Consider the following 144,179-nt stretch of genomic DNA (forward strand, 5'->3'; position numbering starts at 1 on the left):
TGTCTCTTTATGTCTCTGTCTACTTGGAACTCTCTCCCTCGCATATGTGTGTGTGTGTGTGTGTTTGTGCATGAGAGAGAGGGAGAGGGAGGAAGGGAGGGAGGGAGGGAGGGAGGGAGGGAGGGAGAGAGAGAGAGAGAGAGAGAGAGAGAGAGAGAGAGAGAGAGAGAACTGGCATTGTCTTTTTTCATTAATGTCTCATAAAATCTGGGGAAATAGATTTTTGTTTGTTTTCTGGAAGCAATTACATCTAATTATTGTATATTTTCTTTAAAAGTTCAATGTGACCTCCTAGTACCCATATCTGGTTTTTGAGCATTTCCTCTCTGTATATGCTTAACAAGAATTGCATCTTTGTAGTATTGATATTTTCATTACTTATCTTTTTTCTTTCTTTATTTTTTAAGACAGTCTTTTCTCTTTTTACATACCAATCCAAGTTCCCTCTTTTTCCCATCCTTCCACTCACCTCACCTTCCCCCACCCCACCCTCCATCCATTCCTCAGATAGAGTAAGATTTCCCATGGGGAGTCAACAAAGTCTGACACATCATTTTGAGACAGGATCAAGGCTCTCCCCCCTATATCTAAGCTGAGAAAAGTACCCCTCCAAAGAGAATGGGCTCCAAAAAGCCAGCTCAAGTACTAGGGATAAATCTTAGTCCCACTGCCAGTGGTCCCACAGACTGCCCCAGTCATACAACTGTCACCCACATTCAGAGGGCCTAGTTTGTCCTATGCTAGTTTCCACCGTCAGCACAGAGTCAAAGAGCTCCCACTAGCTTAGGTAAGCTGTTTAAGTGGGTATCCCTCTTATGGTCTTGACCCTGTTTTCATATTATAGCTCCTCCCTCTCTTCAACTGGACTCTCAAAGATCAGCCTGGTGCTATCTGCGGATCTCTGCATCTACTTCCTTCATTTGCTGGATAAAATTTCTATGATGACAATTAAGGTAGTTGTCTTGTTACTCTAGTTAGAACTTTGAGTACTATATTGAATAGATATGAAAAGATTGGACAGGCTTGTCTTGTTCCTAATTTTAGTGGAATCACTTTGAATTTCTGCCTATTTAATTTGATGTTGGTTGTTAGCTTGCTGCATATTGCTTTTATTATGTTTAGATATGTTACTTGTATCCCTGATTTTTCTGAGACCTTTATCATGAAGGGGTGTTGGACTTTGTTGAAGGCTTTTCCACATCTATTGAAATGATTATATGGTGTTTTTCATTCAGTTTACAATACTGTTTGGCCAATGACTTAGGTGTATTCCTAACTAGCTTTTACATCTTAAATTAACCCATTTCTATTAATCTGTTTATCACCACGAGGCTATGGCTTACTGGTATGATTCTGGAGTCTCTCTTCTTCTGCAGGTACATGGTATATGCCTGACTTCACCTTTGTTCCTTCTTTGTCTCTGCTCGGATTTGCCACCTTGCTATATTCTACACTACCATAGGGCAAAACAGCTTCTTTATTAGCCAGTGATAATGAAATATATTCACAGCATACAAAGGGGAATCCTATATCATCGCCCCTTTTCTGTCTAAATAAAAATGATGAGAACTCAAGAACAATGGCACTGGGTTTTGATCCTACTGCACGTACTGGCTTTGTGAAAGCCTAGGTAGTTTGGATGCTCACCTTACTAGACCTGGATAAAGGTGGGTGGTCCTTGGACTTCCCACAGGGCAGGGAATCCTGATTGCTCTTCCGGGCTGACAAGGGAGGGGACTTGATCGGGGGAGGGGGAGGGAAATGGGAGGCGGTGGCGGGGAGGAGGCAGAAATCTTTAATAAATAAAAAAAAAGACACTAAAAATGATGGTTTTAAGCTTGACAGAGTAAAATTGCATATAAAAAGCAGATATCAAGAAAAAATTAGAGTTACAATAGTTTTTGGGAGTCTAAAGTTTCCTATCTAATTTTTCTTTTATCACAACTAAGGAAAACTATAACTATCTGTTTTCAACTCAATCAAAGACCCCAGAAGGATATAATATTACCTAAGTTAATAGGAAGTGCATTGTAAGCAACTTCCAAAACTCTAGAATTGACAGAGACATCTTGCTCCTTGGACAGTCACCCAAAGTTCTTCTGTAACATTTGGGCATCCATCTTCAGCCTACAGGCCCATAATATTCAGCAGACTTTTTCATGAAGGAGGAAATCTGAAAATCTGTTCTGCCTTGTAATGGCAAAGTCCATAAGTTGCTTTCTTCTGTGTCCTGTAGAATGTCTGGCAGACTCTTTTATGAAGCAGGAACCCTGAAGGACAATCTCGCCTTTAGGCAAGTTTAGCCGTCATTTTTCTGTGGGCTCTGCATGTCCAGTTCATACAGCATAGCATCAAGCACTCCAGATTCTTGCCATTTGTCTAGCCTTGTCACATTGAAGACAATTTCCATAATGAGTTTCTTCAATGCCCATCAATTTCTCGGAAGTAATTAGTGCTTCCAGAAGAAGACATGTCTCACTTTGGAGAAAAGTCTAAGTTCTTCAAACATTTTAAATGCCATATTCTGCAGGTTTTGAAATGAAGATTATCTAACTGAAATATATCTCTGTATATGTAGAAAACCTAGCTAATGTAATGTAATTAGAAATTTGATTATTATACATGACTATCCATGAATCTGTATTTCTTAACTATATATTACATTTTTAAATGAGCTGAACAAATTCAATACCTTAACCAAGAGCAGAAATACATGTACACAATGTAATAAAATCAATCTTAAATTTGTATCAATAGACTAAGATCCATACCAATGCAAAGTGTTCATCTTATATCATATCCTCCTTATTAAATTTTTTTACATTATTATTAATTTTTATAACCAACCCTTTTGGAATGAAAATAAACATTTATAAACAATCACTTTGGGAATCGAGGTGTAGTTTTCTTCAAACTGTTTCCTGCTGTTTTTTTGGGGTGAAGTATTTTTAAGGTTCATGAAGACCTTTCAAGGGGTCTTGTTTCATTAAACCACATTAGCTTGAAAGGAATCTACAGGTTCTCATCTTTTGTGGAAACAAGAGCAGAACCTTTCTTTTTTCAAAGTAATATATCCTTAAACTTAAATTTTGAAGTCAAGATAATTTAAAAATATATGTGTTGGTTTAGCTTAACAGCTCCCAGATTCAAATATCTCTCTGTAGTCAAGACATTCAAAGAAAACACAATAATATACATAATCCATACTCTCTATGAATTTCCAATCTTTACATGACTTTTTATATTACCTTTACTATATCTTTAAAGACTTTGTTTTACTTTTTAAAACTATATCTTTCCATAACTGCTTATACCCATTTTCTTTTTTTCTTAAGTGTACATACATTTTAAAAACACATTATGACTCATTGAGAGGATTATTTTTGTCTGAATCTGTCTTTATTGTGTATCTATAATATATTTTGATCACTGCTGTAAACTGTTAAGTGGGCTTGGCTGGGACCATAATGACCCTTTGGCTGTTGGTTTTAACCTGCCTGGCTTTCCAACATGGCAGAGGTTCATTTACAACCCACTCTGGGAGCCATGCTTACCACCCCAACTCTAGGAAGCAGTTTGCTCAGGCCACCACCAAATAACTTGCTACATGCTGCCCACAAACCCCACTCATGTGCTTTTTTACAGGACCCCTTGAAAGATCCAGAGCCATTTGTACCACCAACATGAACCAGGAATCTGTCTCTTAAAGGAGCTGCGCAGATTTTGCTACTAATGCTGTGTTAAAAAGCCTTGTTTTAAAAGAGCTGTGCCTATGCTCGTCGCCAGCAATCAGAGCCTATCTGAAAATAAACAGATACCAAGAAACTCCAATTGACTCTTTTTTTATTGGTCTAAAAGCCTCCTTTTTACCCCTCAGGCTTTATGTGAAAGTATAATACTAAACATTGGGCACCATTATGTAAATAGAGAGTTCAGTTTTATTTCCTTACTTCCCAGACCCAAATAATCACACAGAAACTATATTAATTATAACACTGTTTGGCTAATGGCATAGGCTTATTACTAGCTATCTTTTACATCTTAAATTAACACATTTATATTAATCTGTGTATCTCTATGAGACTGTGTATTACCAGTAAGATTCTGGCATCTTTCTCCTTCGGCATTTACATGGTATCTGCCTGATTCTACCTTCTTTCATGCTCTATTTCTGCTTGGATTTTCAGCCAAAGTAGTTTCTTTATTAACCAATGGTAATAAAACATATTTATAGCATACAGAAGGGAATCTAATATTTTTGGATGCTTTTATTTCTTTGGGGGTTATGATCTATTTATGTTGTTTGTCTGGTCTTGATTTAATTTTGGTATGTGAAACCTATCTAGAAAATTCTCCATTTCTTTTAGATTTTTGTGGAGTACAGGTTTTGAAAGTATGACCTAAAGATTCTCTAGATTTCCTCAGTATCTGTTGTTATTTTCCCCTTTTCATTCATGATACGTTAATTTTATATTCTATATCTGCCTTTTGGTTAGTTTTTTTTATGGGTTTGTCTATTTTGCTGATTTTCTCATAGAACCAGCTCTTCGATCCATTGGTTCTTTGTATTGTTTTCTTTATTTCTATTTTATTGAGCCTTCAATTTGATTATTTCCTAACTTCTACACATTCTGGGTGAGCCTTCTTCTTTTTGTTCTAGAGATCGCAAATGTGCTGTTAAGTAGATAGTGTGAGATTTCTCCACTTTATGTCGGCACTTAGTGCTATGAACTTACTTCTTAGTACTGATTTCATAGTGTCCCATAGATTTTGGTACATTGTTCCTTCATTTCCATTGAACTTTAGGAAATCTTTAAGTTCTTTCTTTATTTCTTCCTTGACCCAGGGTTTATTCAACTGATCACTGTTCAATTTCCATGAGTTTGTAGGCTTTCTGCAATTAGTGTTGTTATTGGATTATAAGTTTAAGCCATGGTTATCTAACAAGATACAGGGTGTTATTCCAGATTTTTTTTGTATCTGTTGAAGTTTGCTTTGTTACCAAGTATGTGGTCAACTTTAGAGAAGATTCCATGAAGTGCTGAGAAGAAGGCTTATTCTTGGGTGCCTGAATGAAATGTTCTATAAAACTATTAATTACATTTGAGTCATGACATCTGTTAGTTCTCTAATGTGTCTATTAGGTTTCTGTCTGACAGATCTGTCCATTGGTGAGAATGGAGTGATGAAGTCTCCTCCTATATATGGGGTTTGATATGTAATTTAAGCTTTAGTAACGTTTCTTTTACAAATATGGGTACCCTTGTATTAGGGGCCTAGATGTTCAGGATCTTGATGTATTTTTTTTTCCTGTGATGAATGTGAAGTGTCTTTCTCCATCTCTTTTGATTGATTTTAGATTGAAGTCTATTTTGTTAGATATTAGGACAGCTACACTCATTTGTTTCTCTGGTCCATTTGATTGGAAAATCTTTTCCCAATCCTTTACTCTGAGGTAACGCCTGTCTTTGAGGTTGAGGTGTATTTCTTGTATGCAGCATAAGGATGGATCCTGTTTGCATATCCATTCTGCTAGCCTGTTTTTTTTATTGGTGAGCTGAGTTCATTTATGTTGTAGGAGCTGCGGGCCTGCTTTTCATCCCGCCCTGCTCCCGCACAGCTAGCTTTACACCAGAAATACCAACACACAAACTGTATTCATTTAAACACTGCTTAGCCCATTATATCTAGCCTCTTCTCGGCATGAGAATGTGTTTTTAATTAAAATGTATTGAGATGCTATGAACCCTGATTATTTGGTCTGTTTAGTTTTGTATGGTATGGAAAATAATTTATATTAGGCTACTATTGGCTAGAAAATATATTTTAATCATCATTTATTATGCGTATGTGTGTGTGCCTGTGTACATGAATGTTTGTCTACATCTGCATATTTTTGTGGCCATAGGCATACAGTAGTAGGTGTGTTGAGGTTAGACAAAAACTTGGAGTAGCTTTGTTTTCTTTGCATCATGTAGGGCCTGGGGATAGAATGCCAGTAATCAAAGTTCCAGCCAAACACCTTTATTACCTGAGTTATTTTACCAGCCCTAGAATATATCTTGAACATTTCTTATATATAGTTGGGCATTCACATTTCAGTGCTTTTTTATAATTTCTATTTGTTTTTATTTTGTATAAAACAGTGGTGAAATTTCTAAATATAATTATTTTCATGTCTTCTTAAAGCTTTTCAGATTTTGCCTCATATATGTATAAGCTTTCTTTTAGGTGAATATATATTACATATACCTGACTTTTCCCCCTTTATTTTCTTATCATCTTGAATAAGATGACTTTGGTGTGTATTTATTTTAATTTATCCTGTTGGTGTTTGTTGAGTCTATTGAATTTATATGTTAGCCTTTAGCTAAAGACAGCAAGTTTTAATATGTCTTTCACTGTGTTGTCTCTGGATTTTACTAAGCTAACAAGGCTTGATCACTGTAGATTTCAGATATGAAGTTTCTATTGTGTTTTCTTTAAATTTCACATTTCTATGGTGTTTAAATAGGAAACTGGTCGTCTTCAATTATCAGATAATGTTTATGTGTGCTTTAAAGTTGCCATAATTGTTACATCTATGTTGTCTTGGGATGGTATGTGCTGATCTTCTCTTTTGAAAGAGATTCTATTTTAAATTATTTAATTAATAATTTTAGATTGTGTTCTAAATATTTTGAATTTTCAGAATCTAAGTCTTGTTTACATCCTATGGGAAGAAATACTTTGTTTTTGTTTTTAGTTTAAAATGAAACAGATCCAGTTAGGAATATTTCACAAGTTGCTGCTTTAACTATGTGTTAAGTGTTTATGGATTTTTCCAAATATTTTAACGTGTGTAATTCAGTGTCTAGTCTCAGATTTTAGAAACGTTTTAGTCCAGTAGTTAGTTCTTAGAACATTTGGTGTGCTGCATATGGTCTTATCCACTTGAACGGTTTCAGGCTCAGCTCAGGAGTTCACACATCGCTTAATGGAATCGCTGTTTGAAGTTCCCATTGACCCAATATCGCCAGAATTTCTACTTCTCAGGTACTTGACCTGCATTTCTGGAAGAAAGTGATGATTTTAGTTCAGCTGGTTTGCCAAACACCTGAGGCTGCCCTTGTATGTGAGCTAGGAAAATGGGAAGAATTAAGATGCTTTTCTTTCTTACGTCATTTTGTGTTGCAATTCAGTGACCTATGAAAAAGTTTTCCACTCTTTGTAAATTTTAGGACCTCATAGAAAAAGATATTGTTATTGTCATCACTGTCTGGGAGCATGGAATAAAAGAAAGAAATCAAAGACAGGCTTTTCTTGGGACTGCTATCTTTACCTGGTGTGTGTACAGCATTTGTGCTGCCTTGGAGTTCAGGCTGGAACAAAAAAAGAAAGAAAGACAGAAGTCCCCCTTCTGATGTGGGGCCATGTTGAGATGCTCTATAGATTGTTTTTGTGTTTTTCTTACTGACACAATGTTAGAGAAAGTGTGGGGAGCACATTGTTTACTAGGTTTTGCCAGTACTGGAATTTAAATTCATCTTAAAAAGGAATCAAGGAAAAGAAGTGATGAAATAGTTGGATAAAAGAAGGAAGACGTAAGTATGCAGGTCCCTTGAGATCATACCCACCCAGGAGTCGATATGTGTCACAAGCTTGGTAGATAGCATGTCTTCTAAAAATTAAGCTGAATTAGGAACTAAATTTGAAAGACACTCCTGTTATATTTGTGGAAGATGCATCGGACACAAGAAACCAAACATAAGCTTTTTAATCAGATGCCCGTCTCAAAAGCTGGGAGTAACTTCTACCAACTGTCTTCTGCTTATTATTTGCAAGAACTTCAGAGTCTACAATTGGTCCTGCATCAGGAGAGAGATAGCTCAGTGTGTGTAATCCTTGGCTTCACCTTGCACAGCCAGCAGAACATGAGAAGTTCCTTTGTTTTTCCTCCATTTTCAACTTGGATAAAAAAAGTAAAGTTAGAGCAAGGCTGGACTCTGATTTATCATCGTGAAGAAAACAAGAGAATTGTCCTCCCAAATAACTATTGGCAGCTCAGTGCTGTAAATTGAAACCATAGTCTCTGTCTCTTAACCCATTGAACAGTATCTTCCTATATAGACTACACTCACACCATGTCACTTGCTGCACACACACACACTCAAATAAATAAATGCTTAGGAAACCAATACAAAAATTTGGTGACTGAATAAATGATTCATAATACCAGAGAACATTAATTTATTTGTGTTGTATAAAGCACAGCAAAAGATAGCAATTCTCACTAATGCTAATTTGTAAATGTCTTAAAGATATTTGGCTCATTAAGTACCAATAGGTTGATGCATACGTTAAAAGGAAAATAATGTGCAGTAAAGAATCTATAGCCTTATTAGTCCTGGCACAGCTCTTAATCTTAGTGCCAGAGAGGGCTCACAATCTAGATAGAGGGCCAGGACCAAGCACAAGGGAGACATTTTCTTCTTTGTGATATTACAACAAGTGAACGTAATCTATCTGTTATTAGTGGTAGAGAAAATGAATTCTGTTTTTATATTTGATGCTTTATTGTTGTTCCTGGAATTTTCTTCCTTTGCAGTTTTTTTTTAAATCTGCTCTCTCTCTCTCTCTCTCTCTCTCTCTCTCTCTCTTTCTCTGCATTTTGCTGAACTGTAGCCTCATCTACTGAAAGGATTCAAGTTCCAGTGACTTTAGGCATCTTTTCTCTTGCAGATGGCTACTGCCTCACACTTAGGTCTTGCTTTTTCTCTCCACTGGTTCTTATTAAAGCCATGCATATTCTATTTTTGTTTTATTCCCCTCTCTTAGTCTTTTCTGGTAAACTGTCTCCTGTTTTTACATGATAAAATAAACTGTAAGATTGCACTATTAGTTGTAGATTTATGTCTGCATAGTTAGCATGATGGCATATTAGAAATATTTGACTTGTCAACTGCTCAATGTAAAATCATTTATCAGCTGGACTAGAATTCCTCACTGTCATTTTGTTTAAAACCATTCATTATGGGACTATGTTTTCCATAAATGTATATGAATTATAATTACGTATGAGTGAAGACTAGGATAGAAACTTGAATTAAAATGAGTTGAAAGATAAAATGGCAAGATAATTAAAATAGAATAGATTATCCTGGGTGTCCAAATGCTTAGCTTCCATCAAAATCAGTGGCTATTTACCAGAACCGAAAGCTTTCTAATTATTTGTGCTGATGTATTTGTTTGTCATGCTTTAAACTTTCCTGTACAGGTTGAAAATGACCAAGCATTGCAATTGCAATAAACTTCAATTTCAGTGTTCTATATTGAAGTTTGCTGGAGAACAGCAACTCTCAACATAATCTACAATGAATGTCACCAATCAGGGACAGATGTGGGTATTTTAGTGTGGCATTCCAGCTCAATGCAAAAATGACATTGAATGTTGAATGCACTCATCCATGTGCACAGGTGTTCTCTTTCACACTGTTAGTTCCTTTTCCCAGTGTAATCACTTCAAGTGCCGTCCTTCGTTTATATGCTCAGGTTCAACGATTAGCCATCATTTGTAGTTGTAAGTGTTTAGTAAAAATTTATTTTCCCAATAGCAATAAAAGTATTAGTGCCTTATATTTAGACCTGGTTTATCTTGGTTTTACTCCCAACTTTACTATGAATTAGTCTTTGTAATTTAACACAAGCAAATTACTTAATTTCCTGTGAATTCACTTATTTTATGCTCCTTTTGTTTTTTGAGATTATAAAATAATTATATCATTTTCTCCTCCCTTGACCTCCCCATATATCCTTCTTTGCTCTTTTTCAAACTCCTGCCCTTTTTCATTGATTATTGTTTCATTCATGCATGTATATAACTATCTCTGTAGAGGGTATAGGCATTCATGGGATGTGCCTATTTTTGATTTTCCAAGTAATTGAAAAAAAAGCTCTTTGCAAATTATTTTATTTGTTTCAGTTTAACACTAATACACATAGAATAATGAGCCCACATACGTGTTCATATTTGGTTTTGCCTTTTTTAATTTAGTAAACATAAGATTAAAGAAACCAATGCCATTGGAAATCTGGATTTGGAAGCGACAATATAACATTTCTATGATCTGCTTTGACAGAGGGATAATTTGCCTCAGTCTCTGTAACACAGTGTTCAAGTGTATCGGATCAAGATGTGTCAGTCTCCTACGTTTTCCTTTTGTACTTCCCTTAGGGAAATTTCCTTTGGTTACACTCTAGTCATAGTGCTCCGCTGCTAATCTTATTTTTTGTCTTATTCATTTTTTTATTACAGATAAGCAGATGACAAGAGCCCGTCAGTTTAGCTACTCCTGAAATGACTCCAAATGTCTGGACATCAGACAGAATGAGTAACTAAGGCTGTATTATTTATCTAATTTTTGCTTGAGACAAAAGTTTTACTCTGTAGCCCAGGTTAACCTATAACTGATTAGTTTAGTCTGATTTACAATTTATGGTAATCAGCCTGATTCATGGGCAATGTACAGTTACCAGAATACTTTGTAATGAAGAGTATTAGTGTCTCAGTCAACACCATTTCATAAGTCAGGAAAGAATCTACTCATGAGATGGTCATTTTTATGAAAATGGGGTGATTTTTAGAGTAAAAAAGCAAGCAATATTATTAATGCACTTTCTACTGGAGAATGCATGGGCTTCATAGTGATAACTACCTCAAAAACACCTTTTTTTTTTCCTGATAGGTAAGGCAAATCAGGATATTCAGTCGTAATATTAATGAGAAGACCCCATTTTCCAAAGTGCTATCAATTTTAGCATGTTTAGTCTTTTAAAAGCAAGCAAGAAACAAACAAAACCTTTCACCATCTATATAAAATGATTTGACTGCATCATAGCCGACAACGCCAGCAGTGGAACCTCTGGGAGTTAGCTCAGAATCAGGATGCTTGATTCTACCATTGCCTTTTAGACTAGAAGGGTCTGAATTTAATTTTCATTCTTAGAGTTTCTACTGCTGTCATGAAACACCATGATAAAAAAAAAAAACATCTTGAGGAGGAAATGGTTTATTTCACTAACATGTTCATATCACAGTTCACCACTGAGAGAACTCAGGGTAGGAGATTAAGCAGGACAGCAACCTGGAGGCAGGGGCTGATGCAGAGATCACTGAGAAGTGCTTACTGACTTGATCCTCATGGCTTGCTCAGCCTGTTTCCTTATAGACTCCTATAGAATCCAGGACCACAGGCTCAGGCTTGGCACCACTCACGATGGGATGAGATCTACCCCATCAGTCACTAATCAAAAAAATGCCCTACATATCTGCCTACAGCCCAGTCTTACCCAGGTACTTTCTCAATTGGAATTTCCTCCTCCGTATGTCTCTAGCTTGTGTTAAGTTGACATAAAACTACTCACCATGCTTCCTATAAAATATATTTGCCCACAGGCAAGTTCTTTTTGAATATTAAATATTTATTATTTCGGGGTGTACACTAATGAAGTCTGGTTTGTTTCAGTTGTTCACATGTCTGAGTGAAGCAAAGGTTTGGGGTGGTTTAGCTGAAGAAAGAAGAAACATGTGGCTATCACTGCTTTAGAGTTGTATTGATCTCTCTTTTCCTCTCTCTCTCTCTCTCTCTCTCTCTCTCTCTCTCTCTCTCTCTCTCTCTTTCTGAATGTGCATGTGTAGAGGGAGGGTGGCAAAGACTGAAAGAGGAGATCTAGATTGTCTGTTCTCTCAAGGAATTTGCAGCATGCCCAAGACAAGATGTGGAACATCTTCTGCAAAGGAAGTCTACACCAATGATCCTCTGACATCTCTTTTTTCAGTTCTTTGTAACTGATCTCTCTCTTATTCACAAGGAAAGGGGGATAAGAAAAGAAAGGTGGTTAAAAGCCAGAGGTACTCTTTTAATTATTCTGGACATCTTTTTTTTAAAAAAATGTGTATATTTATAATAAAAGACAATGGATTTTATTTTGACATTGTCACACCTTTTACAATGCAGTACAATCATACTCACTTTTTGTTCATACTCCCTGGTCCCCTTTTCACTCCCACTATGCTTTCAAGTGAGGCCCTTCATGCATTTCTTCAAATGTGCCCATTTGGTTAAACCTCACTGTGATAGCATACTCCAGCTGTTAGACATGCCTGCATCATTCACACAGGACACTTCCCAGCCTTTCTGTCATTCATGATACAAATACTTATTGAGCAGTATTGCCCAGTATCACTCATAATTCCTATGCTTCTCGTGGTTCTATCTAGAGCCAGCCCAGCCTTGTCATAACCCAGATAACTCACCACAGTGAAACAAACTAAGACCTTTGAACAACAACCTACTTCAGCCAGACCTCATGGCTGTGTATGCTTTAGTAACCCCTTCCTTAGTGTCTTTAATCTATATGGCCTTAGTTTCTTTATCTATAAAATATCAAGTCTCTGGGGTACCTTGTCTGTACAAATCCTTTGGTATCTAAGAATGCACATTTGAGCTAGATTCCCACTGACAGCAGGAAATTTATCCTTTTTTTTTTTTTAGCAGTGTTTCATGTATCCTAGGACCTTCAAGATAGAGCAATTAAAGCTCTGAGCAGAGTTAAGAGCCTTTAGTTTGAGAGCCAGTCTTTCATTGGGCTGTGCGATTTTTGACAAGACATCAAGTCACTAAATTCATTTACCTGTGAGAAAATACACTTCCAGGCATTTTACACCAAGATGAGAAGAAATCTCCTGCTTAGTTTTTTTTTCTATGTTTGCCTCTTACCTTGTCAAAGGAAATCTCCAAAGGAGATTTACAAGTATGATACATCCATTATTCACTGCTGGTATGTAATCTACAGGATAAAGAAGACTGGGTATAAATTGGGAGTGGGAGTCATATTTAAAGATGAAAGCTGTCCCTTCTGCTTTTCTAATTGTTTTCTCTGTGTCTTTGTAAGGCACTTTAGGGGCTTGCATTCAGCTTATGAAGCCTAGTATGACTGACTGTTTTTCCAGTGGATGGATTCTCTGCTGTGAGCTGTGGTTATGTTTTGGAAACTCACAGTAATCGAGTTTGAAGATACTGATGTGCATTCTCAAGTAAGAACCTGGCTCATGGGGCTTTCATCTAGGTCAGACCTTATAAATTAAGTGATGATTTTTTTCCCCTTAAGTCTGTAGATTTATCTGAGGTCTTACATTGCCTTTCCACTTCTGCAGCTCAGCCAGCCTATGAGTCAGGCAGCATCTTATCTACTTTAAAGCTAATGTTTTGTAGTAGTTGGCAATCCATTTATTAAAGGCAGAAGGTTGGAACACACTATAATTTGAGAACAATTTCTGAGATCACTGAAAAACCAGAAAAAAATGATCTTTCAATATATGTCTCTGAAATTGTGCATGAATGTATGTTTTCTAGAATTCTTTTAATAAAAAGTTAACACACATTTTTATAAAGTCCTTAAGTTAAAATCAGCCTCAATAAAGCAAAATATCTTTACTTTTACTAGACTTTATTTATTCATCTATTATTCTAAATTGGTTATGAAGTACCTACTGTGTACTAGACCAAGGCAATACGCATTATAGTGGATAACTTTGGAACTGCATACAGGTGTACATATATTTGCATTCTAGCTTACAGCAATCTAAATGAAGCATAACACATAAGAGATGTAACCTTTAATTCTGGTGATTATTTGTTTTGCATAAAGAATTGGCAAAAACAGACCACATATTGAAAACCCACTGTAAAATAAACGAAAGCTGGTGGAAACTTAACAACTTTATCTGTACCGCCCACTCAGTGTTGTCAAGATTTTGAGAACTCAAAAATTAATATAGCTGATACTTGATTAAATGGGTGTTTGTATATGTAAATCTTTCTTCTGATGGTAAAAATGAAGATTAAAAACATCTAGACTGACATAATTACAAGGGGATTTTGAGGCTATAGGATACTGTCTGTGTTATTAATCCCTGTTTCCTAAAACAAGTCACTAAGAGACACTTGTAGAAAAGTAATAACTTTGCTACAAGTATGGAATAACAGAGAGCAAAAAGGGCAAAGGGAGTCATTACAGACATGAAACATATAGGATACTGTAGCTAGAGATCTTGCCTCAAGAGGGATGTTGGTTCAGATGATATTTATGAAAAAAACTTAGAAAACTGTAAGAGGAATGGGCATCCTTAAAGTACAAAGAAAACATAGTGATGTCAGCCACAATCAACTATTATCCGATAGAGAAGCTTTTTTTTTTTTTTTTTTTTTTTTTTTTTTTTTTTTTTTGTGGAAGCATATACTCTCAATGGAAAGTACAGCATATTGGGTTCTGGTTTTATCCTGATTTACATTCCAAGGAAAAGCTGAGGAAAGGGCTGAGAGCACCAGGTACAATGGAAGAAGCTTTCCAAAGAAAAATAGCTGACTTTGATTCATGAAGTCATACATTGCCAAGACTAGATTCTGTAGAGCTAGGTTACGCTACCCAGTTTGAAGAAGAGCCATAGTTGTTAACCATCAAACAGATGGACTGACTAGCTGCTAAGGGTCATCATTTTTTATTTATTTTGGTATGTGTATGGAGGGAATCTAAGGTGGAGGTCAGAAAACAACTTATAAGAGCTGATTCTCTGCTTCTACCAAGTGGGTTCTGGGAAGGGAACTTGGTCATCAGGATTGGCAGTAATTTTCCTGTTTAACTGCTGATCCCACCATTCCTGTTTGGAAACTGTTACAGGGTTCTTGATGCTGAAGGGACCTAGAGTTCTTGGTATTAAGAAATTCTAGTTTTGTTTCTTAGTTGTTGCTTTGTTAATGAAGACATTAACCTCTGTGAAGGGCTGTTATTCATGGAGAAGAACTGCATGTATATAGGTGGAAAGGAGAGAGTTTTGAGTTAGGGATTCACTTTGTAGCCTAGGCTAGGCTTGAACTTGCAACAGTCTTCTTGCTGCAACCTCCTGAGCGGTGTTTGATTATAAGCTATATCCTTCATGTCATCTCTAACTACATTACTTAGAATACTTCCCGCAATGAAAATTCTATCTAAATAGTTGTTTGTTGTGGATTTTGTTTGTGCTTGCTTCTTGAGCTGTTAGGATCAAACTCGGAGTTTTATATTTGCTATATAAGTCCTACATCATCGAGCAACTCCCTAGTCTAAGAATTTTTTAATGTGGTCTTCAGTCAGTTAAAAATAAGCAAGGAGTTCCCAGGGACTTCCTAAGAGACTGGATAAAGTAAACTGATATAGTGCATAGGAATGATGTTAAAGATTCACATAAAATCAAACAGGGTAGAGTGGAACATTTGTTCCAGTTAAGCACTCTGGCTGTTTTTCCAGAATTTGACCCCCATTTCCCAGATGGTCCACACAGTTGCTCACAACCAAATATAACTCCACTTCCAGGGCATCTGATTCTCTCTTCTGGCCCGAGCACTGCACCTAAAAATAAACAAACAAACAAACAAACAAACAAATGGTTTAAAATTCCCAATCCAAACAACTACATCAGCAACACACACACACAAGCACACACACACACACACACACACACACACACACACACACACACACCAGGAAACTAGTTTGATGACTCACTAGGTAAAGACGGTTTCTCATGTTCTGTAGACCTTAGTTCCATCCTTGGTATCCACATAGTGGAAGGAGAAAATTTATTCCTGAAGGTTGTCTTTAGATATTCACATATGTGTGCCTCCCTAAAAAATAAATACAAAAAGTATTAATTAAATTAAATAATTATTTGAGTTAATATAGAAATAAAACAGATTGATACTAGCTATACTGTGCACTGATATGAGTTTTCCTAAGCCTTAGATACAAATGTTAAAAGTATGTAGTAGATTCTTATAGGAGAGATGGGTCTATGCAAACTTTATCACTATGGTTATACTTGCCTTGAATGAGGCTATGCTACCATTGGCTGCTGCACTGAGTTGGGAATAAGAAAGCATGGCAGTGACGGTTGCCACTGCCAGTTGGACTTGTCTTCATTTCCTGGGAGCTGCACTACCAGAAGAAATGCAAGAAACTCAGTAAGTTCTACATTCCTGTGTACTGGACTCAGAGCAATCTTGAATATGACTTGTTTCTCTTTTCTGTCTAAGCCAAGAAAACCTAAATTTCTACTGTCAGGCACTTTTTTTTTACCTCTTAATTACAAGTGCTTATATGGAAAGTTAATTTGTGTGGGTTTAATTTATTTACATATATTTACATTTGACTCATTAAAATGTTCCTTCCAAGAGTTGTCTACAACTGTTTGAGCATGTTAAATCTTGTTGAAAAAAATGAAAACATTCCTTTTGCCAGTTGAGAATAAATTTAGAAAACCCAAACTTTGGGTTTTAACAGTAATTTCTAAACAACAAAAACTATTTTATGCTGTCCAACAGTACACAACCACCAAATTGAAACAGAACTCCAAAGTAGACCATCTGTCTTCTCTCATGTCTGAGCCATCTTGCCTGTGCCCAGAGCAGTGATCTGAAGGTGAGTCAGTCTCTGCCTGTTTACCTGAAACTCCACTGAGCAGCAGGGGCAATTGTTGTTACCCACACTGTTGACTTCTGGATCTACCATGGTTTAGGCTGCAGAGTGAGATCTTCAAAACCAGAATGTGAAGTATGCCCTAGGGAATGAGAAGACATGCTGTCACTTTCCACTAGCGTAAGAGATGGAGTGTTAGGCAACATTGTTCTAAAGGACTCATAAAGCAGCTGCCTCAAAGGGCTTCAGGCTTTGAAGTCGAAGTCTCTTTCCTCTCAGTAATGATATTTATTGAAATAAATTCACAATCGCAAGTACAAAAAATATCTGCAATCTCCGCTTCTGTATATTTCTTTAATTTCATGTGAGTTGCCACTATATTTTAAATCTTGATGCCAGGTACCGTGGAGAGAAAACAGATTAGCTGTGAGTCGGAACCTGCGACTATTCCAAATAGAACACAGTAAAATCGCTGACTGACTCACAATTTCATTTCCTGATAAAGCAAACAAATACATGGTTATCTTCACTTGTCAGGGATACTGGACAGTTTTATACCTTATTTTATTTTTCCTTAAAAATATAATTTTAATTGAAATAGAATTCTATCACTTTCTTTTTCTCTTTCCTCCTCTAGTCCCTCCCACATCTCTTCTTCTCAACCCTTCCATTGCTCCCTCTCAAGTTGATGGACCCTGTTGCTTTTATTATTATCCTTTCACACACACACACACACACACACACACACACACACACACACACACACAGAGAGAGAGAGAGAGAGAGAGAGAGAGAGAGAGACAGAGAGAGAGAGAGAGACAGAGAGAGAGATACATATGGTCTGCTGGAGGAGAATTGAATGGGAAAGAGGGAAGATGGGAGATGGGAGAGAGAATGAGAGGAGAGGAGGGAGGGGAAACTGTAGTTGGTATGTATAATAAATGGAAAAATTAAAAAATAAAAAAACCTACTGTCTGCTTAGGTTTTTTTTGTTTACATGTATATGGTTTCAGGGATTTTTATTCACTGCTGAACAGGCAATCAATGGGCTTAGCCTAGGGATGGGAGTGATTAATTCCCCTTCCGGCATTCATTAGTTATCTGCAGCTCTTTGTTTGGGTGTAGGTTTCCAAGAAATCTCCCCCTTCCACATCAACATGTTCATTGATTTACGTTATTGTTCTTTTATTGTCTATGCATCCATTTCTAGGCAGAATTGTTTCATAGCAGATTTCCTGGTACTCTATCTTTTATAATCTTCCTATCCCTTCTTGCTTCACGTTTCCTGAACAATAGGTACAGACACCATGATGTGTATGTCTACACTGGGGCTTGTTCTCATTGAAAGGAATGTTCAATTCACAATAAGTATGAAATATAAATTTCAATAAAAGTAAAAAGAATTTTTAAGAAACTAAAACCTTCACTTATTTTGATTAAACAACTTAACATCACTTTTTAAGAAATATTAAAAATTTACATGAGTGCAAGTTACTTATAACAACAACAAAAATTAATTTATGTGGCTTCAACCTACTCATCACCCTGCTTGGCACCAGCAACTTTGAGTTCGAGGACCACTTTCAAAACCCATTGAGTCTTCAAAAAAATTTCTGAAGATTGCTATAGAGAATCTTCTAAGCTGACAAACAAATATTCAATTAATCACTAGCAAATGTGAGACTAGATAGCCCTACAAAGAATCACCATCAACAGTGTAATCCCAGATGCTTAGAGCCATTCAAGAAAGCACAAATGTGACTAAACAAGAAGTATGTCTTTTCTAGAAATTAGCACCTCTTTAATAATGTTTTCTGAGAAAAGCAACTTAGCTACAGTATGAAACAATTTCAAAATATCAATTATAAATATATTTGGAGAACTCAAAGAGGATATGAACAAATCTTGAATGAAAACCACAGAAAGAAAAAAAAACAAACAGTTGAATGAAATAATAAAAACAATTGGGTTTATTAAAGAGATAGAATCCCTGAAGAAAAGACAAAATAAAATAAAGGTGGAAATGAAAATGCAGAAAGTTAAGTAAAACAATCAGAGGAAAGTATCATCAATGGATTAGATCAGACAGAAGAGAGATTAGATCTTGATGAGCAGGTAGAGGAAATGGATCACTTAGTTAAAGCAGATGTTAAATATAAAAAAACAAAACAGAAGCAAAACAACCAGAAATGGAACATGAAGTAAATTTGGAATGCTATAAAAGGACTGAATCAATGAGTAATAAGTATACAACCAAGAGAAGAAACCCAGTCTTGACTGAGCTTTCTGTCCCGCCTGATCCTGCAGCCATTCCATCTCAAAGTAACACAAAGAGGTCTACATTAATTATAAACTGGTTGGCCTATTAGCTCAAGCTTCTCTTTAACTCTTACATCCTACATTATCCCATAATTCTTGTCTGTTTAGCCATGTGACCTGGTACCTTTATCAGTGAGGTATTCTCATCTTGCTACCTCTGCATCTGGGTGGCAACTGCAGACTGACTCTTTTTCTCTTCCCAGAAATCTCCTGTTCTTGTCACTCCGCCTCTACTTCCTGCCTGGTTGCCCTGTCTATACTTCCTATCTGGTTACTGGCCAATAAGCACTTTATTAAAGCAATACAACTGATACATCTTTATAGGGTACAGGATAATTGTCTCACATCAACCCAGGGGATAGGTAAATATACTATTTTAAACAAAATCATAGGAGAAAATTTCCTAAACCAAGAAATGAGATAATTGTAAAGATACAAGAAGCATACAGAATACTAAATAGACAGGACTAGAAAAGAAACCAACATTCAGAATACTAAATTGACTAGAAAAGATATTTATCATATCCCATAATAATTAAAACACTAAATGTGCAGAACAACAATAGCAACAACAAAAGTGGCAAGAGAGAAAGACCAAGCCACATACAAAGGCAAGCCTAACAGAAAATCACCTGACTTTAACAATGGAAACTTTGCAATCCAGAAGGGCCTAAACTGATATTCTACAAGTTCTAAAATACCAGACATAGATGTCAATACAAACCACCATACCCAACAAAACTATCAGTCGTAATCTAAGAAGAAAGAAAAGTGTCCATTATAAACACAGATTAAAAAATGTATGCCTTCAAAGACCATTCTACAGTGGATAACAGAAGCAATAGCTCATTCTGAAGAGAAGATTAAATACACACAACAGGTGTGCCGGCTAGTTTTATGTAACTTGACACAAGTTAGAATCATCTGAGATCTGAGAGGAGGGAACCTCAAATGAGAAAATACTTCCATAAGACTGGGCTGTAGAGAAGTGTTTTCTTAATTAGTGATTGATGTAGCATGACCGAGTCGATTGTGGATGGAACCATTGCTGGGCTGTTGGTCCTGGGTTCTATTAAAAGGAGTCTGAGAAAGCCAGGAGAAGCAAGCCAGTAAGCAGAATTCCTCCATGAATTTTATTTGGATATTTCTTCAGTTCCTTCAGCTCCTGCCTCCAGGTTCCTGCCCTCTTTGAGTTCCTGTCCTGACTTCCTTTGAGGATGAATTGTAATGTAGAAGTATAAACCAATTAAGCCTTTTCTTGCCCAAGTTGCTTTGATCATGCTATTTTATCACCCCAGTAGTAACCCTGACTAAAACAAGAGGTTATAAGATATATACCATATCGAAAGTGCTAATTTAAATAGGTTTAATAAAACAAACCACTGAAGCAAAATAACAGGAATTTATAAGCATTATTTAATAATAACTCTCAACGTTAAAAAGCATAAATAAAAATAATGAGCTAGAAAACAGAATACATGTTATTTTCTGCCTCTAACGAAGTTATCTCACCATCAACAATTGACAATACCTAAGGATGAAGGATGAGTAAATGAACAAAGAAACAAGCAAGAAGATAAATTTCACATCAAAAGTAATCAGAAGAGGTATTCATTAAGAAGTAAAATTCACAGAGAAGATGTAAATATTCTAAACATTTATGAATGAAGCACATTGTCACCCAGTTTCTCAAAAGAAATCTCATCAGGAATAAAAATCATGAATTGGCCCCAATACAGTGACAGTGAGTAACTTCAAAAATTCCTTATCACCAGTAGATGTGTCCTCAGACAAAAACTAAATAGGGAACTCTGAAGATAAATGATGCTATAAATCAGATGTAGCTGACATCATCATCTATGAAAACGACTCCAAAATTGGCTACATATTAGGACACAAAAGCAAGTCTCAACAGGTTTAGGAAAACTGAAATCCCATAATGCTTGATGTAAAACTAGGTACCAACAATAGTAAAAATTACAGAAAGTATACAAAATCATAGATGATAAACAACATACATTGAATTATGATAATCAACATACTGCTGATTTAGGACAAGGAACATATCAAGAAATAAAGTTTAGAAGTTCCTAATATGGAAAAAAAATGAAGCATGACATGCCAAAGTTTATGTGAGAATATGAAGAGAGTCCTGAGAGGAAAGTTTGTAGCAATAACTGAAGGAAAGTTTGTAGCAATGACTGGAAAGAGGGGCTTGAGAGATAGCTCAGAGTTTAAGAGCACTTGCTGCTTTTGCAAGGGTCCTGAGTTCAGGTGTCAGCAACCACATGTTGGTTAATAACCTGCAACTTCAGTCTCAGGGATCTGGTGCCCTCTCCTGGCCTTTGGAGGCACCAGACAAACATGCAGTGTATTTACATACCTATTGGTAAAAGGTTATTTTAAAATAAAAGTATTTCATAAAGTATTTTCATAAAATAAAAATCATAAAAATTTTAAAAATAACTGAATATGTCTTATATTAATAATTTAATCTTACACTTTTGAATAGACTTTGACCAAACAAGAACAAGTAGACCAAGGAGTGAATGAAGAGATAATGAAGATCATGTTGAAATAAATGAAATAAAAATGAAAAAACCCAATAGAATTAATCAATGAAATGTGCAGACAATTTTTAAGAGAAATTATCAAAATGGACAAACCTTTAGCCAACCTGACAGAAAAAAATTGCTGTATTAATAAAATCAGAGATACAAAAGGGAGACATTACAATAGATACGAAAGAAAGGGACTCATATTGACAAGTGTGCTTTCAATGTTGCTTCCGAAGGAAGGAGTAAAAATATGGGAGAGGGAGAGGGAGATGGAGAGAGAAGAAATGAATAACACATTTTATGTTTATCTAAAATTAAATGTCATTTATAAGTATATATGTATAAATATATGTAGAATAAATGTAGTGATAATGTTCCTCTTAAGAGCCGTAACTTATCTAACAAAATTCGAAGATTAGGCATGAGAAAGCTTTTTGATTGTTTTTCAGAAGCAGTCAAGGGATTCCAAAAACAATACAGGGTATTACTATTGACCTTGTTTTTTTCATAGCAAAAACCCCATCACTAAAAATTCCACCTACTTCTGACACAGGGCTTGTGAAAACCAAGCCTGTTTTGAACTGAAAGCAGCCTCCCTGAGAACTAGATTCTGTATTACTGAAATGTGCTATGCAGGTTACCAAGGGGGAAAGTAATCAATAGCCTTACCTAGCTCCAGTGTTTATGAACCACTGCAATGGCCAGCACAGCAAAACATCCTCAAAGTTCACTGGTGGTAGCACCTATATTTTTGGTGTAACCAACAACAGTTTAATTGGAATTAAGGACAAATTAACATGGATGGGGGAACTCTTACAAGGATCCATCCCTAGATAAAGAGCTGTAGCTAATGTCTGCCGAGAGATGCAGAATCAGTCTTTCCCAGTGATGAAACCTGTAATTGTTTACCCAATACCAGTGGTCAGGCCTGAAAATAGAAACATATGAACAATATTACAAGGACTCATGACAGAGTATTTTATATTGATTCATTGATTATTGTAGATGTGTTTTTTGTGTGTAGCAATAATAATTAAAGAAAAAGAGGTCACAAAAAGTGTAAGAGGAAAAAGAGGGCATGAAGGTGATGAGATTGGGTGGAACTAAGGGGAGTTGGAGGAATGTGGTGGTGGATGAATATAGTCAAAGTACCTTGTATAAATGTATGAAATTCTCAGAGTTAATAAATATTGGGAAAAAAATTTATACTCCACTAAACTGGAAAATCTAAAGAAGTGTATAAATTTCTGTGTATACATGGCATATCAAAATTAAATCAATATAAATTAAATAATTTAAACTGATCCATGAAAACCAGTGAGATAGATGCCATTTTAAAAAACCTTGCAACTAAAAGAAAGCCTAGGACCACATGTGGACACATTACACATGCTATATGACATTTCAAAAGTTACTAGTACAAATAATCCTCAAATGATTCTATAAGACAGAAAAGGAAGGAACACTTTGGAATTCTTTTTATAAAATCAGTATTACCCTGATAACCAAACCAGACAAGATTCCAATTTTAAAAAAAGGATATTATTGGCCTATCTCTAATAATAATCTTTTTTATCAATAAATTACTTGCAAACTGAGTTCAAGAACACACCAAAGATTATCCACCTTAATAAAGACAGCTTTGCCTCAGAGATGTAGAGACACTTCAACATATCTAAATCAATAGATGTAATCCTTTATAAAAACAGATTCAAAGAAAGAAATAGCGTAATCACCTCACTAGATGCAGAAAAGGCTTTTGACAAGATATAACACTTCTTCATGATAAAAGTTCCAGAGAGAGACTAGGAATACAAAGTCCAAGCATCAACATAATAAAGACTATATCCCTCGGAATCCATAGGTCACTCCAGCCAGGGAAGCAGGTAGGCTAACTACAGATCTTCACTTCATCCTCTATTTCTCCAAATCCTATCCCCAAGTCTCATCCTCTGATCTGCAGTGCATCCCCTGCTCTGGCCTCCCTCCAGCCACTGCCCCATCTCCAGTGAACCACCCATAGACCTTCCTCTCAAAACTTTCTAACTTCCTTCTCCCACCTCATTGCTTTATCCCAGAGCCCATCTCCACCATGCATTCACTGGGAACCTACAGGCTACCCTGCCAGGGAAAGCAAGAGCCTAACTGCAGATCTTCACTTCTCCATCGCTCCTCTAAATTCCATACCCCAGTTTCATTGCCAAATCTATAGAGCATCTGCTATGCCTATAACCACATAATGACCCTCACATACTTACAGTAGATGAATTCAATATCCTGCTCTCAACAATCCAGAAATTCAGGAGCTAAATGAAGGGGTGGTGTATGTCTTTAATACCAGCACTAGAGAGGAATATAAGGCAGGATAAGACAGGAACTCACTCTCTTTTCAGTCTGAAGTTTTCGCGAAGGTAAGAGCTCTCTAGTGACTTGTCTGCTTTGCTTCTCTGATCTTTCAGTGTGAACCCCAATATCTGTCTCGGGGTTTCTATTATTCGTGCTACACTTTTGTTTGTTTGTTTTGTTCTATTCTGACTTATTAGTTTTTGTTTTATATTATTTTATTCTATTTTTATATTTTAATGTATTTATTATTATTATTATCCCTTAGAAGCCTGTTTGTTTTCTAAAGAGAAGCAGAAGGGGGTTGAATTCACAAGGGAGAGGAGGTGGGGAGGAACTGGAAATAGAGGGAAGGAAATTGTAATTGTGATATATTATGGAAGGAAAAAAGAATATATTTTAAATAAAAATAAAGGTAAAGGCAATACAAAAGGAAGAATCATGATGAACGGAGAAAAGCTCAAAGCATTTCCACTAAAATCAATAATATGCCCTAGATGTCCACTATTTCCATTCATAGCCAATGTAGTACTTGAAGTCTTAGCTAGAGCAACAAGCAAAATGAGGAAGATAAAAGGCATGCAAGAGAAAAGAAGTCAAACTATCCTATTTTCAGATGCTGTAATTCTAATTGTAAAAGATTCTCAACACTTTATTAGAAAGCCCCCACAGCTTTTAAAAATTTGGATGGAAATAGAAAACACTATCCTGAGTGAGGTATCCCAGACCCAAAAAGATGAACATGGGATGTACTCACTCATAATTGGTTTCTAGCCATAAATAGGGGTCACGGAGTCTACAATAGGCGAATCTAAAGAAACTAAGTAAGAAGGTGAACCCAAGGAAAAACATATAGTTATCCTCTTGGATAAGGGAAGTAGACAAAATTGCCGGGGAGAAAAGTGGGATGTTGGGGGTGGGGTGGGATGGGGGTAAGGGGAGATGGGGAGAGAAAAGGTAGAAGGAAAGGAGGGGGGACTTGGGGAAACAGGAGGATCGGGATAAAGGAAGGTTGGATAGGGGAGCACGGAACCCCATTTCTTAGTTAAAGGACCCACTTTAGGATGGGCAGGAGACTTGACCCTAGAGGGGCTCCCAGGTGCCCAAGCTGAGGCCCCCAGTTAGTTCCTTGGGCAGCTGAGGATAGGGAACTGAAATGACCCTATCCTAGAGCAATACTGACGAATATCATGCATATCATCCTAGAACTTTCATCTGGCGATGGATGGAGATAGAGACAGAGACCCACACTGGAACACTGGATAGAGCTCCCAAGGTCCCAAGGAGGAGCAGAAGGAGGGAGAACATGAGCAAAGAAGTCGGGACCACGAGGGGTGCACCCACCCACTGAGACAGTGGAGCTGATCTACTGGGAGCTCACCAAGGCCAGCTGGACTGTTACCAAAAAAAGCATGGGATAAAACTGGACTCTCTGAACATGGCGAACAATGAGGGCTGATGAGACGCCAAGGACAATGGCATGCGGTTTTGATCCAACGCAATGTACTGGCTTGGTGGGAGCCTAGCCAGTTTGGATGTTCACCTTCCTAGATATGGACGGAGGGGGGAGGACCTAGGACTTACCACAGGGCAGGGAACCCTGACTGCTCTTTGGACTGGAGAGGGAGGGGGAGAAAAGTGGGGGGAAAGGGAGAGGGGTGGGAGGAGGGGGAGAAGAATGGGAGGAGGGGGAGGGAAATGGGAGGCTGGGAGGAGGTGGAAATTTGTTTTTTTTTCTTTCTTTTCTTTATTCTCCTTTTATCAATAAAAAAAATTAAAAAAAAATTCAACAATATAGTTGGATAAAAAGAACACAGATATATACCAATATACCAATGACAAAGATAACAAAGAAAGAAAGCAAGGAAACATTCCCATTCACAGTAACCTAAAAGAGTCTTCAAATAAATCTAATGAAATGAGAGACATATAGTAAAATTTTAAGATGCTTAAGAAGGACATTGAAGAAGATAGCAGAATAAAGAAAGACTTCTTATCATCTGTTGGTAAATGATCATATTTTACCAAACTAATCTATACACTACATACAAGCCCTATTAAAATTATAGCAAATTCTTCAAAGAAATTGACCAAAATAATGTCAAATTTCTCTTGGGAATACACAAATCCACCATAGTCAAAATTATCTTCAACATCAGAAAAGCATCTGGACGTATCCTTAAGCCTGGTTTTAAGTTATAGTACAGAGCTCAATAATAAAAATAGTATGGAACTGGTATAATTCCAGAACTGAGGACTCACATTCATAACCACCTGGTTTTTGACAAAGAAGCCACAAATAATCATGAGAGAAGTGACATCATCTTCAATAAATGGGCTTAGTCAAACTGGACAGCTGCATGCAGAAGATTAAAACTGGACAGCTATCTCTCAACCTGCCGAAACTCAACTTCAAATATATCAAGGATCTTGACAGAAACTGAGATACTCTGAGTATGACAAAGGGAAAAGTCAGGAACACTCTTGATTTACAGGACTAGGTAAAGAATAGAGGAGGACAGTAAGTAGACAGGCATGAAGACCAGAAATTGACTAATAGAACCATCTGAAACTAAAATGTTTCTGTAAAACAAAGGACTGCATGAGTCAAATGAAAAGGCAGCCTACAAGACAAGACTTAAAACCTTTACTATCTACACATCAGATAGAGGGTTAGTATGTAGCACATAAGCACAACCAAAAAAAAAAAAAAACAATTGAAAACAGGGCATAAATCTAAATAGAGCTCTCAAAAGATGAAATGCAGATATCTGAGATTTTTTAAATGTTCAAGATCTTTAGCTATAGGGGAAGTACAAATTAAAACAACATTGAGATTTCACTTTACCTGAGTCAGAATGACCAAGATTTAAAAACAATCAAAGAAAACCAAACAACGACAAATGACAGAAAATACTTGAATAGTGTAAAGACAAGCACATATTCATTACTTGTAGGTGTCTAAACCACTCCAGAAGTCACCGAGGATGCTCTCCAAAATGCTACACAATTTAGCTGTACTACTGTTGGACATCTACTCAAATGACTATAACCCTCGCTACAGAGAAACTTCCTCTTCCATCTGCAGCAGTACTCACTTAATAATACTCAGGAAAGAGAATAGCCTAGATAGCGCCCAACTGATGAATGGATAATGAAAATGTAGAATTTTCACAATAGAGTATTATTTAGTTGTGAAACAAATAACTTATGAAATTTTCAGGTAGATGTTTGGACCTAGAAACAATCATTCTGAGCAGAAAACTCAGACACAAAAGACAAACATTGCATATGTTCCCTTGTATGTGAACGATAGCTCTGATTCTTCAGATATATGTTTCATATGGAATACCTAGTGAGGTTAGGGATTTAGAGAGGGCCATGAATGAAGTTACTTTCAAGGGAGACAAGATATAACACAGTGCTCTAAAGAGTTAAAGAAAATGATAGAGCAGGATTGGTTTAATTGGGGTGGGGAAGAGTAGGGCAGTATAGAGATGAGAATATAGGAAGGGATAGTTAGCATTTAGGACTTCCGAAAAATCCATTTGAGAACCTAGCACCAGAGAATTTTTCTAAAATAAGTAAATATATCAAGAGAATTTTAATGGAGTTACCCTACAATGAGGGTACAATACCAGAACAATAGCAAATAAAAACCCCAGTATCAGGAATAGATTAACTCCTTGTGAATTGTTGGACAACGGGTCCCATAATACTCCAGCAATTTCGAGCTATGGCTAATACTCTTGGTAGTCTCTATTATCATAAATGTCTATGCTTCATGCTAAACAACATTGAGAAATCAAGCTGGTACTCTGCTGGAAGCTTTACCCTTCCTGAATAGCTTTTGTAGTGCTGGAAGGTGCACTGCATGCTACATTGGGAGAAAAGGAACCATCAGTCTCGCATAGCAGTGGTCCCCATAATGATAATTTCCTGGACAAGTTAGTGTCACTGGTGAAATAGTGGTGTGCATGCAATAGGAATAATCAGCCACTTTCTGATTGGATCTAAGGCTAAATCTATTGGATAGAACCTGAACTATGAGCCAAGAATATGCAAATGGATTTAGCTATGGGTTTTAGGGGGAGACTTAATAATATTATCTTACTAAATGAACATAGTAGTAAAATGACTCCTAACTATTTGTTGTTATGCAGCATATTCTCAGTCCTCATCAGAGATGCTTCTCCTAGTAGTAAATGGCAATAATCGCTGAGACGTTCAACTGGTTAACATGCAGAGAACAAGAGGCTATATGTAGTGATCAGCTCTAAATAGTTTGTGCATGTCACACCTTTCTTTTAAATCATGTATATGTGTGCCAAGCTTGATATAGGCTTTCATCTTTCTATCTTACTGTATTACATCCTTCCATTCACATAGAACAGGTTTAATGATTCATTCTGGGTTTGATTATAGCAGAACTCTATAGTGAACCTTTAAAAAACATAGTATGCAAGCCCATGTTAATTTGGTATAAGAATCAATTTCAAATCTCAGTTCTCTAAAGTCAGAGTCCTCTCTGTTTTCCCTACCTTCCACTCCTACATTACTTATTTACCATGAGTCCCATAGGTCCATTTATCCTTTGGTGTAGTAGTCACTGTCTCAAATATGTTCATCTCTGTGCTGATGGAGACAAAAGGGAGCTCTTGAGGGCAATCAGTAATTAGCTGCTCAGTCCAGGATGAGCTTTTACTCATTGGACCAGAAAGAAAGAGCATCTGATCACAAGGGACATGCCACCAAGTTCTCTTGACAACAGAAGAACTCAAAGACAATCTAAAGGCATTTACACTTATATTTAATCTCTCAGCAAATCTGTCCGCATTTTTGAGTTTTGATTGCTCTTTATGATCTTTCACCATCTTCTCAGTCCTACAGAGTTTCAATAGCTTCAAGTTCTTCCCTTCAAAGCATTGTTATGCAATTCTCAGCCTAAAGAAAATCCCTTCAATTTAATAGGATAAACTTTAAGTGCTTCTTAGATGCAAGGCGTTATTCTAGCCACTGAGAAAAGATTGATGTTAGAAAAAGAAGAGCTGTCAAGGTGCAAAGATGAACAATGGCTCTAACTGCAAATATTTTAGAGTGATAACTAAAAATAGCGGAGCTTGGATGAAAAAAATGTAAAACAATAAAAAAACTTTTGATGACATTTATTCTGTGATTCTAAAACTTCTTTAGAAATTTTATCTCTTGGTTGTACATGGATTTTGAAATGTAAAAACAGAGTTTTCTTTGCTTTCTAACTTTTTTGTTAAATACATGGAGAGGGCAGGCTTACAACATTCAGTTGTCATAGACTGCATGGATTGCAACATATGATATGCCGGCATTGTAGGGGAAAAAGATAAAAGAAGGTAAAAGAGTGTGATTCAGCTTTTGATGAGCTAAAAACATACTAAAGCGTACTGGCAAAGCAATGGTCAGTGAGGAATGAATTGACTCAGGTGTGAGATACATAAGAAAGTCAAATATAAGAGAGAGGGTATGTTATCAAAATGTGTTTTATCTGTTATACCCTAATTGGAAGGTGGGAGCTACATCATGGCTGGTCAGTCTACAGCAGCAAGATCTTAAGAGAGTTAGGGGCACAGTCATAATTTACGAACTCTTCATGGGGTAGAAAGGGAAGAATAGGTACTAAGCTAGAGTTTAGACATTGAGCTAGGTTGAGTTGGATTCAGGGTTATCACACACAGCCTTTGAATATAATAATGTCACTCACAGTAGAACCCAGAGTAAGACATAGAGGCTTCCTCTGCCTAGTGTTTCTGAAGATTCTTAAATGCTGGCTACCTTGTCTTCCTTGGCTTAAAGAGCATATAGAGCTGATTCTGCACGCTGAAGCAAAGTCCTGAAGAATTTGGAAAGACAGAAGTTTACTCTGTACTTTGTATTTATGGTGATTTGAATTAAAATGGACTCTATAGGCTCATAAAGAGTGGCACTATTTATAAATATTAGGAGGTGTGGCCATTTTGGAGTAAGGAGTAGCCCTAGAAAAAGTATGTCTTTGAGGTTTCAGAAGCCCAAGTCATACCCAGTGTCTCTCTCTCCCTCCTGCTTGTGAATCTGGATGTAGAGACCTCAGTTACTTCTCTGGTACCATGTCTGCCTGTATGCCACCAATCTCCCACCATGACAATGGGCTAAACTTCTGAAACTGTAAGCAAGTCCCAATTAATTTTTTTTTAATAAGAGCCGTCATGGTCATGGGGTATTTTCACATCAATAAAACACCAACTAGGACAGTCATGAAATTACATAAAGAGTGTGCAAATAGTCTGATTTTTAGATTGTGAATTAGATTGATCATTTTCTACTATGTCAAGCTTTTAAATGATATTCAAAAGGAAAGAGGGACAGGCAAATTAAAATATATAAATTTGTTCAGTTCTTTCAAGACATTTTAAGTAATCTTTAACATGAGAGAGTAAAGTACCCATGGGTCTTAGCGTTTGGCTCTAGGAATGTCATATCACACAGAACATGATATGCCTGACTCTCCTTCTTGACAAGATGGCATATCCACCCACTGTGCTGCCTCTCCCAATTTTAATTAAATGCACATATGTTCTTTGTTGTTTTTGTTCTCGCAACATTGTCATGTTTGAACTCAAATTATTGCTTTGAAATGTCCTTACAGTAGTATAGCTTTAAAATATTGTCTTATGGAGTCTATACCAAAAGATGATATTGAGTGAGTCATCAGGAATTTCTGATGCATTTTTCTTAAAGGCAGATAACATTACTGGCATGTACTTAGAGTACACAGAAGGAAAGGGTTCTACTGCCTGACAGTCAGTACGACGGGAGCAGCATTCTGCTTCCTTTCTCCATGTCTGACTCAGTTTTAACAGAGAGATAGAAGTGAGTAGGTTTTCTCACTCCTTGGGTTGAAAGATTACTTTATGAGCAAAATCAGCTCCTTTATCTTTTTTAGTTTGGCAGGATCCAGTTTTTGAGTGTAGACTTTCCCCTGCTTATCCCTGCAGCAAAGAGGTGGAGGGATAAACAAAGGTAAAACTACAGTTATTCAGTTTTACTAAAATAGGCACGGGGGAAGGTAAAAGAATATATTGTTGTGCTCAAAGTGGACTATTCTGTCTTCTTACTGACTGTCTTCTGAACATGATACTTTCTTGCAGATTAGATGTCTGCATCTCAAAGATACAAAACCCAAGAGACTTTAACCCCAAATTAGCCTTTGAGAAATAATAAAGTTTATGCAAAATATGCAGCACTAAACTTGATAAATGGTTGCATTAAGTAAATTATGATTTTTAACATTATTATCTATGTATAACTTCTCCAGTCTACTTAAGTCTGTTGTATACATGTCAATAGATAATGCAAGGAGAAAGCAGAAAGTATACTTGGAATATTGATTAGTTCATCCTTTGCTATGTGTTTCTCAAAGTATTTGATTTTTCTTTCCTTTTGGGTAAATAGAACTGTGTATGAGAACCTCAGTGTTTGTTAGTCTAAGCTAACATAGCAGGAGCAACATCACTTCTGATTAGAGCCTGTCTACAATCTTACATCTAGAATTCTACTGTTGAAGAATTGGGAATATGCAATCATCGGATACTTTTAACAATGTGAGAAAACAATTTAAAAGGAAGAGTGTTTCTAAACTTGTGGTTGTAAGGTTTCAGCAATGCTGTCTGGTGCCACTGTTTGTGGATCTGTGGTAAGGCATGACATAGGGTGACAGCAAAATTGCTCACATACTGGCAGCCAGGAAGCAGAAGAAGACGAAAGAACTAGACCCAAGAGATACTCTTTAAGGCATGGACCTAATGACATTTTTACTGAGTTCATTATCTCCCAACATCTAAATATGACTCCATCTGTTGATTATTGTAAGTTTTGAATTAATGCAACTAACATTAAGTTTCTGAAAATGAGAAAAATTCAAATCATTTTATTTTCTGATTATTATTTTTGACCCTAAAAGAAAATGGTTTTGCTGCCATTATCTTCATTGTTAGTGTATCTCAAATGTCATTTTCAGTAAGTGCCATTTAATTTATTATTTATTATTACTATTGTGGAGCTGTGGCCTCTCTGTGTGTGTGTGTGAAGGTACATGCGTTCTACCTATCAAAAGTACTTATCATCTCAGACAAATGCATGCATTGAAAGGGAAGGGGCATATCCTCTGTGTTCTTTGAGTTATTGCCCACATGCAGCATACCACGGAGTCAGCAAGACTTCAATGATTTGAATTATATTTCTCTCTCACTTTCTTCACTCGGCACCATGCACAGAATATCCTTGACTTTTAGCCATTTTCCATCTTGATTCTTCTCTCTGGGAATTGCAATTGTAATCCTTTATTTTGAAACTCTTGACTATTATCAATTTGAACATAAACAGGATTGCAGAAAAAAATAACTACCATTTGGTGGGACAGGTCTTATTTTCCTCAGTGCCAGCAGGCAGGAATCAACTACAAGAAAGAAACAAGTCAGACAAAAAAGAAAAGAACTTTTATCTTGGATGTTCAGTAAGCTGCCACTTCCAATATTTTCCAAGCAGCAGACCCAGAGGAAAAAAATTCAACCTTGTGAACCTAGTTCAGACTGCTACCTCAGCACTTTTCCTATGACCCTTTACTACCCACTGTATGAGTTAAGAGTGCACATTATCATTGTACTTGCCTTTTAATGGTGATGCTTATACCTTGCCTGTTAATTCCTCTGAGATGTCATGCTCAGTAGCTGCTAGTATTTAATTCTAGGATGACTGCCAACAGTGAAGTATCACTTGGGCTCCATTACGTGTGGTCTTCAGTGTAGTAAGCACCATCCAAGTCACTAACCCATTATATATATTTAACTTAGACCAAGGCAACATTGATGACAACTACAACTAGTGTTCAGAGTGTTTTTGAAAGATTAGCAAATTGTAGAAAAACAACTTCTACACTCCAGTTCAAAAGCCATTTATGTGTGAGATAGAATGAAGAAACAGTAGAAGGCTACCAGATAGGGACTTTAACACAGAAGCCCAAGTCCCTCACATTCAGCATGCAGAGTTTCTTCTGTATTCTGTATTGAGATCAATTCATTTGAAGAATCAATGTGAAGGGGGGTGATGTTCATGGTGCCAAATGACAACTTCTGCTTATTCTACTTGAAGACATTTTACTTTAGTTTAGACTAAAGGACAGAAAACCACAGATACACGAAAGGAAGGCATAAACTCCATTGGGAGGGGGGCGATGATAACTGCAAGTCTATCAGTCAGATTTGCTTTAAAACCTTCTAGGAGTTTTTTTTCCCATTTGTGGAAGAAACTGATAGTGTGAAATTGAACCTGTTTCCTCTATCCAGGCGTTTTTCTAGATCTAAGATGATAGGCACGTTGAGCTCTCTGAGATTAACATTTGTCTTATCCTGTGGTCAGGACTAATATTTATAAAAAACTCTTCAATGTTGGGAAATTTTGGGAAATGAGAGAGAGAAAGAAAATCAAAAGAAGAGATTTATGGGTAGAGAAGCAAATACTTTCTTCAATGATTTTTAAGGCTTCTGAAGTCTAATGATAAGAACAGTGTGAAATGGAACCTGATCAATGGCAAGAAAAAGACATGGGAAGAAGTTCTGCTGTAGGTTGCCAGCCTCATTCATCTTATTAAAAAATTTGGAGCAAAACCGGTAAGGTCATTTCAGTATTGTTGTGACCCTAACTACTGATCCTAGGAAGAATTATCAGGTGAACATAAACACTTCTTCTTCCTAATTAATTTTCTTTTGAAATTTCAGCTCATATTTTACTAGTCTTTTGCTTGTTTATTTTGATTTCTATGTTCTTCTTAAATTATTTTTATTTGATGTAAAGAGAGACAGGTATGTGTGTGTGGTGTGTGTGTGTGTGTGTGTGTGTGTGTGTGTGAGAGAGAGAGAGAGAGAGAGAGAGAGAGAGAGAGAGAGAGAGAGAGAGTGTTGTTCCTTTGGTCCCTGCCCTAGCCACGCCCACTCCTTTTAACTCCTGACCCCGCCCTGACATCGCTCTCTTTCTGCTTTTCCTCTCACACGGGGCTTTTGCCTCTCTCTCTCTCCTCTCTCTCTCTCTCCCCCCTTCTCTCTCTCTCTCTCTCTCTCTCTCTCTCTCTCTCTCTCTCTCTCTCCCTCTCTCTCTCTCCCTCTCTCTCTCTCCCTCTCTCTCTCCCTCTCTATCTCTCTCTTTCCCTTTATTTCTTTCTCTCCTTGTTAATAAATTCTTATATAGCTATTTCCTGTGTTTATATGTCTGACCCGCCGCCACCGCCACCGCCGCCACCGCCGGGACCCGCCGGAATTTGCTGCCGGGCGGGGGGACCCCAGAGATTTAATTAATTAACAACAATTGGTGCCGCCGTTTGACTCATCTGAACCGACTGCCTGCATTCACTTCCAACTGTTTACCACGGCCATTCACCTCATCCTCATCCGTGAGTTAACCTAAGTTGGCTTCCCTTCCCCCGGGGCGCTCAGAGACTGTCCGGCCGGCTTTCTTTGGTGCGTCCTGGACTGGGTCGCCAACCTCCCTTCCCACCCCCCCCTTGCTTCTTGCCCTTGGCTTAGGCCTGCGTCACCCGCAACCGGGAGTTCGGTGCTTCCGGCCTTTTTCTCCTTTTTTTCTAAACTTTCCTGTCTCCGGCCCGCTACGGTGCGGTGCCTCCGGGCCGTACGCCCTAAAGAGCTTAATTGTCTCCTCCCAGCCGGGGTTTCTTTCTCCCCCGTACGGTTGTTGGGTTCGGGTCAATTAAGCCTTAGCACGCCCCAAGAACCCCGGGGACGCCCAGGTTCTTGGCCTTGCCGTGTTCACGGTACTTTTTGGGTACCTTTTTTGCGGGTGAGCTGTGCTTCAGCTATGGGCTCTGAGCATTCAAAACCAATCCCTCCATCCTCCCCACTCGGGCAGCTTCTGAAAACTCTGGAGCCTCATGCCCTCATTCAAGTCATGGGCTCTGCAACCAACCCCCGCACCTGGAAGGCTGGTGCAATGCCATCCCTCCAGGGACCCTCTGCTCCCGCCGCCATGGACCCCGGACAAACCTCAAACTCCATACCCCCCCCACCGCTCCTGGAGGGGCCACTCGCTCTCGCTCCGCCCAGTCGAGCGATAGCGATTGGCTCACACATTCCTCCTCCTCCCAAGGTTTACTCGCCTGCACCTTTCTCCCATGTCGCCTGCACCTTTCCCCCTTGTCGCCTCTGCGCGCGTTGCTCCCGGAGAAGCCCGGTCCCACTCGGCTGCAGCTTGCAAGCTGCCGGCCGCGGCCCTCCCCCTGCTCCCGCAGTGAACCCATCCAGACCTATCACTCCGGCCTCATGCTTTAATGCCTTACACTTACACAGCCATTTTTTTCGGTTCCAGCCTTTTGCCCCTCCCCTCTGCGGCTTTTTGTTATGGCATGGCGGCTCACCAACAGAGCAGACAACATGTGGCAGTCGCCATCTTGGCTAAAGGCCAGATGGGTCAGGTGACTTTTTCCGCCATCTTGGCTGAGGGCCAGACCACGTGACCATACTCTCCCGGTTTTACTCCCAGTCTTACCCTGCCTTCTCACCCAGTTTTCACTAAAATCCTCCTGTTAACTCTGTTACATGTGTTCTGAGCAATGGCATGTCTCTGATAGGGCCCATCAGAGTTGTCCACTTGCCCAATTCCTGTACACTCTATACATAATAATACATATATTTTAAACTGGTATGTACCTTTAAGTCTCTTAAGATGTTCTCTACCATTGTCAGTTCTGCCACTAATTACAAGCAGTTTTTCCCTCTATCTGCCATTTTACAAATGTAAATCTTACCTGTTGAGAGCCAGTGCGGTCAAGCTCAGACCCAACTTTCCAAACGAATTCTATACTATAATTATACCTGATAAACAGCCCTCAACTGCTCAGAGATCTGGGGAATGTGATATTTAAGTATTTAATTTTTAAAAATTTCTCACAACAATAAAAAAGAGACAGGTTGGCTCCTAGCAGCAGCTCTCTGCTCCCTCCAAAGAAGACAAAAGACAGACACACGCAGAACAACATCCTTCTGCATTTCACTTCGACTGCAGAGCGCTGACCATTGGGCAAACCTGCCTTTCATCTAAAGTAAAGACCTCTAGACGTGGACGGAATCACTGGAATCGACAGCCTAGCTGCTCAGGTCAAGGTAGGCCTGTCTTCCTACAGATTTCTTAGCCCACAGGATATTCTGGAGCCTGGCAGGCACTGCACTAAACAACAAAGTTCAAGTGCAACCTTCAGCGACCATGGAGGACCCAAAAAGAGTAGCTCTGGGTGCCAACCAAGTAAGTTCTCTGTTATTTTCTAATCAGTAACTCAAGTAAAATCTTATCCTTCTCAAAGATCTCTGACAGTTTGACAGCTGAGAGGTTTTGCAAAGTGACCTCACCAAACAAATTTCAAACCAAATTTATCTCTTATGCTACAGTCATTATGTGTCTAAAACTTCTGTTTTCACAAATCCAAGGAGTTCTCGTGAGTTCCAGGGAGCCGAATTAAAGAATCCATCTTAAACAGGTCAGATACCCCCTCAATCCCCTGGTCCTAAAAATTTTTTTTCCCCTTAATTTAACTTTGTTCTGCCAATACCTTAAACAGGATAAGAGATACCAGTTCCATGCCACAGACATCGGTCAAAAGCAAAGAGACCAGCTATGCCAGGATGTTCCCAGCACCCAGCCTTCTCTCGCGCCCCCCCCAAAGACGACACCCACAATCAGCCGGAAGCAGTCTTAAGAATTCGCCGTCCCAATTCCTTCAAACTGAAGTGTCTAATTTGCTTTTTATTAAAAGCAAGATGTGGGAATGTTGTTCCTTTGGTCCCTGCCCTAGCCACGCCCACTCCTTTTAACTCCTGACCCCGCCCTGACATCGCTCTCTTTCTGCTTTTCCTCTCACACGGGGCTTTTGCCTCTCTCTCTCTCCTCTCTCTCTCTCTCCCCCTTCTCTCTCTCTCTCTCTCTCTCTCTCTCTCTCTCTCTCTCTCTCTCTCTCTCTCTCCCTCTCTCTCTCCCTCTCTCTCTCCCTCTCTCTCTCCCTCTCTCTCTCTCTCTTTCCCTTTATTTCTTTCTCTCCTTGTTAATAAATTCTTATATAGCTATTTCCTGTGTTTATATGTCTGACCCGCCGCCACCGCCACCGCCGCCACCGCCGGGACCCGCCGGAATTTGCTGCCAGGCGGGGGGACCCCAGAGATTTAATTAATTAACAACAGAGAGAGAGAGAGAGAGAGAGAGAGAGAGAGAGAGAGAGAGAGGTTGGGTTGGTAGGGAAGTAGGGAGTATCAGAATTGGAGGAGGGAAAAACTTGATCACATTATAGTTCATGGAAAAATTTTTCAATAAAAATAGTTTACAGATATATCTAAAACCATTAAAGATATACCTAAAATTCTCTGGTTCTATCAATTAGAGAAATCAACAACATCTCCTTTGTAGATGGTTGGAGGTTCATAATTAAGTGTTTAATTCAGTCAGGGGTGAAAACAGTGGCACATAAGAAAGTCCCCAGTTCTCCTGATGGTTAGGATCTGAAACTCCAGAGATGAGTACTCTATTCTGTACCCAAGGGTTCATTTGCATTATGCAGTTTTTCTTTCAATCCTTTTTAGAATATTGGTTCCCAATCCTCTTTCTCTTGAGGGTAATGAGTTTTAAAAAATTCACAAAAATGTCTAAAACAAAGAAATAGCCACTTTGACAATTTTGTTTCTATCTACAAAATTACATTTCTCTTATCATTGACCTGCAATTTCCCATTCTACCTTGTTTGTATGCATCTAAACTAGAAGGCTGATCTCTGTGAAGTGACTTACACTCTGGTCCAGAGCTATCTTCTTAATTAGATCTGCTATAATAGCACAACCTGTTAATAACATTGAAAATGAAGAAATTTATTCTGAATGGACAGTAGCTGTCAGATAATTGCCATGCAAATATATTAGAAACGGACATAGGCAGATGTTTTCCAGGGGGAGAAATTTATTTGTAAGAACTGGTTGATTTCCATACTGCACTCTATACCAAGACTGTATGCCTGGCTCTTCCATCCATCTGTTGTGTCTATCATAAGGCTTATCCTCAGGCAGATTTCATGTATTGCCTGAATATAATATCCATTTCTTCATCTGACAATTAACTTGTGTCATGGTAATCTTTATGCTACTAATCAATAGAATAAATTCTTAGCTGCCATGTTTGGAAACAGCAAAAAGAGCTGATGGCAGGAAGGAACTAAGATTTCATCTGAAACAGCAGCAAAGTTTAGCAATTAGGTATGACTACAGGCCAGGCTTCAAAGATCATCAGCAGGACAAATCTACACTGTTGCTCCCTTGTAGTACAGTCCCAAGATGCATGATCTTAGCTTGTCTAAAGGCTCACCTTGATCAATTCCTGCTGCCCTTTTGGCCCCAGATGTGTCTGATTTTCAAGCAAAAGTCTAATAAATATTTCTACTACTTCTTATCACTTTTAAAGTAATGCAATTTTGAAAAAAATTAGAGAAAAAAATTATAGATGACATTGCTGATTGGGTAACTCACTTGATGGCAAAGCTAGTGGCTACAAGTAAATGGTCTCAAGAAAAGTTAATTGATAGTCAAAAGCAAAGGTCTGAGAGTTCAGGGAATTTTAAGTCAACAAGTCCCTGACTCAGAAAAGGCTGTACTAGAGGCAGCTTGGCCAGTGTGAAGAATTCCCATTGGTTCCATAGACTCAAATATCAATCTCACCCAAAGCAACTCATAAAACATCCAGAATTAAATTATATGTTATCAAGTCAAGGTGACATATGAGGACAGCCACTGTAGTTTGGTTGGAAGGCATTTCAAAGAATTTCATGTCTATTACATGTGCAATATGTAGTGTAATATAACCCATAGTACAATGTAACACATAATAAAAAATATGTGGATCTCTTTTTAAATCTTTAGCCCAAACCATTCTTATAAAATATAACATATTTTATATACACACATATCTAAAACATGTTTATATTTATCTGTATTTATATACACAAATGTATATAAAATATATATGTGTGAAATATCACATAGAATTTTGCTTTAATTTTCATTCCTTTTCACAAATAACTGATGAAATTTGGAGTAAAAATGTTCAGTTATTATTGGACCTTTCTGTGCATGTAGTGTTGGGGCAGTCTCTCATCTTAGCTTTTATTTTTTTTTAAAGCTTCCTCTCTTAAATACATTTAAACAATTTCCCTCCCCCTTTACAGCCAAGTCTGAGTTCAGACACTATACTACAGTGGGCTGCGGACTTGTTCTGCTTCTGAATCATGGCCTTACCCTATGCTGTCCTGAGAGGAGATTTGGGATGTCAGTTTCTTATTCTGTCTTCAGTCATCATGGTTATTGGTAGCTTGAAATTGTTCTTGGGGAGATGAATAGTTTAGAGCTCAGAAGCTGAAAAGCTCTACAAAACAGGCTTATTGCTTTTATTTGTCTTCACCATCCATGATTACTAGCTATTAAGAATAGAACACTGCCCTTAGTGTTTATAAAAACCATAATCTTGGCCAAATTTTTGAGGTGTTTTAATATCATGAATATAAGATTCTCATCTCATTTTCTTGTACTGAGAAAATGTACATTGTATATAATGCGATAGTTGTACTAAGTTCCTTAGTAAATACTTTTATTGATTTTAGGTAACATTCACTCTTTGTATTTAAACAATTAAAACATCACTTTAAATACAAAGACTTTGGAATTTTAGGATCCTCCTCTTCCTCTCTGTGTTTCCTGGCTGCCAGCATTTTCTCACTATGTGCTTGCTTCCAGGAATGATGTATGAGGTTGCTACAGGTCAAAAACAATGGTACCAAGAAACTATGACCCAAAAGTTCCAGTGCCATGAGATGAAATAAATTTTCTCTCTTGTTTTTGAAATAGATAGTATCAGTTACATTGTCACAGTGAGGGATAGTTGACTAATACAAGAGAATGAACGGGAAGAGCACAGAGGATTTACATCTTAATCAATGCGCACAGAGGAAGTTGGATGAGATCTTTATGTCCAATAAAGGTGCTAATGACAGCTCCACCCTGTAGTGGAAAGTACAGATCCTAAGAGAAGCACTCGTGACTCAATCGACCTCCATAACCCTAGAAAGATCAACAACATCATTCAATGACAGATGTCCTGATCACAGGAATTTACCTTCTGGCTTTCAAGCACCTAATCAGGTTCAGTCTCCCAGTAATTTGATCTGAGTTTATGAAGCATTCTTTTTAGGATATTTAATCTGTATTAGGTCAATCCGGGGGCAGCAAAGATAGTTTCCATAGAAAAATAAAAGTAAATAAATCAGAGACATTTATAGAAAAGCAAGGGGAAATGAGCATGAAAACCCAGGTACCGTTTCATGGGCTTCATTGGCATTTCTTGTAATTTCCCAATAACCTTCTAGTAACCTGCCCCTTTCTCTTTGAACTTTGCATGACCGTATGTCTCTTTCAGAAAACTAGATAATTCCCAACCAAGAAAGTCCTGTTTGGCATGAGTGAGTACTGAGCAAAATTAAGGAGAGTAATATTCACAATGTCTAGAAAGCATCACAACTCAAACCAGAATCATGCTACCCCTTGGACATGTTAAGAATTCCACAACAGGAGAGAGTTGGGAAGCTGCCATGTGGGAGGCACTTCTACTATGCTTGGCACTAATGTTTTATTTGTTCCTAGAAAGATAAATGTTTTAATAATAAAATCTTCCTTTTAAAAATATTCTTCAAGTCTTTCTTCTATTTCATCTTTAATGTAAATATCCAAAAACCATTCTTATGAAAAAAATGATTTAATAAATGAACGGTTTATAATTTTTTGGCTGCATTTGGCTGTGGGTGTAATAAATAACTATTAACATAAACAATAAAGGGAGTTGAAATCAACAAAAAAATATAATATATTTTTAAGGTTGATTCTTTTTGAAGCCTAAAATCCAAGATTGCCAGAGCACTGTAAGCTGGATATGTCATCGCTGATGAAGCATTTCTTCAATTCCAAACACACTTTCTCAGAAGAAGATGAAAGACTAATTCCTATCAGCTTTAACATTTTACCAGTTTCATAGATACTGAGTAACTATTGTATGCATTTCAATATTAGAAGTGATCTTTGCTTACTTACATCACACTGACTGAGATTGGCTCAATAATTGTAGCCAACTCTTAGCCACTCTCACAGCAATGTAAAAACATTTGTATTGCTGGAGTGTGTGTAAGATTTTGTTTTCAATTTAATAAATCACAGCTTTTGTGATATGGTGAGTGTTGTTCGGGAGAAGTCAAAGCCAGTTTTTAAAAGTCATCTGCAAATATCATTTGGTGGAAGAATGTGCCACAGAAAATGGTAATACTTAGGTGTTTGGGAATTTAGAGATAGAAGGCTAGAAAACAAAGTAGAGAACACACACAGCTCTGAGAGTCTAGTGGACACCCATGATTGCTCTGCCTTTTCTAAGGAAGAGCTAGATAAGAGAAGAGTAGTCTAAGTTTTGGAGAAGTAGTGTCGGAACATGCAAATATTCGGATCAATATATCTTCATCTTTTTTGATAAAAGAAAAATTGATGTGAGTTTCTGTTGGTTGAATTCTGGGATATATTAGAGTCCGTAAGCTTATCAGAATCTATTTAAGCAAAAGATCAATGAGCATTTTCTAGAAGAATGCAGACGGTAGTCAGAGTTTGCCGCCAATGGAATGAACCTTGAGATCCTCTCATGGATCTCTGATGATCTCTTGGGCACTGTGTAGATCAAACGTATTTGGAGCCATTGGTTCCCTACCTGCCATACCAAATGTTATTTTTAGTTGTAACTTCTCTGTTAAGAGTTGATATGTTGGAAGGTAGGGGTCTTGCAGTCATTTTAAAAGGTGGTGAGACCTGTGTAAGAGCCTACGTGGGAGGCAAATAGGACATTGAATAATTCCCACAGAAAAGAGATGCTTGGAGTGAGTGTTGAATGACTTCCTGTCTCACTATGAGACTGCTTCTTTTCATATGCATTCCAACCATCACGTTGCCATCCTCAGTTAAGTCCTTACTGAAGCTGAGCTGACAACAGCTTCATTTTCTTGAGCATCTTTAGCTGTGAGCTAAATAAGCGGCTTAAACTGTTATCCTTTGATTCTTGTTACAGTGTTGGGAAGGGCAAGGTCACAAGGGTTCTGTCCTCAAGAATGAATTAGTATTGTGGTTATGTCTATGTGTGTTTGCTCTTGATTTCATTCTGCACACTGGCCTTCACCAGACCCTGGTTCCGTGACCTTGAACTTTCCAGCCTCTGGGTGCATGCGAAATAAATTTCTGCTCTTTCCAAATTACGCAGGCTATGGTGTTGTGTTATACAATCTTAAAAACCAATGAACAGACAAACACATTATAAAATTACAAATTTATAAGCCAAATAGACTTGATTCCTGTTTACTTTTAGTCCCACATGGTTTTCACACTTTTCTCACTACAGACCATCAATGACTTGACTCATATTTAGCAGAAATCTTGATTAATCATTTACCTAGGTAATTTGCTGTGGCTCTCTGTGTAAAGAGGAAAAATAGTCTTCCTTTTGCTGGATCACTTCTGATGGATGGGTTTTATTTTCTCCTCTGCATAACTCAAAAGGAACATGTGAGCAGCGGTTGAAAGACTACCCCAATTATATTGCACTTAGAGCATCTGCAGAGCTGGTCTTGGACTCTGGGCCAAGGCAACCACAGCTGTGAAGCTCTACTCTTGCTCCTAGCACAGATGCTAAAGCAGATGGAAGGGCAGGGATCATTTGCAGAAAAGCTGCAGATCTGCAAGCGAGTGGAGAGGGAAAGGCCCAACAGACACTGCTGAAACGCTTAGATTGATAGGCTCTTACTCCCGGGAGCAGCAGAGGCGACAAACTGCCCAGTCTGAGCCATAGACAGCAACATGATGAATGGTGTGCAAGCTGTGGTCTTCAATCCCTTTGCAGCTATGATCCTCTCTCCCGTCAGGCGTCCATTTGGGTGCCCTTGCTTAGAAACTGTTCTGCTGGTGTTTCAAATGCCGAGGCAAACAGTTCGGTTCAGGTTATGTGCCAAAATACAAGGCTATTCTCAGTGGCAGGATCGAAAGAAGAAATCTAATCTGCAAAAGAAAAAAATTATTAAATATTCCCTCCCTGGAGAGAAATAGCACTTTTCACGCTGCTGTGTTAAATTTACTGCAGGACTATGCGTGCTAAAACATCAGTTCTGAAAATGCACCGCCGGGTGGGAAAGGTTGACAGGATGATTATGCTTGAGGGGCCACTGTTATCTATGTCCTTTGGACAGTACTTTGGAAAAGCTTCAGAGGCACTAATTAATTCTGCCCCTCAGTAAGGGGTGGGAACCACTGGCTCAGTAGGAGGCTGAGCTACCCAGCTCTGTCTGAGGTCAGAGAACCACAAAAATAGTTCAGGGGTTTGTTTAGGTTGATCCTCCAGAAAGAAACAGCTCTTTAATCTTCCTTAGGGTTATAAAGTCTTTGGCCCCGTGCAAAACATTTCATCCTGTGCAATTTTCAGCTCTTCTTACAAGTCAAATGGAGCAGTAGGACGGATCAAATCATTCTAAAGATCAGTAGACATTCACTCTGAAAATGCTGATTATAGACCAACAATATCAATTCTCAGACTCTTATAATCACCCAAATTTTGTCTTGAATACAATTGAGATTTATCTATTGTATTTCATATAGCTCCAAATAAAGACTTTATGGAATACCTCCCACCCTGAAATTCCAAAGCAAGGATAGCCTGAATTCCTGATGGGTAGAGTGGGAAACAAGTTTTGTGAAAAGAAAAGAAAAGAAAAGAAAAAGAGCACAAACAAAACAAAAACGCAGCATCTTCAAATAAAAAAGATAGCAGAGCTTCTTATTAAATGAATTTTTGCTTGAAAAGATTATTCTAGATTATTAAATTTATTCAGTTATAATGTAAGTTTCATATATATATACTTAAAATAGAAAATAATGACAAAGTCATTAGGAGCGGTGTGCCCATAGATTAGCGCATCTCTTAATGCTCATCACAGAAGCCTCTTTTCACATTAGATGGGGATTAAGGCAGTGATAGGAGATTGTAGAGCACCCAGCCTTATGTGGGACATGCATGTCGTACATAACCAGTCCTCTCTGTGGGCTCCTGGCAGACGGTGTGGAAAGAGGGTCAGAACCAGTGCTGGTGTATGCCTACAAGGAAACAATGTCTTCTGGGTAGAACAGGACAAGTCCTGTTGTGGTGGCTGTGACAGCATGCACAAGATCTGGGCAAGTTCAAGACAGCCCAGTCCCAACATGGAGAGGGGAGGTGAACATGGAGTCTCATCACCACCTTATGAGCTACTGCCAATTGATAGCTCTCCGGGAGAAGGATAGCTTGTTTTCTCTAAGAGCGTTGCCCTTGGCAACTTGTTCACATACTTATGAATATATTGGCAACAGAAATTGGACCTGATGGATGAAAAAATAAAGGGACACACAGTTGGGTGAGTTGTGCAGGAATTCAGTGCAGGTAGATATGAAAGGATTTGGGGGAAGGGAGTAATATAATCAAAATACATTGTATACACTACTCAAAGATAAACCACAAGCATATACTTAAGTATTTACTTAACAAAAGTTGGACTAAGTATTTCACATAAGTTGGTTTATTGCTCCTTGACTGCTAGATTAAAGAAAGAGTTATGAAATTTATATAAAAATCTGTCATTAAGTACAATAATAGTAATGTACTATGTTAGCAGTACCTAGCATGGGGCTAGGTTTGGTACATTTAGAATATTATATGGATTAATCTTGGTTATTTGATAGGATGATAAATTTTATAACAGAGTAGAATTACTAATGATAAAGGTTTTCTGTTTATTTATTTTTGAGACAGTGGAAGTGTAATGGCCAGAATTTATGCTTGTGTGTATGTATGTGGGTGTAGGTGTGTTTGTCTCTGTGTGTGTGTGTGTGTGTGTTTGTGTGTGTAGGGTGGAGAGAAGGGGGAAGGAATAGTAGGAGAGATCACAGACTAGAGGAAAGTGGAAAAAAGAATTTAATCTTAACTTGTTAAAATAGGCTTTCAGGAAACTGCTCAAGGCATAGCTGTTTGCACATGATAATTTATAGGCAATGATTAACATGTACTGGAAATTAACCTTTACAAATAAATTTCTATCATATACTCTAATTAATGGTTGCCAACCTTCAATCATTTAGAAAAATATTGAAACATTATTTGGGATGTAACTGAACTAACCTAAATTATGATTTGTATTTGTCATTTACATAAAACTGACAATATTTTAAAGTGTTCATAGCCCAAATAGTGAACATCTGAGCTGATAATTCATGCTATACTAATTTGTTGTCTCCATGAATTTGGACTGGCTATTTAAGTATATCATAGCTATTTATCTGTACATTGGGAGGTGGGCTAATATCTTTCTTTAATACATTTTATAATGACATGGCTAGGATAATATTAAAAATAATCAACCTTCAAATCTTTGATATATTCTTTTCCTGAGACACAGTTTTATGATCTTTTTGGATTTATTTTTTGATGTATGGAGGTTCTTCTGTCTATGTGTTGCTTTCATTGGTTGAATAAAGAAACTGCCTTGTACTTTTGATAGGGCAGCCCTTAGGTGGGCAAAGTAGACAGAACAGAATGCTGGGAAGAAGGGAAGTGTGGCAGATGCCATGATTCTCCTGCCTGAGAAAGATGCTGGTTAGACTCATGCCGGTAAACCACGTTAATGGAGATGGGTTAAACAAATATGTGAGAGTTAGCCAATAAGAGGCTAGAAATAATGGGGCAGGCAGTGATTTAATTAATACAATTTCTGTGTGGTTATTTCAGGGTTTAAGCTAGCCGGGCAGTGGGACGCGGCCCGCTCTGCCTCGTACGACAATTTTTTATTCTTTCAAACTAAAACAAAGTTTCCAAAACATTATAGTAACTCATGAAGTATAGTCTATATTATATCTGTGTTCTTCATCACTTAAAGATGGAAAAATGAAGCCAGGCAGTGGTGGCACATGTCTTTAATCCCAGCACTCAGGAGGCAGGGCCATGCAGACCTCTGTGAGTTCAATGATCAGCCTGGTCTACTAGAGCTAGTTCCAGGACAGGCTCCAAACCTACAGAGAAACCCTGTCTGAGAAAAACAAAAAGGAAAAAAGATGGCAAAATGTTTGCAATGTAATAATGAAATGCTGGCTGCCTCACCCAAACCACTGATTTTGCTTCACACCATGCATTCCCATCCTACTTATCTCCCTGTCCCCTGGCATCCACCCTTTGCCGTTGCCAACTCCCCCTCCCAAACAAAATCAAATTCAAAAGAAAACCCCAAAACCAAACAAAGAAACAAAACAAACTCAAAAGAGAGAACCAGAAAAGAACCTCGTTGTGGAAGCTGTAGTGTGACCCATTGAGTCACTACTATACCCTTTAGCCCTCTCATGTTTTCTTGCAAGTGTTCATTGCACAACTCATTAGTCTGGCTTGAGCACTCTGGATTCTGGTATACCACCTAATGGTCTCCCACTGGAGCTCCTCTTAAATGCCCTGTTATTGTCCTGTGTCATAGAGATCCTGCTGTTTTGGATCTGTATGTTTCTCCCCTTCACCTGCTCCAACCGTTCACAGATTCATTGCATTTGGGGTAGGACAACTCATAGCCCTTGTAACGGGCGTGAGAGGTGGCTGGGTTGGTCAGCCCACCAGCTTTTCCTCATCATTACTACCTGAGCAAGCTCTCCAGCATCGCCTCTGCTTGCTCTCCCAATGTAGCAGGCAGCAAGGAGCTGGCCAGTTCTCCAGCTCTAAGGTTCACAGATCTGGCTCACCCACATTCCCAACTCCAGGGCCAGCTCTACTGCTTTGTCCAGGCCAGGTGCAGAGCCCTTTCTCTCCATTGTTGTAGAGTTCATAGAGTAGGGAGGGTGAGGTCAACTCTCCCACTCTCAAGCCTTCAGGCCTTGCTCATCTGTTTACCCCACAACAAGATCAGCTATACTGTGCTGTCCAGGTGGGGTGCAGGGTCGTGTCTCCTGTGTGCTGCTGCTGCTGAGGGACAGGGCTTGCTCTCTCACTTTCATGATCCTGGGGCCAGCTCTGGCATGTAACAAAGGAATTTTCCCCTCACCTATATGCACCCAAAGCATATGAGGGGGAGGACATGGTCGGCTAGCCTGCTTTCTTGCCTCCAAGGTCTGCTCACCCATCTTCTGTATCACAGGGTCAGTTCTAGAGTGCTGCCAAGGTGAGCTGCACACCTGTGGTGAGGGGTGGGGTCATCTTTACAGAGTACAGGGGGCCAGGAGGAAGCTCTACTGCTGTAGCATACAACAAGGGGCAGGGGGGACAGCGATCCCAGGGTCAGTGAAGTGCAGAGCTAGCTCAGCACAGCAGGGTTCCAATGATCCCCCCCCCCACATGGTCCACGACATCATTGTAGACCCCAGCTGTAGTAAGACCATGGATCTAGGCATGGCATTTGGCAGCAGCCCTGGCCAAGATATCTCCATGGCCCAAGGTGGCAGCATCAGTCGCTTAGATCAGTATGGACCTGGCAGCAACGTGGACCTCAGACACTCATCATAGTTTCAAGTGGCTGACCAGACCCAGGTCATTTTTATGACCCATTGTGTAACAGGAGTCAGGGATATTAACTCATTTCCTGGCTGCTACGGGGCCATGGACCCAGACACGGCCCTCGGCAGCAGTGCTGGCCCTGAAGACACCATGATCCTCAGACCCCCTCATGGCCACAGGATGCATTCCAGATCCCTGGCGTTGGCATGGCCTTTGATAGTCTCAGGAGCTACGGACATTAACACAGACCCTAGCTGCGACAGGACCACAGACCATATATGGTCTTCGGCAGCAGCCCTGGTCTACATGATACCATTGCCCCAGCTGATAGCACTGGCCACTCAAATCAGCTTGGCTCTGGCAGCAGCAGAAACAAACATGGTCACAGATAGCAGCCTAGATCCTGGGTTTCCATGTGGCCTCTGGTGGCATCACGGTTCAGGGTCTTTAACTCAGACCCTGGCTGTGGTAGGACCATGGACCCAGATGTGTCCTCAGCAGCAGCCGGAGGCAGGATACCACCATGGTCCTGGGTGACAGTGCAGGACACCCAGATTGGCATGGCTCTCTCAGCAGCATATCCCTCAGACACAAACATGGCCCCAGTTGGGGGCCTGAACCACAGGTTTCCACACGGCCCTCAGTGGCAACAGGAGCCGCAGACATCAACACAGGCCCCTGCTGCTGCTTCAGGGCCTCCAAGGAAGACCTGGCTCTAGGCAACAGCCCAGACCCAGTCTCTACCTTGAACTAAGGTACTCTGTCTTCCACTGTGTATTGCATGTCAGCTGGTACTCGTTCATTTCTCTCCTATCATGTTTATATTCTCTTTATCTTCTTGGAATAGAAGCATATTTATAATAAATATATTTCTAATACCCTTGTTAATTTTACCATATTTCTGAGTATGTTTGCTTTTCTTCCTTTTTGAACCTTGTTTTTCTACTTTACATGTCTAGTGCTAATTATGGCTTTCAAAATACTATAAATTTACACCTTGTTTGTTAAACTTAACAATGTTGAGGTTATATTTTGCTCCGGGACACTTCTTAGAATTAGTTTGATATGTTTGCATTTTCTTTTGTTTTCTTTCTTCCTTCCTTCTTTCCTTCCTTCCTTCCTTCCTTCCTTCCTTCCTTCCTTCCTTCCTTCCTTTCTTTCTTTCTTTCTTTCTTTCTTTCTTTCTTTCTTTCTTTCTGATTGTTGAATCAACAGAGGTTTTTATTCAAAGGCTAATTAGCATGTACTTTCAAAGCTCTGGACTCCACCCAGAGTTCTCTGTATTAGGGTGGTCTGTTTTGACTTTGCCATCATAAGGCAGTCTTTATCCCAGGAGAACCCTTCAGACACTTAGATAGAAGAATGAAGTAGTCAGCCTTGTTCTGTGCAGTCCTGTGCCACTTCATGGTACTTGGCATGGATCAGTGTTAGTGACTTAAAGATCTCCCTGTTTTAATCTTCAGATCTTTCTTTTACTTTCCTACCTCTCTGGGAGTCTTCTGCACAGATTCCATCCAACTTCTCACCAAATTGACCGGTTTCCATAAAGTAATAAATGCTGTAAAATCTCTTTTATTCTTCTTTATCTACGATGCTTCCCTGAAGTTCCTCCCTGGAGGTCAGCCAAGCAATGTTGTTGCTCACATTGGCTTCCTCCAGGGTTGTTATCTGCTGTCAAACAGCACAAGATCTGAAAATCATTATTCCACCTGCTGTCTCCTGTTTTCTATTTGAAATGGGACAGGTGAAAACTATCAAAGCACTAATCACAAACTGGTGTGTTTGCAAAATTTACTTTCCATGTATCAAAACTAAACTAAACAGATTTTATGTACTGACACAAAAGTGAAACATGCCCCGGCAGTGCTAACGCGTGCATGAGCAGCCCATTTCTATTGGGTTTCATCGTTTGAGGTGGTGAGGATGATTGACCAGGTCTCTTCCTGAAGGAGCAGGTCCCACTGAGATTCAAATTCGGTTCTTTGGATTCAGAGTCCAGACCAATAACCATTATAACATGGGAGCTGATGAGATTTTTATATACTAGTTGTAAGCAATTAGAATTGAAGAAGAGGTAACTCTGACCCAGAATGACGAATATCACATGTTCTTTATGGAGATTCTGAGGTTCCTAGATCTAGTTCTTCAGATGTGATTATGTAACCTATAGTAACTATAGAAACAAGGAAAGTAATAAAGAACCATTTGTGTGTGTGTGTGTGTGTGTGTGTGTGTGTGTTTGTGTGTGTGTGTGTGTGTGTGTGGTGTGTGTGTGTGTGTTTGGGTGTGGCAATAGGCAAGGGTCAGAAGGGGAAAATGTAAAAAATAGGGTAAGACTCTAATTAGAGATGGTGATCAACATAAATACAAAAATTAATAAAGAAAAAAGATAAAAGGTCAAAAAATCATAAAGAATCACGTTATTAACTACCTAATTAAAATACCTATAATACATGTAATTCAGTGTATACATATATAATTTAAATGACATTTTCTCATCTGGGCTGAAAACACTCTTCCAAGAGCCAAAGACCATCTAAGAAAAACCACAATATCAGATATGAGAAGGTCTCTTTTGAGTTGTTGGTTAGGGTTGTCCAAAAGAATCCCAAGACATTATAGGCTTTTGATAATGACTTTGGTTGCCTTTATGAAGTAGAAATTAAGTCTCTATTTATGAAGATACTATACATGTAGCACACAGGGACCACTGGACCAGAGATGGATGACCTGGAAGTCTCCTTCTGTAGGACTAACTCTATGGCACTAGAAGGCATCATGTAAGCTTTCAAAGGAAGGAAGAATCAATAGCTCTACCCAGCCATGACCCCTATGAATCTCATCAGCAACCAGGTTGGCACAATATCCCTCAGGGTGTAGTAGTATCACACTGCAATGGCTATTTGTGGTTGTCAGCTTGACTAGATCTGAAATGAACTAAAGTTCAGATGCTGTTTGAAAATTGGGTATTGATTAAAGTCCCTGACTAAATTAAGTTCATGAGCTGCCATACTTTTTGTACTACATATATCCATGTAAACTTTGATAAAGACTTGTTTTGTACCATGCCACGTTCAGTTGTTTATTTTTCTAGATTTTAAACTTGGTAAACAATTCCTACTGTTTTTTTTCTTTCTGCTATTATGTTTTATATGTCAGTGTATTGTTGCTGAAATAGATCAGTGTTCTTTCACTGCTTAGGTTGAAAATATTCTGTTGAAATTTTTGTGAAATCTTTTTCTCAGAAAAATGAAAGGAGATCTTCGTAGGTTCTGGCCATTAAATTGAGATCTGAAACGCATGTATCTCATCAGATAAGTAACTTTATATGTAATTTATGAATCAAATTTATGTATCTCATCAGATAAGTAGCTTTATATGTAGTCTGTGATTTTTTTTTAAAAAAGAGACCATTTTATTGGGAAAGAGCCTGTGACTTCACGAAATATGAGAATTTGACAATTTCAATCATCAAAAAATCTTATTTTTTAATAACATTTCAAAACAATACAAACATATTTTATACCTGGATAGAATTTAGTTTTGATTTTTAAAGTTTTTTGTGGACTGTATGAAGGATATTGTAGTACACTTTTAAAGTTAAAAATAGATTCTTCACTCATACAACATATCCAGACCACAAATTCCTCTCCCTCCAGTCCTCCTAGGTCACCACCACTTTCTCTCTCCCCCAGATCCTCTCCCATCTGTTCATTCTTTAGAAAAGAGCAGGCCTCCAAGAGATGACAGTCGAGCATAACAAAACAAGACGCAATGAGGTAGGAGCGGGGCAAAATCAGAGACATTTCGGTTCTTAAAATGTAGAGGTCAGAAAATTCATAATATGCAGGTCTGATGATTTATTTTTGTTTTAAATTTACAGTTTAAGAATTTAGTACTATATTATATTGCCATAACTTAATGCAGTGTAGACTTGGGGAACAAGAACATTTATCACTTAACATTAATACTTTCTGAGTTCGTTGAGCATTTTTTGCAGTTGTTCCAGGCACATGCAAATACTGGTATTTGTAAATATTATTAGAGAAGTGCATGAGGACACATTTAATTTATATATACATATATATATATTCATATATATATATGAATATATGCACAACATGAATACACAACATGCAAACTGTTTAAACACACAGACATATAGCACATTACCCTGTGTATACATGTGAATTATGTGCAAAGTCATTACAAAAACGTTTTTTCTTTCTTTTTGTCAAAAAATAATTTGACTTGTGGTGTCTATTGGTGTGGGAGGTGAGAATGAGGGCCGCAGGAGACTGCAGGGCAGGGTCGTCTCCACAGTTCTTTTTTTTTTTTAAAGAATATATACAGCTTTAATGTTTAAATAAACTTACAGAACCGAGGTTCCCGCGCAGCCGTTTCACAGGAGGCAGGAAAAAGGGACCAGACGCCTCCTGCGCGCCCAATTTATCCATATGCATTCGCCGAGGCAAACCCGCCCCCTAAAGGGGCTGGCTTAACCCTACATACTGTGCTTATATTTACATCATTTTTCTCTGCAATCCTACTCTTCCTACATCCTCTCTCTTAGCATTGTATCTGACTTCATGGATAAGTGTTGCCAGGAACTTGGGTGAGGATGAGTCTTATTTTCTCAGTTTCCTTTTTTTCTGACATCCTTAGGTCTGAGATTCAAGTGTTATAAACAATTTCATATTGTAATATCTATATCTTTAAAATGGAAGAAAAATATTTTGAAATGGCTTTAGCTGCAGAGAGGAGCAGGTAGAGGACTTGGGCGTAGGAAATATCATATGCTTCAAGGACAACAATTTTATCAGGAACCCAGGAATCTCTCTCAAACCTTCATTTGTGTCTACTTCTTATTGCATATCAGATTTATTTTTCCATGCTTAAATATTTTCATGTTCAATCCATACCTTAATGTTTTCATGCTCAATCCAAGTCAAATGTGTCCATATTCCCTCCTGTTGATGTATCCCGATAAGAATATTATTTTTCTTAATTGCAATTCTAAATTTCTAGAAGTATGACAGTTATGGCTCCTTTGGGGTACAAGTTGCTCTCCTGACTCAGTGTATGACAAGCAATCATACACAGCTCCATGACTCCCACAACAAGAGATTATTGTGAGTTGGGCAGGCATACGAAAAAAGTTTTAGTTGTAGTTCAAACTGGAAACACAAATCTTGACCATCATAACTTATACACATGCTGTTAAAGTAAAGTAAGCAAGGTCTATGATAAATGATTCACTTTAATTCTTTAGTTTTCAATATGTAATGTTACATGTTTTATAAAAACTAAAATAAATAAAATATTGTAATAAATACTAAATTTATTGAAAAGGAGCAACTATCAAAATACCTCAGAGACTAGGAGTAATAATAACTATGCATGATAAAGAAAAAAAAGATTTGGAAATTGCTTTTCTATCATAAAAACTGAATAGATGGAGGTAAATCTACTCAACGGAAGAATGTGAAGAACTAAAAAGACCTGAGAAATATGTCATTCTCAACATCAGTCAATGGCATTTTTCAAGTTTAAATTTTAATGCCCAACTGGCAGAGATGCTATGATTACATTTAATTCAAATGTCATTTATATTTCCTGGTTCTTAAAAATAATTCGTTGGGGAATGCAGTTGAACAAATGTTTAGGGGATGGAAGCCTTCTCAAATAAATTAGCACAAGATTCTCATTTCAGAATGGAACACTAACAATAACCTAGGTGATGTGAATGTTTTTATATTTCTGCGGATCCTTTTTTTAAGTGACCCCAAGGAGCAAAGCCCACATGTCCAAGAAAATGCAGTTGGTACTACACAGAGCATACAGAAAGTTGCCTGAGCATTTCATACTGTTTTGTCCAGTGAAGATTGCAGAGAGCTAAGAAATTTGATAGGAAAAACTATGAATTTATTATTCATAGGTACAACCTGAAAAAAAGTGTTTAGGAGATGCTATCAAAATCTTTGTGTCTGGGAATGACTGAATGTCTCCCATGTCATGAAGCAATGATATACATAGGAATGTTTATATCAAACTTCTTTTGAAATGAACCGTGGAAGTAGGATATTGAAAACTAGTGAATCACAAGAAAGCTCAAAGATAAAAGAATAGTTTCAGAAATGTCCACAAGAAACTGGGGGGGGGGTCATAGAATAATAGCTAATGCCCCAAATTACTGGGTATGTTACAAAAACTTTCAGAATGATAATATAATCACAAGAGCCTTACAAAATCATATGGGATTTATCGGGACACAAAATTCCGACTGACCATTCAAGACAAAGGGATAATGCCAGTACATTTGATTCTTTTGTTGTAGAAAGCATGGCATGTACCTATTTTGAACCTAAACCAATAGGCATATGTTTTAACAACTTCATTGTCTTAAAATTAATGCATAAACAGTATACAATACATAATTTGATGTGTTTAGACATGAAACTATTCATGTTCTAGTATAACAATTTATTTTTTAAAACATCTCAAGCTTAAAGCACAGTTAGAAGTATAGTATAAGCAATCCATTTCTTCTGAAGTTTTGAGAGAAGAAAATGGTTAACTGAATTCTCCTATACACAAACACCTCTATGTAACTGCAATGAAGACACAAAGTCTGATGTTCAAACCAGGAAAGTACTGCCATATTCCTCAGGCCACACTTTGGTATTGCTTACTCAATAAGTGTTTGTTTCAGTTGCAATATGATCCAGATAGGGCAATTTGTATGATTTATTCTGCACCTTTCGTAAACTTGAGGCTTTCTAGGCCACCTGGCATTTCATCACTACATGTTATAGGATCATCACAGATAAGAGCTCATATCCTTATTGCATCATAAAAAGCAGCATGTGCTCTCAGTTAGTGAACAACTGATAGGAACCCACTCTAAGATTGAGGAAGTACAGCAGTCTTTCCTTCAAACTTTCAATTAATTTTATTTCATGCATTAAAAGTTTCATATTTTACTTATCAAGTTATAGTCTATCACTGTTGTAACAATTTTTCTCATTATTCCTGCTAGGTTTTTGTTCTGCAGAAGACCTATAGAATATTGAATTAGAAAATTCCCTAATAATTCAATAAGTTTCTCTGTTTCTTGTTATTAATTTGCTGATTCATAAATAGCCTTGCTTTATACACAGTGATGATTAAGGAGGATCTATTTTATCTATAGCAATGGTTCATTAACATTTATTTCATTACTTTTCTTTTTGTGTGATGTGTGAGTGTGTAGTCTTGTGGGGGGTGTAGGTATATGGGTGGGCAGGTGTGTTCTGCAGGTGCTTTTAAAGGCCAGAGGCGTGCAGGCCAGATCTTGATATCAGTTATACTATACCACTCTCCATTTATTTTCCTTTTGAAACAATGTTTCTCTCAGAACCAGAACACAATGGTTTTCTAGACTGGCTGGCCAGTGAGTTCCAGTGATTGTTTTGGTTCCGACCCTTATGTGGTTATTAGGAATTCAAACTCAGACCTTCATATTTCCTCATAAAAATGCCTGTTCATGGAATCATCTTCACAGATCTTCAGTGTTTTCAATAAAATTGATTTTACTTCCAAAAGAGCCCCAACATCATGGCTGATCAAAGCTCATGTATTTTCCGCTTTATCACAGGTGACATCACAGATTCTTTTATTTTACCTAGGAACACTGGACTTCATTGAGGCCTACAGGCCATTTTAAACAGGAAATATAACAACATAAATGTCAAAATCATGGTGTCAAAAAACTGTAAACAAGATTCGTGTTTACAGTCTGAAAATGTCAACTACAAGGCAGATCTTTACAATGCTGGTCCTCAGCTGGGATCATATATATTAGACAACTCAAATTTTTCCTGTTGTGTTTATGTTTGCAACTGTAAACGAAAGATTGATTTTGGAATTACAAGTAAAGTTTAATGAGTACAAAAACTCAGACATGTGGAATCTGAAATAGTTAAGACTGCTTGCATTTGGATATCCAAAATAGAGCATTAAATAGTTCAAGTCCAATGAAGAGGGTTTCAATGACCCTTTGAAAGGCTCTCTTCATTCCCCAAATTCCCTTTTTTGGAATAAAGATATCTCAAATATGCATTATTTTATATGATTTTAGAACTTTTTCAATATGTGACACATTTTTATTTATATTCTATCACCCATAATAAATTGCTGTAGAAATTTAGCCTCTATTTCAGGTCACCAGGTGACAAACTAAATATCTATTTCTGTCAAAAAAATAATATTGAGAGAAAATATTCAGGGTTTTTCAAAGAAAAATTTTATGTGAGGAATAGGTTAAGAAGGTGAAGGGAGCTAGAAGCATTTGGAACAAGTTATGGCCATATGCAAGGAATATAATTATCTCATTTGTGATTATCCTTCCTTCATTTCTTTTGTTTTGCTTTGCTTATTTTGTTTCATAGTTTGTTTGCATTCAAGTTTAATGAGATCTTGTAACTGTAGACTATAGCTTCATTCCTGGCCACCAGACATGAATAATCACACAGAAACTCTATTAATGACGACTCTGTTTGGTCAATGACTCAGGCATACTTGTAGCTAGCTCTTACATCTTAAATTAACCCATTTCTATTAATCTGTGTATCACAACAATGTTGTGGCCTACCAGTAAGTTCCTGGCATCTGTCTCCTTTAGGAGCTACATGGCATCTTCCCGACTTCCTTCTCTTTCTATATCTCTGTTCAGTTTCCTACCTAGATTTATTCTGCTAAGCCATTGGTCAAAACAGCTTTATTCATCAACCAAAAAAATCAACACATATACTGAAGGACATTACACATTAAGATCTGATTATTTAATTGTCCCTATGTCTGTGCTTATATAAGCCCTAATTATGCTGTTTTGTTTTGCTTTTCAGAAAAAGCGCTAGTGTTTAATGAGACCACTTGCTTGTTTCCCAGCCACCTGGCAGCTCAGATCCTAAGTAATCACACAGAAACTATATTATTTAAAACACTGCTTGACCTAGCTTCATATTGGCTAACACTTATATCTTAATTTAACCCATTTCTAGTAATCTGTATATTGCCACATGGATGTGGCTTACTGGGTAAAGTTCCCAGCATCTGTTTCCAGTGGGGCTACATGGCTTCTCCCTAAATTCCATCTTCCTTCCCCCAGCATTCAGTTTAGTTTTCCCTGACTACCTCTGTTCTCCCCTGCTCTGCTATAGGCTCAAAGCAGTTTCTTTATTCACCATTGGTATTCACAGCATACAGAGGGTAATTCCACATCATACTAGACATGAAATTAGGTCCTCTAAATAGGCAGTTCTATGCTCAAATTCTGCTTCTGCTGCTGGCCCATTCTGTACTTGTAGGAGTTATGTAACCTTGCTGGAAATGTGTTGGTGCATGTGAAGTCCACAGTCTGGTAGGTGGAAGACCCCATCTGAAATTCACATTAGCTGTGCTTGTGGAATCCACATCAAACCAAATCATACACAGTAAGTGAAATTTAAGTATTTATTTGATTATACAGAAAGCTTCATTATTGTTTTCAGAGGAAACAAAGCCTGGAAGGGCAAGAACTCTGCTGCTATTGAACAAGAAATGTTATTTAAAAAATTAACTTCACAGCTCGGGAACTCACCCTCACTATCAACAGACTTCACACCACCTAGACTGCAGAGTCACTGACCTCCAAGTGTTTGATTATAACCAGAATCCCTTTTCCAGTTAGGTTATTTCACACTGTGGTGAAGCTGTGGGCAGGAGAGTAATGCATAATTTCAAGGAATTTTAGATGAGAAAAAGGAACATCATGTCCACATCATGGACCAGTGATCAGACAGTTATTTGTATGTTTGGCCCAGTGCACATGCTCTTCCTTGTATCTAGCAGATCTTGCACCCTAAGCTCTGCAGCAAACATTCTGTGTGCATAGAGTTCGGAGGGACATCTGCATTTATCAGCAGTTGAGGCGAGAGAGAAAGATGACAGATCTCCCCCTTCTGCTCCATTTTCTTCAAGAATTCCTAAAATTTCATATGACAACCTTGAGTAAATGGAAATTGCTCAGATGTCCCATTGGCAGTCCTATGGGTTAGATCACAAATAACTTAACTTTATTCCAATTTTCTTTTCTGGACCAAAGTTTCTACATTAGGCAGTATTTGATGCTAGCTATCAGCCTGTTAGATTTTGGCTGCAAATCAGCTATGTCTGAAGGATTTGCAAAAGAAACGGGGAGGCACCAAATACAACATGACTAAGAAGACAAACGTAACAAACCCTTGTAAAGTAAGAGCTGCAGGCAAGACAAAGGAAGTGTGGTAAAGATGCTAGATTTTGAACATTATTTATAAATACTTTGTAATTTCAGCTCTGGGGTGTTGCAGGAGGTCCTTCTGCTCCTCCAGCCAATACTGGGGTAAATATCTTTCCATGGAAAAGTTTGAAATACTAGCTTGCAAAATAGAGCTTAAATGAATTAAATTCATGCAATTTAGATTAGATATTAAGCAAAACTCTCTTTTTTGGCTTAAATTGTTTTGTTATGTGTTTTTAGTTTCAGATGAAATATTGTTGATACCCTATCACATTACACAGATTAAAAACCACATGGGAGGTCATATGCTCTCTGAGAAGTAGATGGGGGTGAGAGAGGAGGTGGCAAGGGGAGAGGAGGAAAGGAAGGGGGAACTGTGGTTGGTATGTTAAATGAATAAAACCTTTTTTAAAAAAAATCACATGGTTTGGGTCATTGCTATTTATTTGTTAATGGGATTATTTTAAGTAGATGCCATAGTTGTTGATGTTAAATAGGTTGACTTTGTAGTCATAGTCCATGGTATTTGTTATGCTACATAATATCTATAGACATGTCTATAGACAGAGTTAGTTGCCAAGTCATGTAAGATTTAATTTTATGTAATTTCTGTTCATTTACATAAAAGAACCTTGGAAATTAAAGTATAATAAACTGATGTAATTTTATGTGCATATATGATGTGTGTATGTCTCTGTGTATGCATGTGTGTGTATGTCTCTGTGTATGCATGTGTGTGTGTGTTTGTGTGTGCATGCTACAATGCACAGGCTGGGGTCAGAGGAGAAACTGAAGTATTAGTCCTCAGGCCTCACTTTCTTCTTTGATTGAAGCAGTTTCTCTTGTTCAGATCTGATTAGGCAAAGCTAGCTGGTCTGTAAACTTAGAGAGATTCTCATGTTTTTCCTCCATTCTGATTATTATTATTATTATTGTTGTTGTTAACTTGATGAAAATCTTGGAAGAATGATTCTCAACTGAGAAATTGCCTTACCATGCTAGCCTGTATGCATGCGTGGGGGAACATTTTTATGATTTCTGAGTAACATAGGAGGGACAAAGACCCCTTCCTGAGTAGGTGGGCCTGTAATAAGACAGGTAGTGGAAGAAGCCAGAGGAAACAAGATAGTAAACAGTGTTTCCTGTGCTCTCTACTTCAATTTCTTCAGTGTGATTTCATGGTCTCTGCTTCAGTTTCTGTCTCCAGGTTCTTTCCCAAGTCTCTGCCATGTCTTCACTCAGTGATGGTCTACAACATGGTTTTGTTTAATTGATTTTTTAAAACAATCTTTTCTCATTGTACATACCAATATCAGTACTCTCTCCCTTTCCTCCTCTTGCTCCCCCTACCTTCCACACACCTCACCTCACATCTACTCCTCAGGGAGGGTAAGGCCTCACATGGGAGTCAACAAAATCTGGCACATCACTCTGAGGCAGGACCAAGCCCCTCCCCACTATATCTAGGTTGAACAAGGTATCCCTCCAAAGAAAATGGGCTCCAAAAGCCATTTCAAGCAGCAATAGGGATAAATCCTGGTCCCACTGCCAGTGGTCCCACAGGCTGTCCCAGCCACAATATTGTCACCCACATTCAGAGGGCCTAGTTTGGGCCCATGTAGATTCCTCCCACTGTTAATTCAAAGTCAGCGAGCTCACACTAGCTCAGGTCAGCTGTTTCTGTGGGTATCCTCATCATGGTCTTGACTCAATTGCTCATATTATTGTTTCTCCATCTCTTTGATTGGACTTTGGTAGCTCGGCCTACTGCAAGCTGTGGATCTCTGAATCTGCTTCCATCAGGTGCTATGATGACAATTAAGGTAGTTATCAGTCTGATTACATGGGAAGGCCAGTTAAGGTGCTATTTCCACTATTGCTTAGGGTTTTAACTTGGGTAATCCTTGTGAATTCCTGGGAATTTCTCTGGTGCCAGGTTTCTTGATAGCCCCACAATGGCCCCTTCAATCAAGATATTTCTTTCCTTGCTCTCCCTCTTTGTTCTTCCCCATCTCAGCTAACGGGTTCTACAATGTTCTCTTCCCCACTTTCCTTCTCCTCTCCCCCTTCCCTTTTCTCTCCCTTCTCCACCAGCATGCTATTTTCTCAGGAGTTCTTGTCTATTTCCCCTTCCCAGGGGAATCTGTATATGTCCCCCTAGGGTTCTCCTTGTTACCTAGCTTCTCTGTGGTTGTGGATTATAGGCTCATTATCCTTGCTTTTCCAGCTATTATCCACATATGAGAACATACTATGTTCATCATTTTGGGTCTGGGTTATCTCACTCAGGATGTTTTTCTTTTTTTTTCTTGTTCCATCCATTTGCACGCAGATTTCAAGATGTCATTGTGTTTTCCTGCTGAGTAGTATTCCATTGTATAAATGTACCAAATCCACTTAAAACCTAAGAAAGCTAATGATGTGAGAAGTCTTTCTGTATATGTGTTGCTTTTAAATAAAGAAGCTGTTTTGGCCAGTGGCTTAGCAGAATAGAGCTAGACGGGAAAACTAAACTGAATTCTGGGAGAAAGAAGGTGGAGTCGGAGAGAAGCCATGTAGCCCTGCCAGAGACAGAAGCTTGATGGAAACTTGTCAGTAAGCTACGGTCATGTGAGGATACACAGATTAATGGAGATGGGTTAGTCTAGGTTGTAAGGAATAGCTAAAAAATGCTTACTTGGCTATTGGCCAAACATTTTTACAGATAATATAGTTTCTGAGCGATTAGTTCATAGTCTAGGCAGCTGGGAACGAATAAGTGGCATCAGACTACACATGTGTATGAATATTGGAGGATAACTTGTAAGAATTAGTTCCCCTTTTCCATTGTGTGGATTCTGGGAATCACACAAGCACTTTTGCCTACTACTTCATCTCCTTGGCACATGAGGGTTTCATTTTTTAAGAGGTGAAAGGATTGACCTCGAGGTTGTCAAGATATAAAATGAAAATGTTATGAAGTTTGCTATGATAATTTGTTAACCAAAAAGAGTACACTGCAGAGTTTTCTAGTTCACCTGTGATATTAGAAAGAAACCCTGTAGCTTAGAAGTATGCCTTGGGAATTAAACTCCCTACTTTTCAAGTATTCAACCTCCTCAGATAACTCAGTAGCAGTGACCTGCTGAACAGTACACATGGTTTTAATTTCAATAATTACAGAGATTTTAAGAGAACAGGAATCAGAAATGTACTTAATAGTACTATAGTTAGGGTTTCAAACACAAGAGAAGCCTAGAGAAAGAAATGAAACCCTAGCATTCCTATGTCCTTGCTTTCCAAATTACCTACCTGTCTGTGTTTCCAGCTATTTTCTCATCTACTAGGGGGTAGGAACAATTACTGCCCATCGTGCAAGGCAGAGTAGCAGAAGATCTGAAGTGTGCAATTGTCTAAGAACCTTCTTAAAAGCTCTCTGAAAAGGTGAGGGTGGGCTGCAGATGCAGAGGCTCCAGGCCTAGATAGTAGATACAGTCCTATCTCTTTTTATCCTTAATATAGCCACGTCAGAGGTTTTACGTATCCCAAATCACAAAGAGAGGACCACATTCTATGGATTCTTATGAGAAGCCTATAAAGATAGTGCTCTATAAAATGCATGTGGACTGCACTCAATATATTTTATCCAGTAAAATTTCAAAATATCATATAAGTTTCAGCTATTTCTAATAACACTGAAGCCATTTATTCTAACCATCTGCACCTGTGAGCTCTGAACACCTGCGAATAGTGTTCTTGGTTGTACAAATTCAGCCTTACTTCTCCCTTCCTTAAAACAATTCCAAATTTGTAGTAAATCCTGTGTTCAAGACTTAGACAAGATTTTAAACCTCATCCATTTTGTTCTGAGCATTTGGCAAATCACTATAACAATCCAACATTTAGTCTTCAGTTCTCAAGTGGGTCGATTTTAACTGTATTCTGTGTCTGTTTGGCTTATTAAACAAGATGATTTATATATTGTATTTAGTTCACAATAGATAGCACAGTAAATATTTAGTTATTAATCCATCAGGATTTACCAAGGAAATTACTAAGCAGTGTATCTCCAGTAATCCATCAGCTCTACAAAATCCTAACAGAAATAGAAAATATAGAAACATGCTTGCAACTTCCATCCATAAAACAAATATTGAATGCTCCAGTGCCAAATTTTTCATTATTTTCATCCTGTGTGTATACAAACAAGAGTTAGAACTAAAAGTCATGGAAGGAAAATGGACACAGATTTTGTTTTCCACACAAAGAATATGAGTTTTAAGAAGAAATGTAAGTGGTATTGACTAAACCATAAATGAATAGTCTTAGAAAGAGTAAGTTTATGTGAGTTCTATCATGGAAGGTGATAAGACAAGGAAGTTATAGAAAATGGTGTAGTCACAGATGTGCTGGAGAAGAGGGAGTCCAAATATGTCTGTAATTGCAGTCAGTAACAATTTCCTGATTATCATGTTATTGGTGGTTAAAGAAGAGGGTTGAAGGTTCTATGGTGATATGCAAGATATTCATTAGTATGGCTATAGGGTTGGGCCATTTCAGGTTCACTCTCATCAGCTGCCCAAGGACCTAGTTGGGGACATCTCTCTGGACCCCTGGGAACCCCTCTAGAGTCAAGGCTCTTGCCAACCCTAAAATGGCTCCCTTAATTAAGATATATACTTCCCTGCTCTCATATCCATCCTTCCATTATTCCAACCATTCCATTCCCCCAAGCTCTCTCCATCGTCTCCTTCTTACTTGTCTCTCCCCAACTCCCTTTCCCCCCATCCCATCCCACCCCCCAGTTCCCAATTTTTGCCCAGCAATCTTGTTTACTTCCAATATCCAGGAGGATAACTATATGTTTTTCTTTGGGTTCACCTTTTTATTGAGCTTCTCTAGGATCGTGAATTATAGGCTCAATGTCCTATATTTATGGCTAAAAACTAATTATGAGTGAGTACATCCCATGTTCATCTTTTTGGGTCTGGGTTACCTCACTCAGGATAGTGTTTTCTATTTCCATCCATTTGCATGCAAAATTCAAGAAGTCATTGTTTTTTACCGCTGAGTAGTACTCTAGTATGTATATATTCCACACTTTCTTCATCCATTCTTCCATGCAAGGGCATCTAGATTGTTTCCAGGTTCTGGCTATTACAAATAATGCTGCTATGAACATAGATGAACAAATACTTTTGTAGTATGATAGGGCATCTCTTGGCCAGCTGGACTGGGACTGAAAAAGCATGGGATAAAACCAGACTCTCTGAATATGGTGGACAATGAGGGCTGCTGAGAAGCCAAAAACAATGGCACTGAGTTTTGATCCTACTGCATGTACTGGCTTTGTGGGAGCCTAGCCTGTTTGGGTGCTCACCTTCCTAGACCTGGATGGAGGGGGGAGGACCTTGGACTGCCCACAGGGCAGGGAACCCTGACTGCTCTTTGGACTGGAGAGGGAGGGGGAGGGGGAGGGAAGTGGGGCATGGGTAGTTGGGGGAGGGAACAGGAAGGCGGGGAGGAGGCAGAAATTTTTAATAAAAAATAAATTTTAATTAAAAAAAAGAAGAGGGTTGAATGTTTGTGCCACATTTCCCTTACAAAAGTCTTGTGTTCAAATCTGCTTTCCAATATGATGGTATTTGGAGATGGTGCCTGTGGGAAATAACTAAGTCAGGAGGGTGGAGGCTTTAAGATTGGGATAAATGCCTGATAATGATAGCTACTAGGTAACTTCTGTTCTCTCTGCTTCCTCTTATTCAGGGATACGTGAAGAAGGTATCCTTCTACATGGCAGTAAAGAGGTCTTTATCAGAGACCAGATCTGTGGGCACTTTGATCACTATCTTCCCAGTGTCCAAAAGGGAAAGAAATGAGAGTTTGCGACCAAAGTCTCTCAGTCTAGTGTACCTTTAGTACACCAGTCTGATGTAATTCTCAGGCTACGAAACTTCCAGATGAGAATGGGAAGCACAGCATAAAAACAAAAATGAACAGAATAGTCACTATGGAAGCAAATTTTAGTGGGTTCAAATTACAGTTGATAACAGAACAGTTCCTTTGCTATATTCATATGTCAGCAGAACTTGGAAAAGTTTTCATTATATTCCTCTACCCTCACACACACCTCAATGGAATCATTGTTTGAACCTGTGATATTGCATCCCTTCTTTGTTTGAGCTTTTTTTTTCTTAGTATGGTAGATTTTTTCAAGAAAAGAAAATAAGTACACACAATAATAAGACATCTAAGATAAATATTATTTATTGCTCTTTTGGACAACATTGGCTACTTTTGAAAACATTAATGAAAGACCATAATATTTGTAGCTTAAAGAATTCCTCTAGCCTATTTTCTAATTGATAAACCTATCTTTCTGTTAAGCAGAAATATTTTAAATTTAAAGATATTAGTAGTATTTCTAACTGAATTTAGTTTCCCAAGTACTCATTGAACTTAAATCAAAGTAGAGATTCTATGTCAACATGAAGGAGCATTGGAATTTTGAAGAGGTAATAGATTTAACCACCAGAAGACATCACCTTGCTAAGTAAAGCTGAAATATCTGGGAATAAGCATTTTGTGAATACAATCTATTACTGCATAATATTTCCTACAAATTGTCATTACAAAAACTCAGAGGCTTGATTATAGTCTAAATTTTACAATCTAGCATTGCTAATATCATTTGGTATTTTCAGCCTTTTTCTAATAGTTTCATATTGGACTACTTTTTCCAAATGCATGCATTGACCTAATAATTGTAAGCTGGTGGAAAGAATGACCGTAATAAAAACCCTAATTTCTACCAAGCAAAAGTTAATAGGGAATAAGATGTGCAAAGAGTGGCACCAGGTGGTTCACAGGACCTTCAGGTAAAACAAATGAGATTTTATTAGGCTGACAGATACAATTTTTGCCTGTGTGTCAAGGGATAACAGGAGTGTTGATTTGAGTGGCTTATTAAACAGGCATGTTTAGCTCAGCAATATTACTCATCACCGGGCTTTTTAATCTGCCAAGAGATGGGGACCATTTGCACTTATGAACTATGTGTAATTATGGTGATTCAGATTTTGGCTGATAATGAATCTTCCATCACAGCGTGCTTGCTCGGTCCTTTGTTGTCTGTTCTTCTAAGTGAAGAGAGAGCAAAGGGAATTCTACTTTGACCCTGGCTTGAGTGGAATATGGAGGTCTATAAAAATATGAAGTATGCACCTCTATAAGCATTGTACTTGATTTTTTCTTTCTGTTTTCTGTTTTAGTTTCAGAGAGCATAGAGAAAGTCTGTGTGCTATCTAAGGCGAATGAAGGACATTCATATTTCATACCAAAAAGTAGAGAAAACTAGAAAAGAATCTCTACGTGACCTTAATAAGCTGCAGTTTTCTAGGTAGACGGAGAGTAGGTTGTTGTGTCTCATCTTGCTCTCATCCCTATGCAGTCTTTTTCTGTTATTGCTTCCTGTGGTCTCAGTCCCTATTTACTTCTAGCTACTCCACAACTACCTGGTACTATTCCGTGTTGCCTTGTGTTCTTTATGAGCTCAGCTCCTCACCCTACAGAAGAGATAATTCCATTCCTGAAAAGTTCATGAAACTTTCAAAACTGTAGCTGAGCACAGTTCTTTGTAACACTGTCAGCCTTGACACACAACCCTGTTCTCTTTGTGTTCTCTATCTTTCTCTGTCCATAGCTACGCGAACCTCTGATGATGTAGTAAAGGTTATGAGAGCTATTGGTATTTTTGCCTTATAGAACTTTCTATAATGAAAAAGAAACTATTGAAAGGATTGAATCTCAACTATGTTCTGTTTCAGAGACCATGATAGACCGGTGCTGAAACTTTTCTATGTAATGATTTGGGGACTGGTTTTGCTACAGTCCTGTCATTTTCTTCCAAGAGAACATCATTACCCAATTCTGCTCTCCAGTCCTTCATTAACAATCTAATGGCGATGATGATGGGGATATATGTATGGGGGTTAGAGTGACTCATTCTTTCTTGCTGTCTTTGGAAAGAGTAATTTCGGTAGGCTCAGATTAGTTTTTATCAAATTTTTGCCTTGGGGGAGAGATACCTTCGACAAAGAATGATTTTATCTGACAAATGAGTACCCATGCCCCAGTTTCCTGTGTTTAAAAGAACAATTCTCTATAATACTTGGATTATAAGCATGACAATGACTTCTCACTTGAACTTTCTTCTTCTTCAAATTTACCCCTCCATGATAAAAGATGCTTTTCTGTCTACAGTGTGTCAGGTTCACAACTGAGGAATATCTCATTAAGCTTTCTAGCTTGTTTTCTGTTACTCACAAATATGAATATTTAATCAAATATTCTCAAATATATTCCTGTTTGTAACATGAATTGCTCTATTATTTTGTATTTCTCTTTCAGGTATCTTAAAATATTTGAAAAGAAAATTTTCTTTTGAGGATAGGAAGTATTCTAATTGGGAAAGAAACAATGGGTAGTTCTGGTTCATACTAGCATATGTCTTTAGGAATGGTCTCTCAGAGTAAAATATTGAGTGTGTGTATGTGTGTGTGTGTGCATGTAGGAGAGAGAAAATAACCCCAATCTTGACAGAGGTCTTAAGAAAGACATGTAAATATTATTTTCAATTTATAAGAAAGAATTGATATTATAAGATAATTTAAGAAAGAGGCTATTACTTTTCTATATATATTCTGAAAAGATGGAAAGTACAATTTTCCATTTGGTAGCTGGATTTCTGGGACAGTTTTAAAAAATGATTAAATACAAACAGAAAAATTGTAACATTTTACCATATATGTTAATATCTACTTACTAAAACCACTTTGTAAAAGGTTTTCTGTAAGGGGCATAGCACATGCCTTTAATCCTAGGAGACAAAGACAAAGGATGTCTATGATTTGGGGGTCAATCTGGTGGATAAAGCGAGTTCCAGGCCATCCAGGGCTACATAGTGAGACTCTTTTTTTTAAAAAATCAAATAAATAATATTAACAACTAGCTGATGTTGATGCTCTATTCATGAGATATATAATTGGTGTAGTTGGACAAAAATATGCTTGAACTGAGTTTGTAGACTTATGCCTTTCATCCCACATATTACCAGTCCTCTTTCTTTCTCCTTCATTTAATTAGTAACTTAAGCAAGGAGAAACGTATGGGTGCAGAGAACTCAGACTCTCCAACATGTAATGAAGAACATGTTTGCTGTTAAATATCTTAAGAACAGCTTGTTACATTATTAATTTGTCCAAAACTTTCACTGTTGTGTGCATTCAGTCCCTGGATCTAGTCATTATTCATCTCATACAAGATTAGATTAGATTAATTTTGTAGTAACCAATTCTAAATGGAATCTGTTTTAGTTAACTTTTTAGTTTCTGTGACAAAGAAGCATAACTAAGGCAACTTATAGAACAATGGGTTTGTTGGGACCTTATAGTTTCAGAGGGCGAGTCCATGGCCATCATAGTGGGGAACATGGCAGGATGCAGGCAAACAAGGTACAGTACTGAAGCAGTAGTGCGTAGCCTACATCTTGAGTCATATGCACAAGATAATAGACAGAGAGGTGAATACACACACACACACATGCAGAGGGAGAGAAAGAGGAGGAGGAGGGGGAGGGGGAGGAGGAGGAGGAAGAGAAGGAGAAGGAGAAGGAGAAGGAGAAGGAGAAGAAGAAGAAGAAGAAGAAGAAGAAGAAGAAGAAGAAGAAGAAGAAGAAGAAGAAGAAGAAGAAGAAGAAGAAGAAGAAGAAGAAAAGAGGAAGAAGAAAAGAGACATAGAGACAGAGAGAAACATATACAAAGAAAAATAGATAAATGCATAGAGACAGGCACACATGCACACATACACAGATCACTAGAAAGAGTGGTAGGTAGAGTACTGGGTCTGGCATTGGCTTTTAGAATCTCAAAGCTCACCACAAGTGTCACAACTCCTCCAACAAAGGCATACTGTATAGTAGGAGGCCATTTGTTCATTCTTGGCTGCCAAAACCATGAAATAACTACACAGAAACTTTATTGTTTAAATCATTGCTTGGCAAATTACTTAAGAGTATTGCTAGCTAACTCATGTCTAGAATTAACCAATTTCTATTATTTTATATTCTACCACAAGGCTCATGGCCTACCAGCAAGGTTCAAGCTGGCAGCTCAGATCTTTCTTCTCTGATGGCTCCATGGCTTCTCCCTGACTCTACATTTTCTCTCCCAGCATTCAGTTTAATTTTTCTGTCTAACTCTATTTTGTCCTATCACAGGACAAAGTAGCTTCTTTATTTATTAACCAATAAAAGCAACACATATACAGAAGGACTTCTCAACCACCATGCCTTTTTAAAATTTAATTGTGTTTATTGAGCTATTTGGTTCATGCCTTTAATCCCAGCTGTTGGGAGGCAGAGGCAGTTGAAACTTGTGAGTCCAAGTCCAGCCTGGTCTACAAGAGCTAGTTCTACAAAAGGTCCCAAAGCTACAGAGAAACGCTGTCTTGAAAAAAAAAAAAGAAAAGAAAAGAAAAAAAATCCATGCCTCCAATCCTTCTCAAACAGTTCTACCAGATGGGGGCCAAATATTCAAATATATGAAACCATGAACCATTCTCATTTGGACCACCACAGATACTACTGACAAGCCTCATTTCATTTATATTTTGAGAACAGTCAATATAAAACCTTGTTCACAGACACCATGTGGTAATGAGGAGAAAGATCTAGTCTTTATAAAAGGCAATTGGCATAAAAGCTCACCAGGGTGAATTCATGACCACAAAACCTATGCAGCTGCCACTAGGTCAAGTTCACACAATATTTTCCATATTTGGATAGAACTTTTATATAACCTAATCTTCTGTCTCTTTCTATCCATTCTACAAATCTGATGAAAACAGTTTTACAGAGCTATACAATTTCAATGAAGAAGCATGTGCGTAGGTTCCTGGCCATTCTACATAGTACATCAGGAAACCCCATGACATCAGATCTTTAGAATCTTCCACATTTCATGATGAAATTTGCATGCATAAATTGACTAAACATATTTGAGGAAACATTTTGAAGGAAATCCTAGGTTTTAGGTACTATCACTTGTTTTTAGCTGGGAAAAGGGAGACATGTTTAACTGGAAACATTTAGTGACAGTGTTGTGATTGGGACTAAAAAGTCTCCAGTTGACATATGCATAGGAAAAGAATTTTGTTTCAAAATAATTGCAGCTTTGTTTGCAAAAAAATGGATGAGTAGCAGATATGTTTTATTGTTTCTACTCTACTAATGGAAAGGAATGTTGGTAAGCCACTGTTGCCCTGTGGAGTTAATGCCAGAACGGAATACTGAGTAGGATTCTTTCTTAGGAAACAGACGATTACAAAGGGCAACACTGCAGTATCTTCTACTAGAAAAAGAGATTTCCTCTAAAATGGACTCTGTAAATCCTCTTCTCTGTTTTGCTATCACTGCAATTATACCTCAAAACCTCCCATTTTTAATAAAGCCCATCATAACAATGTTTCTGTTTTTTTTTAATTTTCATCTTCTCTTTCATCTACTTCTCTGCTTCTTTGTCATCTTTTCTGATACTTGAATGTTTTCCACAATGTCTAGAGAAATCATATACTTTCCAAGTAGTCAGCTGTCACCGAACTCCAGCTTTATCTTAGTTAAGCTTAACAGAGAGAAGCTTATTCATGAAATATCTCTGCTTCCTTAAATGAGAGAAGAAGCAATATATATTCTCAAAGTTAGAATTAACTGAAAATGTATGTAGACTATCTAACAGAAAGATAGATAGAAAAAGGCACTTGACATAAGTTTCTCCCCTTTTCCTTTTTTATTAGTTGTCTTTGTTTCCTGTGATTGATGAGGATGACACCACTAGCAAACAGCTGGGACTTTGCAACTTAGTTAGTGAATGCTCCAAGAACTATTCAACTATTTAATGTTAGCCTAGGTATAAATCAGTATATAGGACAAGAGTTATATTTCAGTTGTTCAGCAACATTTCTGTAACCCTTAACAGATTGATAGGCAAACTTGACTTTCATAACTACATTTTACATTTCAAGAAAATTATAAATGAACACAATGTCCACTTTATTGGCACTTTGAAATGTGTGGGGTTTACTTTTAAAATATAGTCCTATGGATAAGTGTCTTTCCAGATAGCAGAGTGATGGAGAAGGTTTGAGATGTAACTGTAATATATATGAGTATACTCATTAGATTTGGTTGCTTACTGGATTGAGTGGTGTCTATAAAATAGGTAAAGTTTTTAAGGTAAGTCTCTGAGGGTGTTTTCAGATTTATTTGGCACATGGGTCAGTATAATAAGTGAGACAATACTCACTCTGAATGTGGGCATCACTATCTCACTGTATGGGGTACAGATGGAATGAAAAGCAGGCGAGTTTGCCAGCATGAACACTCGACTCTTCTCATACAGGAGAGCTAGCCAAGTGTGCATATTTGTCTCTTCTAGGGAAGGTGTACTTCTATCACCTACTGTCATCAGCCACAGACAGCAGAATCCTAGTTCTTCATCCTCTAAATGTGAACTATTCGCTGACTCTCTAGTAAGCATCTCAGCCTTCAGCCTCAATTAGACGCATTCCCAAGATTCTTCTGTGGCTTTCAGCATTGTGACTTAACAGCTACTGTTCTCCTAGATTTCCAGTCTCCAGGGGGACACGGTGGCACTATCCAGCCCATGATTCTAAAAACCACTGTAATAACTCTCCTGGTATAATTATGTATATTGTTCATGTTCTCTTGGAAAATTATGACTAACATCAATCTTCAGGCCTTTATTAAAAAGTTTCAAATTCTAACCACATAAATTCTAGTTCTATTTGTTTCTTGTAAGTGTACTCTTAGAGTCTAAAGAGCCCAGAAATATGTTGCCATTATAAACTGATCAAACTAAAGTAAAGACTAAAAGCACAGAAATTAGATTCTGGTATCCTTAGTCCTATTATATTAATAACAAAGCTCTTTGAAATTCATATTCCTTAATCTTGCCTTGCAAATTATTATTCTGTAGGTGAGCTACAGTCATGTGCTTTGTGTTTTCAGCGTACCTCAGGCAAGCCTCATGTAAGTAGTCCTTGAAATTTTCTGAAAAATTTTGCCCTCCACTATGCTTTATAAATAACTTGTACAACGGCTTCTTGGGGGCTGCCAAGCAATGGAGTCTAGTGAGATAGTTGTAATTTCTGGAGCTGAGAGAAAGAAATCCAATTAAGAAATGTAAATTCTCCTTCATGCTGAGAGAATACAAAGCAATAAAAATATGAATTCCTTTATGCTGCAGGGAAGCTTCTGGGAGTCCATAAAGGGTGAGTGATCCTTGCTGAGCAGCTGGACTGTCATCATCATGGCTGGCTTTTATGGTACCAGATGAGGCACTTTCCTGGAAACAATCTCTTCAGTGTTCTCAGTACAGGCTGCGGAGTTCTTTCTTTTAATGTTTGAAATTCATAATTAACTATTTAGAATAGGGGTAGTGTTAAAATAGGAAATGAATGAAATCCTTCCTGGGGATGATTATCTGATTTCTAATTGTTCCTTACAATACAGCTGTGCAGAAAGATTGAAAATAAAAAAAAAATCCTAGTAGTTGAGGGTAAAGGAAAGATCCTGCAGTAATTTGGTAGAAACTGGGGAGGGCTTTACAAAGAGATATTATTTCTAGTCATTTTGATGATCCATCACAGTTGTGTGATTTGAAAGCAGCCCACGATGCAAAGCTGGAGCCCTCGTCTCCTACTGAAAAAGAAAAGGTATAAATGAAAGATGTAAAAATGGTAAGAGTTTGTCAGGAGTGATTTCGTTGCTTTCATCTTTCATGTGCTGTGGAGACAAAGAACTGAGAGCAACTACTTTTTGCTTGTTTGTTTTTGTTTTAATGATTATGCATATTTCTTTTATTTTTTTGGCCTGGGAGGATTCTCTAGGTTTTTGCTCAAATAATACATACCACTTCATTTTGATTTTCTATTATAGAGAGGGAACTTATTCAGAGAACATTTTCAAAGACATAGCTGTCTAGTTTTCCTTCCTGATGTCCCAGAATTTGTAAATACAGTCTCTCCTCAATAATTCTAAGTCCATACCTATCAGCTACATGTTGTCGAATCAAATCTAAGTTTCCAAATAGATACCTACAGAAGAAACCTTCATGGCAGCATTTATGTGCATTCTATTTTCCAACATGTTCTACAGTCTTGATTTAAAGACTGCTATTTACGCAAACTAATAAGTTGCTGGATTAGCATCAAGGCCCTTGATAAGCCTTGCCTATTAAAAATGCATTTTCAGATAGTCAGAATAACTTGACAAGACAAATCTGAGCCTTTCTTCCTGTGTGAAGAGAATTTAGTTTTCTGGATGCAAGAATTACTTTAATAGGACAGAGGACCAATGGCTAAAGTGGAGATTCCCAGAACAATCATAAATAAGTAATTAAATTTAGAATATCATTTTCAACTAATTTTCTGTCATTGAATAGACTTAGGGTATATAGAAATAACTCAAATTCTTTTGAATATTTTTATTATTTAAGGATATTCATAAGCTAAAATTTAATGTGTTCTTTTCATTTATAGTGAACTTAGTATTGGCAGAAATGCCAGATCATGTCTTCATCTCTCTCTCTCCACAGTGTACCTAACAGAAATAATTAGCTGTTTTAGGTGCTCTCTGACAGTCTACATTAGGTCAAATGAAAGCTGCGTGTATCGAACATTCAAATCCACCACAAAGCTAGTGTTAGGCCCTTATTTAATGAAGGAGAACTGAGAATTCTACTAAATGCACAATATATATGAATTCACTATTTCAGCATTTACCCCAAACATAATAACTTACCCCCTGCTTTTTTGGCATGCTATTCTTGAATAAACTATTTAATTAATTTGATGGGAAGCATGAAAAATTAGGAAAAATCCATATGCTGTTCACCCAGTTTCCTCTAATAGTAGCAGCTTATGTAATTCATATCCTATCTTTTCTGTCCATTTGATTAGGGCTTTTTTTTATAAGCTTAATAGCTCTACCTGAGTCTGCTGGTGGCTTCTACACTGCTGACAACATCTGGAAGTGATACTTTGGCCTCCAGGCTATTTTCTGGGGAAGCTAGATTACAGTGGGAAAATGGGAAAGTCCCACCTTACTCAGAGTTCCAAGAGTTGATCATTGCTTTGAGTAGAACAGATGCCATTCAGATCTTAGGAAGAGAAAGTCAGATAAAGTTGAGATAAAAGTTGCAATGTGTGGCATAGCCATAGACATTTGAAGTCACACTCTCCACAAACCCCAGTGAGAAATGTGGGTGGAACCTCCAATGTAGTAGATTCTGAGTTCCATAAGCTTAGACTTAATGCTGTGCTACTTCTCAATAGCGAAGTGAAAGGAAGAAACTTTGAAACTTCTCAAATTCTTATTATTCTCCTTTTAAGAAAATATTTATTTTATGTTACTTGTATGAATGTTTTCATTGTCTATATGTCTGTTCACCATGCTCATGTGTGGTGCCCGTAGTTATCACAATAGGGCATCTAAGTGTGAGTTTCTTTGTGAATGTTGGGAATCAAGTCCGAGCCCTTTATGAGAACAACAATTGCTCTTAACCAGTGAGCCATCTCTCCAATCCTCTATCATCTTCATAATAGGGGAATAGTATTAAACGCCACAAGATGTGCAACAGCACTTGCAGAGAGGTTAGTAATGTCTGCTCCTGATGGTCGGAATGCCATCTATAATGTCCTCTCTCTCCACTAGCTTACCCATTTGTTCCTATCGGCAACATCACTAAGTTTGTCATTGTATAATTCCCCTTCTTTTCCTGTAATACTCAAGATAATTTCCAGCATAAGATATTTAAATTCTGTATTCTGTTTGATTAATTGGATCAATACAGTTTTTAAAAAGAAGAAAAACTTTCATTTATTTTTTTAACATACTATTTTAAATGAGATTATTGAAAGTCAAATTGTTTATCTTAAGGGAATAATCGGTGGTTCTTTTTTCTCTCTCTGAGTAATGAATTGATATATCTTTAATTGCTATTTTGAGAAAGGTATGCCTCCAAATGAGCATTAGGGAGAGGACAGATTTTAATTAAACCATTTAGCACATCCTGAATAACCCCACCAGGAGGCACAATAAAGGTCTGGTTAATTGGCTCAGAAAGATGGTGGCAATGTGGGAACTTCAAATTCAAAGTTAACTGCAGAGATAATTCCACACCTATGTCCTAATCTACAACACAGAGAACACAGAGCATTTGAAATCCAGATTAGGTCAATCTTTTGGCTTTTCTCTAGAAAGTCTTCCAACTGTACGTACATGGTCTGTTTTGTGAATAAGTCTATAGAGGAAGACTTCTTAAGTTCCCTAACAGTGCATCTCCCCCAGTATTATGCACCAGTGTGGCTTGCCATGTTCCCTATTCTCTCACTCCTTCCATTCTTTCCTGTATTTACCCTGCTAAGGAATACTATTCTAAAGATCAGTGACAGCATACAGACACAGAAAAGCAGGATGGAAGCTGAAGACTGAATCTCTCCCATGATGCAGTTTGACAGGATCAGGCAGCTCAAGAGGACAGAAGATCTGAAGGATAATGGGAGAATGGGCAGCCCTGACACTGACATCAGGGTGGTTATACAGTTGGGCAAGCCAATGGCAAAGCCTGAAAACCAGGCTGCCAGAGGGCAAATACCAGAGCAGCAGATTTGAAAGAGGCAGGCTGAAAAAATAATTGAATGAAAATAATATGTTTATATCTTAGGATTTTTGATAGACTATGAAACCTTTAGATAAACTGTGGAATACAAGGTAATAACCATATATTATTTTTTAAAGAAGTAATTTTTGTTAACTTGAAGGAATGGATGCCTGAATACATAAAACAAGACATGGGATTGATGAATGGCTCTACAGGTAAGGGCTTTCCACTAAACCTGATGCTCTGAATTTGGTCCCCAGGATCCATATGGTAGATGGTTTTTGAACACCTAAGCTAGCAATCTACCCTATGCTCTTTTATTCACTGTTATTCTTGTTTGAGGATAATAAAATCTGTACATATTATATTGAATGAAGTCTTCTATGGCTCAACTTCTGATGTTTTACAATTGACATTTTCTCTTTTATTTTCATTGCGTCCAAGCTTCTATTGAGTATCTTCCATCTTTCTAACTATCCTTTAACTTTATTCAAGCAATCACTATACTCTTCTAATTCATGTACTTATTCTTTAGTTTTAGTGACTTAAAAAAATCAGTTCTTAGCTGGACAATTGTGGTGCATGCCTTTAATCCTAGTACTTAGAAGGCAGAATAGGTGGATCTCAGTGAGTCTGAGGCCAGCCTGGTCTATAAAGCAAGGTCCAGGAGAGGCAGGATTGTTACACAGAAAAACCCTGTCTTAAAACAACAACAACAAAGCCCCCAAACACCCCCTAAAACCAGTTGTTACTGTCTTTTCTATTGGTTTATTTTTATGATTTCTTCTTATTGTATTGTTAATACATTCTGTTAGTTGAAAATTATTGATAAACCCATGCCAGTGTCCACGGGGTTTGCTGAGTAGTCTTTCATACTTCATGCTATCATTGTATGACTAGCTGTCTTTCTGTGTGCTCATTTTCTTCACTCACAATGTAGTAATCTGATTTGATAAAGTATACTCTGTAGATCTGCTGCTCTAAGATGTCCATGTGAATTAAGAAAGAGTGCCTGAGCCTCAGAGACAGACAGTCCAGAGTTTTACTCTTTGCTAATCTTCTATAAAAATAAACAAACTTGTGGTATGGATGCTTTGTTCATAGCTTAAAAAATGGATTTGAGAAAAGCGATCACTTCTCTAGTTTCCCATCCCTCATGTTGAAATTTAAAAGACCAAGAACATTGAAGCAAGTGACTGAATGAGTCTTGTGAGGAAGAATTAAATTGCTTTGTATTGTGTACATAACAGTGTTTGTGTGCCCAAATGAAGTTAACTTGCAAGTGGATTTTCAACCTGTCAGAGTTCCAGATGAGAACTTCACTAGTTAATACATTGATTATATCCTTGTGAAAACCCAGGTGAGGACCTACTAAAATGATGACAAAAATGCTGATACATAAAACTTGCATTATAATAGATGTATGCTTTCTAAGTCTCTCACTTATAACCTGTTGTACAGAAATAAACAGATAGCTCTTGTTGTACAAGTCATAGCATGTAAAAGAGGAGGAAGAAAATTGGAAAAACAAGTGGTCTCTCACATTTTAAGTTTTGTTTATTTTTATTTTTTAATTAAAAATTTGATTTCTCATAATATATTTTGATCATGTTTCCTCCGAATTTGAAAACTAATTTACACATACAAGAGAAAAACTACCAATATTTGTCTTTTCCAGTTGGTGGAAAGATCGCCCATGTTCTTGGAGGATTAATGTGATAAAAATAGTCATCCTACCAGAAGAAAACTAGATTCAATAAAGTATACATTAAAGTCCCAATACAATTCTTTGCAGAAATTAAATAAAACAATTTCTAACTTTATATTGAAACACACACATGTGGACAACACACACATACACATTAAAACATAACAAGGTAGCTAAAACAGTTCTGAACAACGAAAGAACTGTTGGAGGTATCATCACTCCATACTTTAAGATGTAATACAGAGCTGTAGAAATACAAATCTCATTGACTTAGTATAAGAGCAGACAGATTCATCATAATAATAGAACTGAAGAAACAGACATAAATCCACACACCTATGAACACCCATGAATTTTTGACAAATAAGCAAGAAATACATACTGTAAAAAGATGACATCTTCAAACATTGATCAAACAGGATTACTGCATCCTGAATAATTAAAATAGATATACATCTATCACCATACACAAAGCTCAGTAAAAAAGGATGAAGGACCTCAATGTATGATCAGATACCCTGGATGTGATAGAAGACAAAGTAAGAAATGGTTTTGCACTCATTGACACAGGAAGGTACTTTCTGTACAGGATACCAATATGTATCCTTATGTCTATGCATACCAAGACCAATAACTAATAAATTAGACTCAATAAATTTGGGAAGTTTCTGTATGAAGAAGGATGCCATCTTTGGGTAAAACAGCAACCTAAATAATGGGAAAATGCCTTTACCAATTATTGATTTGATAGAGGCCCAATATCTAAAATATATAAAGAACTAATGTAAACAAAATGGACATCAAGTAAACAATTCAATTAAAAGCAGGTACAGTTCCAAACACGGAGTTCTAAAGAGATGAAAGATGGATACTTGAGAAACCCTTAAAGAAATGTTCAACAGCCAGCTTGAGTCACCAAGAATGCAAATTAAGGGAGGGGCAGGTTGCCATGGTACATGCCTTTAATACCAGCACTTGGGCAGCAGAAGCAGAGGGTGTCTGTGAGTTTGACATCAGTCTCATTCCAGGACAGTGAGAGATACAAAGAAATGCCCTGCCTCAAGACTAAAACAAAAAACCAAAAAAAAAAAAAAAAACCTACTATGAGATTTTTACCTTCCACCAGTCATATGAGCAAGATTATTAAAATAAATTCTCCTCATGCTGGTCGAGATGTAGGTAAAGGGGAACTCATCCTTGCTGGTGAGAGACAAATTTGTATATCTACCACAGAAATCTGTGTAGTGGTTCTTTAAAAACCTGGGAATAGATATATTTTAATACACAGTTACATTGCTCTTTGGCATATATCCAAAGGATGCTACATGATAATATAGAGATAGTTGCTCATCCATGTTCTTGGCTGTCCTGTCCACAGTATCCAGAAATTGGAGATAATCTAGATGTCCTTCAACTGACAGATGGGTCATAAAAATGTGGTACATTTACAGAATGGAATATTATTCAATTGTTAAGAAAAATACAGAAATGTACATACCTGGAAAAAATCATTTTGAGTGAGACAACCAGGCCCCCAAAGACAAGGACTGTATTTTGCATTTAAAATTGGCACCATCTAGAAAACCCTAGAGAAAATGTTGGGGTATAAGAAACACAAATATGTGAAACCTACATGAAATGATAGTTACTTTCAGACATCTTTCTACTTTCCCTGCAACTCGGCGAGATGTTGTTGCCATTTTTACAAGCCATGAATTTGACTGGGGGTAGATTTCCAAACTGTCTTCCTGTATGTAGCATGTGTTAGCAGGCACATGCTGAGCTACGGACTTCCACCACAGAAGGAGAACAGTATGAGACTTGAGCCACAAACAGCTTCTCTTACTCTCGTAGGCTATTAAAAGAAGCAAGCAAGCAAACAAGCAAGCACAAAATCCCCAACAGAAAACATAAACAACAACAAGAATAGAAAACACCTGCAAATTTTGCTATGCTTGCCTGTGAAAATTTATCCAATTTACCTAAGAAATTTATTCTGTGAGAAAAAAAAAGAAAAAAGAAAGGTGTTTTCCAAACTGAGTAACTGAACTTCCAACTTTAGAGTTCTTTGTTCTCTATTTTACTACATAAATCAGAAGGGTAGCTTAGCAGACAAGCACAGCTCAAACAGAAAAAAACAAATATAGAACAAGAAGACAAAGTCAAAAATATTCAGATAAAGAACAAAAGGTGCCAGTTATTAAGTGATGGGAAGTAATATGAATCCATACCCAGAACTGATCCTTACATTGTGTAACAATGAAATGAAATAACCCAACTAGAGCTCTTCAAAGTCTGAAGGAGAGGAGGATTTAATCCACTGATATTTTTACTGTGATGGCCTGTTTTTCATAAAATGCTTGGAAATCAAAATGTGAAAACAGCCATTCTATTTCATAATTCAAAATAAAATTTAGTAAGGCTATTGACTTGAAACATACTTTTGTATAGCTGTCACTAGGAATTACCAAAGTTATCAAGATAAGTTTCAAGGAGGAAAATTACCAAGATGGCCTTCGGGAAGCACATCCATGTGTTTACATGTGCCTGAAGGAAGATCATACGATCCGGCTGGAGTTACGAAGGCATTAGGAACAATGAACATTGCAATGCATTCTAAATTTATTTTTGAGGTTTAAAGTAAACAGGAAATTCAGACTGACAGAAGTCTCTTGTTTCCATTTTTCCATTCGTCTAGGTTTTATAGAGGGACAGACCAAGAAGAGTCAGTGAATATGCATATGTCTATACACTGCTATATTTACCAGCCAAAGAAGCTGAGAGCTGTTCTGTATCAGCATTTAGAAGCCCCAGCAATCCAGTGGTGAAGACTTGGGAGCTCCCTGGAGGGTCACTGGTGTTGAATGTATGTTAAAATCTGAAGGAAGAAGATGGAGTCTGAGGACCGCAGCGGATAGGATCACTGCTAGATTGGCTCACTCAGAAGGAACGGAATATAAAGGAATATATGCCTGCCTGTGTGGGGTTTCCTCCCTTTCTCTTCCTTCCATTCTGAATCCAGCCCACTTGATGGTGTTCACATGAAGCATGGATTTCCTGCCCAGATTGCAGCTTTTGTCCCCCATTTCAATCCTTTCTAGAAACACTTCCACGAACGTACTACAAGGGAGTTTCACCAGTCCTATCCAGCTCACAGTCCAGTTAAAATTTTGACAGAGCCCAACCAGAATGTGAAGACAATTTCCAGCGAAGATACTAGGTTTGACTTTGTAACTTTGTATCCTTTCCTTGCCCCCTTTGTACTTCAGTTTTCTTACAAATAAAATGTGAATAATGATGACACTTAACTAAGCGGTCTTTTTTTAAGATTTAATTGTATATAATTATTATTAGAGTTTCTTAGGTAGATATCTTTTACTTATAGAATTTAAAGTACACCTTTGTTTTAGGAAATTTAAAAAGTACCCAGTTATGTAGCTTTTGTAGAGGCAGGCGAAGTAGTCTAGACATTTTCCTCTCCTGTGGTTTTGTGGGATTGTGTGTTTGGGTACAACTGTTTTTAAATGAATAGTTCTTTGAGTAGTTTGCAGCTTAGGTGCTGACACCTTTGCATCTACTTCTCCCAAATGCAACACATTTGGAGTAATTGTATGCAGGTGACACCCAGCATCAACTTGGTGATAAAACACATTCTCCTGCACAACAGATTTCTCTCTTTAATGGATATTTAATCCTGTTTAGGAGTAGATACAAGATACTAGAACTCTTTTAATCACCCCAAATGATCTATTGACTTTCCTAAATAATTATAATCTCCACATGTCCTTTCAAAGACAACATTTTTTTTCTGAGGAAAACCAATGTTAGGAAACCAGACTACATTTATTTTCATAATTTTTTCAACACATGAAGTCAAATTTTAAGGCTGTCTTTAGAACAATAGAAAATAAGAGAGGTCAAATCATGTCTTTGAATTAAAAATATGAGAACTAAAATTTCTAAGGAAGAAACCAGCATTCTAAGCCTAGTGGGAAGAAAGGCCTTCTCAGCTTTTACATGGAGGGTTAATATTTGAAGAGTATAAGGTCAGTTGCACCTTTCTTCTTTAAATTAGCCAGAGTAATCATAGCACCATGACCTACAAATAAAACCAAAGGGCATGGTTTTCTTATAGTAGTGAAATGGAAATTAAGGCAGAGATGTAAAAAGACTGAAGAAATTTCAGTGACAAAATAAATTATTAATAGAAAAAGTGCCTTATGCTAAACTCATTAATGGTATTCAAATTTGCGACCTACTTAAAATGAGTTTTCCTCCCTGTGTTTGGAACAGACTGGTATAGATAGAAACAGATTTTCTGTAGTGAATCATCTAAGTTGCATGTTGTTCCTGCTATCAAAAGGCAAGTGAAGATGTTCATAGGATGTGCTGGTTAGGAATCCTTACAGAAGCCTGATGTTTTTCTAACACTAAACTTCACCATCTGTAGTGTTCAAATTCAGCAATCCTTCCTAATGCTGACAAAGTGGCTGCCTTGGCAGATCAATCTGAGAAGGAGCCTAAATTGCCAGTATTGAAAAGAACTTCAAAGTAAATCCACCTCTAGAGGCAAGGGTCTCCTTTGGGTTTACAGGTTTCACTAGAGGGAATCCTTTCGCACTGGAAGCATTACTATTTGTTTGCTAATGAAAGGAAGACTAAGGCCAAAACGCAATAGGGAGCAACTGAGAAATGAACGAACATATGGCCCTCATAATTTCAATCACTAGAATGAAAAATGTAGTTAGTGGTTCAAGAGCTCTGTTTTATAAAAGAGCCCAGATAAGTATAAACTTGATTAGAAAATAATCTAGTAGAAATGTCAGTCATTTTAAGAAGTGAATAAGTTTTGCCTGCTAAAACAAAAGTAGAGAAAGCATCCAGGGGGAGGTGAAAAATTCAAGAAATGAAATCATCTGGTGTGATGATCTTCTACAGAGTTGACTCCTGATAAGTTCCAATCAGTTGGTATTTCTGATTATTTAGCAATCAGGGATTACAACACTAAAAATGCTTTGTGAGAGGCACTGCCAATGTTGCTAATAGTTCTAAAGGCTTAAGGAAAATTGCATCACAGTCTTACTGAATCATATGGACTGCAATACAACAATGTGTGTGTGATAATGTGAGGGTTTTTTGTCAAATATTTCTACTTTCAACATGAGATTGAAGGAGTCCGTTTTTATTTTATTTATTATTTTTTTAATTTATTTATTTATTAAGGATTTCTGCCTCCTCCCCGCCACCGCCTCCCATTTCCCTCCCCCTCCCCCGATCAAGTCACCCTCCCTCATCTGCTCAAAGAGCAATCAGGGTTCCCTGACCTGTGGGAAGCCCAAGGACCGCCCACCTCTATCCAGGTCTCTTAAGGTGAGCATCCAAACTGCCTAGGCTCCCCCAAAGCCAGTAAGTGCAGTAGGATCAAAAACCCACTGCAATTGTTCTTGAGTTCCCATTCTTCCTCATTGTCCGCTATGTTCAGCTAGTCCAAATTTATCCCATGCTTTTTCAGACCCAGGCCAGCTGGCCCTGGTGAGTTCCCGATAGAACAGTATAAGTTTCTTATAAGAAAAGCTAGAACTCTTCCAACTTCCCTGCCATCATCACTGTAGTGAATGTGTGTTCCTCCTGAGCCCTTGACCAATCCACTATTGACTTGTACAAAATAAATGTTCAGTAACAGAATATGTAATATACCTATGATGTGGGAGTGATTTCTTATTAATAAAGAAACTGCCTAGGCCCATTTAATAGGCCAACCCTTAGGTAGGTGGAGTAAACAGAACAGAATGCTGGGAGAAAGAAGCTGAGTCAGGAGTCGCCATGATTCTTCCACTCCAGACAGACTCAGGTTAAGATCTTCTCAGGTAAGTCACCTTGTGGGCTACACAGATTATTAGAAATGTGTTAGATCAATATTTAAGACCTAGCCAATAAGAGGCTGAAACTAATGGGCCAGGCAGTGTTCAAAAGAATACAGTTTCCGTGTAATTATGTCGGGGCATAAGATAGTCGTGTGGGCGGCCGGGCGCCACGAATGCAGCCCGGTCGCTCTTTCTTACAACATACCTAAGTGCACCAATCCCATGAACTTGAGAAAGAATGACATGTACCAATTTTAAAGAAATAGTTGTAAATCAATTGCAGATCATTAGCATAATTGAAAATACTACCAACGTTGACCTAGGTAGTCATAAAGAGTTTGTTGTATGAAGTTGTAACTTGAATGTTGTTACACATTTACTACAGCAATGTCTTTTCTCATGACTTAATTCATAGCTCGTATTTTGCCTGCCAGCCTCCCTCCCCTACCTATTCCTCCCATGACCCTTTCCACTTTCCTTCCCTCCTCCATCCCTTTGTCTGTCCCTCCCTCCCTTCCTTATTTCTTTTCTTCCTCTGTCATGCATTTTGTTTCTTTTGTATGTCAGACAGTAGATGAATGAAAAAAAAATAAATGTATAGTTTTGTACCTAAGAATTGTCTTATAGTTAGAATGGATACAAAATCACCAACATGAATTTCCTATTTTTTTTTTTAATTTTGACTCACGGAGAAGAGGCTCAACCAAGTTTACACACTTATATTCATTAAATACTGTTAAATGCTGGAAACTGAAATGTAAATCTTCCCTACAGCCAAAGAAATATCAAGAAGTGAAGAATCTACAGAAAGGGAGAAAACCTTTGCTACTTCTGCGATTCTAGCATATATAAAGAAGGGCATACATTAACCTCCAAAATTAAAACTGCTAATTAATAAATAGGACAATAAACTGAACATACAGCCCTCAGAAATGACTAGCAAGTATTTTTATAAGTGTTAAAATGTCCTTAGCAATATAGATATCAAAATTTGGAATATTTTTAGACTCCATCTTACACTAGACAGACAACAAATGCTGACAGGAATGTGGGGGAAGGGGAACACTCATACACTGTTGGTGGGAGTGGAACTGTGAGATGTGTGTACCTAGGTGGGTAAAGGCCAGGGAACTAGACAGGGTTGTTGGTTACCATTCGATATGAGTCACACTATTGCACTCTTAGCAATATTATTTATATTAGGTATCTCTATTTTTTGTTTCTTTCCTTATGTATTTATAGTAGCTTTCATAACATTTATCTAGTTCAGTTTCCAACATTTGCAGCTTTCAATAAAGCATTTAATGATGCAAACTTCCTTTGAAGACTCACTTTGTCAGTGCTTCTTACTTGTTCAACTGAGTTCAACTATTTTTCCCTTTAAAACAGGAGGCTTGGTTAAGCAATTTTGATAAATTTCTCCAGGCACAGTTTTTAAACTACAACTTTCTTGGTAGTCATACTTTTAACGTATTGACAAAGTCACTTGTACATTCAATGTTATGCAAATAACATCAGAACTATTAGGTTTCAAAAAATTTCAACACTTTTAGGCACTACTAGGTACTCATAATAATTACTAAGTAATCTTTTGCTCAGAACATGTACTAGATACTCAACTTTATATAGATTTGTCTATTTTGGTTACATCTTATAAATACAATCACACCATTTACTATCTCTTGTGGCTTGTTTGAAAATTAGCATGATGCCTTCATTTCATAGCCTATATTAGTGCTGCATTACTTTTATTTTTCTTTTCAATCACATGACTGTATGTGCTATTTCATATATCTAGTTACAGTTAGACAAATGTTTCTAACTTCAGGAACTATGAATTAATGCTTTATAGATTTTTTTTTGTGTAGTCATGTTTTGGGTAGTGCGTAGGGTAGGGTAAATGCCTAGAAGCTGAACTGATGGTATATACTCTATAAATTTTTAAGATATAAAAAAGTTCTCAACCAAAATAACCTCATTATTTGCAAACCCACCAGCAATGAATTTCTCTCCATACTAACCAGTACATGTGCCTTTTAAAGGTTTTCTGTTCTCGGTGCCTGCAAGGTGTTTCCTTCTAGTTTTGATTTGTATTTTCCCAATAATTAATTGTTTTGAGCTCTTTTTCTGTATTTCTACTGGCCACTTCATTTGTAAGTCTTTGGATAAAACATCTATTCAGGTTATCTTGCCTGTTTGATTTTCAACAGCATTTGACAGTTGAATTCCCTTTTATTCCAGAAATGTTAACAAGGCCATGATTTTGCCATCAGTAGCACTTTTTATGTCAACAGTAGTCTTTCGTTATCCAGAGGGGATGTATTCAAAGACGCTCAGAAGACGGCTGAAACTACATTCATTGTGTTTTCCCTAATGTTTGCTCTCAAGATTAAAGTTGACATTATCAATTAGACACACTAAAAGATTAATAATGTGTTTCATTTGTTAGAAAAATAGAACACATGCAGACATGCTGCTCTAAAATTGCCTATATCACTACTCCTTTTTCATTTGGATACTATAGAATATTGATGTTCAACAAAGTGTTTGAGGCCAGTATAAAATAAGGGTTCACTGACTATACAGCACTGTGATACCATGCTAGCCAGCCACAATGGCGGGTGGTACAATAGAGCATAAAGGTAGCTCATCTCCCATGGGCAAAAGGACAGAGTAGCACAACTAGGAACACACACACACATTTCTAAACCTGTACCTATTTCTAGTCTACGCATTTTGGATACACAGTGGCTCTGAGGGAGGAGAGGCTAGCTGAAGGTTAAGTACCAGAGTAGCAACTGTTATCCTGACTCATGAAAGCCTCCCTTTCTCTTAGGAAGTGTGTTATCACATTCTTGCCTCAGAAAATCTAAAATAGCTGATCTTGCCCTCTGTCTTGGAATTTTATTTGCCTTTTAGTCTTTGTGAGGTCTTAGGTGAAGGGTCACGTCATCTGAAAAGGATGTTCTATCTAGTTCAATTATTAAAAAAAAAAAACGATTTGTATTTAAATTCCTCACACATTTTTCTTACTTTCTTCATCCCTTTTCCTTTGTTTGTTCCCTTGAAAACTACCTCCCATCTTCCTTTACAGTATCAGTTTCAGGAGGAAAGGTCTCTATTGAATGCAATGCTTTTCACTTTACATTAAATACCTACTCTGTGTTGAGCACAGAATTAAAACATGACATCTGTGCAGAAGGTTTTGAGCCGGGGTACAATGCATGGATATTGTACACTCAGTGACAATTTTTCTATATAATAACTAATGGCAAAATTTCAGTGACAAGGAAATTATACAGTTTTCTACAGGTCCCAACAAATAGAATCATTGATAGAAGAGTTGTTTATAAATATATGTTTTCTTCTTCCTGGAGACAGGAACAAAAATTTGCATATAATAGGCGTTCTTTTAAAATATATTTATTGTTTTATAACTTGAATGGTTTCAGACCAGGGTGTATTTCTATGAAAGCTGCGTTGAACATTTTAAAACAGACTGACTCTGAACAGAATCATCCTTCAGAGACAATGCTTTGTCTAGAGGTTGTTATAAGGTATGTCAACATTACTTGAAGTCCAGTTGTATGTAAATTCCATAGAAGCCTAATGTAGGTAGAAGAACAAAGACTTTGGTGTGAGAAAATGGGAGTTTAATTTTGATTACTAGGCCTTGAACCTTGAACAAGCACTTTTTTACTTATTTGTTTTGTTTTAGTCTCAAAACTCTGATTTACAAAGGAAACTGGAACAGCTATCTGGGTGATGTCAGTGAAAAGGAGAAGTGTGAAGCCTGTGAGGACTCACAGTGGAGATTTTCCTGAGCCACCAAAATGCGTTTGAAAAGTTTGAACACATGATTCACATAGTCTTCTCATTTCCTTCCTGTGACTGTCCTAAAAAACTCTGGCTAAAGGCTACACAGGGGAAAAAAAGGATTTATTTCAACTTACAGGTTACAACTCATCATGTGGAGAAGTGAGGGCAGGCACCCAAGGTAGACCACAACAAGTCTACTTGCCATTTCATATAATAACTAAGGAATTCACAGCTAAAGAAGTAGAAATCATGGAGGAATTGATGGAGGAAGGTCATTGGCTAATAAAGGAACTGCCTTGGCCCATTCTATTGGTTAGGACATAGGTAGGTGGAGTAAACAGAGCAGAATGCCGGGAGGAAAAGGAAGTGAGGTCAGACTCGACAGCTCTCCTCTCGGGAGCAGACGCCTCAGCAGAGACCCCATGCCCCGATCCCGGGCAGACACACGCGATGAAGCTCTGACCTAGAATCTTCCCAGTAAGACCGGTGCTCACAGATTATTAGAGATGGGTTGATCGGTATATCAGAATTAGCCAGTAAGGGCTAGAGCTAAGGGCCAAGCAGTGATTAAAAGAATACAGTGTCTGTGTAATTATTTCGGGGCATAAGCTAGCCGAGCAGGCGGCTGGGGTGTTGGGGACGCAGCCCCGCCACCGCTCCTTATTACTACAAGGAATGTTTTTGATGACTTGCTCACTTGTTCATGCCTAACTTTTTAAACCACCCGGGACAACCTGACACAGAATGATGCTACCCACAATGGAAGGGGCCCTCTCATATCACTTACCAGAAATGCCATGGGCCATTCCAATATTGGCAATCTCTTAACTGAGACTCCCTTTTCTGGTGACTCTAGTTTGTATTAAATTGACAGGTAAAGCTTACTAGAAAGCACATCATGACTTGTCTGTTTGTGATGTTGGACAGACTGAAACATAAGATGCAGAGGAAAACAACCAAGCTATATCATATGACCACCAACCTATTTGTTCATCTTGTGAAAAAGACTTTGATGGCATCAGTACCACTGTCAGGTGATACACTTGGGTCTTTGTCAGAGTGTGAAGAAGCTTCTTTTCTGAAGATGCATTTTTGGTCTCAGGATCTACATAGCTCACACAACACACGGCAGTTTTAAGATAGAGTGTGGCATAAATGTATGGACTTTTCACGAGTAGGGGGCATGTGTATTCAATTCCAAAGACTGACTACACATCAATTATGTGTAAAATATTAGATAGAAAGGTATCCTGAGAATCTCCTGTTTTTCCTTTGTGCTGTTGAAAATGATCTTTGTAGACTAGAAAGCCTCTTTAACTTTGAAAAGATCATTGTGCTTTGCATTGAGTAATGTGCAAGTTAATGTCCTCTCAATCATGACAATTGCCCGGCCAAACGTAATAGATGCTTTAACAATTATTTTCTTCTCTTAATGCCTTTTCCATCTGTGGTTAAACCCATGGAGCTGCCTTGTGAGGCATAATCTTTTGTTTTATACATTCTGGGGAGTTTATAAAAAGACAATTTTCAAGGTAAGTAATATGACAAAGTGCATTGCACTAACCAGTGAGTATTATGACACACTGCTCTGCACTAACCAGTGAGTACTATGACACACTGCACTGCACTAACCAGTGAGTACTATGACACACTGCACTGCACTAACCAGTGAGTACTATGACACACTGCTCTGCACTAACCAGTGAGTACTATGACACACTGCACTGCACTAACCAGTGAGTACTATGACACACTGCTCTGCACTAACCAGTGAGTACTATGACACACAGCACTGCACTAACCAGTGAGTACTATGACACACTGCACTGCACTAACCAGTGAGTACTATGACACAGTGCAGTGCACTAACCAGTGAGTACTATGACACACTGCTCTGCACTAACCAGTGAGTACTATGACACACTGCTCTGCACTAACCAGTGAGTACTATGACACACTGCACTGCACTAACCAGTGAGTACTATGACACACTGCTCTGCACTAACCAGTGAGTACTATGACACACTGCACTGCACTAACCAGTGAGTACTATGACACACTGCACTGCACTAACCAGTGAGTACTATGACACACTGCAGTGCACTAACCAGTGAGTACTATGACACAGTGCACTGCACTAACCAGTGAGTACTATCACACACTGCACTGCACTAACCAGTGAGTACTATGACACACTGCACTGCACTAACCAGTGAGTACTATGACACAGTGCAGTGCACTAACCAGTGAGTACTATGACACACTGCTCTGCACTAACCAGTGAGTACTATGACACACTGCTCTGCACTAACCAGTGAGTACTATGACACACTGCACTGCACTAACCAGTGAGTACTATGACACACTGCTCTGCACTAACCAGTGAGTACTATGACACACTGCACTGCACTAACCAGTGAGTACTATGACACACTGCACTGCACTAACCAGTGAGTACTATGACACACTGCAGTGCACTAACCAGTGAGTACTATGACACAATGCACTGCACTAACCAGTGAGTACTATGACACAGTGCACTGCACTAACCAGTGAGTATTATGACACACTGCTCTGCACTAACCAGTGAGTACTATGACACACTGCACTGCACTAACCAGTGAGTACTATGACACACTGCACTCCACTAACCAGTGAGTACTATGACACACTGCAGTGCACTAACCAGTGAGTACTATGACACAGTGCAGTGCACTAACCAGTGAGTACTATGACACACTGCACTGCACTAACCAGTGAGTACTATGACACACTGCACTGCACTAACCAGTGAGTACTATGACACACTGCTCTGCAATAACTAGTGAGTACTATGACACACTGCACTGCACTAACCAGTGAGTACTATGACACACTGCACTGCACTAACCAGTGAGTACTATGACACACTGCACTGCACTAACCAGTGAGTACTATGACACAGTGCACTGCACTAACCAGTCAGTAGTATGACACACTGCTCTGCACTAACCAGTGAGTACTATGACACACTGCACTGCACTAACCAGTGAGTACTATGACACAGTGCACTGCACTAACCAGTCAGTAGTATGACACACTGCACTGCACTAACCAGTGAGTACTATGACACACTGCACTGCACTAACCAGTGAGTACTATGACACACTGCTCTGCACTAACCAGTGAGTACTATGACACACTGCACTGCACTAACCAGTGAGTACTATGACACAGTGCAGTGCACTAACCAGTGAGTACTATGACACACTGCACTGCACTAACCAGTGAGTACTATGACACAGTGCAGTGCACTAACCAGTGAGTACTATGACACACTGCTCTGCACTAACCAGTGAGTATTATGACACACTGCACTGCACTAACCAGTGAGTACTATGACACACTGCAGTGCACTAACCAGTGAGTACTATGACACACTGCTCTGCACTAACCAGTGAGTATTATGACACACTGCTCTGCACTAACCAGTGAGTATTATGACACAGTGCAGTGCACTAACCAGTGAGTATTATGACACACTGCTCTGCACTAACCAGTGAGTACTATGACACAGTGCAGTGCACTAACCAGTAAGTAGTATGACACACTGCAGTGCACTATCCAGTACATGGAAACTATAGCCCAAGAGAACCACCACGGCTAAAATAGCCTCATGCAAAAAATGTGGACTGCATTAAATTTTTGTCTTATGCAAAATTGGACAATTAACAAAGAACTCTATGTGCTAGTGTTTTTAAAATTATCTATTTTGGGCTTGTAGTTTATAGTTTATACATCTTTTCGACAGCCTTAATATAAAAATATTATAACAATTCATTTAAAATAGTATTTCACATTTTCTGCATCGTTTGAACACCCCAGTCTTCATTTAAAAAAGAATTTCTTAGTATGATAATTAGGCAATGGTTCAATTCATGCCAAATGTCTAGTAAAGCTCTTCCTAAGTATTAATTATAGCTTAATAAAAGCTTCCAAGTGAATCAAAATTTTAATGTTTCAAAGGGTTATAATTTCCCTGGTCTCATAAAAATAAACTAAGTTAAAGGGGACAAACTTAATTGGAAAATGGAATTCTGATCTCATTCTGTTTTTGTGTCTAATTTATGGTAGAGGAAGCACAGGAACTAATGTACTCCAGGTTTGCTGTCACTGAAAATAGTTACATTATCTCCCAGGTGTGGTATCCCACACTTGTTAGCAAAGCAGCCAGGAGGCTGAAAGATAAAGATCCACAGGAGTTTGAGGTCAACCTGAACTACATCAAGAATTCTGCACCAGCCTGAGCTACAAATTGATAGACCCTGACTAAATAGGTACTGGCTGTGTTGCTTGTGGCTATTTCTGTTGGACTTATTTCCTTATTACTGATTTCTATATATCCTGGAATTATTCTACCCACAGAATCAAACTTTATTTTCTGAGTTTGGAAGAAGTTTCTTAGTGTCTCTTTTGAATGAAATACACAATATGATGTTATTTAGATACTTGAAAATGAAATAAGTTGTTCATGTTCTTGTATGTATACTGTGGTTAATAATGAGGAAGTTCTGATCTTTAGCTCAGATTCCTGTCACAGAACCTTGATTCTTAGCAGTTTTCCAAGTGGTACGTGCGTCTTTGTTCTTCATGTTGGTCTCATGGGTTTATGCTTATGGGGTGATCTCTGGTGGTCTCACAGATAGCTCACAGTAGGGAGATGACTCAAGATGAGGACAAAACTAACCACATAATTAAAAGGTCCAGGCTTTAATCTAAAGATCAATCTGACTGCTGCGCCAGGGATAAGAACAAGAGATTGAGTTCATTCATGTAGCCAATGATTCAATCATTACCGCTTGATACAGTTTCAACAGGAACGGTGTGTACTGAGGCCAGAAAGAGGTTCTTGGGGGTGGCTTAGGAGGAACTGGAGGAAGGAGAAGGAAAAAAAATGATGTAATAATAGATGCAGTGAGGAGCAGAGTATGTTATTACTTTTGTATATATGTAAATGAGTAGGGCTTGTATATTGGGTAAGGAATACGTCTAATCCCAAACTCTTGGGACTAGATATGCTTCAGATCTCAGGTTTGGATCTTGGGATATTTGCATATACATAATAAAGGCCCTGGGGAAAAAGCTGGAGTGAAAAAGAAGCATTTGTTCAAGACTACTTGGCTAATTTGTGGAAAACCAAGATGCAGTCATGGCAGTTTGATTCTGGAGCCCACATTCATGATCAGTGAACTATGCTGCTTCACATAAACTCTTAGTATGTGCAGAAATGTGCTCTGATTCTGTCGTAGGATCCTCAGTTCATTAAACATACAAGAGCAGGTAACTTATTTCTATGGTGTTTGCCCTCATTACACTCCTATACACATTCTCTTTCTATTATTTGAAATCCACTGCCCTTTCCCAAGTGCGCAGCTCTTCTCCAGCTTCTTACTTTCTCCTTGATCTACTCAAAAGTCTCTTCCAAATGGTTTCTTATAACTGGATCCTCTTTACTCTTCAATTCGATCTGTGACCTTCTCATGATGTCTACTATGGGAGCCTTTTCTGCTCACCTCAGTGATTACAGGTATTTGTCATGATATTTAATATAGACTTCTTTGCATCTGTATATCTCAGGATATTAAGATCTATTTGAGAAAATTTTTTCTTCCTTCACATCTCTGTCTCTGAGGACTAACACAAATTCTGGAACATAATCACTACTATGGTTTAAATACAATATGTATACTAAAGGCTAGGGTATGGAAAGCTGTTCTTCAAATAGCAATATTGTTTATGTGTTTTGGTGGGAGTTGGAGGTTAGGATCTTTTAGGAGGTAGGGTGTAGATGACAGATGAGCTGACTCTGGTAGAATTTTGAAGGTCACAACCATTCTTGACTTTGGCTACAACTTCTGCTTCCTGATCCACTACCCCATTCTCCTGTCACTGAACTGAGCCATCATATGTCTAGTATCATGATGGACTTAAACTTTAGAAACTATGAACCAAAATAAACCATTCTTCTGTTACACAGTTTCTGTCAGGTACAAGTTTTCAGACACTAGATATCTAATATGATAAACTTTCAATAAACATTATAATCTATGGGAATGATTCAATGAAATTAGATAATAAAACTAAAGATAAACAATATTTCTGAAACCCAAATATGTAACCAGAGATTCCAATTTGTTATACCTTGATCATTTTTGAGTATTGTACAGAGGTCGTGTCAGAGGATTTGCACTATCTTTGCTTACAGGATTGGCTTAAAGTTTATTTAGTCTTAGGAAATGGACTAAAGAGGAAGTGAAAGAAAAATCAGCTAGAAAATGCCATCCCTTTCCATCCTTTCTCCGTTTTATCTCATCTCTAAAAAGTTTTAAGATTCCAAAGAACAGTCATTATAATCTTAAGTTTTTAATACTTCACACACATATGCAAAATATGTCCACTATGTGTGTGTTCATTATTTTGTGTGTATAAATTTGTATGTGTGTGTCTATTTTTCCATCTCCTCATGTGAAATTTGAGAAAAGTATTTTATTTAAAATACAAAATACCATGAAAAACATAAGTAATTCACTCTGAACATCATTGCACTTTTCTATGCTACATACTAATTGCTACTACTCTGAGATACTTCTAATGATTTCATCTTTGATTTTACAATTAGCTCAATAAAATGTTTAAAAGAATGAATGGGTAAATAATGGAAAATATTCATAAAATGGCTCACAATTATTAATATTTGCATATTTTGGGTTTTCTCATTATTTAAGCCTCTGTATTGCAGAAAGAAAGATTTGTTGCATGATGTATGTGAGCTATTCTAAAAAGGAAAAGGTCTATGCTAACTCAAAAGCTGTGTACCTACATGACTCTTCCCTGGATAGGTCAATTTGATGTGTTTTTCCAATAAACACACACAACTCCTATTTTGTGATGAAAACTTTTATTTTTCTCCTGAGAGCATATCTGAGTAGATTGCCAGGAAACACCCCCTCCAACATCTCTGGACTTCTCAGGAATGGCAATGGACTGGTGGTTATGTGACATTGCTGCTAAATTCATTTTATAAGTTGCTAAATCTCTCTATTTATATGATACATAATTAATAGAAGATACATATCACAAAAATAACAAACAATATTTATTCTTTATTAAGGACTTAGCATATAGGAAACCTTGTCCTAAATTTGGGAAAATGTTCTGAGAACACTTCAATTGTTAACCTATATCGTATGGCACATATTGTGGGTGGTAAACCCACAATCATCTGGGCTTTCTGTTTATAGCTCTTATGTTTTCAGCTGTCTGTAAAATGATTTCTCCCCATATGCATAGGAGGCTCACATTACAAACCATAGGTAATGCTGAGTTCATGACGACTCCACGGTAGAGAAGCATTATTTTTTTTTCTTTTTTTCTTTTTTTTGGTTTTTCGAGACAGGGTTTCTCTGTGGCTTTGGAGCCTATCCTGGAACTAGCTCTGTAGACCAGGCTGGTCTCAAACTCACAGAGATCCGCCTGCCTCTGCCTCCCATGGAGAAGCATTATTTTTTAATCTGGGGAATTTGACTCAATCATATAGACTTTATTTGCCACAGAACAGAATGATCTACAATCCATTACTATTATTTCAAAGAAAAATAGATATGTCTTCAAAGGTAAGGGTACAATTTTTTCTGATTGATATATATACATACATACATATATATATATATATATATATATATATATATATATATATATATATATATATATATATATCACGTTTGGACAATCCAACTTTCTTGGAAACTGGTGTTGCTTAGATCTTTGTAGTGGAAAGTTAAGAATAATGTATATAATGGACAATCAAGGGGTAGAATGAACATGATGAAAATAATGTCAGGGAGATTGAGACATACATATAGAAGCTATGATATGGAAAGAATGACCGTAACACAAATGGAGCCATGTGGATCATTGAAGTAGATTCATGAATAATTCAAAACTATGATGATGAGACATGACTTAAGCAGGGCAGCAAAGGAGATAATTTGATTATCCCATTCAAGCAAGGATTAACACTAGTAGTTAAATTCAGCTGTAAACATTTTTGCTTTCTAATTTATATCTAAGTCTATACATATGGGCTAGGTGTTGCATGTGTTTATATATTTCCCTCACCCGAGCTATACAAATTAAATGTGTTGCACTGGCCCTTTCCCTAAGGTGGTCCTATAACAAGTGCCAAAAATTCTTGAGTTTATCATATTGCTAATGATGAGTTGTTACTTGAAGACCCTAGTGCACTACACATTAGCCATTGGGTGAACTGTTTATATAACTTCTCACAAAACACAGTCTAAGCTTCCCTTAATGATGCTTTCCTAATTTGACCACTAAATCTGAAGAAAGTATCTCCGTTGGGTAGTGTTGACCTCCAATGAGAGGGTACTAATGAAAAATTCCATTGACTACTTGATGCTTAGATAGTATAAGGAAAAAAAATAAGTGATTTATATTAACTAAAAGGGATACATAAAGCCCATTTGGAATTAAGCTAGACAATTTATTTTCAGCATCTGAAATTGTTAACAATATTTGGTGGTCCCACTGTAATCTTTAGTTCATTCTTCTTACTTTGTCTAATTATAGAATTATTATTATATTTTTCTCGTTGTTTATTTTATTTTATTTTTGTGTGTGTGTGTTTGTAGAGGCTTGGGTGGATATTTCTTCTGTTGCTTTCTACATTATTCCTTATAATGCCAGATTTCTAACCAAACCTGGAGCTCTCTGATACATTTACACGGCTGTGTTCCCCAATATTATAGTTATACATATATACCACTGTAACTAGCTAATTGTTTGGATTCTAGGGATTTAAACTCAGGATCTCGTGTTAGTGGTCAGTTTCTCTACTGAGCTCTCCCACTAGTCCCACGTGGTTCAGCTATTGTTTAGTTCCTAGTTTGTCTTATATTCTCTGTTTTCATCACCCTCCTCCTTTTTTTACATTGCATTTGTGGTCTTGAAGGTAGCTGTGTTTCTGACACTGAATGCCTATTCCTGAAAATTCATCTAACCATAGGATGTTGTATGAAAATCACCTCTCACTCTGCTTTCCACACAGGTCTCTATCCTGGGCCCCACTGATTCTTTCAGTGAGAACTTTTACATACTTTCCAATTACCTTAATTGCTGGCAACTACTCTGTACATCTTGTCCATCTATTCCAGCTAATAAAAATCTTCCCACCTTTAATTATACTAAGATTCGTTTTTAAATAAGTAGAAGAAAATGTATAGGTAAGTAGGGGTCTATAACATTCATTTGAAGAACATCCAAAAACACAATAGTAACTCAAATAGGAAAAATAAACGAACAAAATATCTCCAAGAACTTCATGTTATTGTAGAATTTTGCCTTAACGTTTTAAATAATAAGCATCAATACATTTACTACTCTTAAACAACTCATATTCAGTCAGTTATGAGAAACGGGAATGCTTCACAATATATCATATACTGAGGAGGAAAATAAAGGAAGAAGAGGAAAGAAAAGAGGAGGAGAGAAAAAAGAATAGAAAGAAAGGGATAACCGGCATGGAGTGTGAGGCCTATTATGTTGGATATTAGTGACAGAATTTTAAAAGCATGAGGTATGTCTGGAATGTATGATATACTTTCATTTCTTCTAATCTTCATAATTTTTTATGTAACTACATTATTCAGTCAGTCCTCTATCAGAATCATTATATAACCTTTCAATTTTTTTAATCTGATAATATGTTATATAATTTTTCTACTATTTTTGAGAACAGGTCAGTTAAACAGGCATTTATATTTTTGCCACTTTGGTTACAAACAGATCAATCCCATGGTTCTAATGAACAATTTAATTCTTACGCTCTAGTTCTAAAAATTGTATTTTTTTTGAATGATGATTTCCTAAAACATCCTTGTTAAGTGTGGAGATAATTATTATTAACATCATGGGCAAAATATAAATAAACAAACAAACAAACAAATAAATAAATAAATAGACAGGTGTCTTACATCCAAAACTATATCCTTAAAAATGTTAGTTCTAAATGCAAAATTATAGATTTTGGGGATTAAAAAATGCAATTTTCCCTGACATTTATTTTTGTAAAGTTTGGAAACAGTTATAGCTATATATCTTTATACATTAGAATAGATATGAAGTTTAATAGCCACTGTGAATCAAAAACACTTTATAATATTCACCTAATATACAATTATATAGAAAAAATTAGACTTTTTCTGTATGTAATGTTTCTTCATAGGTAGTTATTGATGAATGGTCATTATCGATTTAGCTTTCTACTTGAATTGACATCACCACATTGCATAGCTGACTTTGTAATTCAACTGCCTGAAAAGTCAACTTAATGTTAGCTACAAAACTCTCTGATTGAAACACATGAGTTCTAAAAGCCATTAAGTTTATGAACAGAGTGAAAAGTTTACTCCAGTGTCACGTAATTTTTTTTATAGGCAGGAGATAACAATAACATGAAAAAATTACTCCCCTTGGAAATAAGGAGTAAAAGAAATGAAAGATTAATTATTCTGAGATAAATGGTTCTGTATATGTGATAGAAAGTCAGAAAAAAAAATACTGTATTCCTAGCAAAGATTACTACAGCAAGTAATGGTATAATCGTCACAAATGAACGCTGGACAAAGCATTTATCCTGCCTGGTAGTGCCCCTGAAAGGTTATTAACTGTGCTGAATCCAGGGCCGTGAGACAGAAAAGGGAGAAGAGAAAGACAAGAGTTTATTGCATAAGCAGTGGTCGGATGGTAAGCTTGTCAGTTATCATGCCTTCTACAGCACCTTCTGAATTGTCATCTCTTCTGATTTCATCTTACCAATTGTCTGCCCTAGATTAATTTATCTTGTTATAGCTTCTTTACATACTGTTAGAAGCTTGTTATCCCTTAAGTTTTCTTCAGAAAAAAAATTTGATAGACAAATCTCTTCACAATATTTTATAGGATCTATATTTTTATATGTAGAATACGTGCTGTTGAAAAACATAATTTAACCTCAACATTCCTCTTACACTTGTCAAAAGTCCCAGCACAGACATATTTTCATTTGTTTGATTCTGTTAAACAATATAAGATTCTTCTAAGGCCCCTGTCAATGATATAAATGAAAGTTGAGTGATGATGCTACCAATTTTAAATGTTGAAATTGGCATATTATTTTTGTTACTAATCTTTTCACAGGTACTGCTTTATTTAGTGTCCTGAATATCCATTACTGTTTTTTTTTCACTATTTATAAATCGAGGAATGAAAGGTTGGAGAGATTAGGAACTTTTCCAAGTTCACCCAATTCATAAGTTATTCAGTTCAGAAGCATATACACATGAATACACACACGTACTACCCACCATAAATATAAAATAGAAAAGAATCTACCTCAGTAAGATACTGAAAATGACTTTAAATTTTACCTACAGTTATGAGATTAATTTTAAATATGAAGGCAGACTGGTAGAATCCCAATTGCATACAATAAATTATATTTAAGAAATCTAAGCATAGTGAAAGAAGCAAATGTATTGTCTATCACATACTGGAGTACTTTATAGAGGGATTAGTGCTGAAATCAGTTTTGGCTGAGCAGCGTGATTTTAAGAGGGAAAGCAGTGCCAAATGCAGATTTTGAAACTGATGTTTATGTCTGACGTCATCCTTACCATTTGTGTCCATTTTTAATAGCAGCTGTGAAAACTTATCACAGATTTTGTGATATGAACATCATAGCCGTATCAAGCTAGAGTTCCATGTGTTGCTAGTACGACATGGGTCTCTTTTTTGAGAATCAGCAGGTTCTCTAGTTGCTGTTCCTTTTCGAGATGGTAGGCAGAATTTCTATTTCCTTGCTTTTCATTTTCTGATGGGTCTCGCTTTTTTTTTTTTTTTTTTGTGCTCACATTTTACATTTTCTGTGCCAGTCACCATGGTTTGAATTCTTTTGACATGCATGTCCCTTTGATCTGGATTTAGTGGCCATCATATCCCTCTATGCAAGGAATGGTTCTTTACCTTTATGGAATTGTGTGGGTAAAGTGTGTTAACATGGAAAATCTAGGTAAGTTTCACCATTTCAAAGTCCTTAAGCCTAATTGTACCACCAAAGTCCCTTTGGTCTAGTAAAATATTATGTTCATATATTTCAAGAATAAAAGTGTAAACATGTTTGGGGGAAATAATTAAATTGTTACATGCAGTAAAAAATCTTAAATTACTCTAGGTCTCAGGCAGATTTAAATAAACTTCTTCACTTAGAAGAACAGAATTTTACTAATGACTGATGATGCCTCCATAAATAGAGTAGAGGCAGCCAACGCTTCACATCTTTCCTAATGCCCTTGGAGGTCACATTTTAAAAATGTTTAACTTTCCATCCTCTGGCTGCTGGTCAGCCAGGAAGTGTCAGATATAAGCTCCCTTTAGTGGTGTGGTCCTCAGTTAATGCAAAAATTGAATGTAAACCAAACATTGGCTGGCCACTCCCATGAGTACTTCACCTGCCACCATTGCTTCAGCATATCCTGCAGGCAGCATGGATTGAGAATATTGAAGTTTCTGGCTAGGTTTGTGTCAGGGTTTCTCTTTTCAGAGTCTGCAGATTACTTTTTCAAGCCAAAGATTTAGAATATAGGAGTAAAAGCTCCATGCCCTCACCAGATATATCTTTCTAGTTCAGTGAGTTGTGTGGATGTTGTCCTCTGCAATAGGGCCCTGCTGTCATAGAACCAAACACAACTGACAAAAAAAATCAATGAAATGATTTCCAAATAACATTCTGCTGTACACCTTGATCCTTGCCTTATCCAGTCATTGTCAGAGAGGCATTCTCCAGGAGGCATGAAGACATTTATCTATGGGAATAAGAGCAAATGTTTAGATTATTTTTAGGGAGTTTATATTTATATGTCTCACCAACATGACTGCCCAAACATAAGCTAAACAAAAAAGAATGACAGCAATAGAATTTCCAAAATGGATGGGAAAAATCCCCCAGGCCTCACTCAACACAAAGAACTACAGACAACTAAAGAGTTCTGAGAAGATGAGAAATAGTCTTCCTGACAGGAGAGGAATGGTCAACACTGAAAACATACATACAAGTAACATTATATGTACCTAGCAGGATATATTTAGGAATAAATGTGTATATACATATGATAAAGAGAAGGTCATAAGGGAGGGTTTGTAGGGATGAAAAGGAAGGGAGAAATGCTGTAATTATAATCTCACAAAAAAAGTTTTAAAAAAACCAACAAGAAAACAGTGCTGTGAGTTGCCAAATGATAAGCCTGAATTCATTGTGTCTTTACCTCATGCCCAAAAGGAAACCAGCAAAAAACAACAAAGCCCTATTAAATTCAGCATTAATTACATGTCTACATGATTCTCTATAACCATGCCATGTCTTTAATTTGTTATCCATTTCCAATTAACTAGTAACCTAGACACCATATCGCTAGGGTTACTTCTTTCAAGCGTTCAGAATGCAGTGAAAGTCTTCTCTCTTAAAGGACAGATTACCATCTCCCCTTGCTATTTCCAACCCTGTACTACTTACTGTTCAGTCGAGATAAATTCCAAAATAACCCTGACTGAAATTCCCTGAGAGGTCCGTGCACCTTTTCCATTCCTGGTCTTTGATCACATGATGCTTTATATATTCATTTATTTTTTTCCTTTTTCTCCACATATTTTCTATTTTCATCCAGGGCTTCTTGCTCTTTGTCTCAAAACTGAAATGACCCTGTCTTCTAGGAAACTTTCTCTTTTACCCTTGCCTAGGTTCTCCTGTACTTTATTAGCTGAAAAACAAATCGGATTAAACATGTTAAGATTGTGAATGTCAATTGAGATTTCTTCTCTGCTAAGACTTTTCACTCAGAGCTTTCAATATAATATTCTCTAAGTCATTCCAGAAACAATTTTGTAAAGTGCTTGTTAGAGGAATTACTGATAGCTGTGTGATACACAAAGATACTACATAAAGTCATTTGGGAAATGCCGCATGGCCATAAAGACAAAGATTGCCCTTGACGGTTATGCTTTCATTACAGGTCTGTCATTCACACAGGTGGCTTTAAAACAAAGCTTCTTTGGGCACCAAATTTGATCATATTCAGAGATGCCAACTCATACTAAGAATGTTCTAATGAAAACAATGTAGAAATTTACTATCTGAGATTTTTTTCTAAGGAATCAAGATGCCATGGAAACTATAGGAAAATTTCTTGGTATAAACAAAAAAATCAGAGTTCTTAATACTAAAGATAGTAGGATTTGAAGATCTGTTGATTCTCTCTGTGTCTCTGTCTCTGGTCTGTTCTCTCTGTCTCTCTGTGTGTGCATGTATGTTTCTCTCTCTCTTTCTGTGTGTGTTTGTGTGTGTGTGTGTGTGTGTGTGTGTGTGTGTGTGTGTGTGTGTGAAAGGCATCTTCCTGACCCAGAATGGAATGTACATGAGGAGTTCCTGGCAATTATTGTTTACAGTTTCTTTTGTCATTTTTTCATACTGATGAATTGAGAACCAGAGAGAACCTTCTATTCTTTATGTGTAAGCAATAACTCAGATACAGTCTTTATGAAGGAAGATTTACTTTCTTTTTGAAAGTTGTGATTACTTTTTCATATTTTATTTTAAAAGGAGAGGGGTTATCTGCCTTATTAACTTCTATGGGCCAATGCAGTGTCTCCTTTATTCATCAACTCTTCACAGTTCAACCACAGTTCTTAATTTACTATTAGAATTAGATAATTCATATTTGATAGTAGTAACTACTACAGGAATACCTGGTTTCTATAGAGAGATGGATCTGATGCTGAAGCTAGCTTTCTTTTATCCTTTGCTTCCTCACCCACCTGTATGTGTAAGTAAACTCTTATAGGCAGATTGCTATTCCCGCCCTCTATGCCACCTTGCTTCTCATGACAGTAAGATGGTGCTCTAGAGTATTTCTAAAGCTTCTTGTAGTTCATATGTTTTATTATTAGAAACATCATCATTCATGGTTTCTCTAACCACCAGGAAATCCCTCTAACGGTGTAAAATAGAGATTGATTAAAGACAGCATTGTGAGATTTTGTCATTTTTCTTACTTTTTTTCTTGTTAGCTTCTTTACGGTTAAATAAGAGAGGGCTTAGTCTCTTTAATTGTACATGTAAAATAAAAAGAAAACTAGGATATAGATGGTACTATGAACTGCTTTTAATTACATCAGAATTTGCATTTAAAATACAAATGGTTTCAGCTTACTCAAGAAGAAGAAAATTCTATGATTTCCATTATATTTATAGAGCATCAAAGACCTCCTTTTCCTATCTCTGCAGGTACAGCACTTTGGAGAGAGAGAATAATCTACCATGAATAGTTTTTTTTTTTAAGGAGAAAATGAAATTAAATTGTTTTAACACATTTGGCTTTGCAACATCTGTGTAGGTGGAAGGCATTTTGCCTTTCCATTTACTGAAGAGTTTGGTCATGACAAGCTATGTCTGTCTATTTCTCTGGTTATTTTGAAAGCTTTGGATCCAAAGGGATTGAAGGAGTTGAAATAAATTGCACTGATGCCAGTAAATAGTGACTTTGTAGCAGGGGCAGAGTGAGCATCTGCTTTGCCTAGAATGCCGGAGCCAAGTGTGATGTCTGGGGACAGGGAATAGAATTGGACTGACAGCTTAGTTTTTCTGCTGCCCTGAACTGATTGAAGTTAGCTGTGGAAATTGCCCAACTTCATCAACATAGTCCAGTTTATCATAGCGTTGTTTCTAGTGACACCACCTGAGATTGGAGTTGATGCTTTTTTCTTATACCTCATGCACACCTAGGTGATAGATTACTGCTGACTTTACACAGAGATCTCTTGAGTAATCCTCCTTTAAATTCCTATATTGACAAAGCATCAAGATGGCTTTTTTTGCTAACAATTTTCTGTATCACCAATACTCAGCTAATAAGTGTTCTCTTTCAGTGACAATGAAAGCAGAAAAACTAGGAAGGATTTTATTGCTGGTTAATGAAAAGCCAAATTACTATCTACCAACAGGATCTGTTAAAAAACTATAAATGGAAAACCTTACAGCATAACTGCACCATTAACATTTGGCCCATTATTTGGTAAATTGTTTTGAGATCAAGAAAGAGTAAATCATGATCCTATATTTTCAATGATAATCAGTATCTAAAATTCATTAAAATTCATGACATGCGTATGTGTTGTAATAGGGAGCGGCGGCGGGGCTGTGTCCCCCAACACCCCAAGCCACCAGGCTGCCTGGCTCGGCTAGCTTATGCCCCAAATAATTACACGGACACTGTATTCTTTTAAACACTGCTCTGGCCCATTTCTAATCATCTGTGTAGCGCCCCTAGGTGCGCTTACCGGGAAGATTCTAGCCTAAGTCCATCCTGGGTCGGAGCTGGGGCATGGTGTGCGTCTTCCCTGGAGCAGGTAGCATGGCGTCTCTCCTGAGGCGTCTGCTCTGGAAAGGAGAGCTGTGGAGTCTGAGCTCACTTCCTCTTCCTCCCGGCATTCTGTTCTGTTTACTCCACCCACCTAAGGGTGGGCCTATCCAATGGGCCTAGCAGTTTTCTTTATTGCTTAACGAATGAAATCAACAGATTGATATATGACACTCCCACATCACTTCCCCTTTTTCTGTTTAAACAAAAAAAAGGAAGTCTTTAACCTTAACATAGCAAAATTACATATAACAAAACAGTTATCAAGTAAAAGTTACAATAATCTTTATCATAACTAAGGAAAACTATAACTATAACTAACTATTCTTAACTCCATCAAAGACTCCAGAAAGATACAATACTACATAAGCAAATAAGAAAAAAGCAACTTTTAAAACTCTAGAAATAACAGAGACATCTCGCTGCCTGGACAGTCACCCAAAGTTCCTCTGTACCATTGGGGCATCCATCTTTAGCCTTCAGGCCCATAATATCCAGCAGACATTTCCATAAAGCAGGAAAATTCAAAGTCAGTTCAGTCACTATCTGTTGTGTCCTGCAGAATGTCTCACAGACTCTTTCATGAATCAGGAACCCCGAAAGATCATCTCACCTTAGGCAAGTTCAGTAGTCCTCTCTCTGTGGGTTCTCTGTGTTCAGTTTATGCAATAGTCCAGGCAAGAGCAGTTTCTTGCCCAAATGGCTATCAAACTCCATAAGGATCCTCTTCGATGCCCATCTTCTTCTTGAAGTAGATTGGTGCTGCCAGGAGCAGTGTCTCATTGTCATGAAAAGTCCTAAGTTATTAAACCATTAAATGTCCTATTCTGTAATCTTTGAAAGACATGAAGAATGTCTATCTAAAATATATCTCTATATATCTAGAAAATCTAACATGACTACAAACTTGACTATTACTGATGATTATCCACTAATCTGTATTTCTTAATTATACATTACATTTTTTAATGAACTACACAATCACAATATCTTAATCAATAGCAGAAATATGCATATACATATGACAAAATTGACCTTAAAATCCATACTAATGCAAATTATTCATACCTATATCATTTCCCCCTTTAAATGTAAAAGAACATTAATAAACCATATTTTGGGAACATGGGCGCAGTTTTTCTCTCCAAACTGCTTCCTGCTGAATGGGGGCGCTGTTAATCAGATCATTTAGGGTGTAACCTGTGTGCCAGGTTTATCTCAGTTGACAGTTGAGTGACGTACTTTTTTGAGGGCGTTCACAGGAACATTTCAGGAGGTCGTGGTCTATCATACCAAATCGGGATAGAAGAAATCCAAAGGGTCTGGTCCTCTGTGAAAACAAAAGAAGACTCTCTCCAAAGCATCATATCCTTAGACCCAAATTCTGATATCATACCCTCATGATATCCGTTCTGGTTCCACTGGGCAGCCCATATAATGAAATGTCTCTCTGTACTTAGCTCCTTCACAGTCAAAAATTTTAAAGAAAACACAATGTACATAATCCAGACTCTCTGTGAATCTTTACGCGGCTTATTTTTCTTTATTTCTTTTCATCTCTTAACTATCTGTACTCTGTCTCTTTAAAGACTTTACCATTTTTTTAAAACCATTAACTTTATTCTCTATATTCTTTTTCTTCTCTCTCTCAAGCCTACGTACATTCATCCAACAGTGTGACTCATTTAGCGGTCTGAATCTGTCCTATTGTGAATCTGCAATTTTTTACTATCCAGGAGCACTTTTGATTTGCGCCTTTAAATCACTAGGCGCTTAAGAGTCTAAGATGTGACATTCCTAGGTTAACTTTTTGCTTTTTGAGCGTATATCTGTAGACCTGGAATAACCCTGTAGACCAGGCTGTCTTTGAACTCTCAGAGATCCGCCTGTCTTTGCCTCCCAGGCATTGGGATTAAAGGTGTTTGCTACTACACCTTGAACTCACAGAGATCTGTTTGTCTCTGCCTTTTAGGCACTGGGATTAAAGGCGTGTGCTACCACACCTTGAAGTCAAAGAGGTCTATCTCCCTCTGCCTCCCAAGTGTTGGGATTAAAGGTGTGTGCTACGACACACAACAACTCGCTTCCTTTTTTTTGTTTTTTGCTTTAAGAACTTCAACTTTCAGCTTGCATATATTTTTAACACACAGTAAATCATTTAAAATTTTGCTTTGTCTTTGACGCTCTCTTTACTGTATATCTCTCTTTTTCTGACCACAAGAGCCTTTAAATTACTGAGCAATATCAGTAGGACTAAAGGCGTGGCTTTGCCGGCTGGATCCTTAGCTTTCCAGCCTCACGGCTGAGGTACTGGCTATGTTTATAGCCACAACTGGCATTTCAAGGTCCCTGCCAGCCAGCGAGCTACAACGGACAACACTCAAGTCCTCTCTCAGTAGCCGGCCCTCCTGCCTCAAACAGTCAGAGTTTGCCCTGGCAGGCTGGCCTTTTAAAATGGCGCAGCTTTTTTCCTGCTACGGCTGAAAACCGAAAAGCATGCGTTCAGCTTTTCGTCAACACCATTTAAGTGTTTCGTGGCAGGACCTCTTAATGAGCTGCAGGCTTTGCAGCTGAAGCTGAGTCAGGAAGCCTCTCTTAGATGAGGCGCTTGCTTGCCTCTAGCAAGCAGAGTAGACCCGAGAAATTGCCACAAGAAACATACTTTACTCTATTCTTTTCCAAGCTTTCTCAGGCTTTCTGTGGACTCAGTTAGCCACACGTCTGGGCGTCATCTGTAGTGCTCCGGGGAAGACGCACGCTATGAAGCTCCTACCCAGGATGGACTTAGGCTAGAATCTTCCCGGTAAGCGCACCTAGGGGCGCTACACAGATGATTAGAAATGGGCTAAATTAATATGTGACAATTAGCCAGTAAGGGCTAGAGCTAAGGGCCAAGCAGTGTTTAAAAGAATACAGTGTCTGTGTAATTATTTCGGGCATAAGCTAGCCGAAGCCGAGCCGGCGGCTGGGGTATTGGGGACGCAGCCCCGCCGCCGCTCCTCATATTACTACACGTATGTATCCTGAGATGTGAGAGAGATTGAAAACTGAGACAATTTTGCTTTTATCAACAAGTCTTAAGACTGAGCAGAACAGGCATAGGGAACCAGTGATGTGAGTTACTGGCATAAAGCCAGCACTGCTCTTGAACTCATGCTGTGCATCCTGTCTTCAAAGGTACTCAGAAGCAGTACTTGTTCCCAGTCAATACTCAGTCTAGACACCATGTCACTTGATTCTTGGTAGAACTAGAATCTTACATCAATGTTGCCCACCTGAGGAATAACCACCTTAACCCAATGGAAAAGGTGACAATATTTTTAAACTATTAGAAACACTTCACTCCACATGCCTTTGTTTTTATTGTATGCCTGCTTTTGTATGAGTCTTGTTATTGGATTATTAGGAGAGGACTTGCTTTTAACATGGAAAAGAAGCTCAACTAGTACCTAGGCACAGTGTATTTACGTCACCCTGGTGCCTTGAAATTCATTCTTTATGATGACCTAACACAACTGTTTGTTCAATTTCCCACATGTAGAAAATTGTATGTACTATAATATAAATAATAAGTACAACTATTGAAAACAGAAATAATAATCAAAAGCAAAAGCCCATGTCTTTTAAAGACAAATCCAATTAATAAAATTGTGTGCTGTTTCAAAGAGAGACATGGAAGCAGCATAATTTATCCATCCCCATCAACAAAAATGGTATCTTAGAGAATCTTGACTTGTAGGCCAGGCTGAACTGAAAGACAAGTCGTTCTGCACCTCCTTCCTGAGTTATATGTCAGGCATTCTCCACAATGTACAGATCTACCACAACATAACATCTTTAGAATAAATTGCTTAACTGAATGAAATTGTATGGCTGTATAATGAATATAATTATCATCAGTGAAAAGTAATTCCGTGAGCTTCATCTCCAAAGACGCAACAATAAAAAGTATTTTTCAATTACAAATACGTAAGAAAAAATAGAGGAATAATACTAAATAAATAAAGTGCAAATGAGGAGAACATTTTTGAAATGCCTGTATTTCTGTACGGGTCACAAAGTGTGTATCCTTACAATGATGGTGATTAGGCATGACCATAGCTCATAGGCTTGAAAACTTGACCCCCAATCAGTAGAGCTGTTTGGGAAGGATGGAACCCACAACTAACACTGTCAATGAGTTCAAGAACCTGTGACTAGATCGGTCATGGGCCTGAAAAAAAAACTTACTACTATTACTCTTTTAAAAGAATATAGCAATCAAATGGCTCCTAATGACATAGTAACCCATAGATCAGTGCATAAACTGTTTTCATCCGATAAACTTCTTTACATAATAGATGACAATGAGTAAAAACAACAGTTGGTCATTGTGACATTGGAATGCTCATATTTAAAAAGGACATCTATATCACACTACTCTCCTTAAAGCATTAAGGAAGTAAAACGAGTATAAGATAAAGAGGTAGTAGATGGTTTCAAGGAAATAGTGTTTCCAGATACAATGGAGCAGATGCGCACAAGAACTTACAGTAACATGAAGCACACACAACTCCTGCACAAGCTCAAGCCAGAGAAAACTCGATCATGAAGAAAGGATGTGCACATGAAGCACCAACCCTAGCTAAGGAGCTAGGTTTGATTTGATTGCTGATGAGAAAAGGAAAGCCAATTTCTTTCAATAGAGTGACACCTGCCCTGTTAGCTGTATTCAGAGGTAGGTAGACATCCACAATCAGCCAGAGCAAAGTGGACTCATGGATTTTTGTTTTGTTTTGCCTTGTTTTGTGAGGGATAAGGGGAAAGCATAAAGTCACATGATCTGGAAGGAGGAAGCGGATGATGAAATGAATGATCTCTTTTACCCAAGTAGATTTTCAATCTGCCAACTCCCATTTTCTTCTCTTGGCTGTAGACTAGCTTTATGAGTCACATGTCAGTAAAATATCTGGAGTTCAGAAGCTATCCTTGAAGTTCAGGTGATGGGGAAAAAGTAGAAGGAGAACAAGGCACATTTGGTAAGTGCCTTGTGTTAGCAACAGAAAATAATACAAGGGACATTTTTTATTTCCTGAGGCTGTGGAGTTGCTACATATTGCATGTCACACAATATGTAAGATAGGAGAGATGGAGAAAATTTAGTTTCTATAGTGCTCCTTAAAAATAATTCATTGAATTGACTACCTTTGGAAATGTGAACAGATTCTATGTCTGTTTTTACCAGAAAAATTTTGAATCTTAATGGAATAATAAAAGCTGTAACTTTAGAAATACACGTATTATTCCTACATGAGTGCTCATTGGTACTGGTAGGTACTGAGGAAAGGACCTGCCATGAAAGCCACAGGAAGTCTCTGTCTGGACTCCAGACATATTTACATCTTTTGCACTTTTGAGCTAGTACAGAGATGAGGATGAGGGAGTGGATGTGGATATGGCTAACATCTTTTAAGATTTATGAACTGCTAAATTCAGAAATGTCATTTTGTTATTGCCAGTGAACTGCTGGCATCTTTGTATGAGTCACTAAGAAAAAATAGCAATCACCTCCTTCGCAAGAGCTGGTATGAGTAACACAAAATGGGCTCAATTAATCATTTTAACCACTGAATTCACTCTGGATAAAAAAAAAAAACCCTGTGTATCAGATGATATGCCCTAGAAAGGTAGTCATCCTTACAAAATGCTACTCTCTGCAGCTCTGCTCTTCTCATTATCGTATTGCAAATAGTTTTCTGGAAGAAAAAACTGTTCAAGCAAAATATTAAACAGCATCCATTTGTCATTTTCCTGCAGGGACGAGGCAGCAACCTGCTGTGGATGAAAATATGTGGTCATTATGAAGCTGGTATTGAATTGTTTGTTTATCTTTAACAGAGGAGAGAGGTTTCGATGATGTAGTTTTTAATTGGTAATTACCGTCACTTTGTTTGCTATAGGATTATTTCCTGCCCAGTGTTATTAATAGATGCATATATAAACACACTGTTTGTGTGTGTTTTTTAATGTTCACGTAATTTTCTGTGCCACGAGCTCCTTTCAACGTAAGAAGTGACAAGAATTTTCATTTCCTTGTTAGTGTGCCATGAATCACAGTGAGCTGGGTTGCTTGCTCTTTCAGAGATTTAAAGTTCTTCTTACAAATGGACTGGGTAAGGATGGCTAAGCCTTGCTCACTGATGGGCATATGGATTTGGTTAATGATCACTGGGAGATAGAGTCTATGTATTTATTTATTTTTTATCTGTTTCTTCTTTCTTATATTTCAGGAAATCAACAGGTATTCTCTTTTTAATTCAGAAAAATATTTGATCTGTTTCTTTTTTCTATCTTCTGTTCTCATTCTTTCCCTTTATCTTATCCTTGTCCTTCTGTTCTTCTTCTCCCTTACACTGATTCTTACATAATACATTCACAAGACTGAACACTGATCCAGAATTAACAGACTACAATATCTATCAAAGACCCTGAAACACACATGACTAACGTCTAGTCCACTGACCACTGACCATGGCTTCTGACAACATCCTAGTACAACAATATTTACCATATCTTTATTGTGCTATCTATTCTAATTTTGTTTCATGATGTGCTTATATAACACAAGAACATCTCATCATTTTTCTGGAACATTCTTACTCAAGACTCCAAAATCGCTCTATCAGCCTGTTGAGTTGGAAAAAGAGTTCCAGGCATATTAATTTTATCTGTAAACATGCAGCCCATTTATGGCATTTTCAGTGCCTTCTTGACAAATTATCTAGTTCCCTTTATGCCAGAGAATATAGAAGTTTATCTGTTCCTCAAAATATGTGTGCCAGGTGAAAGTAAATGGTAAATGTAAAAGTTAAATGTAAATGAGGTCAATGGGTTTTCTTCAAGTTTTTGGTCACATATGCCCCAAGCATATGTTTAAGAAATGAAAATATTTGCTAACCCAAAGGCCTGTTTGGGAAAGAAGTTGACTACACTAGTAGGAATAAATGATCATGTAGAAATAGATCATGCCCATCCCTGTAGAAGTAGAGTACAGGACTCTGAGCATGGGTAAGAAGTTCTTCTCAAGTGACTGTGAATAACATCTGGGTTTGGAGAAAGTACTTAAAAAGACATGTCCTGATAATACTGATTTGTGATCATTTCCACAACAAAGACACTACTTTCATAGACTTAGCTGAGGAAAGAAAACGCACAGAAGTTTAAGAAGAGTCACAGTTGGGTCAAAATTGTACTTGCTCAATAAACTATAAAGTTGCTCTTCCAGGAAGAAGGAAGACAATTACAGGTTTTATTACTGCCCGAATGAAGGGGCTTAATTGCTCAGATATACTGCTAAGCCTGTCTGCATCATTAACTGTATTAATAGTCTGATCCTGCAGTGGTAGCAAACATGAAAAAATTAAATGGGGGTAAAAATCATAGGCTAAATAATTAGCTAATAGTAACATGCACCCTAAATTGTTTACTCTAAATAGACCGTCTTTCCCGTGTGTGTGTCAAGAGGTGATTTGATTTTAAAAGTCTTTACTCTTTATTCATTCCCTCATAAAAATACTGCTAACCACCTACCATTAGTAAGCTATAACAATTCACAGTAAAGATGTATTATTCAGTTCTTAGTATATTACGCTAAATGCACATAAGATATATTATAATAGTTATCAGTATGGTTTTTAGACTAAGCAGTTGCCTAATTAATCACTCTAGCATTTGAATTTATTGTTGTGAATGAATGACTAGTTGCCTCACTCTATAATAAGTATATGTGATGTGGGATTGCCTTCTGCACTCTATGAATATGTGGTGTGGGAAGTCCTTGTGTCTCTGTGTGTTGCTTTTCTTGGTTAATGAATAAAGAAACTGCCTTGGCCTGTTGATAGGGAGAACTTAGGTAGACGGGAAAACTAAATAGCATGTTGGGAGAAAGGAGGCAGAGTCAGAGAGAAGCCATGATCCTCAGTCTGAGACAGACACTGGTTAGAACTTTACCTGGTAAGCCACTGCCACATGGCAATATACAGATTAATAGAAATGGGTCAAATTAATATGAGTTAGTCAGTAAGAAGCTAGAGCTAATGGGCTAAGCAGTGATTTAATTAATACAGTTTCTGTGTAGATTTTTCAGGGCTAAGCTAACCAGGTAGCTGGGACAAACAAGTGGACCCTCCTTGCAACAAATATGTTTTATTACTATTGGTTAATAAAGATGCTGTTATGGCCAATGGCTTAGCAGAGTAAGCCAGGCAAGAAATCTGTATATATAAAGAGTAGACAGAATCAAAGAGATGCCATGTAACTGCCAAAGATGCCAGAACAGAACGTTACCAAATAAGCCACAGCCTCATGGTGATACACAGATTGATAGAAATGGGCTTAAGATATAATAGCTAGCTAGAAAGATGCCTAAGATGTTGGCTAAGCAGTATTGTAATTAATATAGTTTTGTGTGGTTATTAGGGTCTGGGCAGCTGGGAACAAATGAACAGTCTCTGATTACATATATGAACCCTGAAATAAAAAATAAACAAATAAAATAAGTACATAAACCCAGTGCTGTAGACATTGTTAAATCCCTTTTCTTTTCATAAAGAAAAACACTGGAATCTAAAGAATTTGAGGCTTGCTCAAATCTCAATTTGTCAGTGAAGAAACCAGTTTGACAATGAAGCCAACAAAGTCTTTCAAGTAATGCTCCTCAATTCGTCTGTGTGATTTTTATTTTTTTTAAACGAAAGCAAACAATCTTTGTTCACTTTACATACAAATCCCAGTTACCCCACCCTCCCTTCTTCCCATTCCCTCCAACTTTCCCCTACCTCAGCCCCCATCCACTCTTCAGAGGATAAGGTACATTGCTTTGAGATAGGACCAAGGCCCTACCTACTATATCTAGGCTGAGCAAGGCATCCATCCAAAGAGAATGGGTCCAAAAAGCCAGTACAGGAAGTAGGGATAAATCCTGGTGCCACTGCCAGTGACCCTACAGTCTGCCTCAGCCATACAACTGTCACTCACATTCATAGGGTCTAGTTTGGTCCTATGCTAGGTTTTCTCTGTCCAACTGGAGGTGGTAAGCTCCCATTAGCTCTGTTAAACTGTTTCAGTGGTTGTCCCTATCATTGTCTTGACCTCTTTGCTCATGTTATTACTTCTCCCACTCTTCAGTTGGACTCTGGGAGCTCAGCCAAGTGCCCTGCTACAGGTATTTGTCTCTGGTTCCATCAGTTTATGGATGAAGGTTATATGGTGACATTTAAGATAGTCATCAATCTGACTACAGGGCAAGGCCAGTTTGGGCACCCTCACTTCTATTGCTTAGGGTCTTAGCTGGGGTCATCCTTGTGGATTCCTGGGAATTTCTCTAGTGCAAGGCTTCTTGCTAACCCCATAATGTCACCCTCAATCAAAATATCTTTTTCTTAGCTCTCCCTCTCTGTCCTTCCCCATCTCGACTATCCTGTTCCCTCAAGTTCTCCTCCCCCTCCCTTTCTCCCCTCCTCTTCCCCTTCTAACCTTCCTTCTCACCCACCTCAATGCTTCCAATTTTTTCAGGCAATAATATCTATTTCCCCAATCCAGGTGGATCTATGTATGTTTTTCTTAGGTTTCACCTTGTTATTTAGCTTCTCTAGGATCATGGACTATAGGCTCATTAACCTTTGCTTTACAGCTAGTATCCACTTATGAGTGAGTACGTACCATGTTCATCTTTCTGGGTCTGGGTTACCTCACTCAAGATGTTTTTTTTTCTAGTTGCATCCATTTGCATGCAAATTTCAAGATTTCATTGTTTTTTATTGCTGAGTAGTACCCCATTGTGTAAATGTGCCACATTTCTTTATCCATTCTTTGATTGAGGGGCATCTAGGTTGTTTCCAGGTTCTGTCTATTACAAATAATGCTGCTATGACATAATTGAACAAATGTCCTTGTAGTATGATTGAGCATACTTTGGGTATATGCCCAAAAGTATTATTTCTGGGTCCTGAGGTTGGCTGATTCCCAATTTTCTGAGAAACTACTATACTGATTTCCAGAGTGGTTGTACAATTTGCATTACCACTGACAATGGAGGAGTGTTCCCCTTAATCCACATTCTCTCCAGCATAAGCTATCATTGGTGTTTTTGCTCTTAGCCATTCTGACTGGTGTAAATGGTGTCCCAGAGTCATTTTGATTTGCATTTTCCTGATGTCTAAGGATGTTGATCTTTTCCTTAAGTATCTTTTGGCCATTTAGATTCTTCTTTTGAGAATTTTCTTTTTAATCTCTTTTCCCATTTTTAATTAGATTATTTTGAATTTTGATGTTTAATTTCTTGAGTTCTTTATATATTTTGGAGATCAGTCTTTGGTCTGATATGGGGTTGGTAAAGATCTTTCTCCATTCAGTAGGGTGTCTTTTTGTCTTATTAACTGTGTCATTTACTTTATGGAAGCTTCTCAGTTTCAGGAGGTCCCATTTACTTATTGTTGCTCTCAGTTTCTGTGCTACTTGTGTTATATTTAGGAAGTGGTCTCCTATGTCCATGCATTGAAGGCTATTTCCCAGTTTCTCTTATTTCAGGTTCAGTGTGGTTGCATTTATATTGAGGTCACTAATCCATTTAGACTTGAATTTTGCACATGGAAATAGATAATAGATGTTTTTGCATATTTCTACGTGTTGATATCCAGTTATGCCAGCATCATTTGTTGAAGGTCCTTTTTTCCCCCATTGTTTAATTTTAGTTTCTTTTTCAAAAAATCAGTTGTTCATAGGTGTGTGGATTAATATTTGGATATTCGATTTGATTCCATTGGTCAACCTGTTTTTATGGCAATACCAAGCAAGCTGTTTTCATCACTATAGTTGTATAATAGAGATTTATGCCAAGGATGGTGATGCCTTCAGAAGTTTCTTTATTGTACAGGATTGTTTTGGTTTTCTTGGGATTTTTGTATTTCCATATGAAGTTGAATATTGTCTTTACAAGGTCTGTGAATTGTGTTGGGATTTTGATGGGTATTTCATTCAATTTATAGGCTGCTTTTGGTAGGATGGCCATTTTTTATTATGTTGAGTCTCGTTCCTGATTTCAGTGGAATCGCTTTGAGTTTCTCTCCATTAAATTTGATGTTGGCTGTCAACTTGCTGTACATTGCTTTCCTTATGTTTAGCTATGTTCCCTGTATTCCTGATCACTGCAAGACCTTTACAAGTAGGCAGTGTTGGATTTTGCCCAATGATTTTTCAGCATCTAACAAGATGATCATATGTTTTTTTTTTCCTTCAGTTTATTTATATGGTGGATTACATTGATAGATTTTTATATATTTAACCATCCCTTCATCTCTGGGATGAAGCTGACTTGATCATGGTAGATTTTTCTTTATGTATTCGTGGATTCGGTTTGCCAGTATTTTATTATTCTTGCATCTATGTTTATGGGTGAAACTGATCTGTTATTCTCTTTCTTGGTCGAGTCTTTGTGTGGTTTCAGTATCAGGGTAAAAGTAGCCACATGAAAAGAGATTGGCAATGTTTTTTTGTGTCTATTATGTACAACACTTGAGGAGTATTGATGGAGGAAGGTCATTGGATAATAAAGGAACTGCCTTGGCCCATTTCATTGGTTAGAAGATAGGTGGGAGGAGTAAACAGAACAAAACGCTGAGAGGAAGTGAGGTCAGACTTGATAGCTCTCCTCTCGGGAGCAGACGCCTCAGAAGAGACGCCATGCTCCCCGCTCCAGGGAAGATGCACGCTATGAAGCTCCGACCCAGGATGGACTTAGGCTAGAATCTTTCCGGTAAGACCGGTGCTATACAGATTATAAGAAATGGGCTAGTCCAGGTGCGAGAGTTAGCCTAGAAGAGGCTAGATATAATGGGCCAAGCGGTGATTAAATGAATACAGTGTCTGTGTAATTATTTCGGGGCAAAAGCTAGCCGGGCAGGTGGCTGGGGTGTTGGGGACGCAGCCCCGCCGCTGCTTCATAATACTACAGAGTATAGTTATTAGCTCTTGTTTGAAGTTCTGGTAGAATTCTGCACTAAAACCATCTGGTCCAGTGAAATCACCTGGTCTGGATTTAATTTTGATATGTGATACCTATTCAGAATATTGTCTATTTCTTCTACATTTTCCTATTTTTGCAGTATGACCTAATGGTTTCTAGATTTTCTCAGTGTCTGTTGTTATGCCCCTTTTTCATTTCTGATTTTGTTAATTTGTATGTTCTCTCTCTTCATTTTGATTAGTTAGGATAAGGGTTTCTCTATCTTCTTGATTTCCTCACAGAACAAACTATTTGTTTCGTTGATTATTTGTGTTGGTTTCTTTGCTTCTATTTTATTGATTTCAGCCCTCAATTTAATAATTTCCTGTTGTCTACTCCTGGGTGAGTCTGCTTCTTTTTTTCTAGAGCTTTCAGGTGTACTGTTAAGTCACTAGTGTGAGATTTCTTCACTTTCTTTATGTAGGCACTTAGTGATATGAACTTTTTTCTCAGCATTGCTTTCATAGTGTTCCATAGGTTTGGGTATATTGTTACTTAATTTTCATTGAGTTCTATTATGTTCTCATAATTTCTTTCTTTATATCTTTTTTGACCCGGGTGTGGTTCAGTTGAGAACTGTTTAATATCCATGAGTTTTTATGCTTTCTGCAATTAGTGTTTCTGTTAAATTCTAACTTTGAGTCATGGTGATCTGGTAAGATTTAGGAGATTTTTTTCAGGTTTTGTATCTGCTGAGGTTTGCTTTTTTATCTAGTATGTGGTCAGTTATTGAGAAGGTTCCATGAGGTGCTGAGAAGAAGGTATATTCTTTTGTGTTTGAGTGGAATGTTCTGTATATGTCTGTTAAGCCCATTTTAGTCATGATGTCTGTTAGTTTTCTTATTTCTCTATTAAATTTCTATCTGATTTACTTGTCCATTATGAATTCCTGTGAGGTCTAGGGGGATAGGAGGGTTTGTTGGTGGAGCTATAGCTCCATGATTCTACAGGAAGTTTAGGCTCATCTTGCTTTTTGCTTTTGAGTGAGCTGTAATTCTTTAGACATGAAATCATCACTAGGATAGATTATGACCCTAGGTTTCAGCTACACAGTTAGGTACTTTTAGATATTATTTCTATCATACAAACCCAGAGAGGATAATAAGAAATAGAATATAAACATCAAAGTTTCTAAAATTTTAATAGCCAATCTGCTATGAACACAACATCATGTCAGCATCATTATAGTACTGTTACAGCTACTGGTTTTATGACATACAATGCCTCCACTCTTTAAAGTGTGATCATTGCATTTCAGTGTGTGATGCTCTTAAACTCTGCCTCCCTTCCTCTCTCCCACCATTTATCTTCCTACCTGTTTCCTTGGGCACTTTAGATGAACCATAGCATCACAGATCTGTTTCTTAGTATATATACTTTATGGCTGGGAAATTTAGACCAAGGTGATAACCCGAGACCAGCCTGGTCTACAAGAGCTAGTTCCAGGACAGGCTCCAAAACCACAGAGAAACCCTGTCTCGAAAAACCAAAAAAAAAAAAAAAAAAAAAAGAATCCTTGTTTTAACAGACAAAATTTATACCATTATCAGACATGCAGTTGTTTCATTATACCCCTAGTGTTTAGGAATATGGAGTTATACATGATAATGGTAGTTAAAAAATAAGTTTTGAAAAAGCTAATTTCTTACCATTTGTGCTACTGGCAAGGAATGATGATTACTCTGGAATATTTGACCGTTTATTGAACAAGAAAATGGAAAGTGTTTTACACAGGTACACAGTAATTCTGTGCTCTACTGTCATTTGGAACACACATAGAAAATATTAATAAATTCAAAGAGTGTCAAAATCAAGATGACTGAGTGACTTGGAAAACAGTATTATTTTGTTGCATCCAGGTGGCAAGCTTTACTTTCTGGGTAATTTTCCTTTGTCAGGGATCAAAGTAACACACAATCCCATTTCGAGCCACCCTCTGTTTCGCAGAATCTTACAGACATCTTCCTGAACACACGAAAGACCAGGAACACATGTCCAGTGTCATGATGAGGCATGACCACAAAAACAGATGACAATAGTGAATTTGTTGATAATATAATCCTCTGAAAATTCTAAGACAGCCACTAAATCACATATGCTCTTTGAAAGAATTCAAAGCCCTTCCACTGGATTATCTCTAATTTCTCACCCAATCATCATGTTATATGAAGGGATTCAGGGTTTGAGGACTTAATTTAGATCCTATTACTGAAAAATGAAATTTGACTCATCTATTAAGGGTTCATGTGCATATCTGAGCTAACTTTTCCCTAGCATGCCAGAAAGAGGTGCTCATTCTTTCATATCACCCTACTTAAAAAATTCATGATGGAAACAAGTTAACGGAAGAATTGTTTATTTTTGCTGAGGGTGTCAGATCTTGATTCATGGTCATTTTGGCTCTGGCCCTGTTTTAAGATAGAATATTATGATGGAATTAGGACAACTCATTGCAAAGACTGTGCCCTTCAGTGACCTATACTCCAGATGTCTTTACACTCCTCACTTTTCAGTGACACCTTTATAACGAATGCAGGAAGGAATTAATTCATTTCTTATTTAAGTTTCTTCATAAAATAATTGTTTCCTGAAAAACCATCACTGATACGCCTAGAAGTGTATCTCCCTAGACATTCTTTATCTGAGTATGCTTATACTTATTAATTAACAAAATGTGTTTACTACACGATTTATGTAGTGACATTATCCTTAAACCATGCACCTCTATCAGGCATGTTCTTTCTCTGGATATTGTGACAAGATGTTTTCATCTACCAAGTTAGTGTTTGGGAATAACAAAATCAAATTACAAGAAAAGAATCTCACCAGATGATGGTGGCATTTTCTTTTAATCCCAGCACTCGGGAGGCAGAGGCAGGCAGATCTCTGTGAGTTCGAGGAGGCCAGCCTGGTCTACAAGAGCTAGTTCCAGGGCAAACTCCAAAGCTACAGCCAAACCCTGTCTCGAAAAAAATTAAATAAAAGAAAAGAATCTCAAAAACTATCATGATTTTGGTTGGACCACACATGTAATTATACTGAGGTTCATGTTTCTTCTGTGCTGCAAATTAAATACAACTATGTAATTATGTCAACAATTCATTTCCTCTAATTTTAACAAAAGATTCAGAATTCTCAACTTAGCACTCTTCTTCATAACCTAACAGTATCATGCTAAATTTATAGTGGATTTATTGTAAAAGGTTGGTCGTTTCTTCCCTCTTTCCTTTTCTTAAACACACACACAAACACTCTAAAAGTTCTAAAACTTTTTCAATTTTGTAGGAAGCTGCTTGGTTGCTAAGAATAGAGTATATATTTAGTGTTCTATTGATGCTGACATGGTTTGCAATGTCCATGGGATCTATATAGCATATAGTATCTCTCAACTCTAGCATTTGCTTGTTTAAGGTTTGTCTGAATGAGCAGTCTTTATGGTGAAAGTGGGGTATTGAAGTCACTTACTATCACTGTATAAGGGTCAGTACGTGACTTTTTGTTTTGTTTTGCTTTGTTTTTCGAGACAGGGTTTCTCTGTGGCTTTGGAGCCTGTCCTTGAACTAGCTCTGTAGACCAGGCTGGTCTCGAACTCACAGAGATTCGCCTGCCTCTGCCTCCCGAGTGCTGAGATTAAAGGCGTGTGCCACCATCGCCTGGCAGTGTGTGACTTTTATATGTAGTAATGTTTCTTTTTATGAAATTAGGTGCCCTTGTCTTGGTGCATAAATGTTGGTTGTTCCATAAAATTTTATATTCCTTAATTTGCCTTTGAGTACATAGTAGACATTATGAGGCACTTTATGGCTCAGAGGGAAGGTATAGAGTATTTGGGGAAAGTAGCTAACAGACAACATAGGCTACTTTACCATTTGTTGACATGAGCAAATAAGTTAAAAATCCTTGCATAGTAATTTGGAGTGAACCATGCATAACAAAAAATGCAATGTAGAATGAATTTTAATATAGGATCTCCAATGGCGATAACTGGAGCTCAAGGTCTATCAAGACAAAACTCAAATATTGGCTTCGTTCTTTGCTATGTGAATTTTAGAAAATTATGAAATCATTTTATGACTCTGATTTTCTATTTATAGTTCACTGTAAACACTGCTTAATTAAAAACTGTTTTGTTTACTTTAAAATGTCTGTCTCAATAAATGTTTGTAAGGAAGACATCAGTAAATATTATTCTTATTGCCTATCTAACTTGGACCATTTACAAATGCATGCAGGTGGCTAATATTTATTATGTGCTAGGCACCGGCTCTCATAAAATGACAATTTAATTTTTAAAGACTAACTATAATGGGAAAAATATTGTCTGTATGGCCCTTACAAAAGTCATTAGAGCTACTATCATGTAACTTAAATAAGTGAAAATCCTAACTTTACTTTAGAAAAATATGTGATATAAAAATGTTTGTTATCAGCACTGGAGAGATGCCTGAGGGTTAAAGCACTGGCTGCTCTTCCTGAGTACCTAGGTTAGTTTTCCAGCACCCACATGACAGTCACAGCTGCCTGTAACTTCAGTTCCAGATTCTGGACTCCTTGGGCACCAGACACTCATGTGTCCTGCTAGCAAATATGCAGACAAGAGACCATGCATATAAAATTAAAACTAAATAGGTATTTAAAATATTAATAATATTGTTTATTATTTAATATAGTTCAACATTTCTGTTTTCATGATACAAATAGTTCATTCTCAGATATGTAACTAGAATTGTGGAATGAAATTCACACCAAAATAAGGATAGAAATGTTTATAAAATGCTTTCTCCATGAAGCTATCAATTGAGTAAAATGTATCATCCAAGTTAGAGTATGTTAAAAATAAGTAATATCTATATAAAATACTATACAGGGATGAAAAAACTTAAAAATCTAGATAAATTCAGTAATACAGAAAGCTCTTGCAGCCTTAAAAAGGCCCACATAATTTGTCAGTTTTCCTTTATGTTCACAACAGGCAGAAGTACTTGAAGATGACATGCTAGGACAGCAATTCTCTTTGGAGAAGTAAGCAGTAGCTGGAAAATTGCCTGAGGAGGGCTTCTAGAGTGAAGTTTTATTATTAAAAATTCTGAGTGTCATCAAAACTGATTAAATATACAGCTGAAAGGTGTCCTTTCTTCAAGAAAAAAATTAAAATGTTATAAGTTGGTTCTGAATTTTCCCAAGATATATAAAATTAGTCTGGGTTTACAAAGGTTAAGCAGAGATCAGAATCTGTACCATAAATCAAGTTCAAGCTTTGAGTATTTCTCAAACAGCAATACATTTCATTAGTATTGTCTTCCTTCTTTCCTTCCTTCCTTCCTTCCTTCCTTCCTTCCTTCCTTCCTTCCTTCCTTCCTTCTTCCTTTCCTTCCTTCCTCCCTCCCTCCCTTCCTTTCTTTTTCTCTTCTTTCTTTTTTTCTTTGAGACAGGGTTTCTCCCTATAACAGCCCTAACTGTCCTACAACTAGTTCTTGTAAACCAGGCTGACCTCAAACTCAGAGATCTGCCTTCTTCTGCCTGCTGGGATTAAAGATGTGCCACCACCGCCTGGCTAGTATTGTTTTCTTTTTAAAATATATATCCAACACTCTGTTAAAATATTGCATAGATACTACCATACATTATTTTTTGGGATGATATTTGATCTTACAGCTTTATTACAATGTGAGACATATTTTTTTACTTGGAAGATGTAGAATAAAAAGTACTTGAAATCATAGCTACACAAATGACTTTTCTTGTTACTACAAGAAAATACTTGGTTAAAGAAACTTAAGGAAGAAATAACTTACTTTGGTCCTTGGTTTGAGAGCATAGTTGATCACTATAGGGAAATCATGATATAGAAACATGAGGTGCTTTGGTCACATTGTGTCCATAGTTGTGAAGCAGGACTTCATTGCTGGACTCAGTGTCTATGAGATGGTACTTTCCACAGTGAGTATGGATTTTCCCTTTGAGGTTAAGCCTCCCTGGAAATTCCTTCAAAGACATGACTGAAGATGAGAGTCCCACATGATTTTTCATGAAGTGGACAATGAGGATTAACCATCACAATGGACATGTTGATTTACTTTCTATTTACACTGAACATATTTCAAACTTTGTGGAAAACATAAAAGGTATATTTTTAAAGTGCATGTACTTATTCAGAATTATTTTAGAAGGTTGGAGAACTGATCTTAATTTAAGTAATGCATCATTTTTTAATCTAAATCCTTATTCTCAAAATGAACTTATATATTTTCACTAACTGGTAAACTTATGGGGATAATTATTTTATTTAATATACACATAGATTGGGGACATTAGGAACAAAACTTCAAGATGAAGTTTAACATATAGAAGATAAATGCTAAGGAGTGATTCTGCAATTAATACTTGCAAAATAAAGAAATGATAGAGAAATAAGTAAAGTAGTAACTCAGGCTCAATGCTAGTTTTAGTTGATACAATAGAGCGTTCTAGATTTTGGATCATCCATGAAGTTTTTTTTACAGGTGAGACCAAGACCACTGATGGTGTTTTCTAATTGATTAGTTCCAGAGACAGGCTATCCAATTAACAGGTTGCATATACCTATCCCTCTGAACAAGGAAGTTCTTTGCAAGTAACTCAGTGTGAGGAAGGCTGGCAGCTAAAACAGATGGTTCCTGTTAACCCTCTCAGCCTCCCAGTGAACCAGTTCTTCATCTAATGGAGAGTTGCGCTATGCACTGCCAAGTGTAATCACGTACCACAGTTCATCTGTTGCCTGCTTGGATTGTATTCTTCATAAAAATTTTGAACATTGCTCTACCAAAACTCTTCTAGGTTTTTTTTTCATGAGGAAATTTAAAGAAGGGTTAGTGATAGGCTACATCTACTGGTCTTGCAGTTGTTCTGGTCCTATGAAGGCAACCGATTCTCTTCTATTTATTCCATTGTTCATTCTATACTTTCTACTGCCAACTCTACTGGAGTCTGCAGGTTCTAAGACTATGGCTATCATGTCTGTCTCAGGTTAACAGTTTTCTTCTTGTGCATGAGGAACAGAAGATGAGTCCAAACATATCACCAGTCATACTTATTTTTTTTCATGTTTACTGGGTTCTCACAGTTGCACTCCTTGATCATCGTAGACTGCTGTTTCTGTCAAGAATACCTAATGGTTTTGCCTGCCAATACAGTTCCCCAGGTGGTATTCACAGATTCTATTTCTTTTTCACAGTTTCCCCTCTCTCCCATCCTCCTGCCAGCCCTTCCCATCCAAGGCTAAGAAAGGTTTGGTCTTCTCATGGAGAGTCTACAAAGTCTCACATGTCAAGGTCTTCCTGATGTATTGAGTCTGAGCAAGGTGTCTCTTCATAGGGAATGGGCTCCAAAAAGCCCAGTTCATGTACTAGGATAAATCCCAGTTCCACTTTCAGTGGCCCTACAGACTACCAAAACCACAGAACTGTCACCCGCATTCAGAGGACCTTGTTTGTTCCTATGCAGCTTTCCCAGATATCAGTCCAGAGTCAGTGAGCTCCGACTAGCTCAGGTCAGCTGTCTCCATTGATTTCCCCATCATAATCTTGACCTCTTTGCTCATATAATCTTTTCTCCCTCTGTTTGACTGGACTCAGACGAGTGCTTAGGTGTGGATCTCTGCATCTGCTTCCATCAGTTACTGAGTGAAAGTTCTATGATGACAATTTGGGTGGTCATCAATGTGATTACAGGGGAAAGCCAGTCTAGGCACCCTCTCCACTAGGAGTATTAGCTGTGGGCTCCTGGGAGTTTCCTTGGCACCAGATTTCTTCTTAATCCTATAATGGCTCCCTCTGTCAAGATATCTCTTTCATTGCTCTCTCTCTCAGTCCCCCCCAACTACAAAAACACAGTTTATATTTCAATGGTCCCTTTAGATATCCTACAGCAGAAACGTTATGTTTTTGATACTCAAGACTACTAAACACAGAGTGTTGAACTAAAGTGACAGTAAAGTTCACAATCCTCTAATATTTTATTTGGAGTAACTCAAGCAATGTCACTAAAATTTTCAGCTCTTTGTTGCCTGACTTGAATATTCTTCAAATGGTACAGGAACACAGATGTATATAAAAAGTTACCAACTTGATGAGTACAGTATGCTTTTGTACAGATGATTGTGTTCCTTTCTCATTTGGCATTCTGATAGTAGTTTCTCTTCCATCCTTTCCTCCCATTCCCCCCCCACTGCTCCTCTTTGCTCCCCATCTACTCTTCCTCTGTTTCTGTTTAGAAAAGGTCATGCCTCCCATGGGTTGTGCAAAGGATGTGCAAAGAATGGGTAATAGCCAATGTAAAATGATATATGTGAAATGAAATAGGAAGATGGGCAATCAAGAGGAAAGAAGAAGGGGAGAAGAAGATGCATAAATGTTACCTTGGTTTACAGCAGCAGAGATTCCTCACCCCACAACCCATATTCAGGCTTGAGTCAGTTTGAGGATTCAGAATACCTTTAGTGAATAGTGAGCAAGTTTCTTTGAGGAAGGACCATCCTATATCACTTAAAAGCTTTATTATTATGTATTCTTCCATCATTCCCAGAGGTATCTGTAGCCTTCCACTAAGTTAATTATGAACTGGAGAAATGGTAATAATCAAACTTTCAGATTATTAGGCTTTGAATTATTGCTATTAGACCTTAAATATCATTATAACCCTACAGTCAAACGAGGGAACAGCAAATCAGTGGCCTTTTTGCTAAAGTCCAATGCACAGTGGGTTTCCAAATACACCAGAAGACTCTGGTCTCATAAAACAAACCTGGGACATATATATGTAGAAATTGGTAAAAACCTTTCATTCTCTGTGGAGTGAGTGATGTCATGGTTGAAAAGTGTGATGGAAATGAATAGTTCTAGTATCACAGACTCAAAAGTCTCAGAGATGGTGGTTCTCACTACGTCTCCATTTCCCTTAGTGCTTAGGCTCCTGCAGAAGATGTGTAAGTCTTGGAGAACAGCAGTTGATAATTGTAAGGCTAATGAAGTGGTGATCCTTATTCCAGTTGCTGTGCTTAATATTCCTTTCCCCTTCAGGTAGCTTAATATGTCTCTTGGTATTTGATGTGCAGCTATTGATCTAGCTGTTATTCTCTTCATACTTGCCCATAAGGTCTATCCTAAGTAATTTACTTTCATCAAGGCCAGGAATGCAGTTTCACTTTCCTATCTCAAAAGTATATTAACTTCCTACCTTACTTAGTTTGCAAGAATCTTAAGTCTCTTCTGCTAGGTATTAAACTCGTTCATTATATTGGTGATGTTATGCTAATGATGTTATGGACTGAGTGAGCAGCAGTTAGCTACCACTCTAGACATAGTAAATCATTAACATATCATAGTATGAAAAATTTCTGTTCAAAATTCAATAATCTTCTCGTTCAATAAAAAAATTCTGGAGAGTACAGTGGTATTGATTATACAGAAACATTTTGATACGTTATCTCTTATAAAGAAGAAAATGCTTTCCAAGCTTGTTTAGATTTTGAAGGAAGCATATTCATCACATGTGTAACTTTCTCTGATTCACAGAAAAATTAACTGTTTAAACGCTCTACTTTAGAGGAGGGGAAATCTCTTCAATACCTTCAACCTCCAGCCTGCAAGGCAATCTGTCACATAGCCCTTGTGATCCTAGAAACCCAATAGTTCATTAGCTATTGATGGCAGAGGTTTTATTTGGAGACTTTGCCATACCTGTATAGGCCTATGAAGCACTTTGGATTTCATGAGCAAGGCCTTCAAGTCATCTAAAGAGAACTTCTCTCCTTGGAGAGACAGTTCTAGGCCTGCAATTAAGCGTTGGTGGAAATAGATTGCTTGACAAACTTTACGACATGAACTGCCCATTGTCCTAAGATGGATGTTATCTATCCACCAAGCTAAAAACCTGGGCACGTGGATGCATGCGCACACACACAAACACACACAGATAGACTTGCACACACATACAAACACACACACACACACACACACACACAGAGAGAGAGAGAGAGAGAGAGAGAGAGAGAGAGAGAGAGAAGTGCAGAGACCTGAGCAGGTTCTGCATGCACAGATAAACTATGTAAAGAATTTGCTCAAATGCCTTTGATTATTATTCTTGCTTCAAGGCTTTCTTCCCTAACTATGCACCCATACCCTTATGGAGAATGCATTTTGAATGACTGAGGACAAGAAGACCTGGAATGATTCTGTGTGCTCTGCAAATGTGGACTGAAGGTAAAGAGATTGCTGGTATATTCCTGGACAGCCATAGTAGGTGAACAGAATCATGATTAATAGATATTTTGTGGTGTACATGTTTATATATATTTTTGGGAAAAGGATGAAAAGATACTTGTGGGACATGTAAAAATCCACCAAAAGTTTACAGTTTACATCTGCAGAGGAGAATTTTCATAATTGAGCATTAATGGTGACCTGTCTTTTAGACAGAAATCAATTTCTTTCTTTGCCATCCCTGTCTTTATCCAATGGCTCCCACAAAAAGATGTTATGGTGGCCTATGTGGAAATTACACATGGGATCATCAACATGACTTTATTTTAGCTAAACTGACTGGCTGTGGATGCTTTCGAGTCACAAATTTGGCAACAGCAAAACCCACAACTTGGAACTTTCTTTGGCACCATTTGCTGGCTGAAGAGAGCACATTATCCAACTTCAAATTATAGTGCAGAGCTATAGTAACAAATACAACATGGTGCTGGCACAAAGTAGGTATATAGACCAATTCAAAAAACAGAGGACCTAGAAATAAACCCTGACAGTTATAGCCACCAACCTTTCAACAAAACATACATTGGAAAAAGAATTTGCAATAACGGTGCTGGAAAAAAAAGTAGCTACCAGTAGAAGAATAAAACTATGTACATAGCTCTCTTCCTGCAAAAACTCAATTCAAATTGATCATGGATCTGAACGTTAAAGCATAAAACTTTCAAACTGTTAGATAAAAACACATATGGACTAATTCAGTATTATAGGCATAGATGAATAAAGACTTCTAAGGCAGAGGAAATAATTCTGCAAATTGACAGGTAAGATTATATGAAATTGAAAAGCTTCTACATGGCTAAGATAATCATCATAATGAAGAGATTTTTTTCAGAATAGAAAAGAGTCTTTGTTGACAGCATATCACTGAGGGATTACTATCCAGAGTATATAAATGGCTGCAAACATTAAATAACAGAAAACCAAGCCATCTAATTGACAAATGGACTAATGAATTGAAAAGACAGTTCTCATGGACAAATAGACAAATGGCAAACAAATATTTGAAAGCAGCATTGAACATTCTTATCCATGAGGGAAGTATAATTTGAGACTACTTCAAGATTATATCTCATCCCAGTCAGAACTTTCATCCCCCAAAATGGAATGATACAGGTGCAGGTAGTGATGTAGGGAAAGAAACACTCCATGTATCGCTGATTGTAGTGCAAACCACTGGCTCCACTATGGAAATTTCTGTATAACTTTATCAGAAAACTAAAACTAGATCTAACATATGCCCCTGCCATACTTTTCTCAGATAGACATAAGTCAATCTACTACTCAGCATTTCACACTCATGTTTATTGCCGCTCTATTTACAACAACTGGGAAAATGAACCAGTCTATTTGTTCACCAACACAGGAATGGATAAAGAAATTGTGTGTACACAATGGTGTTGTACTGAAATACCACTGAGGGAAAATGAAGTCATGACATGTAAAGAAAAACTGTTACAACTAGAGATCATTATGATAAGGCAAATAAGCCGGACTAAGAAAAACAGAGTATACTTGTATCTCATATGTATTCTGTTTTTTTTGATGAAGAAGTGGGAATGGACAAGAAGAAAGTAAAATACAGTGCATGTATGAAAATGTAATGAAACCCCTTATTTTGCATGTTAGATTAAGAAAATATTACTGTCAAAGAACAAAGTCAATAGAAGTTATTACAATCATACGAAGAAGGACAAAAATAGAATAATATTGCTGAAGGATAAATTACATTTAGAACATTTAACTTGTCAGTGTAATGTTTGAAAAAGGTATTTGTAGAACATAAAGTAGGACATTATGTTATTTGGAATAACATTGTAGTTATTCCAAAATGTTTTCCTTTTTATCAACTTTTTAGTTTAGCATACAAGTAATAGATAGAACTGGAAATGAAAATATTTTCTGCAAGAACTGTTCTTAAAATCATAAATCTCATTATGAGACAGTGTGCCCTACATCTATCTATGTTTGTATCTATGTGTGAAAGAAGTTATCCTTCAGCCTGGAGTTGAATATGATTTTTTTTCAAATCCACTTCATTTTATTGTGATTGAATGCAATTCAGGAGTACTGTATGATTAGACAGGAAATAAAAAGAAGTCAAATGGGTCATTATTTTTAAGAAGGTACCATCTTATAAGAACTGCAAAATACACAAATATAAATGAGAATATATTTGCAACACTAAAAAGGTATTTATGAGGCTATAATAAAAGAGAAATAATAGTAACTAAGGGTGTTATTAAATACTTTCTTAAAAAGGAAGCAGTTAAAATATATCCTGAAGGGTGACTGATAAACAGCAAGCTCTCAGTAAATATTTCCAGTAATAGCAGTGAAGCTTTTCTTTAATAAATATCTAGCTAAATGCAAATAGGGGAAGTAGCATTTGTTGATTGCTGTGAATACTTAATCACACTTTAGTTATGACACTATGAAAGTGATGAATGTTACCTTCAGATAAAAGAAAGGAAGGAAAGAAATCAAATTTCAAGAAGATGATAGAAATGTCTCCATATATGCAGTCTGTGGAACCTAAACAATGGATTTGAATACAAGGCTGTTTAGAATAGTACAAACACATGAGGGTCTTGAAGAAAGATGAGAGTTGTGAGATGGGAGGGATTTGAACGGGTAGGAACCAGGGGGCAGGGTGACCTCTTTACACTTTAATGCAGAGTGCACTGTTCTTTTAAATGTTCTATTTTTCTTTTTAATCTTGAGTGTTATATAAATACGTTTACACTTCTACTTGGATATAAGTGGCTTAGTTTCAATGACAGAAGAGGTCATTATATTTTGATGATAGCCCAACTACTATGAATTTAAATAGATCAACAACCCAGGAGGATTCCAGAGTTCAAGGGCTTGTGGATGAAGGTTCTCTCGCTTGATTGCCTTTCAAAGTCATCTAAGCATGCTGATGGGTCCAAGATATTATTTTGACATTTTTGGAGACTGCAGGGAGTTTTGTTGATGATTTGATGACTTGCGAGGCCACAACTAACCACATTACACAAAGGTTCTAGAAGGAAAGATTATGTATCCGTCTGCAATCACTGATTTAAATAATTTTGACTTTAGTTTTCATACGATTTAAAATATTTCACATTTCAAGTTACTGATTTGAAAAACCCCCTTATTTGCTCAGGAGGTGTGAGTGACTATAGCAGCCTGTCTTCTAGAGCCTGTTTGCTTTTAACATTACAGCACTCAAGTTGCTAGAGGCTTCCAAAGAGCATATGTGCAAGTCTAATGCAATTCTGAAAAGTAGGCCATGAAAGCACAATAATAAATGCTCCCCAAGACCTATAACTAGCTGTGAGATAGAGAGAGAATAAGGAGCAATAGAGACACAGAAGATTACAGAAAAAGAAGGTTGTGCTCCGCACCTCAAAGGAAGAACGAAATAACTTCAAAAATGTGTGATCTGTGACATATGCACTCACAGACTTCAAAATAAAACTTACTTCTGGAATTTTATTCATTTATTTAAAATGGATTAATAAAATTAATCAAATCTGGGATTTGGCTATATCTTTCATGGGCATATAGCCAAAAGATGCTTTATCCTACCACAGAGATATATGTTCAGCCATGTTCCTTGCTGTTATATTCATAATAGCCAGAAATGTGAAACAACCTAAATGTCCCCCAACAAAACAACAGACGAAAAAATGCAATACGTTTACACAATCAACTCAGTCATTAAAAAAGAAGAAATATTGTAATTTGTAGGTAAGTAGATGAAACTAGAAAAAAAACCTTCCGGAGTCAGACATCTCAGACCCAGAAAGAGAAATATAGTATATATCTGCTTACATATGGATATTAGCTGTTAAGTCAATGATAATAAACTACAATCCATAGAACCAAAGAATTTAGGTAGAGTACGAGGCTGAGAATACACATAGGTCTAATTAGGAATGGGAAGTAGGATAGATAATTATGGATGCATGGGGGAGGCAGAAAGAGGAATATTAAGTGACGAGGGATGGGGAGAAGGGGACAAGAGAGGGAATACTGGGAGAGACAGCTAAAAGTAAGGGCCATTTGAAGCGTAACATAAAAACCTAATAAAGCAAAATCTTCCTAAAATATAGTCAAGTATGAAGGCAATCCAAATGAAACTGTCAAATAATGGTGAATTTAGAGCCAATTCTTGTCAACAAATGAAGATTCTACTATCAGGGTCAGGTTACATTTAATTGAACTGTTGAAGAATGGATTCCTCGGAAATCTTAAAACTACCTGGGCTATTGCCAAGACTGTAGGTTGCTCTCTACAAACTGAAGGTTCCCAGTGCTGAAGACAATGCCTACATAATTCACTGAACATGGAGAAATATACCTGGTGCCTGCTTAGAGTCTTCACCTTTTGTTCTAGCATCTTTGATACAGATTCACATTGTTTTGAATATAAAATGATGAGAATAATTTTATATAAATATTCCATGACTCCAAAAGCATCATCTGTTACTTAATGAAAACAGGCTGGCCTGCAGGAAAGGACACCAGTAACATGCATTTGATACTTTGTGCCTTTGAATTCTGTTTTTTCAAAGAACTAACTCTTCATTTATAAATGAACCCAATTTGAAATTGGGTAAGCAAGAAAAATGCCTTTTGTTGATATGTATACATTTTTTTATTTATTACAAATTTTGATAGTCATATTTACTTACAGAAGGACTACAGAGAAGTACACGGGCAAGATTCTTAGTGGACATTAGGATTTAGTACAACATCTAATACCAAGTAGGTTGCTCAGTGAAGAACCTTGTTTGGGAAGTTTTGATTAAAGAGTGGTATAAATAACTATGAAGAAGAGAAGGCAGAAATTTTAAGAGGCACAGAGAGTTGATACCAGCAAGGAAACTGTATCTTCCAGACACAGCAGCACTTTCACACATATGAACTCACAGAAACTGGCAACATGCACTGGGCCTGCAGAGGTACAGGTCAGATGGGGTCCCAGAGCTGAGAAGGTAAGTGAACACAAGCCTCCATCCCTAACCCAGGAGCTATTTTCAGTTGCTATCCTCTTAACAAAGGAAAAATTAGTTTTCTCTTCTGGAGTCTCACTAAGTGGAGTCCCCATGCACAACAGTAGATGGCCAACACAAAATGAACTCAAAATATTTTTGTGGACTCTTTGTCTTATATTGCTTTATTTGGGATTTTTTTTTGTTTTGTTTTACTGGTCTTTCGCTTGTATATTAAGGATTCTGGTTTTGTATTTTTATTGGTTCTGTTTGTGTGTGTGTGTGTCCCTGTGTTTCTTCTTTTTCTTCCTCCTTGTTCTCTTCTTTTTCCTCCTCTTCCTTCTTTTTTTTTAAGTCCAACATAGAGAGAAAGGGTACTCTTCAGTTATTTTAATTTTCCTTATTATTGAGAATTTGATATACTTAAGAAATAAAAATGATTTAACCTAACCATATTTTCCCCTGTAATTCCTTCACACACACACACACACACACACACACACACACACACACACACACACACACACCTCCAACACATTCCCCTGTCAACTCCATGTCTTGTATGGATAGTTTTGCTTTGTCTGTAACCTACTGACTCCAGTTAGTGCTTCCCATGTGTGCCTGGCTGTGGAGCCTAATTCTCCTTGCAGAAACTATCCACTTCAAATAACTGCTCAGTAAGGGTTAGTGCCTTTTCTCTAAATACCAGAATTCCTCAGTCCCTCCTCTTCCTTCCTCTGACACAGAGGAACTTACTTGAAGTCTATTAATTCTCCTGAAGAACACTTACTGTCTCTGTACCAATGACAATATTGCAAATTCATGTTTGTCCAAGGCCTATTTAGTCACTGAAGGGCAAATCTGAAACTAGAATAAAAACTTCCTTGACCATTTGACTAAACTGTCACTAAAATTCCTGTGATATTTGTGGTGAGCTTAATTGTAGAGAGGAGTTTTTTGTCCCTTATGCAATTTGGGTGTTTGGAAATGGGTGACCCTGTGAATCATTTCTTGATAAGCTGTTATAAGATTTCAAGAGGGTAGAAAATGGAAATGAGGAAATTTTCCTTAAGAGGAAAATGTGAAAGTCACCTTCTCAATTCTAAATAATTTGGGACTTAAATATCTCTATTAATTATATTTAAGTCTTCATGTAAAATTAGCGTTAAGTATTTGGAAGTTGCTGATGTGCTCTGTTGTTAAAAATTCTGTCCTTGGTGTGCAATAGGGAGTTGGCAGTGGGGAAGTGAGACTCCTCTGCCTGGTTGGTATGGCTGGCTTAGTAATGCTGACCTTCTGCATGTCAAACGTTGCTGTCAGAGCAATTGTGTTTCATTTAATTGCTTTCATTCCTGCTGTTCCATGCTTGTGTGTATTCATTTCTGGTCACATGGGCATGTTGTCAGAAGACATTTCGTTTGGATCCTTCACAGTCTTTTCTATCACCAGGCTGTACACAGCCAGCATGCAGACAACGCTCTGTAGAGAGACTGCCCAAAGGTGACACTGTTTACCTAATTGTATCTTGCACTGTACTCTGCAAATTGTATCACTTTACTACACTTAATCCATGCTACTTAAATACTTTCTGGAATCTTCTAAATAAAGAATGTTCTCTCTCCTCTATATTTATTTACAGTTATATTTGTGAGGATGAAAATTTTCTGAGTAACTATAAGAAATTTTTCTTACGATTTTCTGTTTTAGTTTAAAATAATACCCCAAATAAAATTACTGATGGGAATGATAGCTTGTGCTTTTAATCCAAGAACCAGAGGCTGAGGCAGGAGGATTTCCATGAGTCCAAGGCCAGGCTGGGCTACTTTGTGGGTTCCAAGTCTACCTAAGCTGTGGTATGATTCCTTTTTTTAAAGAATCATCACAATTGATAGTACTTCACCAATGATAGTATGGTTACTCGTCTACTAATGAAGTTCAAATGAAATGGGAGACAAAAGCCTAGAGAGGTGAAGTGTTTGTTGATCTTAAGGTATCAGACTCGGGTGTCATTACTAGAAAACAAAAGGAAACATTAAAATCAAGTTACCTAATTCTTATCAGCCATACAGTTCAGTGACAATATTTCTTATATTCCTAAGGGCTGATAAGAACAACAAATCACATAATAAAGTGCTTGGCAATTGTTACTTAAATGTGATTCCTCCAATCGAGTTCACCAGAATTATCGTAATTAGTAGCTGTGGAATAGTGATTGAGTGTGAAAACATATTATTGAAAGACCAGGGTTTAGAAGATTTATGACCAATGTTATCTTGTGCTTCTTTTTCTGAAGATGTGAAATGGGAAACATTTTATTAGCCTTGCAGAGATTTGCTGGGGATGAAATGATGTAATAAATTCTAACAAATCTGGAAGTGTCTGACATGTATATGTTGAATAAATGTTAGTAATACTATAGTAATTTCAAAACCCCCAGAACTTTTAATTACATAATTGAAATGAAGCTCATTCAGAATGGCTGTGGAGATACAGCTCCTGAACAGTAACCAACTCTTAATCTAGTCCCCTCTGAGGACTCTTAGAAACATCATAAATCCTATTAAAAACTAATCTATCAATTAAAGATGGCATGGCTACCATAATTGGATTCCTGTGTATTCTTATTTAGAGAAAAAAAGAAGAGTAGATACATCCTATCCCAAAAGCTATGCCGTGCATGGTAAGAGAGGAGGGAAATTCAGCAGGGCAAGAGGTAACATTCCAAGAGCTAGCTGTGATAAGTGAAGCCAGTGTGTTGTGAATTTGATGGGAGGGTAACATTGGCCAAAGCAGGGAAGAGCGAGCTTACATCAGGTTCTTTGAAGAACTGGATTCTCACCAATATTGGGACATATTAATTAGAAATGAAAACAAATGTGTTTTAGGACAGATGTAAAAAAAAATCATTCAGCCTCTTAAGAAAACTACACTTTAACATTGTAGCCAAGACTTTTTTTTTCCCCCATCCTGGCAACAGGAACCAAGGTCAAGGTCAGAGGATCTTCTTTGTTTATCCTCTATGTCGATTAAATTGAATGTTGTTGAGGACAGAGACCAACAGTTCAATACTAAAGCTAAGGAACTGTGAAGTTCAGCAGAGCAAGAAATGGAGAGGGAGGGAGGGAAGGACAGAGAGATAAAAACGGAGGGAGGGAGGTGGAGAGAGAGAGAGAGAGAGAGAGAGAGAGAGAGAGAGAGAGAGAGAGAGAGAGAATGAGAATGCTCAAAGAGAGGGTAGGTGAAAAGTGGTGAGACCAAGAAAACATATAAGATTGAAAAATAAACAAAGAGGGGGGTTTAAAGGATAATTTTGGAGAAAGGGACTGATGATGCATGAAAGAGTGACAGATAGAATGTGAGGACATCGATTTGCGCCTAGACACTCCACCTATGTTCTTGCGTTCAGTTCATTTATCATATTTAAATAGCTGAGAATGATGCTTTAAAAATTATCCATGAAGTACAGATCTAAGTCAGAGTTGATTCCCAGCCTCTATGGGCTGGTAGAAGTTACGCCAGTTACAGTCTCCTTTCTTAGGATACACATAAAGAAAAATGGTCCTATTCTATTTTGACTAATAGCAGCAATAACAAAAAGTGTGAGTTTTTACTCTGGATAGTTTCCATCTACCCACATTTTAATCGGCATGGGGTATGTGCATATGTGTGTGTTTGAAATAAACTTTATGCTGAAAATATGAAAATTCATCCCCAATATTTTCTGACTTGCCAGGGTGCCTTTATTCCCTTTGATGTTTTAACATTGAAAAAGGCAGAAAGCCACAGTAGTTGAAGTTGCTTTTACAAAGATAATATCAAAAGTTTTAAAAAAATATATAGCCAAGACCTAAAAGCTACTTAAAATGTGGTGAATAGCGACAGTGTCCTTTGCTTTACAGAAGCTTCTCAGTCTCAGGAGGTCCCATTTATTCAATGTTGCCCTTAATGTCTGTGCTGCTGGGGTTATACGTAGGAAGTGGTCTCCTGTGCCCATGTGTTGTAGAGTACTTTCCACTTTCTCTTCTATCAGGTTCAGTGTGTTTGGACTGATATTGAGTTCTTTAATTCATTTGGACTTTAGTTTTGTGCATGGTGATAGATATGGATCTATTTTCATTCTTTTACAGGTTGACATCCAGTTTTGCCAGCACCATTTGTTGAAGATGCTCTCTTTTTTCCATTGTATACTTTTAGCTCCTTTATCGAAAATCAGGTGTTCATAGGTTTGTGGGTTAATGTCAGGGTCTTCTATTCGATTCCTTTGTGGGAGCCTAGGCAGTTTGGATGCTCAACTTACTAGACCTGAATGGAGGTGGGGGTTCCTTGGACTTCCCACAGGGCAGGGAACCCTGATTGCTCTTCGGGCTGATGAGGGGGGGTCCTAATTGGTGGGGGGGGGGAATGGGAGGCGGTGGGGGGGGAAGAGACAGAAATATTTAATAAATAAATAAATTAAAATAAAATGTGGTGAATAATCCCTTCTTCCAGAGATATTAAGAAATAGTGTAAAATTGTTGAAGGAGCTGCGGTGGGCTGTGTTCGGGCAGCCCCAGCTCACGCATGGCTAGCTTATGCCCGAAATAATTACACGGAAACTGTATTCCTTTAAACACTGCCTGGCCCATTAGTTCCAGCCTCTTATTGGCTAGCTCTTACATATTGATCTAACCCATTTCTAATAATCTGTGTAGCCCACAAGGTGGCTTACCAGGGAAGATCTTAACCTGTGTCTGTCTGGAGTGGGAGAATCATGGCAACTGCCTGACTCTCCTTCTTTCTCCCAGCATTCTGTTCTGTTTACTCCACCTATTTAAATTCTACCCTATCAGAGGGCCAAGCAGTTTCTTTATTAATTAACCAATGAAAGCGACAGATAGAAAGATGACCCTCCTCCATCATAAAATCTTATTCTAGAACATTTATTAAAATAATACTGTGTTATTTAAGCAACACATTTATATTATAAATTAAGTAGACATTACTGGACAACATTTTGCATTTTCTTAATTTTTTTCTAAACACTTGTCCAGATTCTTAAATCACATGCATTTCATTTAGTTACAAGAGCAGATGTAGTGTGTGAAAGACTTCAAACTGGTGATATGAGAACATTTAAGAACATATTTTGCCCTTTAGACCATTAGACACTCCCAGGTATCTATAGAAATAATGACTGAACTTCAGCTTTTGGCATTATATGAGAAGAAAAATGCACACAGGGGAACATCTGAAAGAATATCCCTCCCCCAAAGTGTAATTTAATATTTGATTTTCAAAGAGTGTATGAACACAAATCTCTCTAAGTTCACAAAAAAAAGACCAACCATTAGGGGCTAAGTGCATACATAGTCATTGTCTTTTTAATTTACCTGCTATTCAGGGAGACTTAGGGGCTGGATTTCAAAGCCCCATTTGCTCATTATGAGGGAAAAAAGCCCAGAGCCTGCACTTTGAACTTAAGTTGGTCATTGAAATTAAGAAATTTAGTAGTAACAAAGAGCAAAAGCACAGAAAATTTAAAACTGAAATACTAAATATAATATCACAGATAAGTAGGGGTATTAAAACAGAGTTTGATCAAATATAAACATTAAGATTTTACTAAAATGAAAAGTCATGAATCTTGGATGAAACTGGACAAGAGATGTTGATATAGGTTTCTGTCTCACAAGGTTCTGCAGCCGTTAAGTCCCAAAGAATCACACAGAAGTGTACATTTGTTATAAACTGATTAGCATACTAGCTCAGGATTCTTATTAACTCTTTCCTACATTTTATATTAGCCCATTATTCTTGTCTGTGTTAGCCACATGGCTTGGTACTTTTTGGGGGAGGCAGTCACATCTTGCTTGCTCTGTGTCTGGTTTCCTCTACATCTAGGTGAGGACTACAGATTGACTCTTTCTCTTCCCAGAATTCTCCTGTTCTCATTGCCCTGCCATTACTTCCTGCCTGGCTCCTGGACAATCAGCATTTTATTAAACAAGTACAAGAAACAAATCTTTACAGGGTAAAACCATTGTCCCACAGCAAAGAGAGAATCCAGCCTAGTGAAGAAAGGAAGAAAAATAACTGCATTATTTTTGAGGCAATGCCATTGCCTTAATAATTTCTTTTATCCCTGGAGACACTTGAAACACATGTACACATGTGCAACACTAGATGGTCTCAGTAAGTTGGCTGCTTGCGTGTCTATGCCATTGATTTGGAAGTGTTACAAATTTTAGGAGCTGGGAGTCCTTGGGGGAGTCAGACTGGGTAGAAGGAGAGATAGTAGTAACATAAATAAATCACTGATACATTAACTACTCAAAAGACAAGTTTTAAAGAAGAACACAGTAGCTTGTTTTCATGTGTATGATCAAATGCCTTTCCTTTTAAATCAGCCGACTAGATTAGACAACAAACATATCAGTGTTGGCTGCTGCAGTTTAATATTATGTGTACCTACATGGACTTATAATGTGCAATTTCAATGGTTTAAATAAAATTTTCAACATGAAATTCATCTCTTGGAGTATTATAAAATTGTATAATTCAGTATTTTTAGTACTGTACAAGATTGCAAAATCATCATCATTAGAAAATTCCAGAACATTTTATCATGCTGATAATAAATGTGATAGACATTAAATAATTTTCATTCTACTCTATCTGGATCCTCCACACCCTGCCTCCATGGATTTGATTAATTTGCACATTCAAGTACATGAAATCATATAGTACATGACTTTTTTTAAAATTCTGCTTTTCAATTAGTATAAAGTTTCAAGGCTCAATGTACTGTAGTATGTATCAATGCTTGCCTTTTCATGGCTAGGTAATATGCTATTTTATATGCATAATATCTGATATATCCATTAATTCAAGGTTATATATTTCCTCTTTTCCACTTTGAGGTTGTAAGTAGTGGTGCTCTTAATTTTGAAGAATAAGGTTTTCATTAAAACATTTGTTTCAATTCCATTGAATGTGTAGAAACTGAGAAGCTTCTGTAAAGCAAAAGACATAGTCAACAAGACAAAACTACAACCTACAGAATGGGAAAAGATCGTCACCAACCCCACATTGGACATAGGGCTGAACTCCAAAATATACATAGAAATCAAGAAACTTGACATCAAAAGACCAAATAACCCAATAAAAATGGGATTCAGACCCAATCAGAGAACCCTCAACAGACTAATATCAAATGGCTGAAATACACTTAAGGAAATGCTCAACATCCTAATGTTGACCAAGGTTTCTGTCCCACCCGGTCCTATTCAGTCCCAAAGAAATACACAGAAGTCTACATTAATTATAAAATTGACTGGCCCATTAGCTCAGTCTTCTTATAACTTATATTAGCCCATTATTCTTGTCTATGTTAGCCACCTGGCTCAGTACCTTATTTGGCGAGGCAGTCACATCTTGCTTCCTCTGCGTTTGGTTTACAAATGCAGAATGAATCTTCCCTCTTCTCAGAATTCTTGTTGCCATGCCTCTATAACCCCACCTATACTTTTTGCCTGGCTACTGACCAATCAACATTTTATTAAAAATAATATAAGTGACAAGATAAAAGAACATTGTCTCACAGCATTCTTATCTCTCAGAGAAATGCAAATCAAAACAACTGCTAGATTGCATTCTTACACTAGTAAGAATGGCCAAGATAAAAAACTCTGACAGCTTCTACTGGAGAGTATGTGGGGTAAGGGGAACACTATTCCATTGATGGTGGAAGTACAAACATGTATAGCTGCTTTGGAAATCAGTATGGTGATTTCTCAGAAAATTAGAAAACAATCTACCTTAATACCAAGCAATACTGCTCTTGGGTATATACCCAAAGGATACTCAAACATACCACAAGGACGTGCACAACTATATTCATAGTAGCATTATTTATAATAATGAGAAACTGGAAACAGTTTAGATGCCCCTCAACCAAAGAATGGATAAAGAAAATGTGATACATTTACATAGCAGGAAAAAAGTAATAACATCTTGAAATTTGCATGCGAATGAATGGGTCTAGAAAAAAACATATTGAGTGAGCTAACCCAGACCCCCCCAAAAGACAAATATATATATAAAAAAAGACTCATATGTGACTTCTAGACATAAAGCAAAGCAAAAAAAGCAACCTACAGTCCACAAGCCCAGACAACCTAGACAACAAATAAGAGCCTAAGAGAGACATATATAGACCAATATAGGAAGTAGAAAAAGAATAGATAACTTGAGTAAATTGTGAATGTGGGGGTACCAGGAGAGGGTAGAAGGGGAGAAGGATGAAGGGAGGGGAGTGGAGAAAATGTATAGCTCAATAAAAACAATTTTAAAAAAAGCTAAAAAAGATGGTTGGAATGGGAGAATTACCAAAATTATTCACATCATTTTCCAAGAATGTATGAGATGTCAATTTTTAACCTAGTTATCAATGCATATTATCTTTGTTCTCTTTAATAATATCACACTAGTAGGCATGAAAAGGAAATTCATTATGATTTTAATTTGTGTATAATTAATGATGAGTAATTTTGAAAATTTCTATACTTTTAATTGTTCAGATTAATATCTCCTTGAAAAAACATATTTGAGTTTATGTTCCATTTAACTAATTTAGCTGTTTGGATATAAGTACTTGCATTAGTTGCTGCCTCAGAAAACATAAATCATGAAACAAAAATTTCACTGTCATACATGTTTATCTCTCTAAAAGTTATTAGTAAAGAAAGTCACAGAGGCACCCAAAACAATACGAGCTATTATCATTGCTGTTGTTTCCCTCTAGAACTAGATAGTAAGATACTGTGGTGAAAACACCCCAGGCCTGGGTTGCAGGGTACAGAGAAGTCAGTCTTGAATCTACCAGGAAACTCTACCTGTTGGATGACTTATTTACAGTGCTCAAAGGAGCTATGCAGACTGCTAGTGGAGGAAAAAGAACAATGCTCATATCCAGCACTGGAGTCTGTATGTTACAAAAACTGACTTCCCAGGCAAGATGTGCTTGCTCATTCAATAGAGGCAAGACTATTTATAGGAGCAACCAACAGTTCTCTTGATTGCAGTTGAGGCCTGATCCACAGGAGGGAATTCTTTTCTTGGTACTATAAACATGTTTGAAAACCATGGCTATGGAAGTCATACAATCTCAGAGGAGAGCATATTGATGCTGCTTTCTAAAACAGTGATGTCCAATGGAATTCTGACTGTCAATGCTTTTACCTGTAGATATGTGCTTCTCCCAACCTTGTTAAGGGACACTTCTTATTGCAGTGTGTAATGGTTAAAGTAGAGATGCATTACTGTTCAGAGTGCTGAGTACTCAAGCACAGACAGGACAATTCTACCATTCACCTATCCCCTTCCAAGCCCCAGGGATCACTAATACAAGAAGAAGAAGAAAGAACGTAAAAATCGAAAAATGGGGAATGTTGTGTGAAATGCCATCTTCTAGAGATCGCTGTTTACCCATGAACTCACGAGACCTGTGGTTATCTTTACAAGGCCTGCATATAGCCATGTCAGTTAAAACTTTGAGCATGTTACCAAGTATGTGGTCAATTTTTGAGAAGGTTCCATGAGCTGCTGAGAAGGTATATTCTTTCCTATTTGGGTGGAATGTTCTATAGATGTTTGTTAAGTCCATTTGATTCATTACCTCCATTAATTCTGTTATTTCTCTGTTAGCTTTCTGTCTGATTGACCTGTCCATTGGTGAGAGAGGAGTGTTGAAGTCTCCTACTATTAGTGTGTGCGGTTTGATGGCAGCCTTGAGTTTTAGTAATGTTTCTTTTACGTACGTGGGTGCTTTTATATTAGGGGCATAGATATTCAGGATTGAGACTTCATCCTGATGAATTGTTCCCGTTATGAGTATAAAATGTCCCTCTCCATCTCTTCTGATTGATTTAAGTTTGAAGTCAACTTTGTTAGAAATTAGTATGGCCACACCTGCTTGTTTCTTAGGTGCATTTGCTTGATAAACCTTTTCCCATCCCTTTACTCTGAGTAGGTGCCTGTCTTTGTGGTTGAGGTGTGTTTCTTGTAAACAGCAGAATGTTGGATCCTGGTTTTTATCCAATCTCTTAGCCTATGCCTTTTTATAGGTGAGTTGAGTCCATTGACATTAAGTGATATTAATGACCAGTGGTTGTTAACTCCGCTCACTTTTTTAGTAGTAGAGTTTGTGTGTTTCCCTTCTTTGAGTTGTGCTGGTGAAGGGTCTCTAGATGTCTGAGTTATTGTGGTCATTGTTGGACTCCTTGGTTAGTGATTTTCCTTCTATTACTTTCTGTAAGGCTGGATTTGTGGCTACGTATTGTTTAAATTTGTTTTTATCCTGGAAAATTTTGTTTCTCCATTTATAGTGAACGAAAGCTTGGCTGGGTATAATAGTCTGGGCTTGCATCCATGGTCTCTTAGTCTCTGCAGTACATCTATCCAGGACCTTCTGGCTTTCATTGTTTCCATAGAGAAATCATGTGTAATTCTGATAGGTTTACCTTTATAAGTAACTTGGCCTTTTTCCTTTGCAGCTCTTAATATTCTCTCTTTATTCTGTATGTTTTGTGTTTTGATTATTATATGGCGAGGAGATGCTTTTTGGTCCAGTCTATTCTGTGTTCTGTATGCTTCTTGAACCTTCAAATGAATATCCTTCTTTAGGTTGGGAAAGTTTTCTTTTATAATTTTATTAAATATATTTTCTGGACCGTTGAGCTGTACTTCTTCTCCTTCTTCTATCCCAATTATTCTTAGGTTTGGTCTTTTTATTGTGTCCCAGATTTCCTGAATGTTTTGTGATGTGCATTTGTTGACCATCCCTGACTTCAAACTCTATTACAGAGCTATAGTAATGAAAACAGTGTGGTATTGGTATAAAAACAGAGGAGTCGACCAATGGAATCATATAGAAGACCCGGATTCTAACACACAAACCTATGAACACTTCATTTTCAATAAAGGAGCTAAAAGTATACAATGGAAGAAAGAAAGCATCTTCAACAAATGGTGCTGGCACAACTGGATGTTAACCTGTAGAAGAATGAAAATAGACCCATATCTATCACCATGCATAAAACTCAAGTACAAATGAATCAAAGAACTCAATATCAATCTGAACACACTGAACCTGACAGAAGAGAAAGTGGGAAGTACCCTACAACATATGGGCACAGGAAATCACTTCAAGGTATAAAACACCAGTAGCACAGACATTAAGGGCAACATTGAATAAATGGGACCTACTGAAACTAAGAAGCTTCTGTAAATTAAAGGACACTGTCACTAAGACAAAAAGGCAACCTACTGACTGGGAGAAGATCTTCACCAAACCCGCAACAGACAAAGGTCTGGTCTCCAAAATATATAAAGAACTCAAGAAACTAGACTTTAAAATGCTAATTAACCCAATTAAAAAATGGGGCACTGATCTCAACAGAGAATTCTCAACAGAAGAAGTTCAAATGGCCAAAAAACACTTAAGGTCATGCTCAACCTCCTTAGCAAACAGGGAAATGCAAATCAAAACAACTTTGAGATATCATCTTATACCAGTCAAAATGGCCAAAATAAAAAACACCAATGATAGCCTCTGCTGGAGAGGTTGTGGAGGAAGGGGTACCCTCATCCATTGCTGGTGGGAATGCAAACTTGTGCAACCACTTTGGAAATCAGTGTGGCAGTTTCTCAGGAAATTCGGGATCAACCTACCCCTGGACCCAGCAATTCCACTCTTGGGAATATACCCAAGAGATGCCCGATCATATGACAAGGGCATTTGTTCAACTATGTTCATAGCAGCATTATTTGTAATAGCCAGAACCTGGAAACAGCCTAGATGTCCTTCAATGGAAAAATGGATGAAGAAAGTGTGGATTATATACACATTAGAGTACTACTCAGCGGTAAAAAACAATGACTTCTTGAATTTTGCATGCAAATGGATGGAAATAGAAAATAGTATCCTGAGCGAGGTAAGCCAGACCCAAAAAGATGAACATGGGATGTACTCACTCATAATTGATTTCTAGCCACACATAAAGGTCAGTGAGTCTATAATATGAGATCCTAAAGAAGCTAAATAAGAAGGTGAACCCAAAGAAAAACATATAGCTATACTCCTGTTTATGGGAAGTAGACAAGATTGCCGGGCAAAAAATTGGGATCTTGGGGGTGGGTTGGGTTGGGGGTAAGGGGAGATGGGGAGAGAAAAGTGAGAAGGGGAGGATGGGGGAAACTTGGGGAAACAGGATGATTGGGATAAAGGAAGGTTGGATAGGGGAGCAGGGAAGCACATATCTTAATTAAGGGAGCCATCTTAGGGTTGGGAAGAGACTTGGACCTAGAGGGGCTCCCAGGTGCCCAGGGCGATGTCCCCAGTTAGTTCCTTGGGCAGCTGTGGATAGGGAACCTGAAATGACCCTATCCTATAGCAATACTGATGAATATCTTGCATATCACCATAGAACCTTCATCTGGCGATGGATGGAGATAGAGACAAGAGACCCACACTGGAGCACTGGACTGAGCTCCCAATGTCCCAATGAGGAGAAGGAGGGAGAACATAAGCAAAGAAGTCAGGACCACAAGGGGTGCACCCACCCACGGAGACAGTGGGGCTGATCTATTGGGAGCTCACCAAGGCCAGCTGGACTGTGACTGAAAAAGCATGGGATAAAAACGGACTCTCTGATTATGGGGGACAATGAGGGCTGCTGAGAAACCAAGGACAATGGCACTGGGTCTTGATCCTACTTCATGTTCTGGCTTTGTGATAGCTTAGCCAGTTTGGAGGTTCACCTTCCTGGACCAGGATGCGGGGGGAGGGGGGGATTTTGGACTTTCCACAGGGCAGGGAACCCTGACTGCTCTTCAGACTGGAGAGGGAGGGGGAAAAGAATGGGGGGAGGGGGAGAGGAATGGAAGGAGGGGGAGGGAAATGGGAGGCTGGGAGGAGGCGGAATTTTTTTTCTTCAATAAAAATAATAATAATAATAAAAAACTTTGAGCATGGAAGTAAGAGACCATCCCTAGCTCCCACCTCTCTTGAGGCTCTATTGGCTGTTGATGGCTGCTGGGGAGACACGGTCACTTTTCTTTAGAACTGGAAGTTTTTGCATGGCTCACTGGATGACACTAAACCCATGTACATGTGGACATTAGTAATTGGACTCAATGGGTTAAATTTTTAAAAAAATGTTTATAAAATTCAGACATGATTTGAAAAGGGAAATGTGAGGGGGATCTTGAAGGAGTGGAAGGGAAGTTGGGGCAGATATTTTATGTGTGTGTGTGTATGTGTGGAATTTTCAAAAAGAATAGATTTTTGAAAGTGAACTCAGGTTCTATGTTGATTCATGTGCAAGTTGGCCTTGTGCTTCAGTCTGAAGCTTTGGCACAGGTTGGAGTTTGGGTTTTTAAAAGTATCTTCTACAAATGCTCTAAGTCCTGAGAATATTGTATTCCTCAGTATTCCTAAGAATGACTGCAAGGTTTTCAAGCCTTAATATCTGTCATTACTCTAAAACTTTTGATTTGTCTGTTGTTTTCTCCAGATGTATTGGATACAGAAATTTGCAAGTGCCATTTCAAGTTTACAAGTTTATACATATCACTGAAACAAATGCCTAATATAAGTCAGGTAAAAAAAAATAGCTGACATTGTATACCCAGATACCTTTGAGTCACTACAAAATGGTGACATTATTTGTCCATAGAACAAATAAACCAAGTAAATAGTGATGTCATCTGGCATATACTTATTTTGTCAGAATTCCACTTTATGTGATTCTGTACAAATATTACTTTGAAGTCAGAGGCCTGAGCCTTTTGCCTTCATGGGTGTGCCTATTTTTGTCTATATATCCATGTGTTACCCATGTGCTCCCTGCGTGTATGTGGCCAATGTGTGTGGCCCAGCATGTGCTTGGGTACTTGCTAGTGTCTGCTTACCTAATGACCATTGCCCAGGGTGTTTCACCAGTCTACAGTTTCTCAAAACACTCTTCACAATCTTGACCTCCACTGTCCTTCTTCCTTTCTTAGCATGGGTGCACAGCATCTTACAAGCTGTCGTCCCATTCCCAATGTCATCACACACAATACATATATTTTTAAATGGCAAACTCCTTATTGTGTAGCTTATTAGCTCTTGGACAGCTTAGAGTTTATTGAAATAAAAACAAGCTTGGCCAGATAAACAGGCACAATTATTTTTTTTCACCCTCTCCTTTATATATGAGTATGTGTATGTCAAGCAGAATATGAGGAATATTCTGCCTGATTTATCAACTGTGCTCATAAAATTAGTCATTTATTGCTTTTGTTTTTAAATTTTTTTGATTATATCCTTTTCCCTACCCCAACATCTCCATGATCTTCCTTCCATCCCCTAACCATATGACTTCATGTTCTTTCTCTGTATCTTAAACAAAACAAAACAAAAATTAAAAAGTATGTGGTGTGTATAACACACACACATGTAGATAGAAGTTTCTGTCCTGTCTGGTCTTTCAGCTGTTCAGTCTCAAACACACAGAGGCTTATGACAATTATAAACTTTTGGCCTATTACTTC

Source organism: Microtus pennsylvanicus, chromosome 13, assembly GCF_037038515.1.
Source record: "Microtus pennsylvanicus isolate mMicPen1 chromosome 13, mMicPen1.hap1, whole genome shotgun sequence".
Lineage (NCBI taxonomy): Eukaryota > Metazoa > Chordata > Mammalia > Rodentia > Cricetidae > Microtus > Microtus pennsylvanicus.